Raw genomic sequence first — 144,179 nt, 5'->3', positions numbered from 1 at the left:
GGATGCCCCCACACGGAGAAAGTGCCTCGTGTGCAAGAATGCATCACTAATCACAGAACTGCAGGAACAGTTGAAGCCACAGCACAGGAATTGCTGCTGCTCAGTCCTCAGACTCTCTGGAGTAATGGAATTGGCCTGGCCACAGGAGGCCACGCCCTGTCCATTCAGGGTGTGTGTGTGTGTGTGTGTGTGTGTGTGTGTGTGTGTGTGTGTGTGGTCTGCCTATGAGTGGACAGAGGGGGTCCGGTGTCCTGCTCTGTCACTCTCCTCATTCCTCTGAGACAAGGTCTCTCATTGCATCAGGAGCTAAGCTGGCGTACAGTGATCCTCCTGTCTCTGCCCCCAACAGCTCCAGGGTGTCCACACACAGGCATACACACAAAATAAATAAATGGGATAGTTTTAAAGGAAGAGAATAGAAATACAAATGACCTGTGTTTTCCCACACACGTGATTCTGCCTCATGGTCCCTGAGTACCTGCTCAGGACACGGCATCCATGCTGACTTTAACTGATGCTGCTCCAGGAACCCCTGGGTGAAGACTTCAGACAGTATGCACACGGAACACAGAAAACCGTGAGTGGCTACTCCTGTCACACAGGTTTTTGGAGTCTGTGCACACTACAAGGATGGCAGCTCTGACACCTTCTAGAGCATCATCTCTGGGGCTACTCTATGGAGTTCATCTCCGGGGCACAGAGGAGGGACAGGGATACTGACTCCTACCTGCCAATCATGTTTTCTAATAGGGGACCAACCAACAACAGGTACAGGTCTGTTTCATCATTGAAGGACAGACAATATTTTCAGAGAAATCTCTTCATCAAAAAAGTTGTCAAATCTCTTCATCGTGTAAAAATTGTCAAAATCAAAAAGGTAACACTTACGTCCACCATAGAAACAAACAAAAGAAGTAAGGAAAAGCCAGGTGGTCCTGTACAGTGCAGGAGAGTGAGTGTCTACAGAGCCTGTGTGGGGGCTGTACTAGACAGCGGCCTTGGCCAACCTTGGGAGGATGCTCATTAGTTCTTGGGCTTAAAAGTCGTCTCAAATATCATGCGATATTCCTGAGTGTTTCCTGTTAAATGTGTCCTTTGTTTAAATACCTGTGACTATATCCAATCATTGTAATACATATGTTGTCAGTTCAGTGTCCTAATGTCCATCACACTGCCCATCATTTCTTCATACTGATCTATGATTCATCATAATGCCACACTGTCCATCACACTGCCCCACTGTCCACCACACTGCCCCACTGTCCATCACACTGCCCCACTGTCCATCACCCTGCCTCACTGTCTATCACACTGCCCCACTGTCCATCACACTGCCCCACTGTCCATCACACTGCCCCACTGTCCATCGCACTGACCCACGGTCCATCACACTGTCCCACTGTCCACCACACTGCCCCACTGTCCACCACACTGCCCCACTGTCCATCACACTGCCCCACTGTCCATCACACTGCCCCACTGTCCATCACACTGCCCCAGTGTCCATCACACTGCCCCACTGTCCATCACACTGCCCCACTGTCCATCACACTGCCCCACTGTCCATCACTCTGCCCCACTGTCCATCACACTGCCCTAGTGTCCATCACACTGCCCTATTGTCCCATCACACTGACCCACTGTCCATCACACTGCCTCACTGTCCATCACACTGCCCTAGTGTCCATCACACTGCCCTATTGTCCCATCACACTGCCCCACTGTCCATCACACTGCCCCACTGTCCATCACACTGCCCCAGTGTCCATCACACTGCCCCAGTGTCCATCACACTGCCCCAGTGTCCACCACACTGCCCTAGTGTCCATCACAATGCCCCACTGTCCATCACACTGCCCCACTGTCCATCACACTGCCCCACTGTCCATCACACTGCCCAACTGTCCATCACACTGCCCCACCGTCCATCACACTGCCTCACGGTCCATTACACTGCCCCACGGTCCCATTACATCACCCAGTGTCTGATCACAGTGTCTCACTGTTTCTTCAAACTCTCCCATAGCTGCAGTGGGTGATGAGAGCCCTGGGGATGTCATGGCAGTTTACAGGGGTCCACTTCCAGCTGGCAGGAGCTAAGCCATCTGAGGTTAGGAGATCCAGTGACCACCCAGATCTTAGTGGAGCTGTAAGTCTCAGGGCAGAGGCATACCTCTGGGATGACTTGGAGTGACATGTAGTATCTTTAAGAGCAGAATAGATCAGGACTGGACCTGGTATTCATCAAATTCTCTAGAAGGTTCCAAGCCCACATCCCACACAGTGGGTACTCAGAGGGTGGGTGAACACAGCAAAGATAAAATCTACCTAAAACAGAGTGGAGACACGGAGCTATTTGTGAGGGAGATGCTTGTAATTTCTAAACTACGGCTAAAGAAAATGTCAGTATTTGGTGCAGTTCCCATCTGGCACCTTCTCAGAGGTAAATGGATTCCAGCAGGTTTTCTCTAAAGCCTCATCAGGAAGCTTCTATAGTTTGGTGTAATTCATCAGGGCTTAGAATTAGCCCAGCTTTCTGTAAATTCTTATTTTTTTCACACAAGGGTGGATGATTGTTGGTTTGGAACATTGAAATGCAAATGATGGGGGAAGCCTGACATATTTGCATGTGTGTCTGCTGAGGTTCGCTTGCTGGCTCTGCTCTAGAAAGAACCATGTCACCTGGGGCAGCTGGGAGGAGACAAGGAGGCTATCCTCGCAGAGCTTTGGGGGCCGGCGGAAAGATTCTTCGGGAGCTCAAGGCCTTGCAACAGAAATCCCAACACAAGTCACAATGCAAAATAGGCAATGATTGTGACCTGGCATGAAGACAAGCAGGGCTCACTTGTCCCTGACATCCACCTGAGGTTCGCTGGCCCTGTCTTCCTCTTTGCCTTGGAAAGCTATGAGGAGAGGTCTCTGATTACAGCCCTCTCCTCTACTACTCACTCCTTGCCTGGTGCCACAGACATGTCTGCCCCCCAGGGCTTGTTGCTAGCTACTCTGGACTCCAGCTACCCAAGGAAGGACAAACAATGGCCTTGGGCCTCAGGCCTTGGAGGATGAGATGGAGGGATTAGTGTTTCATCTTGACCTTGAGCCAAGATGAACTGGAGAGAAGGCCTTGATGTGCCCAACAGAAGGACAGTTGAAACCCTGCCCTCTGCCCACCTAGGCCTCATGCAAAGCAGGCCAGGCTGTTCTTGTTGGAAAAGGATGGCAGGCCTGCTCTTGTCTGACAGCTGGTGGCTGATGACATGCTCAGTAGCCTTGTCAACCTGCATATCTTCTAGGTCTAATCTGTCCCTTTGGGTGGGCAGAGAAATGGTCATAAATATTGGGGCCCTGGATGGAGATACCTTGATTTGATCTTACTGGTTCTGTGCGGTCTGATGAGCAAACACCAGGCTTTGTGCTCCAGGGTCACCCCTATGGTCACGGGCACGGAGAACACAGATCTTCTGAGGCCTACACCTTCATGCATGCTGAGTGGAGAACAACCCTCCATTCCCAGAACACTGCTCAGTCAGGAAAGGTACTGGGCCTTGCCTTTGAGGACGTCTCAGAAGTGGCTTTCAGTTTACCTAGGACTGAGGAGTTGGCCCAAAGGACAGCCTAGGCTGGCAGCCCCTTCCTTGGCCTTCCTGCTCCATGTCTCTGCTGGATGCCCTGTCAGTCCTAGAAAACCACCAGACTTCTTTGGCATCCTCAGTGCCCACTGGGGAACAGATCATGGTTTGGACTTCCATTTTCCTTTCTGTTGCTCTCTGTAAGGAAAGTCCCAAGGGTGCTGTTTGTCCTGGTGGGTTTGGTGTGAAGTGGTGTGCAAACTCTCCGTCGCACTGTGTGTCTTCTCTCCCATCGTTACTAACACCCTCCCTCCGTGGGCAGCCCCTCCCGCGACTCCTGCTTGCTCTTTCTGTTCCCCCACAGTTGGCACAGCTATGACCGTAGCTACCCGGCACATGCTTCTCCCAGCACTCCTGTCCCCTCCGTGTTCCACAGCCCCCAGTTTCTGCTCCATAGCAGACAGTCCTCTTCTCCCCTTTTCAGGCTGTTTCCCATCAGCCTTCCAGAGCTTGCCTCTGCACATCAGCTCACACATTATGGGCTCTCAGTTGGGACAAAGCCCTGGCCCAGCTAGCCATGGCAGAAGGAGGGGTTGAGAGAGACATGGCTGCTTTGGCCAACTGTTCAGCAGATGCTGCGGGAGGCCCCTGCTCCCCAGCAGGCAGGGGTGGGAGGGGCATGATTGACATCTCCACCCACAGGCAAGGGACTGAACCAACTCTATAAAAGGGAGGTGCCTGCTCCAAAGACCAGAGGAAGAAGGCCTGGTCCCGAGGGCACTGTCTCTCATGTTTTATCAGAACACATGGCTTGTTCAGGTCCTCTGAATTGACAGGGACCAGTGCCAACCTCACAGAGTCCCTGGGTACACATACTGTGCCATTTGTACTTTCTATACTGGCAATGATATTTACCAAGATGTTCGTGTCTCTGGGAACAGTCAGATCTTTCTAGAACTAATCAAAAGTGCTACATTCTATTATAAACTCCTGAACAGGTGAGCATGTTGCCTGGAGTTCTTTTGGGGGTACAGGGATCCCAAGAAGGGAGTTCTTGGGTTACAAATACCTCTGCTCTACAAAGGCTGCTCTCTCTCTCTCTTTCTCTCTCTCTCTCTCTCTCTCTCTCTCTCTCTCTCTCTCTCTCTCTCTCTCTCTCTCTCTCTCTCTCTCTCTCTGTCTCTCGTATGACTGAAACATCCCTAGCACTGTCTAGCAGGGGCTTCCAATGTAGCCAGGGGAGGCACTATCCAGAGGCTCCTGTAGCTAAAAAAAAAAAAACAGCAAGCAGGGGGTGAGGAGCAGAGGTGGGTGGGAATGGGGAGAATTGGGGAGAGACAGGGAGAGAGGGGAGGGAGAAGAGAGGAATAAGTGAGTGAGAAAGAATATGCTGGCACTCAGCTCACTTTCTCTTTTTTTATTTAGTCTAGGACCCCAGCTAGTGGAATGGTGGGCCCCATATTCAGGGTGTGTCTTCCCTCCTGTTTAACCTCCCTGAAAACTTGGCAGACACACCCAGAGGTGGGTTTCCATGGAGATTCTAAATCCAATTAAGTTGACACTTAAGGTTAAGGATAAAACATGGTTATGACACATCACAGCCTGTGATGACTGCCTAAGTTGTGGATTTGAGAAGCTGATCCTGAGGGAAGCCTGGGTTCACAGTAGCCTGTGTGTATTCATTGTCCTTGGGCCAAGCCGGAAGGGTTCCCACTGCACAGAAGAGGAGCTGGTGGTGGCCTTGTGTCAAGTACAGAGAATGCTCAACATACATTCCCAGTCCTATGGTACCAGCACCCTGTCTGTTTTTTGGTAGGGGAGGAGTAAGAGAAATCAGCAAAACAGGCCCCATGAGCACAACTCTGTAGACAGCAGAAATTCACCAGAGGGCCTGTCTGCCCCGAGGAAGAGGTCCTGCTGCCCTCCAGCCTTCTGGGCTCCAGTTTGCTGGCCCCTCCCAGTGAGGTGCCTGGGAGAAGAAAATGAGAAGCCAGTGGGCACTGGAGGGACGGTGGGGTGTACCATCAGAAGGTGGGGTATACCATCAGAAGGTGGGGTGTACCATCAGAAGGTGGGGTATACCATCAGATCTCAGCCCTGCACATTATTCCAGCCTTGGGAGACAAGACTTTATCTTGCTGGTACTTGAGGGGTGGTGCTATGCATATTTCAGAGAAAGAATCCAGAAGCAGATAAATATAGACAGTTGAAAATAAGATTCGAGTTTGTAAAAGTTGTTCTTGGACACTGTGCGCTCACACGTGTGTGTGTGTGTGTGTGTGTGTGTGTGTGTGTGTGTGTATGTGTGTGTGTGTCTGCATATGGAGGCCAGAGGCTGACATTTCATGTCTTCCTCAGTCACCCTTCACATTATTATTATTATTATTATTATTATTATTATTATTATTATTACTATTACTATTATTTGAGACAGGGTTTCTCACTGAACCTAAACCTTGCCTCCATTTCCAACCCCCAGCACTGGTATCGCAGATACACACTGCTGTGCCTGGCTGCTGATGTGGACTCAGATCCTCACGCTTGTGTGGCAGGCACTTTGCACCCTAAGCCATGTCCCCAGCTCCAGGTGTAGTCTTGAAGAAGACAGTCATATTTGACACAGATCTTCCTCCATACCGTCAGCACTTTCTAGTCTGCCTTCCCAACTGAAGCCCCGTCTCAGGAAAACCCATGGAATAGATGGACAGAGTCTTGTTTATGGACATGTGTGTTTATGTACATGTGAAATGCGTGGCACTATAAAGTGGGTGCCCAACACGCCTCACTGGTACCATTACCCCATTACCCCTTCTAACTCCTGGATGCCTTTTTTGCAACAAGCCATCTGCGGGGTGGGTCTCCTGTCTCACAGCTGAATGCATCTGTGGTTTGAGTGAAGGTCACTTGAGTTTGTGAGAGAACAGGCAAATGCCATCATTTTTCTGAGAGGGTCTGAAGATGGGGGTGTTGTGGAACACTGTCCCCTGATCCTAACAACCATTACCATCAGAGCAGCTGTGACTTACTTACAAGAGGCCCTCAAGGTTGAACCTGCTGACTTTTTCTCACTGAAGGAAGGGTTGGGGAAGGTCATTGGACCCTAACGAGATTTCAGCCAGTCCCTCCTGTGTTCCTTCCCAGCTGTGTGTAATCCTGACCTGGCTGCTCAAGGTCTCGGGAGGTGCTGGAGATTAGAGAGAATGGAAGGCTAATTGAAGGGGGGCGGGGGAGGGATTCCATCTATGCAGCTATGAGGAGGTTGTCACCCACATAGGAGTGAGACTTCCATGCTGTTACTGTTAGGGGGTCACCCAAGCTCCTGTAAGGAACCTCAATAAACTCATGGCTGAGTTTGAACCAGCTTGGTTCACCAAGTTGGACCTGGAGGGGGGGACATCACTCCTTTGCTCTGTTGTTTGCATACTACCTTGGGGGAGACGTGTTTGTTTCTACCTCCCCAGGAAAGTTAAAGGAGCACGGGGTTTCAAGAGTGTGTTTGATCCCTGGAGACTGGATGTTCCACAGGGAAAGGACTCTGGGGACTCTTGGAGGATGCTTAGACCACTGCCCTTTCTGCACTTGGTTCGGGAAGACCGGCCATTCCTTGTCAAGCGTCTTGTGGGTCATTTACATTGTGAATGACCTCCTTGCTTCAGATGGGACTGTGAAGGATAGTCCTCTCTGGGGCTTCCTGCCAGGGATGGGGACTGTCAGCTGAGCCTGGGTTCTGGCACCAGCTCTTCACTCCATTCCTTCTGGATAAAGCTGAAGAATAAAAGCCTGGCTCTTTATGGACAGTATCCAATTGTCCAGACGCACTCAACCATATGACTATGGAAACATTTGAGGTTGTGTTCAAAACAAGGAGAGCTGTCATGTTGTGGATCTGGGCACATGGCTTAGAGGTAATGACCCAGTGACATGTCAGGTCTCAGTCCCAGGACACAAGCTCTCCAGGATGTTTGGTACTTGAGGGCAGACAGACATAGACATGTATGTCACTCTATACTATTTTTGACTGAGGGCTATAATTTCTACTGTTGTTATTTCTGTAAGCTTAAGATCTCTCAAAGCTGGAGTGTACAGCCCCAGATGGCTCAGGGGCTGCCCCTCACTGTGGCCAACATGTGGCAATCAGTGAGGATGGTGTGTGAGTGTTCTGGGAGGACCAGGGACCTGCTAGAGCATGGAAGAGACACACTGCACACAGGAATCCCTGTTTACTTTCATTTGAAAAATAAAGCATTTATTTATTTGTGTGTGTGGTGCGTGCGTGCACATAGGTACGTGTGTGTAGGCATACGCTACAGCATGTGTGTGGAGGTCAGAGGACAATTTGTAAGAGTCAGTTCTCTCTTTCTGCCGTCTCAGTCTCAGGATCGAACTCAGGTCATCAGACTTGGTGGCAGGCAGGTGTCTTTTCCTGCCAACTTGCTGGCCCCTATTCACTTTCTTTTAACAAAATTATCCCTGCTTGAATAGTTCTAATTAATCCTTGTTTTTTCCACACAGAGTTTAGTAAAAGGAAACATTCATGTAAAAATCCCGATTTTCCTCGGCCTGGGCTCAGCCATCCCAGTACTAATTGCTGGCCAGGAAGGGCCCAAAATAGCAAGACTGCCAGTCCCTGCCTGGGCCCGGAGCCAGATTCCCAGTGAGAAAGCAGGAGGGAAGGGAGAGAAGACCCAGGAACAGCCACGCTCTTTCTAAGGGCCTCCATGTCTGCAGAGTCAGGCACTACCACCTGTCCCCAGTGCTTCTCTTTAATTACTGTGAGGCTGCTCTGTGGTTGTCACCAAGGATGCTGCCACTGCTGTTGTCTGTATAGTAGGGCCGGATGGAGGCTCAAGGAAGGGAGCCGTTCCCGGGCAGCTGTAGCTCTGGCCCTCCTCTGGCAAACCCTTGCAGCATCCTTACCCCAGGATGCAGTACCAAGGACTTCTGGCTTGAAATAAACCTCAGGTCAGGGCATCTAGGCACAGGAGGAGCCTGCATTTTGGTGCCTTGGAGAAGATGCTGCCTGGGGAGGCAGCACTGGATGGATGATGCATCAGCTGGAGCCCGTCCCCCCGGTGAGGATGCTGATGCTAGTTAATAACCAGCAGGATCCCAGAGGATGACACCATCTGCAGCTGAGCTAACGAATTAAAGCCTAAGCAGTAATGGCAAGGGCTAGAGAGAACATTCTGGAAACAGGGCTGAAGGGGATGCAGACATGAAGGGAATAGGCCTTCCGTTTTTGTTGTTGTTTAACTACCCTGCTCTCCAAGGCATTCTGTTCCAGCCAACTCTGCATGGCTGTGGCAGGTTATGCTTTGAGGACACAGCAGCACCGTCTGCTGCCGATGAGTCTGGGATTGTGGAATTTCATTTCCACTTTAGCCTGAAATGGCAAAGCTGTACGAGTTTGGAAGAGGCTTCATAAAATTTCTGGACTTTGGGGGTGTGAGAGGGGTGCTTTTTTGTTTTGTTTTTATTTTTAATTTGTTTATAAAGTTAAGGCAGTGATATCTGTCCATCAAGATTTTTGGATTAACTTAAGATGATATGTGTGAAATCATCCTTCCCTTTTGTTTAAAACAGCAAGGTTTGCCGGGCGGTGGTGGCGCACGCCTTTAATCCCAGCACTCGGGAGGCAGAGACAGGCGGATCTCTGTGAGTTCGAGGCCAGCCTGGGCTACCAAGTGAGTCCCAGGAAAGGCGCAAAGCTACACAGAGAAACCCTGTCTCAAAAACAAACAAACAAACAAAAAAACAGCCAGGTTTGCACTCTTAGGCAAAATAGGGGAGCGGTGTCTTAGTTGGAGGAGGGAGGACCGTGTCCCTGGGAGTAAGAAGAAATGTAGCTGGCTTGTTCCAGGGCTCCTGGATGCAGCTTGCAGCTTGCAGTGTCCCGTCCCGTTCCCCCCCCCCCCCAAATCACTTGCCTCCCTGCTTGAGGCTTCCCTCTCTTTCTCTGGAGACGAACTTCCTCCACAGCTCTCAACACTCAAGTCAAAGGCCAGCCTCAACTCTCCCACTCACTCTAATGCCCTTGTGTGTGTGGGGGGGGGTCAGGGGGGAGTGGGGGGGGCAATGGCCGTGGAGTTCCTGGTCCAAGCTGCTTCAGCTCTACCTCCTCCTGATCAGGATCTTTGTACTCTCGTCTATCAAGAAGCCAAATGTCTTCCCACTGGAGCACAAACCTCTATTCTTCTCTGGTTGTTTTTCAGAGGAGTGTCTCTGCTCAAATTCTAATTGACCTTCAGAGTAGAGATTTGTTCCTGGTTCCTTCGTGGGGGTTGATCCATTAAACTAAGGCCAGAGTGCAGCTCAAAAGGGTGGCAGTTCTCAAAGGCACAAGTCCAAAAGTAAGGGACCAGACATCTTCCTCAGGACCATGCCGAAGGGGCTGGTCTAATCATCACCCAGGCTTCATGTCCAATGTTCCCTCTGTCAGTGACAAAGCCCTGAAGAGAACAGCCTCTGCAACCATCACCCAGCTTCTGGGACACCATGTCTCACTTCTGCCGGTTCTTCTTGCATAGGATGTATTTGGGTGAGGGCTGGTGACCTGACCAAGAATGAGCCAATCAGACATTTCCCCTAAGAACATGGGCAAGAGAGGAAGAATCTCGTCCTGTAGACAGTACCCTAATTCTTAATATCCACCCTGCAGAGGCCTTTGGAAGGGCATGGTAATACCACCACTCACAGTGCCCAGCTCCCCAGTATGCCCACTGAATTCCTTCCCTTTAGCCTTGATAGACAACAGGAAATGGGCCTGGTGCCCAGAAGGGGTGAGACCTGTCCAACAAAACATGGCCTGAAGTAGGAACTGATCATTTTGGGCACCTGTCCTCACCCCACCTCCCCACCTGGACCAAAAGCTGTCCACAGAAGACCATCTGGACACTGGGAATTTATGTGACCACTGACACAGGAGCGGAATGGACATGCGAGAGAAAGAAAGGCTTGGAGAGGAGCAGCCAGCGGCCTTGGAGAAGGTGGCAGTCAGACTCAGCTAACGTAAGGGACAGTAGGGCCACAGAGAGGGCACTCTCTGACAATGTGGAATGACCACCACACCAGGCTGCTGACACAGGATGGCTCTGTCACACCTCAGGGTCTGTAGAATGGCTGGTGGCTCTGATGCTGTCAGGTCCAACCCTGTGCCTGTATACATCTCTCCCCAATAGTCACTTTTGTACACTCTAACCCAGAGAGCTTCTGCCGCTGAATGTCATGACTGCTCTGGACCTTGAGCTGAGGCTCCCGAACTGTCCAAGTTTCTGGAACTCAGATAGCCTGGTAATTGTGACTTTTCTATATTTCCTTATAGTAGACACCCAAAGGAATATATGGTGACATAAAAAAGAATCTCTGAGGACTGAGGAAATACCCAGTTTGTAAAGTGCTTGCTCCATAAGCATGAAGACCCGTGTTTGATCCCAAGAGCCACAGAAATGCTTGGCATGGCAGCAGCGTGTGCTTGTAATCCCAGCACTGGGGAGGCAGAGAAGGGTAGACTCCTGGAGCTCGCTCACTGGCCGGCCTGCCTAGCCTAACCAATGAACTTTGAGTTAATGAGAGACTCTGCCTCCAAACGAAGTGGACACTGTACTGAAGAGGACACCCAAGGTTGTCCTCTGGCTACCACATGCATGCAAACACACCACCACAGTATCCCATACACATATGAACATGGAACATGGAACATGGAACACGCACGCACACACACACACACACACACACACACACACACACTCATGCATGCGTGTACACGAGGCAAAAACAAAATCTGAGTACATCACAGTAGCAGGGCTGTATACCATAAAATACAAATGGCAAAGTGAGATTTAAGCATGTTTTGTCTTCAAGATTCAAATGGGAATCAAGGAATGTGGAAGATACGACACTGAGGAACAGCACTTCCAAGTTCAGCCACACGGGGTGAAGAATGTCATAGAGAAAACAGGCCGAGGGAGAGCTGGACAGGCCGGAGGCACGAGCTATGCCAGCACTGCTTCCCAATGAGGAGGTCCAGTCTGCTGAGGACTCCAAGATCCCCTGCGGGCTGGAACCACGGGGGCTCAAGTGCTGCCCCAATTTAAACAAAGCCAACAGACTCACAACACAGCTGGTAAGCATTCTTTCAAAATGAACCGGGTACATGATATAACCCCAAGACCTAGAGTTCCAGGCCAACCTGTGAGCTACATGGCAAGACCCAGTCTCACAAAAATCAAAAGTGATCTGGAGGTGAAAGAAAGCACTTGTGTTGGCTGCACATCAAGCCTCAGGAACCCTCCTGTCTCTGTCTCCCCGGGGCTGGGATTGCAAGTGTGGAAGTCTGCACTACCACATCATGTATATGCATATATATGTTAACACGGGTGCTGGTGGTTGGAGCTCAGGTCCTCACGCTTACTAAAGAAACACATTATCAATTGAAACACCTCTCCAGCTTCTACAGGGTGCCGCTGAATTCAGACTCAACTGCAAATGTTCCGAAAGCTTGGGTTCACATTTAGACTCCACATCCACACTTGCCAGCTCCACTTCTCTGGCTCACTCGGTCCTTTCTGCACCAAGAGCGTCCTCCTGCATGCTATGTAAACTCTTGGCTCATGTGGCCGGACCCCCAGACCTGGAGGTGAGCACACAGGAAGAGCCTGCTGAGGGTGACATTTCTAGGCATTGGGTCTAGATAGGCCCCAAATCAGCAGTTTTCAACCTGTGGGTCATGACCCCTTTGGAGGTCAAACAACCCTCTCACAGAGGTCACCTAAGACCATTGGAAAACACAGATATTTATATTATGATTCATAGCAGTAGAAAAATTACAGTTATGAAGTAGCAACGAAAATAATTTTATGGTTGGGGGCTCACTACCACATGTATTAAAGGGTTGAAGTATTGGGAAGGCTGAGAACCACTGCCCGAAATGAAGACCCAAGATTATCTCCGCAGGGACTGCCAGCATCCTGGTGGTGGGCTGGTGGTAATGGGCATGGTCCTGGGGTCCAGACATCAGTTCTCCAGTAAGAAGGCTCTATGGGAGAAGGGCCTATGGCCTGAGAACATTTGCTTATAACATAGCAAAGAAAAAAGGGTGCTGGAACTGCACATGTGCCTGTGTGCACAGACACACACACACAGACACACAGACACACATACAGGTATACACATAGACACACACACAGATACACACACACACAGATACACACACACACAAACATAGACACAGACACACAGAGACACACACACAAACACAGACACACACATACACACAGAGATACACACACACAAACATACACACACACACAGAAACACACGGAGATACACAGACACACTCCACAAAGTAAACAAGTACCTTAAGAGTTTCCAAAGAAAAAGGTGTTACACATAGAGAGGGTAGGCATTCTCCAAGGCCACACTGTAGGCACTGAGGCAAGAGACCGGGACAAAGATGAACATGAGCTACCTTACTACAGCCTATCTAGAAACGCTTCCCTGCCTTCAGACTCCTCACCCTGGCTCTCTGCATCCCAGCAGCACCAAGACACCTGCAGCTGACAGTGAGGACGCCCTGGAACACACAGGGCTCCAGCTGCTCCCACAGTGTCCTACGATTCCGAAGCTGCTCTCTCCCATCCAAACTTTGAGCCAAGTGCTATTTTTTGCTGCCAGTAACACGGAACAGGAATGATGAATTGTTTGGGGCCAGGAACACAAAATAAAGAAGGACAATGGAGGTGAAAATAGCCCTGCTGTGATTTATGGTCCAACTTAGCGCCCTGTCTCCTTCCCACGCTCTTCCAACCTTTACACTCTCCCCGAACACTCCTTCCACTCCGTTCTCTTTACTTTCCAAACTTTGTTTCAGAATAACTATCTTTTCCCACCACGGAATAACCCCACCCCCACCCCCACCCCCACCCCGCACGCTCATATGTGTGCCTGTGCGTGCATGTGTGCAGGCTAGAGGCTGACATCAGGAGGGCTTCTTCAGTTACTCTCCATCATAGTTTGAAGCAAGATCTCTCACTGAGTTTGGAGCTCACGGATTGGCTATTCTCGCTGGACAACAAGCCTCTAGGATCCGCCTGTCTCCACCCTTCTCCCAGCGCAGAGTTACAGGCCGCTGCCACCATGCCCAGATTTGTATGTGGGTGCTAGGGATCCACACTCAGGTCCTCATGCCTTACTCACCGAGCCGTCTCCCACAGCCCCACAGTATGCTCTCAGAAAGCCCACAATGACCCGTACAGCCAAATTTCTGCACCGTTCTTGCTACTGCACTCATTCTTGTTCTTATTTTCAAAACTAATTGAACAGGGGAGATTTTCAATCATTCATTGTTCTTAAAGAATGTTTGCTGGAAATTATTTCTCCCAGCAGACACGCTCAGTATTCACTGTCTGGAGGGTCTGATAACCTAGTGATAGACACGAGGAAAAAAAACACGGCTTGCTAGTTCATGGGAGAGACACGGGCAGTGTGGTGACAAGAGGGGGTGTGTTCTCTGTGGGGAGGAAAGGCAGACAAGACGATGGAGTAGACCAGCAGCTGCTTCTGCAGACACCTGAATGAAGTGTGTCCATGGGCTGAGAGCAGAGGAAAGGGCCTCACTGTGGGCAGAGGCACAGCCCTGAGATGTGATGCGATGGAGGAGCATCCGAGTGTGTCAGGCAGGCTCATGTGCATGCAAGGGTGATCTGAGTTGGTCGGTTAAGCCAAGGACAGGTGAGAGGGGGGAGCATGCATGAAAACTCCAGCCCACACTGGATAGGCACCTGACAAAGTCAGGTTTCTACTGAAGGTCAACTTAGTGAACTGGGGCTTTACTGGAGCCACTTACGGGAGCTACATCACAGGAAAGCCCACTCCAGTGCGAGTGAGCACTTCCTGTGGCTTCTGCATGATCACTGAATGTGAAAGAATAGCACTGACTGAGGATAAAGGTGAGGAAAGGAGGTTAGAGGTCCAGGATGAAGCAAAGACCCCAGATGCTGTGGGATGGTCTGTATGTCAAATGTGCTGCTCTGATTGGTCAATAAATAAAACACTGATTGCCCAGTGGCCAGACAGGAAGTATAGGCAGGACTAACAGAGAGGAGAATTGAGAGAACAAGAAGGTGGAGGGAGACACTGCCAGCCGCCGCCATGACAAGCAGCATGTGAAGATGCCAGTAAGCCACGAGCCACATGGCAAAGTATAGATTTATAGAAATGGATTAATTTAAGATGTAAGAACTAGATAGCTAGAAGCCTGAGCTACTAGACCAAACAGTTTAAATAACATAAGCATCTGTGTGTTTATTTTATAAGTGGGCTGTTGGACTGCCGGGGCTTGGTGGGACCGGGAGAGAAAACTCTCCAGCTACACCCAGAGGCCAAGATGGCAAGTGGTTGGGACAACATCAGGACCCAGAGGGACCTACTTGTGTGTTGGGTCATGAACTTAACTAGATGCCTTTGTCCAGTTGCTCAGGTATACACAGGCTGTATCTGGCTTCAGCTAGTTTTCACAGGGATTCTGTACCAGGAAGACAGGATGACTGAGGGTTTGTGCTGTTTGGGGGGTGCAGGCATGGTGAAAGTGGTGGGCTGTAAGCCAGGGAGAGGACAGTGTGAAGATGAAGGCTGTGATGTTTAGTTTTGACTATCAGCTTGGTCAGCTCCAGAATCAACTAAGAGGTGCTCCCCTGGGCAGGCCTGTGAGGGCGTCTCCAGGAAGGGCTAATTCTACCCACCCTCTAGGTGCTGCTCCCTTTACAGATGTGGTGACGAGACACTTGTGGGTGGAAGAGGCAGCAAGGGCAGGGAGGAGCCATGTAAACCTCTGTTCAGGGACGACCAGAGTCCCTCCAGTCCTCCACAGGCTGAATCACAGACAGGAAGGCAAAGGCCAAGGGGGCCATGCTTGGCTAGGTCTGGGAGCAGCCAGAAGGCTCCAGGGTTCCTGCCAGGGGTGCTTCAGTCACCATGAACCTCAACAGGAAAGAGGCAAGGCATGCTGCTACAGGTCCAGGAACTGGGGTGCCCCACCTGACACCCACAGATGCTGCTCTCCACACTGCTCAGGTCTCACCGGCACTGCCGCTTGTCTGCCCAACGAACTGCAATGAATTATAAACAAAAGATGAATGCTGTCAGCTTAGTGTATTATGTACTCCACTTCCATGCATTGCCAGCAGGTAGTAAATCAGCCCCAAACCATATTTAATGGCACCTAGTAAAAGCCAATTTACTCACCTGCCAGCCGTGAAGAAGCCGATTGCCTTGTCAGAGGTGGGAGCCCCATTCAGTGCAGACTGCGGGGGCTGCTCCAGACGTAAGAATACATTTTCCTGATTTAGATCAGGATGATATATCAAAAATGAGCCGGAAGAAAAAAAAAAGAACCCGCCCAGGAGGAACACGCCTGTGGTTAATAACAGCAGGCATTATTATTTGTCCTCTACTCCAGATCCACCCACCTTGGGAGCTGGCATCCTTCCGGAATTTTTAACCAGAGCCCTCACAGGGCAGGGAGAGGAGGTGGATGAAGGCAGACTTTAGGAAAACTACAGTTTTCCTTCCTGGATGTTTCAAAGAGTCCTCCGGGATCCGCCTCAGGGAAGCTTTGAGCTTTCTGGGTGACATGTTTCTATGTGGTGACTGTAGTGCCTGGTTTCCGGAGGAACTTTCTACCGTGTGACTTCCGTATTGACCTGATGGAAATGGTGGGGTTTTTTCCATCCCACCCACTGATTTTGGCCCTCTACTGTGTTTCTAGCCTTTTTTTTTCCAACTTCACCCTCTACTGTCAACAAGCCACTCTTCCTAAGAAAAATCTCCCATTTCCGGCTGCCTCCCAGATGCAAGAGCGTTTTGAAACCGCAAGTCCGAACCTGATTGCAGCTGATTGCAGGGAGGCTGCAAAGCCTGCTGCTCGCCGGTGATGGAGCGCCTGCGCTGTAGCTTGCTCTAATTTCCCTTCTGGTGCTGTGACAAACGCCATGGGTCAAAGCCACTTAGGAAGGAAAGGGTTTATCTGCCTTCTGTTTGCAGGTCCATCATTGATGGAAGTCAGGGCAGGAATTCAGCAGGAACTTGGAGTTAAGAACACCGCTTAGCTGGTTTACTCAGAGGCTCCTGCTTTCTTACGCAGGCCTGGACCATCTCTCTCTAGGGAATGGTGCCGCCCGCAGTGGGCTGGACCCACCTACATCAATTAACCACCAAGAAAACCTTCTAACAGGCATGCCCACAAGGCAGTCTGAGTTGAGCCCGCATTGGAGACACCCCTTCACAGGTGGCTCTAAGCTACGTCAAGTTGATAGTTAAAGCTAACTAAAAAAAGCCTTTCCCATCTTGTCCTTTGATCTGTGAGCATCAATTGTTCCAAGGGAAGATGGAATGCTTTCTGCTTCTGATCTGAGCCGCACAGCTGGAATAACTTAAAGGGTCCTGTCCCTCAGGCCAGGAAGAAGGCTCAGACAGTAAGTGCTCCGCCCCTCCCCCCACCTGGGTTCCATCAGGACCTGCATCAAAGTTGGGTGTGGTACTGCACACTTATAGTGCTAGCTCTGGGGAGGTGAAGATACATGGATCTCTGAGACTAGCTGTCTTAAAAGAGCAAAAAAGCAAAATAAATATGAAAAAAGATTGATGTCCTCTTGCTTCTCCATGCATGTGCACATACATGCATGAGCATGAGCACCTACATATATCTATGCAACACACACATACACACACACACACACACACACACACACACACCACTCTGCATCTCCAAGACTATGGCCTTGAAAGTCTCCCCAGGAAAGACTCCAAAACCCAAGACATAGTGAGCAAGGAACATGGGCACAGCCTTTAATTTTAAGGCTAGGGTTCCGCTGGTCATCCACACTGTTACCTGCACCCTATGATTTATGTCAAAGCTGAGCCCAAGCTTACATCTGCAGATAGCAACAACTCATAATCAATTTGCTGATTAGCATTACACACATTTGTCTGTTGTACGCTAGGCTCGCTTCCTCAGCTGCCCTAAGACTCTTCAGAATTGGTTCACAGCCATAAACAAGAGGGTGCAGAGTGCTCAGGCCTCACTATGTAACAGTCATGGTGCACTCAGTATTTTAACAGACACAGTTCTCTACAGCAAAGAGTTGAGCATAGCATTTCTTAAATTAGTCTGGGATGATACATTCTCAGGGGTCTTTAAAATGTTTATTACATTAAGTAGTTAATTAATTAATCTGTGTGTGCACACACACATGCGTACACAAATGTACATGGATATGCACTAGAGTGTGTGTGTAGAAGTCAGTGGACAATGTGTGGAAGTCAGTTCTCTCTTTTCCACCATGTGGGTCTCAGCTGGAACTCAAATCATCAGGCTTGACAGCAAGCAACATCTCAGCCCCTTTTCTAGGGTCTTAAGGCACGAGAATCCATTTTTAAAAAAGGCTTTATTTGTATTTTATATGTGTGAATGCTTTGCCTGCATGTATGGCTATACACCACATGCATGCAGTGCCCACAGAGGCCAGAACAGGGCACCAGCTACTCTGGAACTGGAGTTGCAGTGGGTTGTCCTCTGTGTGTGTGCTGGGAACTGAACCTGGGTCTCTGCAAGAATAGTAAGTGCTCTTAACCACTGAGCCATCATCCAACACCCAAGATTTAGGAGCTCTTAACTGCTTCCCTCCTCTTCTGCCGAGGGGTGTATCTTCATTTCCAACATAAAACTGCTCAAACTGGGCTGCCCAGAAGTCAGGACATGTGGGTATATAGTCAAGAATTTCGGGAGGTTACTTTTCCTCTAAATACACCTGTACACCCCTTAAGTTCGCAAACGCAAAAATGCTGGAGTAAATCAGGCTAGTGTTCAAAGCCAGACAGGGCTCCTTTGGTCCGGTGACATGAGGGATATTTTTTTTTTTACCTCCCTCTGTTGCCGTATGTGCCCTTGGGGTGCAGGGATCCTCCTGTCTTCCCCTCTGCATGCTTGAGTTACAGGCATGCACCCCCACACCTGCCTTTTTATCTGGCTGCTGAGTATGGAGCTCAGGAACGTCCATGGCAAGCATTTAACTGACTGAGCCATCTCGCCAGCCCTTCACTCTGGTTTATTCTGTTCAGCAAAACCATTCTGCCGTGTGACGTTGGGATTCTTCCCAGTCTCTCTTAGTCCCTGTGTGCCTACACCTTAAAATATAGTAAGGAAACACTGCCATAGTTAAGGCTGTATGAAGAACCCAATGCTTCGCTACTCCCACTGGAGGCAAGCGCGGCAGATCAGGTTCACCGAAGATCCTGTGCTGGCTCATTAGGCCAGGCCCTACAACAACATGTTTGCCTCGAGCCGCATTTTAATTGAGAAACAAGAACTAAATTAGGCTTTCCAGAAGCTGGGTTGGTACCAGATCATCATATTTGGCCATGGAATGTTTAGTCCTCTCTTGCGGACACCTGCTTCATGTAATTTACCGTCTTGTGGGATGCTTTAATAGCCCCTTTCTAAGAGATGAGTAATGTCCCAGCGTATTGCTTCAGGAAAAAAAAAAAAAAGTCACAGCTGGGTGAGATGCTTAGCAACTTTTTCTGCGATGAAGAGATTTGCCAAACTCAGCAATCCGAGGCAGTAGAAATCCATCATTATGTTCACAAGGTGCCTGGGTACCAACTAGCCTGGAGAATCTCCTTCTACCAATAAAGAAACAACCTTCACTAAAGTTCTGGGAAGACATCGCCCGAGAGTTTGCCAAGTCCTCCACGCTGGGCACTCTCAGAACTCAGGGCAAGCTCCTTGTCCAGGGCACAGATGTGTGTGTGTGTGTGTGTGTGTGTGTGTGTGTGTGTGTGTGTGTGTGTGTGTTGGCTCAGCCCATAAAGTACCTGCTGCACAAGCATGGGGACCTGAATAACAAAAACCTGAGTGGGGTGTGCACCTGTAATCCCAGCATTTGATGGGCAGAGGCAGGCAGATCCCTGGGGTTCGCTGGCTAGTCTGCCTAGCCAAATCAGTAAGTTCTAGGTTCAGTTAGAGACTGTCTCAAAATATAAGGTGAGGGCTAGAGAGACAGCTCCTTGGTAAAGAGCACTGCCTGCTCTTCCAGACGACCTGAATTCAGTTCCCCAACATCCATGCTGTAGCTACAGCATCAGGCATCCAGTGCCCTTTTCTGGCCTCTGAATGTATTTGCACATATGTGGCATATAAACAAAAACACACATGGCACACACACACACACACACACACACACACACACATACACACACACGCTCGTGACACACAAACAAATAAAATAAATCTTTAAAAAATAAGGTAGAGAGCGCAATTGACAAAGATACCTGGCATTGACCTCTGACCACTGCGCACCCCCACCCCCACCCCCCGAGATCCTAATTTAGATGCAGTGACTTGCTCAGGATACTGGGTTCTCAGGAATGAATCACCATCAAATTAAAATTGTTCTCTGTATCTGCATTGTAATGTCTTGTATTCTTTCATAAGATCATTAACTGTGTTCAGCCAAGTGAACTCAGGTGAGTCATTTAAGGTGGTTCATAGCGAATTTTTAGACACACACTAGACATACAAAGAAGGTGCTATTCTCTAAAAGTAAGTTCTCTGTGCTAATAACTGTGCATGCATTTCTGGTGGTCCTTTATCTTCTTCTGTGTCCATTGTCTCTACCTCCTAGCACTTAACAGCCGTGTGTCACCACACCTGGCTTTCAGGTGGGCTCTGGGGAAGCCATCTCAGGTCCCCAGGCCAGCACAGTAAGCACTTTACTGCCTGAGCCACCTGCCTGGTCCCTTGGGTCTTGTTCTTATCAGTATGGGGAAAGGGAGTCAATGGGAAATAGAAATGAATGGAATGGTTTGCAGCAATGATTACAGTTAGATTCTGGAGTGTTCTCCAGAGTAAAGACAAAACGAATCCTGCTACTAAATAAGTTTCAATGACACATCAAAGCCGTCATAATGAAGCAGACAGGAGAGCCCCCAGGGAAAGCTTATTTCTACTTCAAGCCTGTCCCACCATGGGCCATGATGCATTTACCAGTGAACTCTCCTTATCGACTCATGCAGCATGTGAAAAGATGCTTGACATCATTAACATTCTCAGCTCCAAGCCTTACCTCCATGAGGATGGCTATGGATTAAAAAATAGTATCAAATGCTGGTGAGGGTGTGGAGTGGGAACCCCCAGGCAGCACTGGGAGGGGTTTAAAATGGAGTAGTTTGGCAGATCCTCTGAAGATAATAAGGAGTTGCCTTATAACTCGGCTGTTCTACTTGCACATAGATAGACATCTAACATCCCAACACTGGAAGAGACCAAAGGTCTGTCAGCTGAATGGGTGAACAGAATGATCTATATCTATACGTGGAATGCTATTTGAAAATGAGAAGAAATATAGTAAACAAAGTAAACAAACTAATGGATGCTAAGGCACGGGGGACCTTGGACGTGTTACTGAAGTGCAAGGTGCCAGGTTAAAACATCCCATTCTCTAGGATGCCATGGATGTAGAAGGTCCGGAACAGAGACCCCACAGACACAAAGGAAAAGAGTGACTGCCCAGGACTGGGGAGCTTGGGAGGAAGCCGAGAAGGCTAGCTATGGGCACAAGGGTTCTTTGTAGGGTGTGAAAATATTCTAAGACTGCACTGGTTGTCGTATGGGTCTGTGGATTCTCTAAACCCATTGAGTTGTACGTACTGGACTAGTGAATGGTACAGTGTGTGGATTATTTCTCAATAAAATTAGTACACAAGAAAAAGAAATAACTTGGAAGATCATAGATTCATAACCCACATTAGACAAACAGAGCAGCGACTCTGTGTCAAGACAGGCAAGGAACATTTGAATTCCAAGTCAGCAGAGAAGAGATAGAATCACCCTAGTAATTCAGTAATGAACATCTTGACGATCTCTCTGGGAAAGACTGTAGTCAGATACTGTGCTTTCAGTAGATAGAGAATATTCCTGGTGGATGGACCTACATGTAAATGGGCAAAACAAAAAAAGACCTAAATGTTCTAAAGGAAACAGCAGGCGATTCTTTTTCTCGTAGAATCAAAACAATTTACCACCAGGACAATATAAAATCTAAAAAGAAGCAAGAGGGTGAGGATGAAGATATTGCTATAGAAAATGTCTAGTGGACAGAATACAGAAATTCTGAGTTCCGAAGTAGAAACAAACTGGGAAAGGGGAGATGGTTCAGTCAGCCGAGTGCTTGCTGTACCAGTATGGGGGCCTGAGCTGACTCCCAGAAATCTATTGGTATATCCTCCCATCAGCAAAATTTGGTGGTGTCTATACAATTTGATATTTGTATTATCTTTGCAGTCCCAAATTAAAAATCAGCCTTACATCACATCTGCAAAAAGGACTCAAAAGCACAGGTAAATTACTGTTTATAACAGTGAAAAGCTGGAGGGAGTCTGTGCTGCCTCTGGCTGGGGCTGACGGGCGGAAGGAAGACACCTGCCAGCTTAGCCCTCTGTGCTGGTTAGCTTCAGCTGCCAAGTTGACACAATCTACAATCTTTGGGAAGACAGCCTTCATCAAGGAGCTCTCTAGACCAGGTCAGCCTGTGGGCATGTCTGTAGGGAACTGTCTTGATTATTAATTGATGTGGGAGGATCCAGACCACTGTGGGCGGCACCATTCCTAAGCAAGAGGCCCTGAACTGTGTCAGAGTGGAGAAGGCAGGCTGAGCACAAATAAACTAGCAAACGTGATCATGCCTGCACTAATCTCTCTGCTCTGGACTGCAGATGCGAGGTCAGTAGCTGCTTGAAGCTTCTGTCGTGGATGATGGACAATCACCTGGAATTGTGAGCCCACAACCCCCTTTCTTTCTTAAGCTGCTTTTGGTCAGGGTATTTTATCAGAGCAACAGAAATCACACCAGGACAGCTTTTTCCTACCATCCCGCTGTCCTGTCAAGCACACAGCTAGTCTTCAGGTAGGCGGGAGCCACACCAGGGAGCCAATGCCTCAACAGGCTCTGCTGAATATTAACCTGGCTCACATGCACTTGGCCTGCCTGACCTGGGAGACTCAGGCTGCAATGTCTAACCTGCTGTTCAGAAGACAGCTGGCCGCCTCAGGCTTCTGTGCTGGGCTCTAGGTCACAAGGATAAGGCCCAGCCCTTTCAGGTACTCCCTGGTTCCTCTGTTCCCCAGAAGGCAGCAAACTGGGCACTGCCCATAGCAACATTGTCTTAGGGTTTCTTTTGCTGTGAAGAGACACTATGACCATGCAATGCTTATAAAGGAAAGCATTTAATTGAGGATGGCTTACAGTTTCAGAGTTTCTGAAACCTCAAAGCCCACCCTCCAGTGACATACTTCCTCCAACAAGGCCACACCTAACTCCACCAAGGCCACACCTCCTAATAGTGCCACTCCCTATGGGCCTATGAGGGTCATTTTTATTCAAAACACCACAGTTGTGTAGACCCAGCCAGGGCCTGGCAGGGAGAGTGACAGCATTTCTCCATTACCATTCTCTCAGGCATTTCCCAGGACTCACAACCTTACCCAGGAGTCAGTGTCCAGTGCAAACAGCAACTGGTTCTGTTGGCCTGTGTGGGCAGCAGCTGATTTGGAAGCAGGAGCCAGGATCTCAGCTCACAGAACAAATGGGAAGAAGCCCCCAGCCTGCTGTCAAAGCTCTTCAGAGAACTGGAGACTCCCGTTGCTAAGCTGCTGGTCACAGGGGACTTTGCCCACTCCTCTGCAACCTCTTCTCCTTTCCAAGAGCATTCTCATGACCCTTTAGGACTCTGTGACCTTGACAACTAGCAGGTCAGCCCACCAGCCTGGGAATGTGGCAAGAGGTGGGGCTGGGGGCAGACCGTGAATGCAGTGCATGGAAGTGTGGGGGCAGATTGGCTGTCTGAACAGGGGACAGTTGTTCCAGTGAGTTCTCCCTTCAGCCATTGGCTCCGATTCCCAGGCTGACTGTGTATGTGGGAGGGCCCTGGGAACAGGGTACTCCTGGAACAGAGTTGCCCCTGGGTTAAACTGGGAGCAGGAAGCTTTGGTTGGTTGCTATGGCAGCCCTGCCTTGAAGAGCTTGTTCCTCTTCTTAGATTTGACCCTGCTTATCTGTTCAGGAACCAGCAGGTGCTCTTGCCTCCTGGAAGATGAGCAAGACCTTGAAGAGGGTCTGCAGCAGAGGGGAGAGTCACTTGGGTTTGGTCTTTAATGAGGTGGGGATTTTAAAAAGTAAGGACAGGGGAAGAGTTAACACAAGATCTCACTCTGTGGATCAGGTTGATTTAGAATTAACTATGGACTCCAACTTGCAGCAATCCTCTGCCTCAACCTTCTGAGTTCTGGGATTACAGATGATCACCATGCCCTGCTTGAGAAACTTTAAATGTGTGAAATATTTTCAATACACACATAGGCATACAAGTGTATACACACGGGTAAACACCATACAAATCACACATATATGTGTACACAAATGGACACACATGCATTTGCATGCATATGCATTCATGCACACACAGACACATATGTGCATGCATATGCATATACATACAGAGACATACATACACATATACACATACATACACAATCATGCCTACATAGGCACACAGACATGCACACACTTTTATACACACACATGCACACACATGACCACACAGGGGCCCACATACAAAGGCACAGGCACACCCATACAGGGACACATGCAAAGACACATGTGCACACACATGCAGACATGCCCACATAAGGACATGCATGCGGAGACACACATGTGCACACAGGAACAAACGTGTGTACACAACAGGCACACACTCAGGCATGCATGCACACATTGGTTGTGATCTCAAGGGCTGATCTCCTGGGCTCAGCTGGGTGGGGCCACTCTCCACTCTCCGTCCTTCTGACTCTGAGGACAAGGCCTGAGACTCAGCCAGAGCACCAGGTACTGGAACGCATGTTTGCTCAGTGCCGTGGAGATGAGAGGCCCAGCAAAGAGCGAGATGCTGTTGCATTATTGATGGCAATACTGACATCTCAGCTCTCCTCCAGCTGTGACACTTGTCGCCTTGAGCGGGCAGAGGAAAGACTTTCAGCAAAGAGAGCTAATGTGGCCTCGGGTGGCCTGGCTAGGATGCACGTCCCTGGGCCTGGGTGAGATGCTGGTCGCCTGACTTCTTTATTCCCCAAACACCAGGACCTGGCAATTGTCTGCTGCCTGGTGGTGTCCCAAAGAAATGGCAAAGACTGCATAGGTCATGAGAAGAAACCTACAGGCCTGCTGGGAGGGGCTGTTACATGAACATGGGACCAGCAAGGTGAGAAGGCCATGGGTGTTGGGCAGCTTTCTGCTGCTCTAACCACCTGAGATAATTAACTTACAGAGAGATGGTTTGCTTTATCTCCATTCGGATGGTTCCAATCTAAGGTTGGGAGACCCAATGTCGTTGCCTCTGAGGAGGCAGTATGGAGGGGCCCCAAAACAGCTTGACCATATAACTGCCATGACAGGCTTAGAGGCCCAGACACAGCTTCTGTGACAGGCTTACTGGCAGGCAACACCCAGACCCAGGAAAAGCCATAAGCTGACCCCACCCAGGGAGGGCCTGCATCTAAGGAGAAGTACCTGACATCCCAAACATTCCAACCGTTAGATAAGGTGGCCCGATGTCCCTGAGTCTAGCACACACCTATTTTTGTTTTACAGATACCCCTAGACAAATGTCAGCCAATCAGGGTCCTGAACCCTGGAAATCCCCTCACCCCAATCTCTGCTATGATAAAAACTCTACCCTACCTGGGCTCAGGGCTCTCTGCTCTCACCACTATATCGGACAGAGGGACCAAGCTCAGAGCTTCAAAATAAAGGCTCTTTGCTTTTACATACGGGATTCGGTCTCTGTGGTGGTCTTTTGGGGATCCCTGTGATCTGGGCATAACAGCAGCACATTAAGGCAGGAGCCTACGGCCCAGCACAGATGCTGGTCATCGAGGAAGCCAAAGAAAGAGGAAGGGGCTGGGTTCCTATTGCCCCTTTCAAGGACACACCCCCAATAACCTACAGACCTCCCCCACAGCTCTCCCTACCAAGAGCTCCACACCATCTGAGCAGCATCACACGGGGTGGGGTGGGGCGCAACCCTTTCACAAGTGGCCCCTCATGCGTATTCACATGTCACACCAGGTCTCTGAGTACTGTGTATGTTTGCTGTACTACTAGCGAGTGCTTGGTATCTCTGCTGACTGGGACACTGCAGGACAACAGTAAGCATGGGAATACCTGGTCTGTAAGTGTGTCTGGTGATCCTAGCATCTGGAAGGTGCTTTTCTGCATGCGCTCCAAGTGCACCCTCAGTTCTCCCAGCCACACCCAGCAGTAGTCACCATAATCAACCTTCCTTACACACAGGGGAACTGAGGCACTGGAAGGCTAAGTATCTTGCCCAGTATCACACAACCCTTGAAGATCGGCATCCAGATGTGGCCTCTAGTACAGAGCCTGACAAGGGGTCTCATCAAAAGAAACCCTGTGCATACTGTGGTGGTGACGTGGGGAGGGGCTGGACCACTTCCTAGAGGACCACTGTCCTCCTGGCCTTGCTGTTGAAATAGGGGTACCAGCACATTGGTCATGAGCCTGTCTCTTGTTCTGGCCCCTCCCTCCCTCCCTCCCTCCCTCCCTCCCTCCCTCCCTCCCTCCCTTCCTCCCTCTCTCCTTCTGTTCTCTTCCTGGAGATGAGGAAGAAGCTAGGCCATCCTGGGAAGTTTGTGAGCCATCTTGAAGCAGGTAGGGAGTTCTTCTCTCAAAGATAGAGCAGGTCACGGGAAGGAGTCAGGATCTGGGAATCTGACTGACTTCCCAGAGGAAACCAGTTCTGAGGCCTGCTGACACGTTCTGTGGGCAACAACGCCCCTGGGTCTTGTCTGTTTAAACATAGCATCTACTCACTATGAATGAGAGCAGATGCAATGACCGGGAAGAGAATTTCCATCTTTGAAGTGGGATGCTAACATACACAGGGGACCATCAAGGTGAAGGAGAGTTGGGGGAGGGGCACAGGTAGACAAGGAGACAGAGTGTCTCCCTATGGTTGCTTCTTGGTCCCAGAAGATACTGAGGAGAAAAGGCAGCAAGGTGCAGAGGCAGGTATCTAAAAGGGACTAATAGGGAGAGAGAGGGCCCAGGGGCCCTATAAAACAACCAAGCCAGTGTTCCATTTAGCCCTAGGCTCCCTCCTACCACAAAGGGATAAAGCTGTTACTTTCTCTTTCTCTGGGGCTTGTCTGCACTAAGGAACTAACTCAGTGACCCCATAGATGATCGCCAGCACCTGTTACAAAGGACACCTTACAAACGACCAGCCATGCCAGCCCCTGTCAGCAGTATAGGGTTGAGTAAGTGCTTCTAACCATGGGAGCAGGCTAGAGGTGAAGTGACCATTGCTCTGTCCAGGCTGAGCCAGGAGGCCAGCTGGGTCCCCATCCAGCCCTGGCTTTCTAAGAGCAGAGGGAGAAGGGGCCACTTAGCCTGCCATCCTGCCACCCAGCCCTGTGTTCAAGTAAGGGCAGAGGCCGTAGGTCCAACCTGCCCAAGAGTGCTGGGCCATGCACTCTGGTTTAGGAAATGTGCCCCAGGCTCACGTGCTGTGGATAATGCTCTTGTACACTGTAAAGATTTGTCATTCCCGTTGGTTTAATAAAACGCTATGGGCCAGTGGCCAGGCAGGAAGTGTAGGTGGGGTGACCAGGCTAGGAGAGGCTGGGAAGAAGAAAGGCAGAGATGGAGTTGCCAGCCAGACACAGAGGAAGTAAGATGAGAATGTTGGACTGAGAAAAGGTACCAAGCCACGAGGCTAAACGTAGACAAGAATTATGGGTTAATTTAAGCGTAAGAGCTAGTTAGTAATAAGCCTGAGCAGCAGGCCAGTTTGTTATTAATGTATGCCTCTGTGTGTTTATTTGGGACTGAATGGTTGCGGGACCGGGCCTGACAGAAACTTCTATCTACACTCATGTGTTTGAATACTTGGTCTCCAGACAGTATTCTTGTTTTGAAAGATTGTCGAACTTTGGGGGAAGTGAAGCCTTGGGGTTTGATGGTCCAGCCTTACTTCCTTCCACTATGTTTTGTGACCCCAGACACAATGTGACCAACTGCCTCCTGCTTCTTCACTGCCATCCCCTCCGTGACGGAGTGCATCCTTCCTGATTTGAAAATAAGCCTTTCTTCCCCTACGTTGCTTCCTGTAAAGAATTTGGTCATAGTGACAAGAAAGTAACTAATATGCCAGCGTAAGTGCCCAGTCTGCTTCCAAGGGTGCTGGTTTCTGCTGAGGCCGCTCACCACGCCTCAGCGAAATGACTCATGGCCATCTGCCCTGCCATATGCCCGAGCAGCACTGTGCAAACACAGGCCTTGCTGGTTTCATAAGGGAAACATCCATTCATAGTCCCTGTGTTCTAAGGCGCAAAATCCAAGTGTGTTTACACAGTTAATACCGAGTTCTGTTCCTGTGAACCTTGGCTCCCAGGCGGCCCTTCTTCCTGGCAGGGGTTCTGGTTCTTCTGCTCTTCAGCCATGGGGTGGGAAGCAGGAGCCAGGGAGACCAGAGGTGTGACAGACTGCAGCCAGTTCTGCACGGCTTTTCTCCTGACCCCGTATGCTCCACTGCTAAGGTATCTCTCCTATGCTGCTATCTCCCAAGAGACCCATTGCATCATGTCCCCAGCTCCTGGCACAGTGTCTACATCATAGGAAGGATTCATCCCTGGGTGAAATGGAGTCAGAAGTGGGCTGAGGGAGAGGGGAAGTGGAAATTAGGATGTGAGGTTCTGGGCCCATTTCGGAGAGATCAGGGGTATGGAACTCAATTTTCTGAATGTTATAGTCATGATTGAGAAGACACTCTTCCAAGAGATTTATCTCTACAAGACAGAGAAAGAGTCCACACAGCAGAGCTTTACCCAGATCTGCTGAGAAAACAAACTCGAGATTTCTCCTTGGGTTGACCTTGAATTAGAAGCTGCACACCTTGTCACCCAGCTGTGGCCACACTGCCCCTCACAGAGGCCTCCCACCTGGCAAAAGAGCTGGGGTGATGATTACATGATCTCTCTCAGTCTTCTTCCTCTGTGGAGGCTCTACCCCACATCTCAAGCAGGCAAAGGCCAGCAAAGGGAAGCCACCAAGTGCTCAGGCTCAAAGGTCAACAATGCGGTGAGCAGCCAGGGACCCAGGAGTAGTCTATGTGACCTTCTGGCCAAGGCAGCCCACCTAAATGAAGAACACGTTTGATCCCCCCATACTGGGTGCCAAACTCAAGGCTTCTGTGGATGTTTCCTCACAGGCAAGCATGGACTCACAGGAGTCCAGAGGCTCTGTAGGGACACACAAAGATGACTCGATGTTCTGACTCTGCATGAGGCACTGGCTACTTGGACCTGTATAGGTTCACGTGCAGTTATTTGGGAAATCCCAATAGACTCAAGGTATGCTGGCCTTGACCCAATGTCCCTGACAGCACAAATCCCACCTTGTTGGCTGTCAGCTGTGTTCAGGGCTGAGCCATGCTTCTCCTCTCTCAGGGTCAGACAGGGGGTGATGGCCCCAACACCTCTGAAATGGTGATACAGTCATGGGGAGTCTTGACTCTCTTGTCCTTCACCTGTGCTGTGATTCCTCAGCAATCCATTGATGGCATGGCAGTGGGAATCACCCCAGGAGTAAGGCTACAGGTAGGTTCCATAAGCATGGGGACCTGAATTTCATTCCCAGCACCCACATTAAAAATAGAAATGAAAAAGCCAGACATGGTGGCTGTAATAGCCCCAGATCTTAGTAGGCCCCCAGACCTCAGCACAACTGACTCCATGATGCAAGCACTATTCAGGCTGTTAAACTCAACACGTAGACAGCACCACTAATTCAAAGACCTATTCCATAAATGTCCATAGTTCTGGGAAAGTTTCTAAATGTACTAACTTTGCCTTTTGACTTCTGTAGTTCCGCTTCTGAATAACTGTTCTTGTTAACTGAAGTATGCCAACCCAGAACATGGTTTGTGTGCTTAAAAGCTCACCCCGAGAAAGGCTCAGTGCTACACTGGGGTCCTGAACGTCTAGTTGACTAAGACTTTCTATTGGCTTAAATCCATGTCCCAGAAGTCTTCTTTGGTGGATATCCCACAACAGCTGCACCATCTGTAATCTCAGCAGTGGGGAGGTGGAGAAAAGAGAATTCCTGTAGTTACTGGTAGCCGGTCTAGCAAAACTGGTGAGCTCCAGATTTAGTGAGATTCTATCTCAAAATAATAAGGATGATGTGGAGAACAAGTGGGGAAGGCAGCCACCACAGACTTCTAGTGTCAATGAACACACACACACACACACACACACACACACACACACACACGCACACACACACACACAATCACTTACAGTCCACATACAATGTCCGTAATACATGGATGAATATACACCTCATTGAATTTTGACTTATAGCACTGGTTCTCAAAATGTGGGTCACGACCCCTTTGGGGGTTGGACCACCCTTTCACAGGGGTCACCTAAGACCATTAGAAAACACAGATATTTACACTATGATCCATAAAAGTAGCAAAATTGCAGTTATGAAGTAGTGGGGAAAATAATTTTATGGGTGGGGCCACCACAGTATGGGGAACTGTATTAAAGTGTTGCAACATTAGGAAGGTTGAGAACCACTGACTTACAGGGTCTCACTTGTCCTAACTGATACAAGTTAATCAAATTCTAAGCACAGATATTTTACTCAGAATGCAATCCATCAGTTCACCAGCCCCACCTCTCCAGAGGCCATGCTGTGAACCTGGTCCTCCAAATGTCTCCTCTCTCCATCCCGTCTAAGTTTGGTTTTCACAGTAGCGAGCGACTTGCTCTTCCTGCCCACAGTTCTTCCCAGTACCAGAGCCTTCCCACAGTTGCCTGTGTCTCCTCATTTGCAGTGTTGTCTCCCTCCTTTCAGCTCCCGGAAACCCCGCATCTTTAATCTCCTCCCTGCTGCTCCCATGTCTGATCTCATTCCATAGCTCCTCATCCTACCAGACACTGCGATCGCAGAGTTAACCGTTAAAATTTAGGGCCCGGAGCAAACATTTCAGAATCATTCTTCCTCTTCCCTGCATTAATTACCAAATTAATCACTCTTCAGAGAGAACGTCTCTTCCCTCTTGCTCTTCCTGTGGGCCCAGGCTTCTCTGAATGGATGGCAGCGGATCAAAGCTGAACACCCAGGGGCTCTTCAGTGGTGTGTCTGGTCTCCTGCAAGCACTAACTCCTTCCCTTCCCTGAGCTCTGCAGTCCTGTTTTCTGTGAGTCTGACCACCCACACTCATATAAGTGGGTCGCATGATTGCTGGTCTGGGGTGACTGGCTTATCTCACTTTGCATAGTGTTCTCATTCATAGTCTAGCATATGTCAGCACCTTTTCCCTTTTAAGGCTGAACAATAATCTTATGACTGTTGTCTTACTTCCCTCACAGCTGTGACAAAACACCCAAGAAATACAATTTGAGGAAGGAAGGGACGTTTTCACTCTGGGGCTACCATCCTTCATGGTGAGAGGCACAGTGACAGGAGCAGGTGGTGGCTGGTCACATTGCATTGGCAGTCAGGAAGCATAGAGATGATGCTGATGCTCAGCACGCTGTCATCCACATTTAGGGTAGTGACCTCAGGTTAACCTCAGTTAACCCCATCTAGAGAATCCCTCATCGACATGCCCAGACATTTGTTTTCTAGGTGACTCTAGATTCTGTCAAGTTGGCAGTACTAGCCATCATAAACACATGTGTGCATTTTGTTTTTCCATCATCCATGATCGACATCTGAGGTGTCTCCATCTTCCAGCTGTTGTGAACACTGCTGCATAAGTATGGAGAAATAGCTCTGAGCCTCTCTTCAACCCTTTTGGTTTACATACAGATGTGGGGTTGTAGTCACAAGCTCCCCAAACACCGTTCCCTTCCTGTCTCTCTCATGTAAGTACAATTCACCTGAGCCATGACTCAGGAGGAAACAAAGCCATCTTGATGGGGTCTCAGAGAAGACCAAAGACTACAAGGGTCTATATGGATTGAGGATTATTACAGCAGGGCATGGCGGGTCCAATTTTCAAGCACAAAAACTAAAAATGCCAGGACCCACATGGTGGAAGGAGAGTAGATTCCTGAAAATTGTCCTCTGATCCCCACATACATGCTGTGACATGTACACACACACACACACACACACACACACACACATGCATGCATGCACGCACACACGCACGCACGCGCACACACACACTCAATACTAATATAATACAAATAAACCAAAGCCAAGGGCTGGAGAGATGACTCAGTGGTTAAGAGCACTGGCTGCCCTTCCAGAAGCTTCGAGTTTGATTCCAAGCACCTACATGGCAGCTCACAATTGTCTGTAACTCAAACTCTAGGGATCCAACACCCTTTTCTGGCCTCTGAGGGCACCAGGCACCCACACAGTACACAGACATTCATGTAGGCAAAACTCCCAAATATGTGAACTTTAAAAACAAAACTAAAAACTACTGAAAATGGCCATACTTGTACACATAAAATGTATGTATAAAGACACAGACTTGACGTTCCTGTCCAGTGAGTGTATTCACACAGCAGAACTACCTTCATGAATCTTCGTTTTTTAGGAGATGCTGTTGGAGTGTGAGGTCTCCCTCCACAGATGTGTTGGTAGCCAGAATTACTTCAGAGCATTTGCTGAAGTGCTTCCTCTCTGAATCATGCACAGCTCTCCTCATGGCTCCCATGCTCCAGGAAGGTTTCCCACACCCGTCCCTCAAGGCTGATGCATGAGCACTGATGGCCAGGGCACCTGAAGTCTCGACTTTTAATTAATTTTGGTCTCTAGTAACTCGAGGACAATTCAGGGATCAAAAGGACATTTGCACGTGTTTGGTGGGGAGAGCTCACTGTTTCTCATTGGCTCTTCTGCCACACGAGGCTGCTCCACTAGTCTCGGGCAGATCCCTGACATCAGGGACAGAAGAAGTCCAGGTGTTTTCAGTTGGCCACGTTAACAGGTGAACAAAGACTTGGACAATTTCAGAGGCCAGAACATATGGTGTGTTAGGATGCACTAGGTGGGGGAGGGGCTCACTGGTTCACATGTGCAAGTATGTGATGTCTGGGGCTGCGGGGAGAGAGCTCAGTCAGTAAAATGCCTACCATGTAGGTGTGAGGCTCTTACCTCAACCCCAGAAGCTGCAATAAAATAGGTCAGGGGTGATGATATGCACTTATAAACCTGGGGCTGGAGAGATGGAACCCTGGGGTGTGGTGGCCAGCCTAGCTGAATTGGCCAGTTCCAGACCAGGGAGAGGCCCTGCCTCAAAAAAACTACAAGGCGGATGGCTTTTGAAGCACAGCAGATGAGGCTGTCTTCTGGCTTCACACGCACACACATTTGCATGTCACCCCCCCCCAAATGTGACAGTTGAGGTGATGCCTGCTGAAGCTTTTTATGCACTTAACTTCCTGTCCAGGGTCTATGAGGGACAATCAGGAAGCTCAGCATTTGGATTAATTTGGAGGCTGCAGGTGAGGAAGCAGATACACTTCTCTGGTTTGGGTACATCTCTTACTGTTTCCTGAGGGTCACAATAAATAAGCACAGTTATTTCCTGCTTTCTCTCCTTCCTTAAAAGCAGTGTGCTTTTAAGCATCCCTAGAATGAGGTCCTGGTTTTAAGTTTCCAATAAAATTCACACACATTCAAAAGAAATGACCTAGATTCGTTCTAATGTGTAACCCACAGGCACGGCGGCTCGGTTCAGTCTCCACTGCCTCTGCCTGTCCTCATCTCCATCTGGGGATGCTGAGGAGCACGTGCCGGCTTGGTTTCCAAGCTACTTAATGGCCTCCCGAGACAGAAGCTGGTGGCGGCAGGCCTTCGCAAAATCTCTCACAAATCTATTCATGGTGAGGTGGCACAGCTGTTGCCGTGGTAAGGAGGGACACGAAGCCTTGGCCGGATGGCTTGTCTCCAAGGATATGGAGTCCTCCGTTTGCCTGGAAGCACGCAGTCAGTTCCACAAGAAGTCTCCACAGAGGCTCCAAACCAGAGAATCCACCGGGCCTCAGTCTGAGAGTCAGCTCTGAGTCAGCTTCACGGTTCTCAGGCTGGCGTGTCACAAGGGCAGGCGACTTATCCAAACACGCTGCCGCTACCAGGTGATTCCCCTGTCTCCTACCGCCTCCCCACAGGAGCGCTGGGGTTACAGATGCATGCCATGCATCCAGCTTTTTGTGTGGGTTCCACAGACAGAACTCAGGTCGCCAGGCTTCCACGGTAAGTGCTTTCACCGGCTGAGCCATCTCCCCTGCCAACATGTCCCCATTCTTCTGTGTGGCCATCTCTCTGGCCTTAGACTTTGTAGGTAAGAAGCCGTGGCTTCCTAAGTCTGGTGTCATCCCTGGTGAGTGACATGTAATCAAATTGCATTTTGATTGACTGGTGGGACCATGGGTTTCTTCTGTCTCATTGATAACTGAGCAGCTGAGCAAGGGAGGCTTCTATTGTTGCCCTTTGACGGCAGCTTGTATTTTTAATAAGTCCTCTCCCTAGTATATATAGAAAAAAACCCTCCAATATACTAATTACTTTCAACTGCCACATACTGGGAAGGCTTTGACACACAACAGTTCACCCCACAAGGTGAGAAAAAAAACACCTGCTTAATTATTCTAAAATAAAAGCAATTACTTTTAGAGGCTTGACTCCAATATTAGTTTGTACCAGTGCGTCCTCATAGCAAGTTAACATGCTTAGTTAAGAGGTGCCAGTTAACCAAGCATGCTTAGCACAGTGCAAAGGTGCTTAGAACCACATGCACCACGGAGGCAGGAAGCCATGTCCAGTTAGCCTGGCTAAGCAGAAACATCACTTCTGAAGAGGGACAGACCAGAATCTCCTTGTCCCGGGGTTAGGCATGGCCCCATAGAGATGGGCTTGAGAGACGACTCTACTTTGGTCCTAGAGACAAGAGGACTGAACATCAAAAGGATATGGCTGGATTGGGCCATGGTAACGCCTAAAGGTGGGCTGGCTCTCCACTTGGCTGCTTTTGGGTGGATTCCTTTGTTTTCTCTAAGGCGGGCTCACTCCACCTGCTCAGCTGCACGCTACAGACCACAGCTACTCTAGGTCAAGACTCGGAAGAGGCACGCCCCAGGCCCTGGCCAGACATGTGGTTTTGTCACTATTTTGTTGCACAACTGCCTCACAAACAACCCAATTTCTTGAACAAAACACCAATTTATAAAATGAGTCAGATGTGGTGGCACGTATCTGTAAATCCAGGTCTCAGGATGCTGAGGCAGGAGGATGAGTTTATGTGAACTTGGGCTATATATGGAGCCCTGGCTTTTTTTTTTTTTTTTTTTTTTTTTTTTGGTTTTTCGAGACAGGGTTTCTCTGTGTAGCTTTGCGCCTTTCCTGGAACTCACTTTGGAGACCAGGCTGGCCTCGAACTCACAGAGATCCGCCTGGAGCCCTGGCTTTTATAAAACCAGCCAACTAAATGACTTTGCACCCATCAAGGAAGCTTGAGTAAGTTACTCATCCCAAGTCAGTTTATGTGGTTATAAAATGGGAATTCCCAGACCTTCCCAAGGATGATACTCTTAGAATCAAGTGGACTAGAAGCTTAGAGACTAGTACATGTGGAGTGTAGTAAAGAATCCTTAGCACTCTTAACCAGTGAGAGCCTAAGAGGCAGCTAGACAGTTCTGAATATAGACTGGACCCTAAATGACCTGAAATAAACTCACAGAGACAACTGACATGTCAGTCTACACACACCAGATAACACTGCTTCTTCTGTTGACTTCTTTTGAACATTTATTAAAAAAGCAAAATGTATGTTCATCTCAAATATAACAGTTAAAAATGGAAAAGCAATACAAACAACGTGTTAGCCAGCAGCATCCAGTCCTCGGCTCGCCCACCTGCTCCAGTCTGTTCCGGGTGAGCTCAGTCACTGCCTGCCTCCTTACAGTGCAGGTGAAACCAAATCATATAAAATTAACAAGTTGGGGTTAAATAAGCTTAAATAAGAGTGTTAAATACAAGACACTTTATCCGAGTTTCTGTACAAAGATAAACAAATCTGGTGTTGTACACAGGATCCCACGGGCACTCAGCATCAGGGGACTCGCGTGGGGAAGGTAGAGTGATTCTGTCTGCAGCAGAGAAACTACAGGAAAGCAAACTACACATTGAGTGACTACCAACAGGTCCAGCCATTTACAAGGCATATGTATCTCTTTAAAAAAATCAGAACACTGTTAATATTCAGGCACCGTTTGTTCCTGCAAATAAATACGTCTCTACGGTAACAGCGTTTGAGCTAGTGTTAAACTTCAGAGCTTCTCTCTGACGGAGCTCTGCTGACTACTTACTGCACCCTCCTTATTGCTATGATAAATGTGGCTGTGGAAATAAAACTACTGTACATCCAAAAAAATAGAGCACCTTTAACATTAAAGTACATGTCTGATTATCTGCCTCCGTATTTATTTGTACAATCCTGCAGCCTGGCTTAGCATCTCTGTAGGTCACCTACTTCAGTTAGTGACATCCAGTTCTCTCCCCCAGGGAAGCTGAGGCCAGAGTGTTATCAGGGCGTTTCGGCTGCAGGCTACTTCTGCGTTCACCAGGAGTTACATTCATCTTCTGCTGCAGCTACCCAGGAGGAGTCCAGGTGCCCTGACCTGTCCTGCTAGGGTGAGTAGCGAGACACAGGACGAACAGTGAGACATCTACCTACAGGTGGTGGAAAGCGCATATAAAACTGCATTGTCAACTGGGGAGGGACCGCAGGCGGGTAGGCAGGCAGGCGGAAAGGCCAGCCCATGGTCCCCGGGTGACGAGCAGCTAGCCGGTCAGGCCTTCTTGTCAATGGTGCTGAAGAACCACTCGGTGAACTTGCGCAGCTGGGCTGTGGCAGTCTGCGACTCTTCCTGCAGCCGCATGTTGTCTTGCCTCAGGTGCTGGACCTCAGCCTGCAGCACTGCCTTGTCCTGCTTCTCCTGTGGGGACCAGAGAGCGTGTTATAGAGCCACTGGCCCGCTGCCCCTCATTCTGACTTAACCCCAGGGACTCGCTTTTGTCACTCACACAGGGACAGGAGCCACCCTAGCCTCTTGGCTCCCCCGGATGTTGTCAAGGAGGAATGAAGCTGCTATGCGGGAAGGCAGCCAGTCAGAAGTTATATGACCCCTTACCCACCTGGAAGAGACAGGTTGAAGCTAGGTTGGAGTGAACCCCTCCTGATCTGCAGGGCTTCCCCAACTGCCTTCCCCCTACCTAAAACTGGTGCCAGGGTGTAAGCTATGGATGCTAAGTCTAAAACAATACTCGGGCCTCATTCCATCCTAGGCCTTCTGGAGCTGCCATATTTCCACGCTGACCTTCAGAGCTCGCCACTCAAAAGCACATAATAATAAGGTTTTCAGAATAATTGTACTTGGTGCTTCTAACACACAGCCATGGGAAACACACGACAAGCTTCAGCTCAGAGGTACAACCGTCCCAACAGCCGCTGTCTCTAGTGGTTCACACAGTGGGTGAGCAGGGGCTGAACCACGGGGAGCTCTTCATTTCCTCAGGGTGTCTACTTTCACCCTTCAATGGCCTCCTGGTTCCCTACCTCTTCTGGGCTTGCCCCAAACCCACCAGGCTGCCCTGTAAAGCCCCAGGACTAGCCAGGACTAGCCAGGACTAGCCTTGTCATCAGGCCAGCCCAGCCCTGAAATCCTCCTCCCTCGATCCCTTTCTGCCTTGGCTCAGACCACCCCGCTGCCACTCAGCTGTGTTTCCCCAAGACCCCCCAGCATGTGTTTCCACACTTCTGATGCCCTAAACTCTTCTTGCTCTTGAATCATGGAGACAACATCAGCCAAGGCTCCTCCTAGCTGCTGCTCCCTTTGGAACTCCGCCCTCTCTAACAGTGAAGTTAGAGATGAGGCCCCCGCCCCAGGCCTGTCCATGTATCCTGTCTCCACGACCTTCCCGACTCTAATGGACAACTCTAGAGTCCAGTTCTCTCTTCTACCCACCTCATCACTGAAGCCACAGCCCCTTCTAGAGCAGTTTCAAGTTTTCACTTTCTGATCCATTGCCATCTCCTGTTTTTCAAAGGAATCTTCCTGGGACCCACTCCTCAACGTTTTCTAATCCTGTCTCTCCCAATGACCACTTCCCATCATCAGCTACTCCTGCCCCACATTGCCGGATCTTCCCGAGCAGTCCTGCCTGCCAGGAAGGATCCTGCTCCTCTGGCAAGCTGCCGTACACTTCCCCAGGCAGCTTATACTCTGGGTCCCCTGATCTACTCATATCCTACATACCCAGGGGTCTTTGTATCCCTCTTTATTTCTCTCTTGATTTCCTGTCTAAACCAAGTTAGTTAAACTCAACTGCCTTGGTGTCTATACCAGCAGAGGAGATAAAGCAGTGAGCTGCCTCTACTTGCCTGGGACTCTGTGGGTTAGAATGAAGTCCTAGAAACTTCTCTAGCCCAGGCAGAATGGGGTAGGAGGTCCCTGGAGCTGGCAAACACACACACACACACACACACACACACACACACACACACACACACACCCCTCATCTCTGGAACCAGAATCACCATAACACACCCACAGCTGGAAAAGCGAAGCCTTATGTGGCAGCCCTGTTGAATACACCCTGGCAGCTTCCCCCTGCACTTGACCTTAGGGTGATAGAAGACAGAGACCATCAGAAGTAAGTGTGTCAACATATGGGCGTGCATGTACACACAGACACGCATGTGTTTGACGTACTGCAAAAGCTGTCCCAGTGCCCACCCTAGGCCAACGCCCTCCCCACACACTAGAGCAGAACTTGACTTTTTTGTAATTCGTTCTCTTCACTACTTCCTTCCTGCTTGGCCCAATCCCATCAACAAACATATATACCAGCTAAAATCCTGCCACCTCAGGAGCCTCCTGGGACACTCTCTGTGACACACATGCCACTCTGCCTCTCCGGGCAGCAAGGGGCACCTAGTACATTGAGGACACTGTGGTGGGCATCAGCAGGAATTCCTGCAAGAAGAACCTCGTTCCTCTGAGGAGAAACTGGCACAGGCACATGGCAGTTGTTCGAGGTGGGAGAGCTGACTGAGCTCTTGGAGGGCTCATTTTTGGGGAGCTACTGACTCCCCTTTGGACTAGCTCATATGTATCTGTTGCAATCAACAACTCACAGAATCAAAGATGCCAGCTTGCTGCATCTTACTTCATAGAGACCTCACCATACAGAAGGCCCAGTCACTGTCAGCCATGTCCACAGGGCTCCCTGCTCCCTCAGGGAAAAAAACCACAGCAGCTGCATGTGCGAAGGAGAAGGCAGACCGAGGGAATCTCCCTCCTGTGTCCAGGTCTGTTTGGGTCTTTCTCGTCCCTGGATCTTCTCAGCTTCTTTGCAAGAGTTAAAGGGTCTGCATGTGGGCAAAGCCCTGTGGGTGGACTCCAGCAATCATACCTTGCGAAGGTCCGTCTGCAGTTGTCGGAGAATCAATTCTAGCTGGTTGACTTTCCCAGTCAGTGTGGAGGGCGAACGCTCCCTGGTAAATGGTACAGTTAAGAGGACTTTAGAGACTCAGGGCTAGGATATTGCTTGTGTTAGTAAACTTTTCACTGAAAATATTATGTGTAAGTTGACAATTTGGGACAATGTCCCCATAGCTACTGCTATGGACTCAGAATCCAATCCATAAGACCCAAAAGCTGATAAGAAAACAAAGGCCAGGATTATTTAAATGGAGAAGAGGGAGGCCAGAGCTAAGTCCTAGGAGTCAAATGTAGACCTGCTTCCCCTTGCTTTTGTCATGAAAACAGGACCAGGCTCAGTAGCAAGTTAACAGTGACTCAGTTCACAGGGAAGCCAGAACTGGGTTCATCATCACGAAGAGTGGGTGCATTCCTCATGTATGTCAACAGCAGGTGGATGGCTGGATCAAGGACCAGGGTCTGGGGTGAACTGTGCCCTAGGCAGGTCCCACAGCATGAGTGACTCACAAGGGGAGCACTGCCTGGTGCTTCTGTAGTAATTGGGTAGCTGACCTGAGGTTCCACTTGGTTCTCTCTGCCAGTGAGACTGGCTACTCTGGGCACAGGCCAGACATCAGGCACCACACTACTCCTGTCTATGTAGTACAATGGTTACACGATCTAGTGGCATCATTTCCAGCATGGCAGGAATCCAGGTCAGTCCCACTGTAAGACTCTCTCTGGCCTGGCCTGGGATACCCAAGTTCTGGGACAGTGGGAGGGAGCGTCCACATACCCAGGTGTATCCAGGAACTCCTTGCCGCTGGTGGGATCCACGCACAGGGACAGCTCTGGGGCCCCTTCCAGGTCTTGTCCATGCTGGAGGTCAGTCAGGGTACAGAAAGATGCCACCCTCTGGTCTGGAGAGGAGGAACACACAGAAGCAGTTTGGTGAGAGGCATTAGGCACCATGTTTGTGTACAGACCAATTTACTGAATGGAATCTGCTGGCCCCCCTTACCACAATGCCCTGTTCGAAACAAAAGAGAGAAACAGAAACTCAGGCAAGCTGCTGGCAATTAAAAAGCACGAGATCGACTGTCCTCCATGGGCTGCATGGTACATATATCACAGCCACAGAGACAGGTCTACTTTCTTCTTCCCACACCCCAAGGAATCTAAGCTACTGGCTGTGCATGGATTAGCAAGCTGGATGGACAGAACCATGGAGATGGACCCTTCTGCAAGCTCCCGCAAACTCGAGAACATTCCTAAGAGAGAACAGCCAGGGCACACGTCCCTGGTGCATCCCCCACCCCCACTCATGTGGACCACCATGCAGGCGTGCAGACACATGAAATAGAAATAAACAGAACAGGCTACAAAATAGCAAGAGCCAGTGTCAATCACCTAGGTAGGAGGCGTGGTGACAGAGAAGCCCGAGTTCTTCATCTGAGTCAAGACCTGAAATAAGATTTAGAATTCTCCCATGAACAGGAAGATCTCTCCGACCTGGAGAATCTCCAGGACCCTTACGATGCTTGAAAGACGGGCTTGTGTGAGTATAGCATGCATGGTGTGCTAGCATTTGTGTGTGAGGGGTCTATGCACACCTCTCTGTGTATGTGTAAGAAGACAGCAACCAGAAGGCTCGGTGCTAGTGTTACATGGTGTCACACAAGATGGTGAGATACCATGTTTCATGTTATAAGCGTTCTAGTTAGAAGCAGGGTGGAAGCGTCTGACATATCCATATTCAATCATAGATGCCATCGTTTCAGATTGTCCTGAATGCAAACTTAAGAACGGGGTGGTGAGAGCAACCAGCCGGGCCCTCTCACTAGAAACCGTGCGGGAAGCTCAGAGGGACCAGCAATGCTAGCAGTAACACCCATCCCCAGGCATCACGAACTTGGCATTCAATGTTTCCAGAGAGCAGGGCAGGAAAGGGAGGAAATCAGGAGCAGCCCAGCCTCTTGGGGCCAAACTCTGACCCAGACCTCAAGTCAGCGCTGCAGGTAGGGAGGAAGCGTCCTGTCTTTACGGAGCATGGGGACAGATTCAGGAAGCTGGCTTTCCCCTGAACTCGGAGTGAACGTGCATGCGCAGCTGGAACTGGAGGGGTGAAGTTCGCCAGTGAGTACCAAGGGGCTCTTCTCACAGGGATTGATTAATGGGGAGGAGCTCTGTCTCCCGCTGGCTGCTGCACAGGCCTCCTAATGAGGTGACCTGCCTGTTTGGTTGATGTAGGGTCACACACTACCAGTTAATTAAAAAGGATAGCGATGCTGAGGCTGCCAGCGGCATATGATGGAAAGTCACTGCAGCCATACAGTGTGGAAGGCACAGCCTACCTACTCACAATGCCCTGGGCCCTCTCAGAAGTCCTGCTGAGCCCACCCAGTGACCCAGGACATCAGGGTTCTCGTATTGCAGGGCCCCTGCCTAATACCTGCCATGGGCATACAGGTCCTTTAATTGCCTTTTCTGTAAAGCCCAAGTCTAACCTACAGAATGACAAAGATCTTCCAACTACTCAGCCTTAACAGAAGGCTGCGTTACCCACTTAGTAACATTACCATTGACACTCGGGGGTTGGCACTTGATGAAATAACCTGTAGCTTAATGAATAATGAATGCCCTTTGGCCACTGCCCACATCCACACATGGTCTCCCTGCAGAGAGGTGATGAGGATGGATTAAGGGGAACTTAGGAGGACTGGGTGGCTACAGAATTCTGCACACACCAATTACTGGCCTTTTGGCTAAGATCATGTGTAAAATTCTACACAGCCTTCTTCTGTGAGGGCCCCAAATAAGACACTGTATTACTTAAAAACAACAGCAACCAAAAACTAGAAAAACCTAAGCTGGGTAAAAAGCTTGGTGCACAAGGGTGAGGCCCCGAGTTTGGACCCCTGGCCCCCATGGAAAGCTGAGCGGGGTGAGCATGTATCTGTAACCCCAGAGTTGGAGGGTGGAGGCAGGCGGATCCTGGAGGCTCACTGGCCAACAAGTCTAGCTGAACAGTGAGTTTCAGGTTCAAGGTTCAGAGAGAGAGAGAGCCTATCTTAAAGGGGGATGGCGTGGGGGGGAGGAAAAACTATGACAGAAATCTTGATGTCAACCTCTGGCCTCCACAGGTGTCCACACAGGCAAACATACCTGCACATGCATGTCTGCACTCCAACATCAAAGTTTTTTTTTTTTTTTTTAAACTTTGTGAAGAATTCCATGGACTCATTTTACTGTGTGGAGCCTGGTGACACCCCAGCCAAGCTGCCTTTGCTTTTAAGTGTATTTGGCTCTGAGGGTCGGGTCTCACACCCGGGTAGAAATATTGTAGCCTGCTTCAGCTATTTCTGCCTTTATAAATCTCCACACAGGAGCCGAACAGGACATGTTCCCGGCAGCCTCAGGGAGTCACATGGTCCTCTGGCCAGGGGGCAGAAGCCAGTGCAGACCTTGCCACCCAGGGAGTGTGTACCAGAAGAGCAGGCTGGGGACTCTGGGCATGCGGATGCTACTCTTCTGAGCCAACACTGAATGACTTTCTAATAAGGCTCATCTTCCTGACACTTTCCAGGGAAGCTCTTTGCCTCTGCAGCTTACTTCTACGATGACAAATGCCCTGCAATCACGTGACCTGACCTGGAACCACGTAGTACAAATAAAAGCACAGAACAGGCAAGCATGGCAGGGTGGATGTTGTATGCAGGCTCAGCTCAGGCCCGGCAGCTGAACCCTAGGGGGCAGCCTGGTTGCTCTGCCCCCCCCCCCCCCGTTCCCAAAGGCTAAGCAGGTTTGGCTAATGGCGACATGAGACATGCTTGAGGGACAGACAATTCAACCCTTTAGGTACGTTTATACTTATTTCAACTTCATGTGGGGTGGGGGGCAATGTGCATGTGTGTTCAAATGTCGAGCTCAGAGGTCAACTTAGGGTATTGCTTCACAGGTGTGTCTACCTTCCTTTTTATTTTTAGAGACAAGTTCTCTCCCTTGGCCTGGAACTTGCAGATTCTACTAAGTTGCCTGGTCAGCAAATCCCCAGGGGTCCTCATGGCTTCACTTTCTCAGTGTTGAGATTGTAAGTGTGCATGGTGTGCCTAGCCTTTTCACTAGGTCTTCACACTTGCAAGGCCAGCATCAAATGACTGAGCCATCTCCCCAGCACCCAATGTCATTTTTAAAGATCTGAATGCATATAACACTATGCAAGAGGAAGAGTAATCCATACGCTATTCAATGACAGTTTTAGGGCTGAAACAGCAAGACAGTGAAGGTAAATCACCCGAGACCTCAAGCCACACCTGCAGGACTGGCAGTGGAGTGAGCAGTGACTACAGGGAGGAGCAGTCCTAGTAAATGTACCAGAGACTCCGTGGATGGCAAGTGGCTAGGTAAACTATACTCTTCCACAGAGAAGGCGGCTCTGATCCGTGTGTCAGAACCACAGAGGAAAAGACTTGCAGGACTCTGCAGCTGGGGAGAAGGAAGCACAGGCTCTGACTGGGCTGCAGGAAAGCGACTCAGCTGACAGGAAAGAAACAGAACACACTGCACTTCCCACAGAAGCACCCTGGTTGGGCCTTTGTCAGTCTCCGAGGAATGCAAAGAGGCAGAGCTGGTCTGAGTGACCAGAAGGAAAGAGCCCTGGATTAGCCTCTGCTCAAGACAGAGCTCTGCCTTGGCCTGAAATACTTTCTATCTGCTGCTTAGGGGATTTAAGCAGATTTACTATACAGTTTCCAACTCCAGAGTGGTCAGTGTTCTCTACTTTCCCCACCATTTACATGCTCATCAGGAGGCATCCAGCATGCTGAGTTCTGTTTGTGCTCGTACACAGGTGTCAGACATCAGTAACTTCAAGACTTTTATCAACTTTGTGCTTAATATTTAAAACCAAAAAACTTTTCATCCTCAAAGTTTATGATTAAGCTTTTTAAGAAACCAAAGACACATGGAGCATATATTAAAGGCACAGACTTAATACATTTAATATGTCCATTTGGTCATCTAATTCCCACAGCAGCCCAGCATTGGCATTAAACACATCTAAAGGCACAGTTTAATAGACTTAATATATATAATATGCTCATGTGGTCATCTAATTCCCATGGCAACCCAGCATAGGCATTAAATGCGTGTGAGCACACATGTCCCACACTCAGTCCTGGAGACATGGTGACAGTCATCACCCACGGTAAATACTGGGCACTCAGAGGACAGGCCTCCTCGGGCTGAAGACAAGCACACTTGTTCTCCACTTCAGCATGTGAGAGGAAACTATCAGAACCACACTGGCTGGCTCCTGATACTTTGATGATGAATGACAGCAGCTAACTCCAGGACCTGTGTGTATGTGCACGCTCATGTATGTGCAGGTGCATGTGTGTGTGTAGGGCAGAGGTCAACTCTGGCTATTATTCCTCAGGATGCTGTCAAGCTTGTTTCTTGAAACATGGCCTCTCGTTGGCTTTGAACACTCACTGATTTAGGTAAGCTGGCTGGCTAGTGAGTCCCAGGGATCTGAGAGCCTCTGCTTTCCCAGCAGAGTGTGAGTGACCAGGCCTGGCTTTTCACACAGGTTCTGCAGGTCAAACTCAAGTCCTCAGCTGCATGGCTACACTCTACTGACTGCGCTGTCTCTCAGCCCTTTAATGGGAGGACTTTTAAAAGAGGCTCCACTTCCCTTCCCAGACTCAGTCTGACCCACAGCCAGATTTTCTACTTAGCTCTGATCTCGTTCACAAGGTCACATCCTGTTAAGCCTGGATTTAAGTGAACACACTAATAACACATTATCAGAAATGCAAGTAACACACCGCCTCCAGGACATCACAGCCTGGCCGCACAGTACACTTAAAAGTGCCTACAGTTCCCATCATGCTTACGGGGCTGAAGGAACCACAAGCAGCACCTTGGGAGAGGGTCACAGTGCACTGCAGATTCCAAATGCAGTTTCTATGGAAGGTACATTGCTCTTGAACCACTGCAAAGTGGAAAGAATCACTAAGAAAATGAGTCAGGGACAGTCTAGAAAACATTATTTCAAGAAGCAAGAGACAAGCTGAGCACTGCATGGCAGACGGCTAAAGGATTTTGCTGTATTAGGCAAATCTGCAATTCTGTTCAGGAACTCTGACAGGCGAAGGGCATTATCACATCCCACACCAAACAGAACCGGACATATTAAAATAAAGCTTGGCATGTGACCCAGCCAGATCTTCAATGTGTCTGTCACAGCACAGGGGAGTTGCCGGGCCTGGGCTGACGCCATTAGTACCCAGATCACCCTTTCAATCCTAGACCAAGGAGACTTCTCCACTCTTTGACGTGTGCTTTTTGGGTTACACTCTGGTTATCTATCTACTTCTAACTGATCTTAATTATGCTATATTATTTTATATACTGAATAATTTGCTATCAGCTAGTTCTTAGGAATGAGATTTCAGATCTGGGGAGGGGATGCGGTACATTTTTCTGGCCTGGCTATGAATTGTCACTGTACTTGAACGAGAAGATGGATTGCTTTATAATCTGCAGAACGACACTGGCTTTGAGTGTTCTTTGTGGCTTCCTGGAGCAGCAGAATTGTTTTTCCCACGGAGTAGGTGAGTGCCATAGCTCATTATCATTGAAATTTACATGAACGTTGTTTGCACACTTAGTTACCGAGTCTTCTTCAGCGGGCTTCAGCCCACACCTCATTTGTTTACCTCGGAGGCAGCGTCTTCCGCTGTTCACTTACGCACTGCACACATCTTGGCTTTATCTACCACATTCATTATAAACCTTTCTCTACAGTTCACCACATCCCTCTTTCAGGCTCATAAAAGGTCATACATACATACATGTATGTATATCTGGCCATATTATATTTCACATGTTCTCTCATTACTGCATAATTAAATCTTCCAAATGGTAATATTGAATAATTTTTCACTTTTTATGAAGTTGACTTTTCTAGTATATAAATTGCTTTCTCATTTAGGTGTTAAATACATTCTGATGCCTATGTTCTTTATTTTTTTAAAAGGACTTATTCTATTTTTGAATCATTATTATGCTATTTAATTATTATTGATTTATAATAGGTTTTTTGTTGAATACTGTTCATCATTTTTCTAAATGGGTGCAATTAAGTTCTTAGCGTATCTTTAGATAGCTGAGTGGAAACTGCACTTATCTCAAATTAATTCAAAAAGGACTGTCATTTTTACCACTGAGGATTCTATCCATTCCTGTCCTTGTCTATATTAAGACTCTACAGTTACTTAAGAGCGTCTCTGTTCTCTCATTGTAATTCTAACGATGGCTTGATTTCCAAAGAACACATAGCTGGAGCTTGCTGGTTTGCTTAAGGTGTCCTTCAAGGCTGTTAACACTGACTGCATGTGGAACCTGAGCCAACCATACCTCCCTCTGCCATGTGAACACACCAGCCCATCATAAGGTTTGACCAGAGCCCACCCTAGTGTCTGACTGTCCTTGAGACTTGCTCTGTCACAGATGATGGCAGGTATCATTGCCTGGGACTTCTCAGATCAGACATGAAACAATCACAGAACTGCTTTTTAAAAAAATGAACTGCTTTTATTCCACTAGGGATTCCATCATGCATGAAAATGTGCAGTGACCCCAATGGGTACAGAGTTCAGTCAAGGTATGGCTATTCCAGACACAGTGGGGTCCTCCAGATGAGCCTGACACAGCCAAGCTGCAAGCATGTGCTCTGGTTGCCTGTAGAGCAGAAGAACCACCCAGCTGAGCCTTAGCCAACTAACTCATGGCACTGGAAGAAGCAGACCACTGATGGTGATAGCTATAAATTTTGGGATGGCTTATTATGTAGAAATAGTAGCTAGAAAAATCAGGAATACTTTAAAAAACTGTTTATCTAGTTAATTTTAGAATTTTTTTCCCCAAGACACAGTTTCTCTGTAGCCCTGACGGTCCTGGAACTTGCTCTGTAGACCAGGCTGGCCTTGAACTCATAGAGATCCATCTGCCTCTGTCTCCTGAGTGTTGAGATTAAAGGCGTGTGCCACCACTGCTCAGCAATTTTAGAATCTTTAATAATTTCCATTCGATCCTACCCATGGCTACAATTTTAAACTACTGACATTCCTTCTTTTTTCTCCCTCCCATACTGCACTGTATATGTCAAGGATTTCAACACAAACATGAAAGGATATGGTTCCAATGGGTTCCCATTGTGGTCAGCATGTGTTCCCTACAGGCTCTCATGTTTTAACACCTGGTCCCCAGCTGGTGGCACTGCTTGGGAAGGGTGTAGAACCCTGAGGAGGTGGAGCCTTGCTGAAGAAGGGGTCTCTGAGGGCCCTGGGGCTTTAGAGCCTGGCCCACTTCCAGCTCCTTCCCTTGTTTCCTGAGTGTGGATACAACGGGATCGGCCAGTGTCCAGTGCTGTAGATGGCCGTGACATGCCTTCTCTGCCACAGTGGACTGTGTCTCTCTGGAACTGTGAACTGAAATAAATGCTTTCTCCCTTAGGATGCTCTGCCAGGGCATTTTATTACAGCAACGAGACAGTAACTAAGGCAGTTCCCTTGTTTAATTTCTGAACTTGAAAGCCCTGCTCATCAACATATTCCCAATTGCATTACGTAGACTATCCGGGAATAAGGATATATCCTTCATGAGACTTTGGAAGGATCTCTCAAATCTTATCTTTTATTAGAAATAGGTCCCAATTCTATTAGATATACTTTCAGGAAATTAGAATAATCACTCTTAATTACTTTACCTACTAACTTATTATAATTAAAGCTTTTCTTTTATTAAACTAGTTAAACTCTTGCCTGTAACGATGAATAATCTCAGTCTACTACAGAATTTCATGTAAGTTTTCTCACTGTAATCCTACAGACCAAGGCTGTTTCAATGGGGCTCTCTTTTTCAGAGATGTAAAAAGGAAAGAATTCTATTACACAAGAAAGCTGCCTCTAGATTTCAGGAAAGCCTCACACAAGGGCACCATTATTCTTTGTAACTGAAAACAATTCACTGTACACTTGGTAGTTTTGAGTGATATTGGGTATTTTGGAATATTCTCGAATGGTTTTTCAATGACCTCTGCACTCTGGGCTTTTGTTCCTCATCTCCCATTTTTTTCTTACAATAAATACTCAATTATGTCACCATGAAGTTTATTCCTATGTAGTTGACATTCCTCAATAACTTCTTTTAATCTCTCTTTAGTGCCACCCAGAGAATATATAACGATAAAATGTGGAGGAATGATGGGTGGGGTGGGGAGAGGTGGCACCCAGTATTCAGTGCAAATGGAAGCAGCCCAGCAGAAGCCACAGAACAGTGTCAGATGCCTGGGTTCCCACCATCAAGATGAAGGAGGCGCCAAGAGTATGGTGTTGAGTAAGAGCCCCACCAGGGGTCAGCTAAGGTACTGTCAGTGCGCTGCCATCCCTAGGTTGTCTGGTGACAGTTCCCTTTAGCCTCTCAGCTAATTCCTGACACTGGGGAACTGTGTACTGAGCACCCCAGGGGACCAAGCTCTGTTTTTTGTCTATACTGCATGTCGAATCCCGGGCTCTGCACTTTCTGAGACAAGATCTCATTCTGCTGCCCAGGCAGGCACTGAACTTGTTCTCTTCCTGCTCAGTCTTTTAAGTAACTGGGATGTCAGGCCTGGCCAAGGTCTATCTTGGAAACCAGCTCATTAGGTTGGTGGCTTGGGCTGGCCAGGTCTGCATTCTGCAGGGGACAGCAAGACTCCAAAGCACCACAAGGTCTCATGACACAAGCCAGAGGGAGGTCTTACAGAGCCCGTGTCTTCTCCAGGGGACAATGGTCTGCTGCAGCTCCAGTAACCTTCTCTCTCACATTAATTCCGTCTTGCTCATGCACTTTTATGGTTTGGGATCATATCTGCTAATGTTAATCAATATTCAAAGAAAAACTGATTATTGATCAATTTATACAATGCACTGATATTTTATCTGCTGTTGAATTTTAAAACGAATTTCATCTCTTGTATTTTATTTGTCTGTGTATGTGCTGCATGCACATGAGTGTGCACACCCGTGCTCACAGAAGCCAGAGGAGGACATCAGTTGTTTTCCTCTCTCACACTCTTCCACATTATTGGCTCAAGACAGAGTCTCACTGAACTGGAAGCTTGTCATTTTGGCTAGACTGGCTGGCTAGCAAGCCCCTGGACATGCCCATCTCTGCCCCACCCCACAAGGCTAGATGACAGGCATGCACAGTCAACGTCCAGCTTTTGATGTAGCTGCTGGGGATTTGAACTCAGGTCCTTCTACTTATACAGAAAGTGCTCTCACCCACTGAGCAGTCTCCCTAGCTCCTCTGTGCAGCTTCCTGGAATCTTTTGAAGTACAGTTAGTTAATTTTCGTCTGTAGCCAGATGTCACAGGTAGTAAGGTGGAGCCACAATCAATTTTGCCATTAAAATGTTTCTAAAACATTGTCTATTTCTCTAAGAACTACTCTTTATGGCTACAGGCCAAATACTTAACACGTAGCACTCTCTTCATCATTATTCACTAATAAAAAAGAGAACTATCATATTCCTTAATTCTTCTTAGGCAGTTACTAGAGTAACAGTTCACACATCTCCAAAGTTCAGATCTTGAGTTTCACCTCTAGTTTTCTTGATGAATTGTTTCACTGCTTGTGGTCATCGAGGTCTGGGAATGTTTCTCTCTGGAAGACACGCTCATTGGCAAGCTTCCTGGTGACGCATCTGTGGTCACAGTAACATCCCCCATTCTTCATACTAATCATATTTAAACATATTCAAACAGTTGTAATGGGGGGGAGGTGATGAATTTGGTGCCTCAGCTCTACTCTTGAATAACACAACAAAATCTAAGCCCTTAAGCTTTAGCTCAATGAAGATGACATGACCTTTTGGTGGATGAATAAGCAAGTCAATAGAACACATGACTGCCAGGGAGGAATTCTTGTTTTGATTTTATAAGTAAGATTTGTGGTGTCTGTTGTATGAATTTTCCTGAGGAGATGGAAAGAAACATCTATTTATCCCAGATGCAGACAGCACCCACAAACCAAAGAAAGGAGTCCATTCAAGGCAGCACGGTGAGCCAATGAGTTTATGGGGGTGACTTCGCGGAGTGTGAGCACCCCGGAGGAAGCTGCATGACTAAAAAGCCCCACCCACATCCTTCCGCCTTCTATGCTCTATCCAAAAGGCCACATGCAGCTGGGTAGGAGGGCGTGGGGACGGAAATCTTAGATCAGGGTCCCCTGAGTACCCTCTTCTATGAGGGAATGCTGTTGGGTTCAATCTGGCGAGGCCGATTTAAGATCACTAACCCGGAGGAAACAGTTACACTGATGCTTCACTCCAACAGGCTGATAAATTCTATTTTTAAAACCCTGTTTTCAGATGTGTCGACTGTCCAGTATTCAGTGTGGGTGCTGGCTGAAGTCTGAATCCAGTAAGACACTTTACCCCTCCACAGTTAGCAGCTTCTGACAGGGAAACAAATGAGTACTCGGATACTAGGACACTACCCAGACTGTTTCCAGAGGGGTAATGCACTCGTCGGGGAGTCGTGAGGGCATGTTCACTGTGTGCAAGTGTCCCCTGTCAGCTGTCCTGTCTCAAAAGTAAACTCCTCCACTGGCAGATACGCACCCCTGGGGCATGGGCATAAAGGAGGCCTCTCTAGCAGGCCAGTCACAAGAGGAGAGGAAGGGTTACAGCAGCAGACCTTGGTCTTCTGTAGCCAGATGTCACAGGTAGTAAGGGGGAGCCACAAGCAACTGACAAGTGTCAGGGGCCAGTGGAGGCTCTGAGCCCTGGGGACAGCATATTCTGTTAAGGCTGGAAGGCCTTGACAGCCTCACAGTGGGCAGAAGGCAAGGCAGCCCATCAAACGACCCCACATCAATTCATCCACTGGGAAAGGCAGGGACAGAAAGAATGTCGCAGCGTCAGAGTCTGTATGTAGAGTCTTCTCATGCGCTAATGTGCTGAGTACTTGCTCCCCAGCTGGGACGATGCCCGGGGAAGGTGTGGAAACTTAAGAGGTGGGATCATGCTGGATGAAGTCTGCAGGCAGCCCCACTTCCTGGTCTGCTGTGATGTGAATGAGTACCCACTGCCCACTCCCACGGCCAGGGCTTGCCCACCAGCGTGCCTTCACTGGTGCCTCTCAGACTGTGAGCTAAAGCAGGTTTGTCTTCCCACAGCCATGGCTTGGCAGGTGCTTGGTCACAACAATGAGAAAAATAATACCAGTAGTAAACAGCAAAGCTCTAAGAGTTGTGGCCCCGCACCACACAAGGTCCAAACAATGGGAAGCAGCTTCTTCATGTACTTTGTGGACAGTTCCCCATGAGCTGGAAAAGTGTGCTGCCCCCCAGGCGGCAGTTCAACTGCACAGTCACAGCATCAGTGGTGATCAAAAGCAGCACGGCAGCCAGGAGGGCTCTCAGAGCTCAGCTGACCCACCACAGCCCCTGACCGACAGGCTTAAACTGACCCACCACAGCCCACCGACCCACAGGCTTAAACTGACCCACCACAGCCCACCGACTGACCGACAGGCTTAAACTGACCCACCACAGCCCACCGACCCACAGGCTTAAACTGACCCACCACAGCCCCTGACCGACAGGCTTAAACTGACCCACCACAGCCCCTGACCGACAGGCTTAAACTGACCCACCACAGCCCACCGACTGACCGACAGGCTTAAACTGACCCACCACAGCCCACCGACTGACCGACAGGCTTAAACTGACCCACCACAGCCCACCGACCGATAGGCTTAAACTGACCCACCGCAGCCCCTGACCGACAGGCTTAAACTGACCCACCGCAGCCCCTGACCGACAGGCTTAAACTGACCCACCACAGCCCACCAACCGATAGGCTTAAACTGACCCACCGCAGCCCCTGACCGACAGGCTTAAACTGACCCACCACAGCCCCTGACCGACAGGCTTAAACTGACCCACCACAGCCTCTGACCGATAGGCTTAAACTGACCCACCGCAGCCCCTGACCGATAGGCTTAAACTGACCCACCGCAGCCCACCGACCGATAGGCTTAAACTGACCCACCACAGCCCACCGACCAACCGACAGGCTTAAACTCACCCACCACAGCCCACCGACCGACAGGCTTAAACTGACCCACCGCAGCCCCTGACCGACAGGCTTAAACTGACCCACCGCAGCCCACCGACTGACCGACAGGCTTAAACTGACCCACCACAGCCCACCGACAGGCTTAAACTGACCCACCGCAGCCCCTGACCGATAGGCTTAAACTGACCCACCACAGCCCGACCGACAGGCTTAAACTGACCCACCGCAGCCCCTGACCGACAGGCTTAAACTGACCCACCGCAGCCCACCGACCGACAGGCTTAAACTGACCCACCACAGCCCACTGACCCACAGGCTTAACTGACACTCTGTAGCCCATGGATTCACAGGCTTTACTGACCTCTGCAGTCCACCGATCCACAGGCTTAACTGACCCACTGACCCACAGGCTTAACTGGCTCTCTGCAGCCCATTGATCCACAGGCTTAACTGACCCACCAACCTACAGGCTTCCCTGACCCTCTGCAGCCTGCCAATCCACAAGTTTAACTAACCTACTGACCCACAGGCTTAACTGACCCTCTCCAGTTTACTGACCTACTGACCCACAGGGTTAGAAGAAGCCGAGGCCCACACAGCTAGAGGGATTTGCCAGAGCACACAATCCTGTCAGAGTCTTCTGTATTGGCACTAAGTCAGCACCTGCTTGTCCTACCAAACTTGGCAGCTTTGGCCTCTTGAGAGTTCTCTCCCATGTCACCTTAGTGTGCTTCAAGGACAGAGAGAGTGGGAGCTAGGCAATCATGCATGCTTTTCACACAGAGAAATGGAGCCAAAGAGGAAAAGGGGCTTGTCTGATCGGGGGGCAGTTGGTATCTGGAGCAGAATTTAGGGTTTGAAATCCCTTGCCTAGCTTTGAAATCCCTTGCCTAGCACTGATTTCACCAAGTGACTTGACCACATCTAGATGCTTCCTTAGAACCAAGTCTTCTCCTATTTCATCTTCAAAGATGGGCAGAGCATTCAACATTTGCCAGATGATCCAATACATAGACATGTGTTCCTAAGCTGCAGTATAGGCCCTGCAGGAGCATGCTCCCTGGACACACAGAGGGGCCTGGGGTGTGGGTGAATCTTTACCTTCAAACGCTCGTGCAGCATCCACAAGATGGGACCAATCTAACCCTGTGGCTGTGTCTGGTAGCGGCATCAGGCCAGGATCTGCACACTTGGATTTATCCGATAAGGACCCGTCGGAAAACCAGAACTCATCTGAGTAGAAACAAAATCAGAGTGTAAGTCAGTCAGTCTGTCTCCACCCAGAATCACAGCATGGGTATCATTATCCTGAGAGTCTGGCAATCCATTAGTTAGTCAGTCAGTCAGAACATGGGTACCATTGCCCTCAAAGAGAGTCAGTCAGAAGGCCAGTCAGTCACAGCATGGGTACCCTCACAGGGAATCAGTCAGTCAGTCACAACATGGGGACTACCATCCAGACAGGGAATCAGCCAGCCAGTCAGTCAGAGCATGTGCACCATCACCCTCATAGGGCATCTGTTGGTTGGTTCGTCACGGCATAGGTACCATAGATCCCATAGAGTACATCAATATGAGCACCACAGTCCCCAGTATAGTCAGTCTGTCAATCCATTAGTTACTGTCTACATGGTCAGTCACAGCATGAATAGTGCTCCCCACACAGGACCAGTCAGTTAGGTCACAGCATGGTTATCACTGTTCTCACTTAGTCAGTCACAGTATAAGCACCACACTCCCTGTCTGGAGTCAGTCAACCTATCATTCCATTAGTCACTGTCCTCACAGACAGTCAGTCAGCCAGTCAGAGAATGGGCACTGCTGCCCACACAGTGTCAGAGAGTCAGCCAGCCAGTCAGAGCATGGGTACCACCATCCTCATAATCAGCCACTCACAGCATGAGTACCATTAGTCCCTACCTAGAGCCTGTTAGTCTGTTGATCTGTTGGTCCATCAGTCCCTGCATAGGTACCATTGTCCCCGCTGAGCCAGTTAGTCACAGCCAACAGCACTGCTGACCCTTCCAAGGTCAGAGAGTCAGTGAGTAGGTCTGTCAGTCACAGCACAGAGAGCATGTCTCCACTCAGTCATGGCGCAAATGTCACAGTCGCCACTAAGTTGGTTATCAGAGGTACTGCCATCATCTCTCATAAAGGGGCCTAGGAAACTGTAGAAAACATGTCCTGCTAAAATAGGACATATTAAACCACCCCAAAGAGATGGAGGTTTTTCATAAACAGCCAACACGAGACCAGCTGGATGGCAGGGAGCAAGCAGGGGCGGTCAGCGTGGAGCCTTGCAGAGCATCCTCACTTTACACCCTCGCAGAAGCTTTCTGAGGCCTGGGAGAAGCTCTTGTTTCCTCAGGGTACCAGCCCCCCCTTTAAAAGATGCCTCAACCCTCACCCTGCCTTGAAGCAGACTGGTAGCAATCTCTTTTCTGGTGATTGCCAAAGTGTGAGGAACAAGGTCAGCAAAGCTGAATGGCAGACATTACAGACCCAAATGTGGTGAGGCTGCCTCAGTGGACAGATTAGAAAAAGAAAGGATGTCTCTTCACGACCTATGTGCAGATGTGGCTGCTGGCCCACTCTTCCGACGTCACAGGACAGTCCTACTGCCACACCAGAAGCCTCGCGGCCTCCCTCGCTCCCTGGCACGCCTGACAGTTCCCGTCAGCAGAGCACGTGTGTTTTCTCACCATCCCTTTTCTCCTGAAGCTCTCGCAGCAGGCTCCTTAAGCGCTCAGGACAGTAATAACACTCACTGTTAAGAACTCGGTATGCACCTGAGAAGAAACTCTGAAAGGGCCTGACCGGACGATTTCAAAGCGCCTTTTCTGAACCTGCCCAGAGCAGTGCATGCAGCTGCTTGTGGCCGCGTCTGACTAATGAGACCAATCAAAGTAATGGCCACCTGGCTGGCAGAACCTGCAATTAAGTTCAGGGGCGTAATTAAGCAAATGCACCTGTGATTTCTGCACCTCCATCCTCCTGGGAAGCTGTGAGGGGCTGGCATCTGGAATGGGACAGACATCACTTTGCACATGTGGCCTTGAAGGACACCCACAGCCTGCTCCCACTCCACACATGCAGACTGCTCCAGTGACAGCAGTCAGACGGTGCTGTTTCCGGGAGACCATGCTGAGGAGTGGTGATGTCTGCCAACGTGTTCCCAGTCTCCACTGAGGGCACACCATGGCAGCCTCTCCCTGGACGTCTTTACAGTAACAGCACTTCATGCTTGCACTCTGCCAGTGTCAAGAGGAAAGCCAGCAGAAGGCTGGAGCAGGAGCTGGGAGCGAAAGATTTTTGGGTCCCTCCTCCGAGGCCTTCTCTAGGGTACATTGGAGGGTCCACTGGCCAGTGCCAGGAAGAAGACAGTGGCTGGTGTCGTTAGCAGAATGAAAGGGACAGTGGCTGGCTGGCATGATAAAGGAGGGATGGAGGTCTATGTGAGAGTGAGGAGGACAGTGGCTGGTTCTGATTTAGAAGGTGGGGTGAGAGTTAATTTAACACCCTCCTGTGGAAGATCACTCCCCCAGTTACTCAATGAAACAACCACTTGACACTCTTGGGCTAAAAATTCAACTGTTTCTGAGGCAAAGCACAGATTAAGAATCTTGGGGCTGAGGGGCAGATGGGAGTGACTGGGTGTGCAGACAGATGCAACTTAGTCAGCCCTAGAGTCTGCTCACACGAGAACCCAAGGGCAGTCACCACTAAGTGGCACTGGGGTCTCAGGAAGTGCCCTGCATAACCCGAGGCGAGGGCAGACACCCTCGTCTCCCCCAGCTCTCAGCCATGCAGGGAACCAAGGGTGGAAGACAGCATGCAAAGCTGCTCAGGGTCAACGCCCTTCCACGGTGAAGGGAACTTTTGCAGATGCAATACTGAGGAACAGGTGGAGGAGACTGCGTGAGAAGTCCCCCTCTGGCTGGGCCTCCAGTGCTGTTTTTAGAGTGACTGCTCCATCACATCACAGGAGCGGGACAGCCGAGATACAGCTGGGGCTCCGCTCTTGGGCTCTGTCACTAGGAGACAGACACGCACTGGGCTTCCTGAATCTTTTGAAAAAGACAGGCTAGGTGATGTGCTGTGAGAAGGAGTCCTGTCTAAGGAGGTGACACTTGCTTGAGGTCCGAGTGACAAGGGGGAGCTGGCAGACAGCTGACACACTACTGGCATAAAAGCTTGGGATGAGTGTGGGGAGATTTGAACCTTAGCCTGACTTGACCTGAGCAGGGAGAGCCTTAGGCTGTGGCTGTCTTTCAGACAACCCAGAAACTACATGTGCCTTTTCCAATAATCAAAATCTGGCACACTTAACATTATTTTTCTTCCATTGAGTGGAAATGAAGTAATTAAGAACAAGGTCAGCCTTTTAAAATTCTTTTTTGTCAAAGACTCAAACCAGCAGCAAATTATTGTTATGTCTTTAACTGACACACACCTCTGCCTGCATTACTGGATGCGACACTGGGAAGCCAGCAGGCACAGTCACCATGTCAGAGGACGGTGGAACCAGTGAGGACCCATAAGGAGCCAGGGACGGGAAAGAAACACTGTCCATGGTCTGGTGGGTTTGGATATGGTGGGAAGGAGGAGTCTCTACCATGCCTGTGATATTACACTCTATGTGTTCCATTCTCCAGGTTGGATGGCTTCTAGAAAAGACTGCGTTGCCATAGCTACCCAAAGCTATCCTTTCAAATCCAACTCTTCAAAGCCTTGGGGTGCCTCAGGAGATTCAGAAAGTGATCAGCTAGGTGACTACACTGACTAGCTCTCTGGCCACCAGCTCCTGGGCCCAGTCGCAGAGCCTACAGCATGTGACTCACTCCAGAACAGCATCTGGCTCCTCACAGAGCCAGGAAGGCCTGTGCTATGTAAGTCAGGTCAGATAAGATGATACACTTAGAGCAGAGAGAAATAGAAAATTAGAATAGGAGTACTTCCTGGGGTCCTCAAGGAGGTGAAGAACAGAAGGGGGGCCTAGTTGGCCTGAATGCATTTCTGGGTACAAGTGGACAATCATCAGCTTCACCTGGACAGAACCACGCAATTTCTCTGCTTGATTATCTCTGCCCACACTGCATGAGGACCTAGATTTTAGGGGTGGCTAGTGTCTAGGCCCTGTTGCCCATCCAGCATGTTCTTTAGTCCTGGACACCAATCTTGTGGATTCCTAATATCCCTCTACCGTCCTGACTATGTCTGACTTTATTGGTGTTATTATAAAAGCTAAGGGGCCACCCTGACAGCATCAACTAAATGGGTCTTGAATGTGAACTTTATAGATGACAATAGTGTATCCCAATGTCAAAAGGTTGGCTGCATCTAACACAAAGAACTACCCAAGCTAGAAGACATCACATGGACACTCCACATCTTCATGTGACACAATGTTTGTCTCTTGAGAATCTAAGAGGTATTCCCGGGCACGTGTTCTTTTGTGTTCACCACTGAAAGACTGTTTCTGGAGGTCAGAGTTCACACTGCAGCAATTCAGAATGCTGCCAATTCTCAGAGGGTTGTGTCCCTTTGGGGGTCGGGGTCTGTGCAACAACCAGGACGGCACTGGATGAATGGATTCTGAGGGGACAGATGGAAACCATCACACAAGTATCAGAGGTGGTCATGGACCAGGAACTAGCATCTTCCAACTGGATCCTGGATGCTTAAGATTCATGGGCAGCGGAAGGGAATCAGAGATTTTTGGAGAAGGTAAGTCACTACATGTTATTTCAAGGCTTCTTATTTACATCCAGTTACACATTACAGTTAGTACTTCTACTACTACTGCAGAGTTTTGAGCAGTTTAAGGCTCAAGGAGACACATTACCAAATAAGAGTGTTTTATGAGATTGCACTTAATAGCAAGGACATGTAAAGAAGAGACAAGAACATGGTACAAACATCATGCTTCTTTCCTCAGTATGCCTTGATACTATGGACATATATGAAGAATCCACAGAAAGCATGGGACTATCATTCAGAGATGAGAAAAGGCACAGAGGAACTTTAACTGCTGACGCGAAGAAAGAGGCCAGCATGAATGGCTGTATATTCCAGCTCCAAGACATTACAGGACATCAGGTTTGCTGTAGGTGAGGAGGGCAGGAGGGAAATTCAAGAAACGGGCTCTTTAAGGCCATGAAGCTGATCTGTACGATGCTGCGGAGGCAGACACATGCTACTGACCATCTGTGCAGAGCATGTGCAGAGTGGAACCTAAAGCGTGAACTACGGCCGGCTAACAATGATGCACCTGTGGGCTCGACTGTAACCAAAGTGCCACGCTGCCTGTGGTGGGGTGGGGAGGGCAGCCACGCACTGGTAAGGGAAGAGTCTTCCAGGAGCAGGGAGTGTGTGGAACTAAGTATGTTCTGCTCATCCTATGAAACACAAAACCTGTTTAAGAAGTGAAGTTGATTATTATTATAATTATTATTATTTATTTTAAGAAATTGAAGCTAAAAAAAACTATGCATTTTTTCACAGGCAAACAAAAGAATGACTGAATGGAAAACCCAGCAACACAGACCACTTGTACTGTGGGAAATAGAAAAAAAATAAAGGCATAAAGCAGAACTTCAGTAGCTTCAAAAAAGCTTTTAAGAAACACTTATAGGGCCATCCTGAGCTACATGAAGCCGTGTCTCAAAGAGGATGCATGGTTATGCCATTAAAGGAACACAGAGGAATGTAATAAATGTGTCTGAACTTTTGTCCTGCCATTGAGAAGTCAGAGATTTTATAACAGGCATGCTCCTGAAGAAATACATTATGCACTGCAAAGACGAGGTTCTCTCCAAGCTTGTTGAACATTATTAGGAGCCTTATGTCAGATAACTTGGGATGTTTATATATGCTGCAGAAGTTGAATTAGCTCAAAAGATGGTTCTTTTATGATGAAATTTAAAAACCAACTTGAACATAAATTTATGGTAAAACTGTTGTCTTTTCTGTAAAATAGGAATTGGGGCAAGGGCGCAGAAATTAACATTTAAAAAGTATCAAAACCTAACACGCCGAGACCGGGGAGCTGGCTCAGTGGGTACAATGCCTGCTGTGCGAATCTAAGGACTTGAGTTGGGACTCTAGTACCATCCATGTAAAGGACAAACATGCTGATGTACGCTTGTAACCACAGTGCCAGCAGAGGACACAAGCGGATCCCAGGGACACGCTGGCCAGCTAGGAGAGCTGAAATGGCAAACTCTGGGTTCAGTAAGATACCCTATACTGTGCCCCCGCATACACATACAACACACACACACACTCAGACACTAAAAATTAGAGTTTCAAAATTTGATCTGGCAATCATCAGCTTGACTTGTGACCGGGGTACTGGTGTGAGCTGGGGCACAAGGAAATAGAGATGACATGCAGAGGGTCATAAAGCCAGAGCTGGGTCTCCCAATAACCCCCTGCTACCACTTGTTACTAGGACCATGAAAAGGAAGGGCTGGAAGGCTTGACTAACCTGAAACTCACTCCATGCCACTGTGCTTTTTGCAAAAGTTAGGCTTTACACATCGCTTCTTCAGAGAGAAAGTAAAACAGTATTTGATAATAATATCTAATGTAAACCACCTTGCAGTTTTGTTATTTGAAAATGAGTTAAAAGACAGAGAAAATAGTGCCGAACAATTGACACCTGATTCCACATGTGCACTGGGATATTCAACTTGAAGAGCACATGAACCCACAGGTGTCCCATGTGCCCACCCAGGCAGCCAGGGTGGCCCGACCTCCCACTTACTCCGTAGGCTCCCCATGCTGGGAGCGGGGTGGGTCCTTGGAGGCAGCGTGCCTGTGGTAGGGTGGAGTGGTGCTGAACAGAATGTCATTGGGCAGGGCCTGGTCCAGGATGGAGCTTCGAGAACTGGCAAAGGAAGATCCTCTCCGGTTGCTGCATACACTCTCATCCGACAGTGTTCGGTACAATACCTCCTTGGAGACAGGTTCCCATAGAACGAAAACTAGGGGTTGAGCAAAGCAAAGGACGTTAACAATCTGAAGGTGTCAGGAGTAGTGGTGCACACCTATAATCCCCAGTACATGGGAAGCTGAGTTGGGGGGGACTGTGAGAATTCAAGGCCAGCCTGGGTTACACGGCAAGTTACAAGCAAGTCTAGGCTACCATACCAAGACCATCTCAAAACCTAATAAAACACCCACAATACATATGTAGTTAGAGTTGTCTGACTGTGCTATGGAGTGGCTTCCTTGAGTCTTGTATCGTGCCTAGACTTCAGAGTTCCCTCCTCTGACATTCTGTGAAATACTAGTACAAATTAGATACATACAGCTTTATTAATTCTGAAATGTTAAATGGAACTGTAGAGAGGCAAGTGCTCCTGGTAATAAACAAGGTTGCCATTTCAGACAACTAATATTCACAAAAGCACACACTGTGGCTTGATGGTAATTGGAAATGACTAAATTTTAATATTAGGCAATTGACAGTAGGGAGGTTCAACTGAGTCTAACTCAACTAATTCTGAACTCTGACATTTCCTGAGCCATATAAATGGGCTCAGGAAAAGTAGTTTAAAACCAGTAAATTCTACTGTCCATTTAAACATTATCACTTGCAAAAGTCTATTATAATTGTTGGAATCTGAATTACAATCCATGGACAAAACTACTGCGAGGGTCAGTTTTGTCAGCTGACACAGTCTAGAATCACTGGGAAGAGTGTCTCAAATGTCTACCCTGGGTTAGCCTGTGGAATGTCTGTGGGAGGTTGTCTTACACTAAGTGATAAGGGATGACCAGCCCACTGTGGGTGGCACCATTCCCTAGGCACGGGCTCATGAACTGTATGCAGTAGAGTGGAGACACTGAGCTGTGCACAAGCAAGCACACATGCACCCACTTCTATTTGTTCTTGTCTGTGGATGTGATGTGACCAGCTAGCTGTCTGAAGTTCCTGCCTTGACTTCTACACATTTATGGGCTGTAATCTGAAACTGCAAGATGAAATAAATCCTTTTCTCTTCTCGGTTGCTTTCTTTAAAAAATAATAACCACAAGAGAAATGAAAGTAGGACAACCAACTCTAAGGAAACCACTAACATCACTGTGTGTTAGCTCTCAGACACAGTAAAACAAATCCCAACTAAAGCAAGGACTCACAAAAAGTCAGCCCGATCTCAATTCTCCATGGCTTCCTTGGCATACTGAACCACTTTCCTCTCATGTAAATACCATTTCTAGAACACTCATTTCTAATACAGAAAGAAGTGGACATTAACATTTCTGGACGTGGCAAGGAGGTTAGAAATCTCTCTATTGCCCATGTTCTATTCACTCTGTCTGGTCTTTCCAGTGAAGAATGCAACTGGTATGTGTGAACTGTAACGCTCACTTGTACTGGGAAAAGGAAGTGATTATCTTTGAAGAAAACACACACATCCAGGCACGAGTCCACCCATTCTGAGACGCTGCATGCTGTGGAGTCATCTGCCCTTGAACCCAAGCACATACAGTTCCCTAACTGGGATCTGACACAAGCTTGAAGAACAAGGCTCATCGTGAGGCACTCTGGTGGGATTCCCCTTTCATACCCCGGCAAGTTCTTTACAGCTGAGTGCAGACGCTAACATGAAAGCGGATGGGAACGGGGAGGGGGAGGGGAGGGCCTAATGGTGCTGCTCTGGGAACACAAGACCGCTAACTGTGTGCTGTTCACAATGAGAAGGCAGCACACAGCGCCTGCTCACGGCCATCCCAGGAAATGCCTCACTTTCCCACTTAACCCAAAGAAGCTTGGATTACAAGTGAGAGAGGTTCTCTTCTAGTTCCAAAAATCAGTGTTTGCTTCACATTCCCCCAGCCGAGCCTCAGTTACTGCAAAAAGAAGTGACTGGAGAAACTTAGTTAGGCTCTTTTAATACTTTGCATTAATTTAAGAACTGTTTTGTTGCATTCATTTATTTATTGTGTGTAGGGCTCATATCTGCCATGGTACATAGGTGGAGGTCAAAGAGGATAACTTGGGGGAGCCCACCTTCTCCTTCCACCACGTGGGTCCTAGGGACAGAACTGAGGTCATCAGGCTCAGCAAGCAAGTACCTTTAATTGCTAAGTCATCTTGGTAGCTCCAATTTTGCATTATTTTAAAAAGTGGCTTCTCTCTCTCTCTCTCTCTCTCTCTCTCTCTGTGTATGTGTGTGTGTGTGTGTGTGTGTGTGTGTGTGGAGAGAGAGAGAGAGAGAGAGAGAGAGAGAGAGAGAGAGAGAGAGAGAGAGAGAGAGAGAGAATGAACGAACTTGGGGAGAGCAAATCAAAGACCAGTGCATTCTTTCTTAAGAATGTGCTGCTGAGCATGAGGATGAGAAAGTACTGTCTCTCCGAGGTTTGCAGCTCTGGTAGAATACAAGGTTTGATAGATGGGGTTGCAATTTAACCCCATCCACTGCTGGAACAGACGGCCTCCCAGGAAGACCTGGGCAGAGTACAGACTGGAGGTCCTGGGTGAGTTATGCAGTGTGGCTGAGGTTTGACTTCCAGCTGTCTAGACACTGTGTTAGGCTCCTATGTATCATTTCCTAGCATAGTTATTGTCCTAACTTTTTTTAACATCAGCACACAAAGGCCACTTGCATATGTTCATGTAGCAGGTCATAGCTGGAGCTAAGACCTTAGGGGAGCCTGCCTGGCTTTCAGAGCACCTTCAAGAACACCATGCTCCCCACCCTAGCCTCCTCGGCTTGCTTGCCCTGAAGGAATTGCAGAGCTGGGCTGCAGCTCTTGCCTAGAGTGTGCAAGGCCCTGGAGTTCCATCCTCAGTACTAAAATGAAAACAAAGCAAAAGCAAAACAAAAACCAAGCCTGGGTGGTGGTGCACACCCTTAATCCCAGCACTCAAGAGGCAGAGGCAGGCGGATCTCTGAGTTGTAGGCCAGCCTAGTCTATAGAGCAAGTTCCAGGACAGCCAGGGCTACACAGAGAAACCCTGTCTTGTAAAAAAAAAAAAAAAAAATCCCAAACCTGACAACTGTGGCAGTGGCAATGGCCACTCTGTCCTGGACTGTTGGTGGGACCACAGAAAAGCTTGTGGAGAGAGGTACCACGAGCACCCTGCAGCTGCTTCAGACTGACTAAGTGTTCCTGGTGACTCCACAGCCCCCACGGTCACTCACCTTCCGTCTTCCCTCCTCCACTAAGGGGCTGTCAGGAAGCATCAACTTCAGAAAGTCATCTTTGGATAAGACATGCTGAGTTTCCGAAACAGCGTCTCCCACCACTGCCGGATGCTGAGTGGCTGTGGACATCATGTCCATCTCGCCATATATCCTGATGGAATAAACCAGAATATAGGCTCAGAGGAGCTGCGGCCTACCTAGGAGACGCCCGTTGGTGGTCAGATGAAGGTCCAGGAAACGTTTGAAGACTGAGGAGACAGTCCAGTATGAGGACCTGAGTTCAATCTCCCAGAACCCAGATAAAAAAAAGTCAGGTATGGTGGTATTCTTGGCACTGGGAAGGCAGAGCAAGCAGACCCACAGGGGCTCACTGGTCAGCCATCTTGGTAGCTCCTAATCAGCAAGCTCCAGGCCAGTGACAGATACTGTCTCAAAAACCACAGTGGGGCTGGGTGGTGGCGGCGCACGCCTTTAATCCCAGCACTCCAGAGGCAAAGTCAGGCAGATCTCTGTGAGTTCGAGGCCAGCCTGGTCTACAGCGTGAGTTCTAGGACAGCCAGAGCTGTTACACAGAGAAACCATCTTGACAGACAAACAAACAAACAATCACAGTGGTGGGTAGAGCCTGAGGCCTATCAGCCAAGGTTATTCTCTGGTACACACACACACACACACACACACACACACACACACACACACTCACACTCACACACACAAACACAGGGGGGTTCTCAGCTCTGACAATTCACTGTAGTTGTGTGTATGTGCCATCCCCACATCATCTCACATCTGAAATGAGCTTAAATATAGTTAGATTTCTGAATAATTCAGAGACAACTCAGATCTACTAAGCCCAAGATGAAAACACTACCAACTTTAAAACAATGCACACTTCACTCCTAAACTGTGTCAGAAAGCAGCTTCCATACTCCTGAGACACCGTTAGGAACTGTAGCAACATGCACCCTCCCTGAGGCCGGACAGCAGGACCCCAAGGCTGCCAAAGAGAGAAGGTTGCCCCAGGTGGCCTGGGTTTAAGAGAAAATGGCTGAGGCATGAGCTAAGCAGGTTTTATTATTGGTGACTTAACAAAGCTGTTTGGATAAATAAAGCCACTGTCTTCCTTAATTACAAGGATGTGAAGATGTATGTATAAGCTACAAAAGCCTGCCATGTTGAATTACTGTGTTCAGGTCCTTCCCATGACCGACTGGGGAGTTACTTTGGAAAGGTCTGTGGTCAAAAACATGATCTGAGCAGCCAGACACTCTCAGGGACTCGGGATAATCAGGCTGGATGATCTGTGCTATACAACTGTAAACATAAGGCTCAGGAACTGGCTGCCCACAGCAGGGAACTACAGAGGGTGACCCTCAGGTCAGTGTAGCATTGACATGCCTGTTTCAGTGAAATACTACCTCATCACAGTGAGACGGCTCATTGGGGAGTGAGAGGAAGGAACATACCAGGGCCTGTTCATAGTGACTAGGCCTTGTGGGAAACTCTCTGTGGCTTTCTGCTTGTCCTTCCCCACCTTGAAGTTCAGGTGATGCTGACAATGTGAACAGACGGGCTGGGACAGTAGCTTTCCAGACCTTTCAGATGTGACTGGAAGGGACCAGGCTTGTGTGATGACAGGGTATGAGAAGGGGGCCACCAGAACCCCAAAACCTTGGGGACTTTTGCAGATGGGCCTTCTAGGGAAAGAGCCATACATGGCTTTTAGGAACAGCATGTCCAAGAAGTACTTGACTCTGGGTCCCAATACTAGGGCTGGAAAGTGCTCAAGATCATCATGCCCTATTTGATTTGGGGGAGACACAGAAAAACCCCCAGGTTTCACCAACAGCTGCAGTGTGGAGAAACCAAACCAAACCAAACCATGATCGTACAGCTTACAGAGAATGCTTCTAGCTTCTATGGGATAAGAACCACCAGCATTCTCTGCTAAACTAATTCTGGAAAAATGTGTTCAACTATGTGCCATAAACATGCTCCAAAGGTTTATTCTGTGCTGGTCACTGTGACTACACAGGGACCCTGGATGACCCCTAGTCGGAATGTATAGACATATATGCATGTAGGAAGTATACAGAAGGTGCAAAGAAGAGCCCACCTGGGCGGAGCTGGCCGGGCAGGGGCTCAGAAGGCTGTTGGCGGGAAGCAGGGCCACACTCAGGTACCAGGCATGATTGCTCCTCTGCTTATATTATTTTTAAAAACAGGATACTTTGGGCAAAAGCCATGACAGAAGGCTCTATAGCACAATTTTAAAGTAACTAGTGATCTCCCTCGCTTCCTCCCTTCCTTTCTGGTGGTGTATGCACGTCTATGCAGCATTTGTGTGTGTGAAGGTTTAGGTCAGACGCTGATATTGAGATGTCTTTTTCTGTAGCTCCCCCATCTTAGTTTTTGAGACAGGATCTCCTGCTGAACCCGAAACTCACTGTTTTGCCTGGGGATCCCTGAGAACACCTGTCTTCACCTGTCAGAGCTGGGATTACAGGTGAATGCTACCACTCCTACCTCTTACACAGGCGTGGGAGTCCAGCGAGAACCACATTTGCTGAGCCATCCCCCAGGCCCACTGGTAATTTCGGAGCTATGAACTTCTCCCAAAGAAAGCAAACTGAGGTTTGATGTTATGCACAAGGGGGTACTGCCAGTGCTTGATTCACAGCGGTGCTAGCCCCATGGCTGTCTGGCAGCTTCCTGAATGGCTCTTACAGTACAGGTAGGTGGTACTCTGACAGGACTCAAAATCCAGCCTTGCAGTCCTGTACGGATGTCTTTCCTTAGAACCTGGGGGATGTGCCTTCAGCAATTATTCCTGACATGTGAACACACACGCGGGGCTGGAGTCCTACACTGACACAATGACCTGACATATCCACTCTGGGCTCAAGTCCTAGGAAGTGGGGGCAGGATGAACGGCCTCCACCGGCCCTCCCTCTAACACATGCCTGAGTATACACGTGGGAGAATGCCACTTGCCCCATACCATCGGGCCAGGGAGACTTCTTAGGCGAGGGGCTGCAGCAGGGACATGCTGGGCCCCACCTAGTATATGTGGAGTTGTTCCCCAGGGATGCCAACCCCTACCCTCAACACTCCTGTATGGCCCCTTTCCCTTGAAGTCAGTATGGGCCTACTCATAAACACACACACAGCCTGTGCCACACCCACCGGGGTTCCAACAATGCTTTCTGGAATTTATAAAAGGCTTGGGTTGAATTTCATAAAGTACCCAGAAGATGTATGACAGAACACCCATGCATGACAGAATACTCATACGTTTTCCTAACATTAGCAGTTATGTGAAAGGTACAGTAGAAATGCCCTTCTCAAACATTTTGCAACAAATTGACAGGATTCTCTCTATTCCAGGATTCCAGGGACAATTTAAGCACTAACACAAGGGTCAACTTAGAAACTATAAGCATGACAGTTGGTTTAATATGGGATCATTTAATCAGATGTCAGTGCTGGTTCACAAACCAAACCTTGACTCTGAAGTGTCTCCTTTAAGAGTCTCTGCACCCTCCCATAAGCTGTGCATTCACAGGCACACCCAGCCCATGCCTACACCATGGCAAGCTCACAGAGCAGAGCACACGATTCAGATCCTATGACACACAGTTTCTAAGGCTTCTTGGATGTTGTCAAACCTTCAGTTTTTCCTCCTTTTACACACACAAAGCATTCTCCCCCACCTGCCCATCAAAGCTCAAGAGTCCTACAAAACAATCAGGTAAAGTGTTTTTGCTTTTATGTTTTCTGACTGTGGAACTCATGCTGCCCTTGGCCTTGAGCTACCACAGAGTCTATGGCCGCACCATGGCCAGCTGTTACCATGACTCCACTGCAGGCAGGTTTTTGGATATAGAATCAAAGACAACAGAGTTTACATTTTTTTTAACATATAAAAGTCAAGGGCTGGAGAGATGGAGAGATGGCTCATCAAAGGGCTTGCCATCTCAAAGTGCAAGCTGGACAGTCTGAGTCAATCCCAGGAACCATTACGGTGGACGGAGAGAACCAACTCCACAGAGCTGTTCTCTGACCTCTAGCCACACGCCATGGCACCCCTCTCCACATCATCGTCACCGTCACCATCATCACCATCATCAAATGAAGACATCAAAGAGAGGAGCACAGATGTCAACATTTAAAGAGTTCAGAACAGAGGCTGGGAAATGGAGATGGTTCAGTGGGTAAAATGTTTGCCTTGTAAGCGCATGAACTTGAACTTCACCCCCAGCACCCAGGTAAGAAGCTGAACAAGGGGATCTGCACTTGTAATCCCTGTGTTGGGGAAGTGGACAGGAGGATCACTGGGGCTCAAGGGCTGGCCAGTCTCACCTACATGGTGAGTTCCAGGTCAATGACAGGCCCTGTCTCGAAGAAGGTAGATGGTGCCTGAAGAATATCATCAGAAGTCGTTCTCTGGATTCCACACGACTGTGTACAAATGTGCACGTGCACACACACACACTGTGCTGGCTAGTTTTATGTCAACTTGACACAAGCTATAGTCATCTGAGAAGGGGGAACTTCGACCGACAAAATGCCTCTATAAGATCAGGACATAGGCAAGCCTGTAGAGCATTTTTTTAATTAGTGATTGATGGGGAGGGTAGACCCACTGTGGTTGGGGTCAACCCTGGGCTGATGATCCTGAGTTCTATGAGAAAGTAGGCTGAGTAAGTCACGAGGAGCAAGCCAATAAGCAGCACCCCTCCATGGCCTCTGCCTCAGCTCCTGCCTCCAGGTGCCTGCCCTGTGTGAGTTCCTGTCCTGACCTCCTATAAGCCAAATAAACCCTCCCCTCCCCAACTTGCTTTGGTCATGGTGCTTTATCAGCAACAGTAACCTTTACTAGGACAGACAGACAGACAGACAGACACACACACACACACACACACACACACACACACAAACATTTCTTGACTGCCCTTTTCTAGAAACTGCTTCCTATAGTAGGAAGGGAGTAAGCGAATGCAATTGTCAATGTAACAGGAAGCCACTTACCTAGGGCATTCAGTGACTTCAGGATCCTCAGGTGGTGGGCTGCCTTCCGACTTTTTCCAGCCAATGACATACTTGTTTGCTGCCCCTTGTCTGTGGTAAGGCTTTGCCACAGCCCCGGGTACCTGCTGACCGCTATTGTGAGAAACGATGTAGACTTTGGAGCTGTCCAGAGACCCAGTGCTTTTGGAGCAGTGAGCAGAGGGGCTTCCTGAATGGTGAGAGCCACTGCGGAAAGAGACAAAGGTGACGCCGTCAGACACAGCAGTGACTTGTGGTCAGAGCTGGCCCTGGGCTGGGAAGGCAGGACAACCTCTCTACCACACATCTTGCTGGGTGCGAAGCCTCCCGTACAGAGGCTCCCCACATTCACATGTGGGCTCTCTTCTGGCAGGAACAACATGATAAACACAACTGTGTTGGGTGGTGGTGGCACAGCCTTTAATCTCAGAACTCAGAAGGCAGAGCCAGGCAGATCTCTGTGAGTTCGAGGCCAGCCTGGTCTACAGAGCGAGATCCAGGACAGGCACCAAAACTACACAGAGAAACCCTGTCTCGAAAAAATCAAAAACCAAAACCCCAAACAACAATAAAAGAAATAGAACTGGAGGGAAATACTACAGCGAAAGACAGGCAGGCAGGTAGCAGGGCTGCTCAGGGCCTAAAATTCCACCTCAGATGTCTGTGCCTTCAGTCTCATTATAGGTAGAAAAACTTAAGGCCAATGAGGAGCTTCAACCAGCTCCTCATGGACTTTCTAACCTCCTAACCTATCATAGTAACAGATGAGGTATTTGAGAAAATCCCTTCGACCACCTCTTCCTCTACCTATGAAAGGCATGTGCTCTGAAGGCAGTGTCCAAGGAGATCTCACTTGGCAGGAACACAGAATTCGCTGCCATACAGAGTCCCCGAGGGTCTCCTGACTCCTGACACCCGGTTTCTTACAAGTGTTCTGAACTTTGAAAAGATGCTACAGGGCTGCAAGACCCCCAGGTAGCTTTTATAGAATGGCCAACTTTTATCGGCTCCTGAGAAGAGGGTGGGTATCATCTAGGGAGTAGAATTCACGTGATCCCTGAATACAATGTCATCTAGCACTGAACTTACTTTCTTAAACAGAACCGGTAAAAAGCAGTCAGAATGTCTACTTGGCACACAACCCCCACACCCTCTGTTCCCTTGGCCCTGGAAACCAGGAGCCGGTTCTGGGCTCCATTCCCGTCCCTTGGCGTGGTGACTGTCACCACTGCTCAGCAGCCCAACCCAGCAGAGGCTCCAGCTGTCCTAAGCAGGGCCACCCTCAGCCATGGTATTTCAAAGCCAAGGACAGGTGAGAAGACATGTGGGTGGGGCGATGTGATTTTAACTCGTTAACTTGACTAGATCTGGACTCTCTGAGGCGACAGGTGTGCCTGAGGGTTGTTGAAGACCCACCCTCAATGTGGCCAGTACCATCCCACAGAGTGGGTTCTGGACTGATTAAAAAGGAGAAAGTGAGCTGAGCACCAGCGTTTGTCTGCTTCCGGACTGCAGAGGCACTGTGACAGGGGCTTTGTTCTTATGTCACCATCCCCCCACCATGATGGACCGTACCCCTCAAACCACGAGACAAAATCAACGCCTCTCCTTAAGCGGCCTCTGTTACGGACTTTATCACAGCAAGGAGAAAAGAAATAGCAGCACAGGGACTTCTCAGGGAGACTTGTGCCTTCTGAATACACCAGACAGAGCCCTTCTCACCCGGGAACAGCAACGACCGGGCCTGCAGGTGCCAATCAGTTTTAGCCATGAGGCTCACAGGCTGAAAGGCTGTCACATGGAGGCTAAATATAAGGAATCCAGTGTCAGGCAATGTCACTTGGCCAAGCAGAGCCTCAACAGTTCAAGATGTTGGGGTTACATGAGGCAAAGTGACACAGAAAGTCCCCCTTGGTTAAATGAACCGATGAGGGTGTCCTTTACCCCACTATACACAGCATTCATGGGAGCCACTGTCCTTCAGTAATGTCCAAGGGAGGGCGGGGAGCTCTGGGGAAGACTCTGTGAGCACTGCTCAGGAGCACAGGCCTGTTGAGAGCTTGCAGGCACCAGCTCCTGGACATGCCTATCAGTCCTAGTCCTAAGACTATCCCATTATGGTCTGTCCAGTCCTGCTCTGTGGCTGGAAGCTCTGAGAAGCCTGGGGGTGACCCAGAGCCCGGTGCAAATGTCGGTGGAAGTCACACTGCCTGATTAAATCCCAGCCACAGACATAAGGACACACACGTTCTTCTCTGAGTTTTTGAAGAGAATGCAGACATCTAAGATTATCAGTTTTAAAACCAATATATAGATGTCTATCAAGCAGGAATACAAAACTACACACAGACATGTATTCTCCATCTATATTTAGAATACAATTCCCTTATATTTAGCTCCCCCTCACCCCCAGCACTGAGCTATTCACCAGAGCCTCGAGCTATTTCAAATTTTCAACCAGAATCTCACTAAAATGTCCAAGCTGACCTTTAACTGACTATATGTCCCAGACTAGCCTTGATTAGCCTGAGTATTATAGGCCTGCACCATCAAGCCCAGTCAGCTAACTCTTCATTTAAAAACCCCAACGGGGTGCTGGAAAGACGGCTCGGCATTTAAGCATGTTTACTGCTCTTCCAGAAGATCTGAGTTTGGTTCCCAGCACCTATACCAGATGGCTTACAAGTACCTATAACTCCAGCTCAAGAGGATCCAACTCCCTTTTCTGGCCTCTGTGGGCACTACACTATGTGCACATACTCATACGTAGACCCTAAACCAAAATTCCAGCTGAATATTAATAGTCACACAAGAAACCTCAAGTCTGGCCTGTCATCAGGCTTTAGGGGCAGGGATGGTTTGCTGGTGCTCACAAGGGGGTGGGGTGGGTTCCGGATGAGGAACCTACTGCTCTGTCTTCCCTTTCCCAGGGTCCCCAACTGTTTTCTGACAGACATGGTGAGATGATGTTGTATCTATAAATGAGTTATGCTGTATTCACAGTTAACCTGAGATACAGGTGGCCTGCAGGGTGGACATGGCTGATAAACACTGAAGATTATCCAGCTTGCAGCTCTTATCAGAAGATATCAGGGTCACAGGCTGAGCTGGGAGAGAGAAGTGACATGACCCTCAAATTTAAAGGGAGAATAAGATCACTAGGACATGACTAAACATGTATGCCTCCATAACAGAGTTTTGGAGGCAAAAGCTCCCTGGGAGGTCAGACAATCGGGTAGTCAGCAGAAGCCAGCTTCAGGCCCCATCCTTACTGCTCCAGGCAGGAGTAGGTGCAGCATGGCCCATGTTGGCTCACCTGGAGTGAGATGAGATCTCACTGAGGTCACCCATGCTGCCCTCCGCAGCACTGGTGGAGATGGCAGAGGCATAGCCATGCAGGGTATACATCTTGGAAGGTTCATCATCAGCTCCTGAGACATCAGTAGCGTCCACCCACTGTTCGGCTCGGCTGTGGATCAGGGACCTGCTGCCCGTCAGATGCACGGGGCCAAGGATGGTGGCTGGCATGCACGGCGTGGTGTCGATGCCACTGTCCGTGGAGGCACCTTTGATGTAGGTCAGTCCCAGCAGCTCAGGGTCCATCAGGTCCCCTGACCCAAAATGCTTGTCATCGCTGTTGCTGGATGTGTTACTGGAGAGAGTGTTGCTGCTGGAGTGACTGGAGCAGCTCTTATCCCCGATCTGGAGAAGAGGACAGACAGACAATGGCTTTTGGGTAAACCCCTAGGCACTGCTCTCCCCAAACACTAGGCTATAGCCAGGGCCTGGGTTGAATTCTGTGTGCTCCTGGTGCTGTCAACAGAAACATGGCTTTTCTCCACAATACCCTAGTCGTGTGTGTGTGTGTGTGTGTGTGTGTGTGTGTGTGTGTGTGTGTGTGTGTGTAATAGTGGTCAGCCTCCCTTTTGTTTCCCAGGATGCCAGTCTATTTTCTTTTAGAGACAGCATCTCTGACTTTCACTTGGAACTTGCTGATTCAGTAGGCTGGCTGGGAAGCCCCAGGGACCTGCCTGTTTCTGCCTCCCCAGGGCTGGGATTACCAGTGTACATCACCACACCTGTTTTTAAATGGGTGCTAGGGACTGAACTCAGCTTCACATGTTCATACAGCAGCTACTTTACCCACTGAGTCATCTCTCTAGTCCACCAGCCTGGCCTCACGCAGGGGTCTTGCCTCCTGCCTCCTGTCGTCACTGTCATGAGCTCAGCATGCTCTCTCTGGTCAACCACAGGGGTGTAACACACAAAAGTAGGGTCACACATCACTGAGAAGGATTATATAGACTAGGAAGGATGTAAAAATTAGGTAGAGGAGATCAGGCATTCACATTTACAGCCAATTTACAGCCATGTACAGCCAATACAGCATTTCTCTTAAAAGTTCCAGTGCCAGCTCAAGTTTGGGGAAGGAGACCCAGGTTTGAGTTATAATGGTAGAACAGCTGGTTAGACCCTGGAAGCTTTCTGAGCTTACGGTGCCATATGGTTCTTGTGCAGAGAAGCGCTCTGAAGCTATGACGTACCCTGCAAACAAGCATGTAGGCTCTTGGGAGGCTAAAGCCGAATGATGTCCCAAGAGAGGAGATTCCAGAATACACCTGTTTGAAAAGCACTCCATGCTTTGGGTCTCCGGAAGACCAATGGCAAACACCACAGAAGACAGGTCTCCTTCTGTCCACTGTGCTCAGGCCGACTCAGCTCTTGTCACAGCCCGAGAGCCAGCAGGACCAGGCTTTGGAGCCAGGACAATGTACCCTACCCAGGCATTTCCAAGGGGTGTGGCCATCTCTCTTTTCCTTCCAGCCTACTGACCCTTATGCAAATCCTGGCCCTTAGGTTTGACCCTGGTCCTTCCACACTCTGTCTCCTTCTGACAAGAGCCATAGAGGTAGAAGTGAGTGGACTTGGGAAGTGACTCAACGCCAGGTCAGAGCTGTGGCTGTAGAAGAAATGCTGCATGCGGTTAAGGGAACTGTAATCCTCGCTGCTGACATGCCAAGGAGAGGGAGGAGCATTACCCAGAAGTCTGTAGGTTCCTTTCACCTGCACATTCTCAAAATGTACACAGGCAGCTCCTTTGTACTGGGTCTCACTGAAAGCTGTTTTCAAGACAGTCTCCTCCGAACTTGCCTCGTAGAGGCTACACAAGTCAGTGTGTGGGAACAGCAAGGAATGTGCGGGCAGCGGACTGCTAGCACCACGCACTCACTGTCAGCAGGCAGCTATGGTTACGGGACATCTCAGTGACGTCAGCGGAGGGATCTCACTGCAGTTCCCCTGGCCATAGACCTGTCTCCGTTTCCACTACTGCACTATCCCATTAAGTGAGTAATGACGAACTAATTAAACCTAGGGACAGGATTCAACACTATCACCTGGGACACTGAGACTCAGAGGGATGATGCACATGTTGCTTTGCCAGTAATCTGCTGTACGGCCTTTCTGTGAGTTCCTTCACAAACTGGGGAAATACAAATACAACTTTCTCATTTCCTTTCACTTTCTATCCTTGTCTATGAAGTGTCCTGTGTGGTGAACAACACACGCTTGATCACTGCCACAGGTGTGCCACCTACTGTGTGCTGGAAGGTGTTCATGTTCTCAATCACTGCCACAGGGGGGCTTGCCTGCCCTACTGTGTACTGGGATACACCCCACTGTACTGAGCATCACATGTGGGCACATGCGGGCCAACTGTGTGCTGGGGCACGTCCCACGCTCCCATGTGCTGCTGGCAAGCATGTCACTCTGCTGTGTGAGGTATGTAACCTATGTTCTTGGGTAACACAAACACACACACACACACACACACACACACACACACGGTGCCATACTGTGTGCTGAGCTGCACCTCACACTTTCAAGCATGGAACCACCATATGCAGTCCCACTGTGTACTGCGCGGCATCCTATGTTCTTGAGCACTGTGGACAAGTATGATTTACCACCCACTATGTGCTGACATACATCAGTCCTGGCTAGAAGAGTGACTGGCCATATGCAAACGACTTACATGAGATAGCTTGTTGGGGGAGTCTTTGCAGCTTCCATCCTTCTGCAGGGCTCTTTCCTTATAGGCACTCAGGACTTTGGAAGGTGGGCCATGCCATTTGGTTTCTGTGACATAAAGAGAGTTGAACCCCCAATTTCCAATGTTCGTAAGAGGAAGAAAAACAGGAATCTAACAGATAGTTTGGAACAATCAAGCAGGATAAGGAGGTTACAACTTCCCAGGTTACCAATGGATATACATGAGCCAGCAAAACCACAACCACAGAGGATCTATTTCTACAGGCATTATAACCACAATCATCTGAAGCCATACTACAACCACAGGCACCCTAGAACCACTCAGTCACCCCAGAACCAACCGGCCACCCACAGGCACTGACTCCCATGCTGGGAGAATCAGCCAAGCCTTCTGGCCTAGCTCACAGAGGAGCTTATTGAATATGGCTGACAAGTGAATTGTGGGTACAGTGGGAAGAAGTGCAAGTCAAGAGGAGCCTTGGAGGTCGGTTCCCCTGGGGTTCTGTGTTACCTGGAAGCCTGCCTCCTTCTATGATGTCCTCATGCTCCCTGGCTCCATCACACTCCCCAGGGCCTGGGCCCTGGTGCTCGAGCAGGAGAGGGGATGGGCACCTGCAAAGAAAGAGTCCAGCTGTTCTAAATGACACCACAAGCCAGCAGAGAATGGGGCTGTTGGCTTCGGCAGGGGCCAGGCACAAAATAGCTGTTGGTCCTATAGAGGCCATGGCTACCTATTGGCACTCTAGGCCTGAAGCCCTCCTCAGAAACAGTTCCCTAGCCAATGGAACTGCAGCATTCTGGCTGATCTCTCCAGAGAGATTGCTGTTTCACTCGGAGTTGACACAGTGCCTTCCAGACAGGCTTTAACATCTAAAGATATTGTCAGCTGCAAGAGGACGCAGGCTGTCCAGCTATGTGGAGCACAGAGATCTGTCTTTCTTTTGACTAATGCATGTGGTACTGATAGATTTGAAAAAAAATATATATATATTTTTTTGTATTTCAAGACAGGGTTTCTCTGTGTAGTTTTGGTGCCTGTCCTGGATCTCGCTCTGTGGACCAGGCTGGCCTCGAATTCAGAGATCCGCCTGGCTCTGCCTCTTGAGTGCTGGGATTAAAGGCGTGTGCCACCACTGCCCAGCGAAAAAAAATGCTTTTAAAGAAAAGAAATATAGATACCACCCAGATGGTCTTTGCCTTACAGAAACCTGCAAAAGGAAGATGAATCTTAGAAGAAAAGGAATTGAAGAAAATGTGTTTGTATTACAGTCTGATTCGTATGGATAGAATCCATGCTGTGGATCTTAAACTATACAAGGGTTTTCCATTCACATGAAAACAAACCACAACACCCTCCATGTGTAGCTTCATTTAGAAAAGGTGTTTGACATTTAGCTGTGGAGAGCTCTGTCTACCATCTAAGGTGATGAACCTGTCACCTGGGAAACAAGTGTCCACTTCTAAGCCCAAACTGGACAGAAGAATGCCTGGACTGAAGTTCTTCTCTGCACCTGAAGACAGTACCATGACTGCCTGCAGTCGGGGTCTTCCATGGACAGACATTTTCTGTCTACTCCAGTTTGAGGCCTCCATGGATGGGGATCTGTTCTGTTCACAAACCACCACAGATGGACTGGAGTCACCACAGAGCACAGCTAGGACATGACTGCTGCAGTATGGTCACTTCAAGAGTCCCACATAAGGTCAGTGTGTGTGTGTGTGTGTGTGTGTGTGTGTGTGTGTGTGTGTGTGTGTGTGTCTGTCTGTCTGTCTGTCTGTCTGTCTGTCCACAGGGTCTCCAGTTCTAACTACATTGCTGACTCCTGGGATATGACACAAATCACAAGGGCTACTGCCCAGGTGGCTTCTCCAACAGGAAGTGAAGATGCTTCAATGATAACCTCACGTCTCTGGCTCTGAGGCGCTGTCTCTTGCTATCAACTTAAGTAAGGGGGACTTTCTGAGAGTTCCTGCCCACAAAGTCCTCAGCTCTTCACTCTTGTGTTCAGAAGTCATTCCCACGTCGCAAAGAAAGCAGGGTTTTAGAAAGACTAGAGAATATCATGTCCACAGAAATGGAGTTTCCTAGCTGGATGTGGTGGCACACGCCCGCTGTCCCAGCACCTGAGAGACTGACAGAGGTGGACTGTCACACACTAGAAACCAGCTTGGGCTATAATGCAAGGCTGATTCAAGCAAAAGAAACGGTACTTCCTAGCCTGGGCCTGGCACTTACTGCCAAGTGCCTGTTACTTTTACATTCCTCAGGTGGTCTTCCATGCAACCCCCACACAGGGAATGCTTTTGAACAAATCTCAGGCATAGGTACAGGCTCCCCCGGGGAAACAGAAAAGCAGGAAGGAGTCATACCCATCATAGCCCACTTGTGGTCTCCAGGGTCCACTCCCAGCCGGTCCTGGGTCGCTGGATGATGACTGGTTGCTGGGAGAACTTCTGCAAGGGGAGAAAGAACAGCATCAGTGTTGTGGACATCAGACATCGCCAGGCCAGCCCACCTGTCTGACTCGAGCCGGTTACAAACAAATTCGCTGGGTCCGTGACAAAGAGCCAATCAATCACATTGCAATGTGAAATGCAACCAATCATGGACAGAATATCTAAGAACCAGCAACCCATCCCAGGAAGGAGATGTGGTGAGGTGGGCATCTGCTGTCTGAAGATGACAATGACAGCTCCAGAGGACAGAAGCAGGGACACAGCTGGAGCATACAGCAGAGCAGCACTCACAGCTGTTACAAGGAGCTTAATGCCAGCCACGTCTGGGTCAGCAGAGAACAAAGCAGGAATTCAGCAAATCCACTGACTTTCACACAGCCACCACATGTAATTCTACAGATCTTCTCCCAAATATTTGTGAAAACTCACTTGATAGGGATAATGCTAGCCAGGATTCCCTCTGGAACTGGGTCACTCTGGTTTCCTATGTGATTCTTGAAACTCTGTTTAATTAAGGGAGGTTCTGCTGACTCCTGCTCAGGTGTTGCTGGCTGTGGGCCTTGCCCTGCAGCCTGGGCGCCTTCAGAGCATGGACAGTGGGTTACAAGCCCCATGATCTTCAAGTAACGAGGCTTTGCAGCCCAGATGAGTTAATTAACGTTAAGTTAAAAGACTCCTACACTTCCTGGGAGAATTAGAGGAGGCAGAAAGGGCTACACATTTTGATAATTCTGGTAAATATATCTGTAAGTTTACAGTGTGCTGTGCCTGGTTCTAAGCTTCTCGCTGATGCTGATATGGTCAGTCCTTAGAAGGGCTGGCCAGCATCTGCAACCTTCTCGTTATCTTCCAGACAAGGGAAGTAGATCAGAGAGGCCCAGGGGACAGTGTATCAGTTAAGTAAGACCCTAGCTCCCAGTGTGTGCTGACAAGTCTACCAGACCAGATCCTGGCAGGGAGCAGCTGTCCAAAGTAAAGACATACATCTCTATGTCACATGGAAGTTTCCAGATAGGCATTACAAACGGAATTCACTGTTCTCAAACACAATCTATGCAAGTGAGGTGCTCTGAACTCTCATCACCTTCTCATGTTATTGGATTTAATTTTTTTTTTTTTTTTTTTTTTTTTTTTTTTTTTTGGTTTTTCGAGACAGGGTTTCTCTGTGCAGCTTTGCGCCTTTCCTGGAACTCACTTGGTAGCCCAGGTTGGCCTCGAACTCACAGAGATCCACCTGGCTCTGCCTCCCAAGTGCTGGGATTAAAGGCGTGCGCCACCACCGCCCGGCAGATTTAATTTTGAAAGGTGGATTCTTCCATTGAAAAAGCTATTATTGAGCCAGGCCTGATAGTAGGCTTGAGCCAGAGTAGGCTCCAGGGTGAGTTAAAGCTAGTCCAGGAACTCAGTGAGACCTTATCATTAGATTCATTTGGGTTCAGCTCACTTGGCTCGAGGTGAGGGAGAGGGGCACCACTTGAAGGCTTACATCCCTGCAGTGGAGAAGTCCCTGTTCACGTTTACGTTTGCTTTACTCATGCTCAAGTGCTCCTAGAAGTGCACTGAGAAGAGCTCTGGGTGTTTGGAGGGCCAGCCACCACAGAGGGCACAGACCTGGAGAAGACGGCAGGCAGTGGCCCCCGGGGGCAGAGGGCATCTGATATTATTATATCAGGAAAAGGCTGGACTCTAAGGGCCACTGTGCCCGAGGATACCTGATTGTCCTGCTTGTCCAAAGCTCACAACAAGCCATCAGAGAACCAGTCAGGCTGCACTTTTAATCTCTGGCCTGAGTTAGTGTCTAAGGAAGGCTGTGGGTATTACCTGGTGCCATCAGGCAGCTTCCTATCAAACGACGTGCTCCGGGGGATGGCGGCCTGGGCCTGTTGGAGCAATGGCTGGCACTGTAGACGGTCAGGTGTGCCTGGCACAGGTGAGGCTCTGGAAACTGGCTGTAGGGCAGGGGTGGGTACACGGTGCCACGTGGTGTTCCTCCTGAAGGGTGTCTTGTACTCGCAGGGTGTGCCCTCACTGTCCAGCTTGTACTCCACCATGGGGATCCGGCAGAGCTCTGAACAACCCCTGTTGAGTCAAGAAGAGGTGGTGGGAAGGTAGCTTCTTGTAGGACGCCAGGAAAGGCCTGCTCACGGCTGAGCAGGTTCTCCTGGCAAGCATACCTGTGCTTGCTGGGGCTTAACTGGATGCCACCTAACATCTACCCCAAGAAGCATCCCTACCCATGGCGACTTTCCCTAGATGCTCCAAGCTGTTCAGCTGCTGTTTGGCTAACAGTCATAGATGGAGGCTCTAAAAGGCCCAATTGTGGCTTTCTTCTCTTTGCCAACATACTACAGGCTGGCTGGGATGGGAAGTGCTGCACGGTGGGAAGGACTAGAGCCCTTTGGATGCTGTGGGCTATTGTTAGTTGCTAGGCGTTTTCAAAGACCTTCTGTACTCCTCCAAGTGCTGCCTACTGTCACTGGACATCAAAGCCCAGAGAGGCTGCACACCTCACAGGATCACACAGCAGGGTCATGACCAGACCCAGGTGCTATGAATGTCCACAGAGCCAGACACACACAAGCCACTGTGCACCAGGACCCAGGCATCAGGGTGAATCGCCCAATTGGCCATGCTGGTCTAGCAGTCAGTAGCTGGAGGCGCTGCCCCTCTCTAGATAGTCAGCATAAAATTCCTATCCAGCCTTTGGAAGAGCTGCTCCAGGAACTCACGTCCACCAGCTGATGCTGGAGTAAAGCATGCTGGTTCCTTTCAAAAGCATTGCTGAGGAAGAGCAGGAGCTTAGCACCACCCAGGACATGCCCTGCACAGCCCAGAGGCTCAGCCAAGAGATGCCAGTATGGCCAACTGACAGAGTGAATGTGGAGGGTTAAGACACAGGGCTGCATAGAAAACAGGGCCCATGAAAAGTTCAAGCCTAGGCCCTGAGGTCCAAGGGGCAGGGGGCAACCAGAGGGACCTGGAGAATAAGCACAGGGCTCTTCAGTGTTCTGCAGAAAAGGGACTTGGGTGGTGGCACTGGGAAGAATGGGTGGAAAATGGGCAAAGGAGACTCGGCCTTACCACCTCTTACCAAATCCAGCTGCCCCCCAAGGCAGAGTGAGGACCACTTCCACCAGAAAGACAACAGATGCCAGTCCCCGGCCCGATGGAGAAGCTCCCTGACCAAGCCAAGGCTCAGAGAATGAGTAGGAGCCTCTGACCCCGACAAACATGATAACTAGGTCTTAAAGTTAAAAAAAAATATGGCCAGACAGTGGAATGGTAAACTGAGGCACTCTCCCAAAGAACTTAGTGGGGACAGATATGAGAAAATTCAAGGTAATCCCAAAATGCCCATCTTTCATCAAAAAGGAGGGAGGAAGGGCAAGGTAGGAAATCAGTAAGAAATACTATCAGAAAAGCCAAAATACCAGAACTAAAAGACACATCAAACTAGATTGGAAGGCCCACAGGGGACCAAGAGTCAACTCTACATACATCCTTGTAGAATTCAGATCCTGGGTCAAAGGCATGACCTGAGTGAACATGCTAAGAGACCTGGGTGGAGGGCTGGCCAGAGCTCTGCTCTCTACAGCCACGCTGGGAGGTACAAAGGGTAGTAATTCATGGAAGGCTTCCGTTTAACATCCTGGCTGGAAAGCATTCCTAGTTGCTCACTAGACCTTGATACTGGGCCCAGAGAGAACCACCAAAAAGAATGGCCTGGTTTGTGTCTCAGGAACCTGAGTAGGTGATGGTGCACCCTTGGAGGAGCAGCATGGGTGGGAAAACCCCTCCAAAGACGTACCCCTGTTGTCTTCAGGAGGAGAGGCTCTGAGCACCAGGACCCTCACCTCATTTCTCCCCTGCTGATTCCATCTCCATCCCCCAAAGCAGTTTGCTTCTTAACCTAGTTCATATCTCTGGATTTTCCAAGTTTGACAGTCAAATATTTAAGTTCAGATTTACACTGGATTGAATTGTTTCATTCTGCGTGAAATCTGAGGAAACATTACAAATTTTACCAAAGACTTTAGTTCGTGAGTGCTTTGCTATGTATCTAGATTCAACACCCCTCCTCGCCCCTCGAGACTGCCCATTCTTCCACATGGTCAACGACCCAACTGGAAATCACCAAATGGGACATGACAGTCGGAAGGCCCAGGAGCACTCAGAAGGCCCACAGTGTGTCTACTCTCACTGGCTGTGAGGAGCCACCTGGTGTGCAGGGGACCACAGGCTGTGTGTCTCTGTGGCTGTGCCTGCACGTCTGTTCTTCAGTTAGAAGAGGAGAGGAAATGGCAAGGCAGGTGGAGGAGAACAGGGTGGTCTACTTAATTCATGCCTGTGGACTCTAGCTGTCAACAGCACACTATAATTTCACTGGAATCCTGGGAGAAAAAACTTACATAAATGCATACTCACACCTAGAATTTGAGAGAAGTGTCGTGCATAAGATAGAGTAAGAAAAAGAGCACAATTATGTTTCTCCAAACAACTCAAAGAAAGTCATATGTAAAAGGTTTTTTTTAAAATGCCAAAAATCTGCAGGTTTTTTTTTTTTTCTCAGGCTGGAGAGGAAGCTCAGTCGATGAAGCACTCACTGTGCAAGCATCAGGAGCCAAATTCAATCCCTCAAACCTACACACAGTCCTGGAGGGTGGCATGCACCCGTAATCTCCATGCTAGGGAGGCAGAGACAGGCAGACCCCTAGGGCTCACCGGCCAGCTAGTCTAGCCAAGTCATTGCAGGTTCACTGAGAGACTCTGTCTCAAAAAAAAAAAAAAATGGTGAAGAGCAACTGAGACCTGACATGGATCTCTGGTTTCCACACACATGTGCATCCACATATACATGTATACCTGCACACATATAAATGTATACATGTGCACACATGTAATGCTATAAAGTGAAACTTTGAGAGTGCTAACTTTAAAGAACAAAGATCTAAAGATTTGCTTGACTTTCCGTGGCTAATATGTTAAACATCACAGACTGTCAACCTTAGCTCTGCTCCACAGGTCTGAGGAAAATCCTCACAGAATGCATATAGAAGAATTGCATGTTAGCCCTCAGAGATCCCCTTGCTTGCTGCAGAGGTGGATCTGTTAGAGCCTTGAACTCACCATCCCTGGTTGGCCTGGATGTGAAATGTCCCCACAGGTTTATGTGTTTGAATGCTTGATTCTCCAGGTGGTGGCGCTGTTCAGGGAGGTGGGGCCTAATAGAAGGACATGGATCTCTGGCACAGAGGCCTTGAGGTTAACAGCCCAGGCTCCACTTCCTGCCTACCTCTGCTTCCTATTCTGATGTGAGGAGTCCTAGAGCATCCTGCCATAGTACCTCAGGTGAGCCAAGATGACCCCTTCCTCCCTCAGGATGCACCGATCAGGTAGGGATTCTGTCAGAGTGATAAGAAAGTAACGAATATGTAATGGTCTCCAGAGACATCCTGGGTCCTCTGGATAACCTCTCTTAGACTACTGGAGATGGCATCCCACAAATCTATTTTACCAGGAGTGAAAGGCCAGCTGAGACCCAAATATGGCAAAAAGGCCTAACACAAAATGACATTTCTTAAGGGAGAAAAACAAAAGCTCTACTACTCTTGAGTGTAAGTGAAACACCTTTCAAGCACAGCCTGCACTCCTGTTTTCCTGGCACGGTACACATGTTCAGACACCAGTGCACGGCTTCCTTTCCACACACAGAACCCAGTCAACGGAGGGGTGCACACTGCCAGCATCAAGCACACTGCAAGCTTTCTTGCCAACGAGAGACCCGAAACTATGCTGGCCAAGGCTATGGGTGCGATCACTAGCATATCAACACACTGATTTCCTCTACAACACCCACAGACATCATCAACTTCAGGATCTAATTACCAGGCTAGGGAAGATCAACAGAAACCTCGCTTCTAGGTTAAAAATAAGATGATTTTAACATTTCCCCTCTCTCCAACAACTTTTCTGACTCGAATCTCATCACCATATACCCTGAAGGCACATACAACTGTAGGCCATGGTAACTGATGACGTGCTGGACAGAGTGTGGTGCTGCAGGTCTGCAGAGAACACACAGTTTCCTGGACTGGAACCTCAGAGAATCTTATATTTCGGTGCTGTATTCTGACGGACAATACTGATCTCACCACAGCAGACTTCTGGGGTAGTTTCACCCTGCACAAGAGGTGCTTGTTGACTAACTTCCTGACTTAACCACCTCAGAGGCGCTCCTGCTCTCTAACACTGGGCCTGGCTCTGTCATTTGCTTTTCTCACTGTTGGGACAGATACCTGAACAAAGCAACTTAAAGAAGCCTCCTCAAGGTGTGTCTTCCAGGCAACTCCACAGTCCTTCGAGTTGACAATCTTAACACTACCCTAGAGAAGATGCCTTGGGTCTACAGTGGCCCCACTTCCTGGCTTTGGACCGTATCTAGCCAAGAGGCGATGTCTGCTCCTGCTCACAGGTAATAGATACCCACGCTGACTGCCAATGTACACCATGGCTGCAGGTCCTAGTGTATCTTTTTCCAGGAGCTACTAAGAGACTCTCTGGAAACAAAGCAGACCCCTTTAAATAAATTACCTGCTTCTGTTATATTATTCATTTTGTACAAGAACCCTTTCAGAGCCCTGGGGATTAAGGTAATCGCTGATATGTTAATCATTTTAATGTCTGTTATGCTAAGAGGTGTCTAATAGCTAAAAGAACCATTCCAAGTCATGCAACAAGGGGGCAAGGCTACTAATGTTCCTTCCTCTCTTGAGTTGTGAAGTCTTTCTGGTGTACAAGGCATAAAACTTCCAGCCAGGAGACAGCCACAGAAGGGACCTCCAGGCTGCAGAAGCTGCAAAGGCTAGGGTAGTGTCAGACCCAGGCAAAAGAGCTTAGGAACCAGCAATTGTCCTTTCAAGACACAGAAAGACACCCACAAGATAGGTGTACACACACACACACACACACACACACACACACACACACACACACACAGAGAGAGAGAGAGAGAGAGAGAGAGAGAGAGAGAGAGAGAGCGAGCCTACTTGACTGATGGGGCACTCTAGGGAGATGTCTGGCATTGAATGGGTGGCACCACACTGAACAGGTGTGTGCCACACAGACGAGAGGCCTTCCGGCCCTGAGCAACTAACTACTCAGTTGCCTCCATTTCTTCATCAGTGGGCAGACTCTGAATCCCCAGGACCTGGCACAGAACTGGAAAGGCTCAGAAATCCTCATTGAAACTGGCTACTTCCCTTTTCTTTTCTTAGAAAACTCAAGAGTGGAAAAAATGTTTACTGCATAGTAACACTTCTAAGTTAAATGGAGAAGATTCCTGGTGGCTCATTCTGGATGAAGGGTTGTCTGAGAGGGAGCTCCCAGAGCTATCCACCATCTAGGCCATGGGTAACCTGGCCAGCAGGTGATGGCCAGTGTCACCCTCTGCATTCCTAGTAAAAGTGTTACATGTGAAATGTAAAATGAGGTCGGCTAACTGGAGGGTGATGGTGTCTTACACACTGCTGCACACTTTTTGTTATCAAGTAAAAAGTTGTTGCTCTGGTTAGCAAAACTCTGTTTTAAATAGCCAAAACGTGCACAAAAAGAACTGTGTTACGAATGCGGGACAGACTAGGGGCCCACCAGGGTGAAGAAGAGGCTGTTCTGTTAATAATGCAAGTGATCAGCAATTTTTGGCACAAATCTGTTGAGAGTTATGAACGAATGAACCAACAAACAAATAACTGCATGAATGAACAACTGAACAAATGAATGAGTGAATGAATGAAATATGTAATTCATCAAAGGTTCTAAATTCCATGCTCTTACTTTAGGGAAAGGACTCTGAGCATGTGCCAGGTGGCCAGGTGGCCACTACAACCTCAAGTCCTGAACTGTTTCTACATTTCATATCAAAATTCATTGGAGGGTTGGTAAGACAAGCGTAAACACGATACCTATTTTATTATCTATATAAATTAGAACTGTAATCTAAAACCTTACTTGAGCCCAGATTCAACTATCATACACACATGTGTACACAGAATACCAGGCCATTAGAACGGAATTTTCTTCCTGTTCCTCATTTCCTCTCTTTCCCTCTTCCTGTACTTCAGAGTTGGGCAATCAGGCAACAGGAGACCAAAGCACGAGGCAGAAGCTTTAACAGTATAGAACACTGTGAGAGCAATCACTTTGACCGGAGAGGAGAAGCCTCTGCTGTCCTGCAGCACATGGAAATGTGGACCCGTGTCAACAAAACACAAGAATCACAGGAGCCAGATGTACGGTTTTGGAGGGTCATTTCCATTTTTATTGGACATATTTACTAAATTCACTAGCAATGTGTGACAAGTCATGCATGATTCTGGTGAGTCATTACTTCTCTTAGAAAGCAGCCTTTGAAGGATGCCTTTTCCCTAAAATGTCATTGACAGAATGTCACCTTTGAGGGTTAGGTCTGCCCCCCTCCCCCCCTGGAAAATAGAAAAAAATCTTAAAAAAAAAATCTTTGTGTGTGTAAATGTGGGTGCATGTGTGTCACAGCGCCCATAGAGAGGTCACAGGACATCCTTGGGTGTCTGTTCTCACCTTTCACCTGAGACTGGGTCTCTTGCTCACTGCTGCATACAACAGGCTAGCTGAACCATGAGCTCTGGGGATTTTCCTGCCTCTACCTCCTACCTTTCCATAGGAATGCTGGGTTTACAAGCTAACCAGGGCTTGCTTCCTGTCTGTAGGGATCCAAACTCCCATCCTCAAGCTTCCGGGCAAGCCCTTTACCACTGAGCAATTCCTCCAGCCAGAAGGACCTTAATTAGGCAGCTAGGGCAAGGGCAGATCTTGCCTGGTAGCCTGGGCAGCCTAGTCCTCCGCTCATTTCCATTTGAAGAGCGGTATTCCCATGTTGCCCCAGGCCACTCATTCCCAATGTGCATGAATTTACTCAAGGGCTCCAGCCCCAGCAGGAGATTCTTTAACAAGCCCCACCCCCACCGCCATCAAGAAATCAAAAAGTGGCTCTGCTTTCCTTTCAACTGGGAGCAGGGACAGCTGGACTGTCCTTAAGGCTGGGTCAGAAAAGGACTTCAAAACACTCATGCTTTTGATGCAACACAAATACCTTCCCTACAGACGGCTTCAGTTAACTCAGCAGTGAAGAGCCATAACCAGGCACCTTCTGACCCAAGGGTAACCAGAAGTGCCCATTAACCTATAGGCCTCTCAGGCTGTGGGCGGAAGCAGATGGGCTCTGGGTCAAATGATTTTGTCACTGATACCCTGTAAGACTATTATTGAGCTGAGAGTCCAAAAGGAATGGAAGCATTTTCCACAGTGTTGATGAGGGCTGAAATTCCTTATAATTCATTAGTCTGACCATTTATTGTCATCCTCCTGGAACTTGCACTGAGGACAACTTCGGGGGGGGGGGCACCCACACAGATGTGTGCGCATGCACCTAACTGTTCATTTAAATTGTTTCTTTTCTCCCCAACAGACTCTTAAGAGCCAATTTTTGAAAGAAGATGGAAGTAATTGTCTAACCCACAAATCAAATGTGCTGTCAGAGCCTCTGGCAAGTCCTTGTGTCCTTAACTATAGGCTGTGGAACCAAAGCAAGCTGCCATTAACAAGAGTTTTCAGTTTTATTTACAAGACTTATTATTTGTTGACATGCATGTGTAGGTATGTGTAAGTACACACGTACATTCAGACACCGGGGGAGCCAGAAGAGGGCACTGGATCCTCAGGATTTAGAGGCAGTGTGGTTGTTTCCACCAAATGTGGGTGCTGGAAACTAAACTCAAGTCTTTCGAGGGGAAGCAGGTGCTTGTCTCTTCATGCCCAGGTGTTTCAGATCTTTAAAGTTTGGCAAAGCATGGCTCTGATTTCAGCACTTAAGAGGCTAAGGTGAAGATGGAGAGTTTAAGGCCAGCCTGGCCTACTATGTAGTGGGGGACTCTGCCCCGCCCCCAAGAAAGCCAAACCAAATTCAACTCAATACAACAATGAGAACGGAGTCAACGGCTACCTATTCTCCTTTTAGCCTCTCTTCTCTGGTGTCTTAAAATGTCTACCGATGCAGGCTGGGAGTGACAAGACCTGTGGGATAGAGGGGTGGGATTACTGCCAGTTCAAGGCCAGCTGGTCTCAGAACTTGACACTTGTCTACCATTCTTGAGACCCGGATTTGATCTCTAGCAGCACACGCACACAGGTACACGTGTGCAACACATGCGCTCTCTTTCCAATGGTGCCGACAGTCCAGGGCCTGACTGTGCCGGAACATGGCTGTGACACAAAGAACAGCACTTCTTGCACATGCCACAGCTCAGAGCTAGTGTGACAGGGGACTGCAGGTCACAGAAGATATCTGAATACAGCAAATACTGTTATCATGGCCCATAGATATTAGAAGTGAAAATGAATCAGGAAGAAATGAAAAGACTAACTTTAAAAAGGCTCCAGTTCAGATTCACAAAGAACAGGGAAACAATGGAGAATCCCATTTGATGTGTGCTGGGCTTAAAACTCCAGAACCTTCTCCCGAAGGTGAAAACAGAAGAAGGTGACTGTGTACTATAAAGAAGAAAGGGACCATGTGCTTGGGGAAGGGCATTAACAAAGGCAAAGGCTCTGAATAAATATCCTGGCTATTTTCAATTGCATTTAAAACAAAGAATTAATTATAGGCAGATCCAGGCAGATAAGAAAGTCTCTTTAGAGGAAAAACATGCTCTTGAGGAAAAGATAGCAGCAAAACATTCACACCATAGTTCTGTTTATTTGTTTTGGCTGAAAAACAATCCAATATTCCTTAGGAAATTCTATTCTTTGAAACTGTATGACTGAAATACCAGGCGTAATGAAAATGTTACTAATTTTATTATCCAACATTCTTGAAAGCTTTGAGAGTTTCTCACAGAGCAACAGCAGAGCGAACCTAGATAAGGCCTGGAAACTTTTTTACTCGGTTCTGCAGTAGTCAGTCTGAAGAGAGCCTGAAGACCTGACCCTCCCTACCAGGAGTCACACGTACGTATTCCCATCACAGATGGGCTAAAATTTACCGTGGAAGATGTTCACTTACAGGATACATGAGCCTTCTAGGAAGGCCGGAAGGAAGATGTGCTCCTAGTCCACCTGAGTCTTGTTCTTGTAAAATAGCTCTTTATCTTTCTTTATATATACATTAAAGTATAGTTCTTGGGGTCCCTTAGTGGGGCTGGGGGGGGGACTGATGAATGGACAGACAGACAGTCACACAGATGGGTCTAATGGTCAACATTGGGCAAGGCAAGGCTATAAGAAACCTCTGGGGGGCTTTGCAGGGTTAGCCCTTTAACACTAAGAGGGATTTCAGCTCTTTAAGCCTTCATCTTATAAACATATTGGGCAAATATAGGGAACACGGCCACTGAAAGGCTAGGGCTGCAGCTCAGGGGTGAGTCCACGCCTAGTGTGCACAGGCCCCTGGTTCCATCCCCAGCCTCACAAAAACAAACACATCAGGCTGCAAGCAAAGGCTAAACCTAATCCAATGGACTTTACAACCTTTGGCATGTTAACTGCAGAGACCAAGATGACACACAAGCCATTTGTTTTCTAAAAGATCCCCAGTTAGGGCCAAGCTCCCCAAAAGAGCAGCCATTAGAGCCACCTGTGGTTAATTAAACTGAATTAATTAAAGTGAAAAACTCAGCCACACTTTAAGCGTGTGACAGCTGCATGTGGCCCGGGCATGGTACACATGCAACAGGCATGTGCCCTGGGAGGAGGGAGGAAGGATACCCCGTGTCATGAGTCCAGAAGGTACCGACGGCCAACCTACTGTCTGCAGGAGAAAGTCCCTCTTTGAAGATGACAGAAACCTGAGTGGATTTAAAGCTGTCTCCCCACCCCCAACACTAACTATGCTAGAAAGTTCTAAATGCTTTAAGAGGTCTTATTATTCGAGCTTTACAAAAAAACCATCCAAGCTAGGTGCCATAGGGTCCCTATGTTGCAGATGTGGAAAGAACTTTGGAATGTCTGTGTCCCCCATGAGCACGCAGCAGAAGCCATAGACCTTGGCTCCTCCATCCTCCCAAGAGGTAAACTTCAGTATCTGCCTCATGACTCTACCTGAATGGAGACACAAGCTGCGTGGGAGATATGGCCACCAGAGACCCACCACACCAACATGGGCTATGGTCTGCAGGGAGCATGGTCTTAACTAGTGTCCTCTGCCCTATGGTCTGATTGGCAAGTCAAACTTCTGACACTGAAACATGACCTTGTCATCCACACATGTACACTAAAAGAAACACACACACACACACACACACACACACACACACACACACACACACACGCTAATGTTTTAAATATATTTACAATTCGCAGCAGTCTTTGCTTGAGGTGCACGTGGTTCCCAGGCCACAGGTTAGACTCACGTGGTGTGTTTCCTTGAGGCTAAGTGCCGTGACTATCTGTCAGTGGCAGACAGGCCACTCCCACTCCCACTACTGCCCCTTCTCACCACCTGTATACCTCTGGCCTTCCAGTGGAGCAACCTCACTTCCTGGTTTTCAGGACAGGTTACAAGGATACCCTAGACCCACTTGACACCTCTGCAGCATCAGCTTGAGAGCAGCATGGCCTCCAGAATCTACCTGCTGTCCCACATTCCTTCAGACGGGCAGCCTGTTGCTATCCATCTTGTTGATTAATTCGAGGTGTGCAGGTTGCATGTGAAGGCTGTGCTGTGCACACTCAAGTCTCCATAGGCCAGGTGAGTCCAATGGACTCACCACTCCCCTGGTCTGTAGTGACTCAGTTTCACAGAGCCAATACACTGTGACACTCTTTAGAGTCATAACCTGTCAGTGACTACACATCACCTGCCCATCTAAAGTTCTTTAACCATTGCACTCACAGAGACATCTGACTGGCTCTCTGAGGATCCTGCAGGCAGGGAGGAATGCGTCTGTGATGGTGCACACTGCCCAGCTGCCTGGTCTTACCTGCGGGGAGAGCCATCCTCATGGGGGTGGATGATGACCACCTTCACAGTCACGGACGTCCGCAGCAGGTCAATCATCTGCTCATGGGTCAGGGTGGCCACAGCCACCTTGCAGATCTCCACGAGGCGGCTCCCTTGGCGAAGGCCCGCTTTCCAGGCAAAGCCAAAAGGTTCTACATCGGCAACAATTCCTTCAAAGTTCACGTGGAAGCCGAGCTGGCCCAGTCCGTTCCTCCTCAGGGTCATTTCCACAGTTTCGCAGCCTCTTGTCACTATCTAAGAGGGGAAGGAAGCTGTTAGACACAGGTTTGGCCTTTCTCCCTGGCTACATGGGACCCTACTGGGGACCCACACACATCATCTAAGTGAGCGCCCCCCTCCCCCGGCTCTATCCCCAATCACCCCTTGTTCCCCCCCCCCCCCCCCCCCCCCCCCCCCCCCCCCCGTCCCGTCCTGTCCCGTCCAAGTGATCCGAGAAGACATCTGAATCCAGAGTTTACCATGGCTGCCCTTGACAAAGAACAACGAAAGCAAAGCCCCAGTTTCAGTCTTCAGACCACGGAGAGCACACAGCAGGCAGCCTGGCTCTTGAGAAGCCGCAACCAGCAGTCTGTGAGCTTTGCATGTGTGTGCCATCCCTCCACTCCCTGACAGCTATCAGGACTCGGAGGCACTGAATTCTACTCTCCTATATAGATTACAGCAAGAGACAGAACGAGACGACCTTGTTCTTTCTGTCTCAACCATCAAACTCTAAGGCCTACTGGATGGATACTTTGATGTAACTTGAAAGAAAACAACAACAAAACATGGCCCAAAGTTCTCACACTCGGTCACTACCTCTGTGTGCAGGAAGGGCCCAGGGGAGACTGGACTGTGAGAAAACCCTTAGCTGTCCTTCACTCACTGGTCTGAAGACTTCTAGTCTGTCCCGTCAGGCCTCCTGGGAGTGACCACCCATGTCCATCTGGTACCAAGGGCCCTTGTGATCATCATGGGGCTTGTAGGTGGCAGAGGGGCCTCTGTTCCTGCCACTGCCTTTCCTTCTCTCACCTATGCCCTGGAGGCTAAGGGTCACCCCAGGCAGTTCCAGTGACACTCCTCTGGAAGACTAGGAGTCTACACAGCACCCCAAGAAGAACATGAGAGAGCCAGTTCAGTGGCTTGGTGCTGCAAGTGAGGTAATTAGTCACGGTAACCCTCTGAGGCACTGATGCAATGTGGCTTGCAACGCCATGAAAGGAAAAGCCAGCTCATTAAACATCATTTGAAGGTGATGACATCATTTTTTTTTTTTTGTGGGAAATTTCAAGTTGGGAGGTATCATCCCCCCATCTCCAAAGCCCTGGGGGCAGTGTATGGAGTTTCAGTTCAGTAAACTCCGTTTCCAGGAACCTGGCTCTCAACACATGCATTCCTATTAACGAGCCCCGTGGCTGTGAGTACAGCTGGGGAGCTGTGGCTTGCTCCCTGCATCAGCATCTGGCCTAGGTTTCCATGGTTACAAAAGTGCACACACTGCCAGTTGGCTTCTCCGAGACCAGCGTGATGCCGGGGACTCAGCAGAAAGGGGACACTCGTGTCAGTGAGGAGTGAAATTCCAAAAGGTTCACGTTTTCAATGATCTGAATTAATTTCAAACTGCTAACAGAGCAATTCCGTAGTGTCCAACCTCGACAGACATTTTCTTCACCTCTTTTTCAACTTTGTTCTAAGCAGCCCTGACACAGGCGGCATCTAAGTCGCCTGCGCGCTGGCAGATATGAACGCAACTGCTACCTGAAACTCACTATGAGGCACTAGACGGAAGAGCATCAAGAGCATTGGCCAGGCTTTGTTTCTGACTTCCTCCCCTTCATTATCATATTATTATTGTCTCCTGCTTTCAGACATTCCTGAAGTCAGACCAAGGACTCCTTGTTTCTGGAGTGCCCCACATACTTACGCAGACTCAGTAACCTGGGGAAAAGAGCGGTCTCCCATCCACGTACCTGGGAACAGCTACATAATTTGTGGGGCCCACTGGACAACACAAATGTAGGGTCTTTACTCAAAATCTATTAGGAGCTGAACGTGTGACAGGGGACCTCTATCCAACAATGGCCCTTCTCAGGATGCCTTTCCAGGACTCAGATGGCATACCCAAGGTCCCTCTGGGAGTGAGCTCTCCCCCGCTCCTGTATGCACAATGTACACTTCTGGCTGTACTCTGTACCAAAGGCAACAGACAGTAAGTGCACCACGTACAAAAAAGCGGTGTCCCTACCAGCTCTGACACGATGGTCTTCTGTAGACATTGTCTGCAGTGACTGTAACCACTCCAACACTGACCAGTGCTAACTGATTTTACTCTTTCTCACACTGGCCTTCTGACAGTGAAAGAGAGACTCACCCTCTGTGGGAAGAAAGGACAGGAAGGACTCCATATCCTTGTTTAATGAGTCTCAGTTGACTATGTGATACATCCTCCTTGGGAAAGGAGTTAATAATGGGATGTTTTATGGCCCAAACATGCTTTGTTCTTATATTACACCAAGAAATCCAAACAGCAAATTTATTGCTATTGCTCTACTGTACACACCCAAAGAGAATGTGAATTTGCTTTGTTAAAGTTGGGAACAAAAATGTGACTGTTTCACATCTTTGGCACAATGTAGGGGTTTGGGGGTTAAAAATCACATTAAGCCATTGTGACACACACTTATAATCCCAGCACTTGGGATGCTGAGGCAAGAGGATCTTAAGTTTGAAGCTGGCCTGGGATATACTGTAAGCTCCAGACAGTCTGAGTTACATGGCAAGACCCCATCTTTATTTTTTTTTGAGACAGGGTTTCTCTGAGTAACAACTCTGGCTGCTCTGGAACTTGCTTTGTAAACCAGACTGGCCTCAAACTCACAGAGATCTGCCTTCGGATTAAAGGCATGCGCCATCATTGCCTGGCTAGACTCCATCTTTTATCTTGATATGTGTGTGCATGTGGGTACATGTATATGTGTATGGAGACCAGAGGTCAATCTTGGGTGTCAGTCCTCAGGAGATGTCCACCTTGGTTTTTGAGATGAGGTCTCTTTATTATATTATTACTATAACCTGATTTAGGTGAGGCTGGCTGGCCAGCAGGCCCCAGGGATTCCCCTATCTCTGCCTCCTCAGTATTGGGATTACAGGTGCAGGGCACCATGTCTATTTCCACGTGTGCTCAGGATGTAATATGGGTCCTCGTGCTTGTGCGGGGAGCTCTTTACCAGCTGACTTATCTGCCCCACCCAGCCCCAAGGAATCCTATCTCTTTTAGAAGTCTCTTTGAAGACGGATGACTTTTCTCATTTTTTTAGGTTTTTCTAATTTAATGCCCACGTTTGTGAAATACAAGAGATTAACACATTTAAATCAAAACATTTGTTATACAAACATGCACAAAGGGAGCAGGAGAGAGGACCCAGTCGCTAGCAGACAGCAATTCTGTGGTTTTTAAGGTGTGTTGTGTCCATCACACAAACGTATAAAAAATTCTCCTGGTTTTTCTTCAATGATTATGGAAACGGTTCTTTTGAAGTTGGTTCAGCTTTTCTCCTCATGTGGTTGTGGGTAGCTTCTTCACCATGGTGGTTAATGACTCACATTAAAAAACAACCAGCAGGGCTGGGGGCGTGGCTCAGTGGATGGAGTGCTCAACTACCATGCATGAGCCCCTGGGTGCGATCTCCAGCACCACATAAAACCGGATATGGTAGATCACAGCTGTAATCACAGCACTCACGAAGTGAAAGAGACGGGTGGATTAGAAGTCCAAGGTCACCCTTGGCTACGTGGTGAGTTCAAAACTGGCCTGAATCTTCGAGACCTTATCTCAAAAGAAAAACAAAACAAACAAACAAACGAAAGAACGCAGCCCTCACTGGAACAGCTTCTGACTGCCCAAGCCCTGAAATCACGGGTGGAGTTCCCCCCCGCACAGCTTGCTGGGACTGTGACGTACAGACAGTGGAAGACACAAGCCATACTCACCACGAGCCGCTGCACTATCTCTCGGATGTCTTCGGAACAGTTATCCACTGAGGACAGCAGGATGCACTCTCCCCTTTCATAGAAGACTTTGATGCTCACTAACCCAGAGGTCCAGCCAATCACATCCCTGCAGGAACAGTTAAACACAACATTCTTGGAGTCCTTCTCTATCAACATGATGAACTCGTTAGAGATCCCAAGCAGACACTCAATGTCCGCTGATTGGCCGAAGTCCCGTGCCACCACGTGCCACATGATGGCCCCGATGCTGAACAGGTGTGCATCCTTCCTCGGTTTGACGCGCTCCTTCTTCTTTGCACCCAGGGTGATGAAGCTGAATTTCGCAGAAGTGTCCACTGTGGCGGTCGTGACAAAGTTCTCAGCCAAGTCCTTCAAGTATTCTTGCCTCGTTCGAGTAGCCATGGCCCGGAATTTTTCTGACTTATGGGCTGCGTTTTCTGCATTGATTACTTTGGCTAAAAGGAAGTCCCGGAACACGGCTGACTTTGGAAAAGTTACACCTTTGGGGATTGGGGGACCGAAGGGAGGGACATCCTTTGACCTGGAAACGCCAACGCTGAGGAAGAAAGAAAAATGAAATGAGCGAAGTCATGGCTCTCTCTTTCCTTCTTTAAGGTGACAGGTCCCCACACAGGCTGGTTAGCCCATCTATTTTGTAGACTCTTATTATTCTAATTTTAAAAGGACCAATGGACCTATTGGGGTACCACCAAATATTTGAGACACTCTACTGGCTTTCATTTGAACTAAATCAGTAAATATTAAATGAGAGGCTACATTCTGATTTTTTAAAAGCCAGTGACTCTCAGAAGAACCAAAATATTCCATTATCTACACAGAAGAACAATGAGAAGTGCTATGCTCTATAAAAGATGTACGCTGGTTTAGAAAATAGTCCTCCCATAGTAATTTAACTAGCACCAAAAAAAAAAAGAAAGAAAGAAAGAAAAGAAAAATATATGTGCCTCCAAAGTATTTTGTGCTAACAAATCATCTCACAGTATAGAACAGAAGACAGGACATGATGCAAGAATAAAGGCAGGAAGTACTTTCAAATACCTGCTGTGGTCTAAATGGGAAATGTCCTCACAGGCTCATGTGTTTAAATACTCGGTCCCCAGCTAGTGGGACCTTGTGGACATGGAGCATAGCTGGTAGATGCCCACCACCAGGGGCAGGCCTTAAAGGTGACATCTTCGCCCTCAGCCAGAGCACTCTGCACGTGGGACATCAAGGTGGGACATCAAGGTGTGAGGAGTCCCTGCCATACCTCCCTGACTAGGACAGGTGGAAACTGTGAGCCAAAACAGGTCTTTAACCCTTAGAGTGCCTGTCAGCCATGTTGTCATAACAACAAGAAAAGTAACCAAAATGCTTGCTTTGACTAAAAATAGCATCCAATAAAACAGTACCAAAACGATAAAGCTGTAGACCTGGCCTATTGCTGAGGAAGGCTCCAGAAACTCCTGAGATGCGACTTACCATGCTTGCACCAATACCACTCGGTTTAAGCAGTGTTTATATAGAACACACATTACATATTCTCTGACTATCCCTTTCTTAAGGTAGGCCAGTGGCCTAGGCCAGAGGTGCATCAACAGTTATCACTTAAGGAAAGCTTGACCTTGTGTTTGAGTCCAGGCCTCGTGAAGGAGATCCTTCACAGTGGGCCAGAGATTCCTCATGATTTGCAAGTTGATCAGTAGGTAAGCTAGGAACGAGCGGTTTCCAGGGTGTTTTCAAACGGGCTGCACATGGGGCAGGGCCAGAGTGCTCAGACTGGTGTCGTGCCTGTGGGGCGGGGCCTGGGCCTCTAGCTTCCCAGGGCTTTGCTGTCCATGAGGACCGGTGGCATCCCTTTGCTCAATTTAAGTTAATTCTGCAGCATACTCCTTTTCCTCAGTGGGTGTGGGAGTCCTCCACATTAAGACAAGGAATTGAAGGATAAGAAGAGCAGAGAAACTCAGTGGTTAGAGCACGTGCTGCACAAACCTGAGGACCAGAGTTCGGATCCCCAGAAACTGGACCAGTGAGCTCTGGACTTAACTGAGAGACTCTGCCTTGGTGAATAAGGGAGAAGAGCCACCAAGGAAGACTCCTGACATTAACCTTGGTCCTCTATTTGCATGCACACACACATACATGTGGACACTCTCAGAAGTGTGCCCATACATGCAAAACAGGCACACACATGCACACGTATGATGAAAATGGAAAAGTTAAGAAAAAAAGGAAAATAAAGAAGCCCCATACCCTAACACAAGCAGTAAGGCAGGGGCACTCCCATCAACACACAGAGCAGTCATTCATCCTAGTCACCGCCTAGGACAGAGCCTCAGATAGGAGCCAGGACTCAAAGCAGGCCTAGTGAAGATGGTCTTGGGGCCTTAAAGTCACAAGGCAAGTGGGTGCTGGGTCTCAGTGGCTCTGCCTGAGCGTCTCTAGGATTTCACCTGTCATTCATTTCCCTAACAAGCCACCCCACCTAGCTGAGAGGCTGGTGCCAGCCATGGGCCCTGGTGCAGTCTCTCAGAAAAGCAGAAAATGGAACCCCACTACTCTGAGTAGCCAGGTACTTCCTTCTTCAATGGAAGGAGGCAACTACTGCTCACAAAAATGTAATCAGAATGAGGAAGGCTAGGAAATGTAGCTCTGTAGGAGATTACATGCCCAGCACACACAAAGTAGTCCTGGCTTCAATTGCCAGCACTATCCAAAGTAAATAAAAATTGTTATCAGGTAGGTTACAACCCCAGCACTTGGGAGGTTGAGTTCCTGGCCAGCCTAGGCTACACAGTGGGAGAGGAGGGAGGAGGGACGAATGGAGGGAGGGAAATTCGGTAGTTATGGGTGCAGGAGAAGAACTGCAAGCCAAGTGGGAGGCAGGGCCCAGGCTCACCTGTAGCACACGTTCTCCGTGCAGGGGTTGTGCACCCTCACGATGACAAAGACATGCTGGAAGTGCGAGCGGATGTTCTTGGGGGTGAACGGGAGGGCACCGGGCTCCTGGAAGACGATGGTGACGATGTCGTTCCCAATGTGCCTCTTCCTCAGAAGCTGTGCAGGGAAGGAAACACCCAGAGTGACACAAAATACACTGATAGAGACAACCTGCTCGTCCTCAGCTGAGGAAGGAACAGGGAGAAGCGAAGCCCTTCCTGGGTTCCAATGGCCTTGAGCATCTTGACAGCTGGGTGTCACAAGCAGAAGACCCTCAGGAACAGAAATCTAAACACCCAAGGTCATCAGAGACAGCATGACATGGGCCCCTGGGAGGGAAGTGGGCTATCCTCCACTACAACTCCAGCTATCCATTTTACTTAGAAATCTACTTCTATTTTCTTTCCTTTTATCTTATCCAGCTATATCTTTCATTATAAAAGAGCATACTAGTGCTCAATATACTTGTAAGACAACTTATAGTTTAAGCACTTCAACTCAGAGGAGGAGACGGGGTTCAGGGAGGGGTGACCTACTATACACATATCCTGGCTCCCATGCTGGCTTGCATTTCTGCAAGAAAACCAGAAGGCTGCCTCCATGGGTAGCATAGGTCTTCAAACTAATTAACTGAAACTAGGCTTTTTGATACGATCCATATTAATTAATGAATCCAGAATTCTACTACACTAGCAGCTAGAAAACCCTATCTCTTACAATCTTATAAAACTGAAAGTCCAGGGGAGAGGAAGAAGCCAGAGTTGCTTCTGACATCACTTCTGCCAAGAATGCTCTTCATTCCAAGCTCTTCCTGGACAGTTCCTGTGTCGATGTGCAATGAGGTCTTGGCATACCTCACCCGGACAATCCTCTCTGCTCCTGAGGCTTGGATCTGAAATGTCTCCCCAAACCTCAAGCAGGAGAGCTTTGTCCCCATTCAGCAGAGCTCACTGGGGCACTCTGGCAAAGTGAGGGAGTCTCCAGGACTCTGACCTCCAGTGGATAAATCTATGAAAGGACTCATAATGGAAAGCACTACTGGGAAGGGGTGAAAATGAGGAGGTGGGGCCTGGTTGGAGGAAGCAGGACACTGTGGGAGGGCCCTGGAGGGCATATCTTGTATCCTACCTCTAGTCTTCCAGATGCCATGAGGTACATAGCTTTCCTCTGACATGCCCTCCTACCTCACCACAGAGACCAGAAACCCAGAAAGAAGCAAGTGACCATGGACTGAAACGCTGGAAGCTGTGTGTTATGATAAACCTTTTCCTTGTCCACATTGACTTTCTCAGACGTTTTGATAGTGAGAAGTCTGTCAAGGCTGCATCTCCACTCTACCCCCATACCTAGGTCACCCAGGCGCCACTCTCTTTCACTGGCTGGTTTATGTTCCTATATAGGTTGTGGTCTTCCCAAGGACAGGAGATAACCTGACTGGCTTCCTAACTTCCAAAGGCATGCCCAGCACCAAGTAGGCACCCAATGCACATTTGCTAAATGAATAAATGAGGCACACAAACCTTACACTGTGCATTCAAACCATGCTCACCTTCCAGTGACTACATGCCAACCAACCCCCCACCCCCCACCCCGCCAACACAAACACAGGAGGCCCCCCTGGAAATACAGGCAAGCAGCATGGAAGTGAGCCCCCTCCACTTCAGATGCAGCCAGTCACCCCCCAAAGAGCGGGTGCCATCACTGCAGGACTGTGCCCATCTCCAGCAGTAAATCTCCCTTCACTGGCAACAACAAAGATCACGGCCTTGCCCTATGGAACATGTTTCATGGTCCAGGGCATCAAGTTCAACTTTTAAAACCTTTTAAACTCACAAATAAAAAGGAGCCATAGTGAGCTCCTGGCTTTTACCTTAACCCACAAAGAGCCCAGGAAGTGAAAATGCAAAGCTCCTCCTCAGAGTCCTCCAGGGGCCAGTGAGACCCATGGTCACAGCCGGGAAGAGTCCCACTTATACCCTGTGGTTAACTTTCTCAGCACAGGGAACTCAATGCACTGCCAGAGAAGTCTTGAAACATGTATTAATACACGGTAGCAGGTCTACTGAGCCTCCCTGTTCAAATTCACAATTTTAACAGACTTCGATATACCTCTAAGTAAAATGTACCATTTCAAATTCACACGAAGAAAACTACAGTAAAAACTACATTAGGCAAAACAGTTCTCTCCTCTTCCCTGATACCTGAAAAGCTTATTTTCACATGTGATCAGACACAGAAGATCAGGAATGAAGCAACTGTTAAAGGAGAAATAGGCCTGGTGCTGTGGTTGGACACAGCTGTAGAACACAGAACACAAAAGCCTGTCCTGCACATCATTCATTTAGTTTCCAAAGCACAGGCCATCTTAGACTGATGGCAGAGCTAAGACAGCCAAAGGCTTGGCAGGGGCTCTGCACCACATGTGTCCAGAGCACTCACTGTACACCGTGTCCCTTGGCACTCAATGACTGAGCTACGAGCATGCGGCACACAGTAGGACCCTGTCTCAAAGCACCAACACACCAACAGAGGCAGATAGCCTCGTACAGTTAAACAAGGCCTGTCTTCCCAAAGACAGCCTTTCTTGCTCCTCACAGAAGCACAAAAGGTAGCTGGTAGCTCTTGGTTCCCATCAGCAAGTCCACCTCCAATTTAACTGATGTTTCAAACACTCATCACTGATTTACCATCTCATATGACCATTCTTTACTGACAGCAAGAGGAAATGTACAAACCAGCCAAGCAATGATACTGTACAGATAAAGATGAAGACACAGAACAGAGCGTGGATTTTCAGTGCTTTCCTGACAAGGCCAAGGTGGAAAAGGCCTCTCCCAGCCCTCAGCTTCCACAGCAGCCCTCAAGCTGGTCATTCCTCTGCAGGGGTGGGGAAGAGGCAAACCACAGAGCCACGTCTGTGCTGTATCCTGGCAGACAGTGTCAATCAGGGGGACACAGGCATCACCGTGATCTGCTCAGAGAGCACTCAACAAGCCAGGCTGCTCTAGGATCCAAGTGCTCATCAGCTGTAGCAACCAGGACCCAGAAGGTGCAAAACCCTTCACAGCAGGGCCTGGAGCCAGTCTAACACAGCCCAACCCAACCCAAGCATTGCAGCCTGTAAGTCCACTATGAGCATAAACAAAAACCCCAAGGGCCTGGTCACTCCTGAGTAATTCACAGGGTTTGATGCCCCTTTCCAGTCAGGGCCACCTGAACATATGCACTAAGAGAGAAAAGGTTACAGTGTGCCAGGCACTGAGCTGTCTCCTCTTTCATGAGCCTACTCTGAGGAAAGGGTGTCTCTGCCAAGGTGAGGTTTGAAGTTGCCTTGTGAAGTTCTTGGTAATGACGTCACATGCTGGCTGAGCCGTGGTTTGGTCAGAGAAGGGGCGCACAGGAAACACAGCCTTAGGAGAGACCAGTGTGAGCTTAGCCTGTGTAGAGATTTAGGGTCCAGGGGCCAGGAAAGCTTCTCCTGTGGGAAGAGCTCAGGCCTGCTGAATGTTCCCAGGACTTTACTACCTCAACAAGCAGCTCCCAGATTGATTTATTACAGGCACAAACACACGAAATCAGATCCTCTGAGGACAAGCCTGGACCAGTTAGCAAGTTACAAACACTCTGTTGCTACTAAGACCAGGGGTACAGGCAGAGTTGGGGTTCCAGCTGGGCGGAGTCCAATGGCAGTTACCGTGAGACTGGCCCTTCAGACTTTTCTGCTTTTGCTATTAAGTTTGTGGGCATTATTTGTGGGATGAGAGAAATGGCAAGAATCAGGAGAACCTGTGGCAAAATTGTAATAGCCATGCCCATGATCAGAGAGTGCCACTGTTTAGCTAAACCCAGAACATTCCGCCAGCAGCTTGCAATCAGCAACGTCTACCAAATGCCTGGGTGAAGAAAGTTGCCAAAACTATTGAGGCATCCAGATCTTTAGCAATGGGGGCAAAGCCAACATGCTAATTTAGTCACCTAAAATACCCATGAGCCACACCTATGGGATTATAAAGCAGTAACAATAAAATTTGGGCATACTGCACATGATGTTGTTCAGGGACTGAGAGCTGGGACTGGCAGTGAAGGCTGGTAATCCCAGGAATCTAGGGATAGATCTTCCAAAGATGAAGGGGGAAGAACAGTAAATACTAGAAAATGCTGCGGGTCATTCAGGAAGGTCAAGGACCGAGCTAAGAGTCTAAGGAAAACATTCAGCTGGGGAGTGCCGAGAAGGGGGGGGGGGGAGCGAAGTATAAAGCACTGTTCCTCAGGGCAAAGCCCAGTGGTTTTCCTAGCTGAAGGACCTTTGGGGCTTAAAACTAGTGGTAGGGGGAAGAGGCAGCTGGTTTCTTCTTTGGGGAAAAACATATATAAGTTTTGGTTCAATTCATGGATTTCACAAATGTTTAAGAAATGAGAAAATTCAGGGCTGAAGAGATGGCTCAGCAGTTAAGAGCACTGGCTGCTCTTCTAGGTGATCCAGGTTTGGTTTTCAGCACCCATATGGTGGCTCACAACCATCTGCAACACCAGTTCCCAGCACACACTCATACACATAAAATAAATAAAATTAAACTAAAAAGGAAATGAAGTAATGCTCTGTCATTAATTATGTTTCATTCTTCAGACAGTCCCTCTAGGGCCACCCTGCGGTCTCTGTGCACAGGAATGCAGGTGTTGTGTCCAAAATGTAAATGCTCAGAAAGGACTCTACCTCAGTCCTGTCTTAACTCTAATACAAATGCCACAAATCACATCCTAGCAGCTATGATCTTCCCTAGGAGCCACCTCCAGACACTCAGGCAGCCTTCTTCCTTTAGAGGGGCTGGGGGTGGGGCTGCTACTCCACAGGACCACCTTACATGCCCCGAACTCCCAAGTTCACAGAGCAGCTGCAGCACTGCCAGTATTTGCTATCAATTCTAGTAATTTCGGTAAAAAAAAAAAAAAAAGCAAACGAACAAAACGAAACTCATTTTATAGCTCTACAAAACATCCTGTTAATTACTTTGTGGTGTTTTAGGCATCGTTAAGCTTTCAACACTTCTTAAGTCTATGGGAGTGACTGCCAGTGTAGAAGAATCCTTTCCCCATTTTACAAAGGGTCAATACATTGTGTCATTAAATAATGAAGTAAAACCCCAATGAGGAGCAGCAGCCAAGAACAGGTTTAGCTCCCACTGCAGTTAATATTTTCTATAAATAAGTTATTTACCCACATGTAGAAACCTGTCGGTCAACACAGCTGTTCTCACAACTAACATGGTAGACATGGGGTTCTCTTAAAAAGTCTGCATAGTCAGCTTCTCAGTTTCCTGATCAATTAAAAATACAACAATATTCCCATAAAGGCTCAGATATGCTACAGTAACAGAGAGTGTCAGCTTAACAGGAGCAGCCTATGGCTTAAATGTAAAATTTCAGTCTCACTCTTCCCCAGCTGCACGGTGGGTATGGGAGGCTGGATGGATGTGCTGGTGGACATGGGAATGGGGACATACATGACTCACACAGGAGGCCTTACCTGCTGCCTGTTGTTTGGCATATATGGAAGCAACGTTGACACGTGGAACATGAGTTCAAAGTCTTTGTATGTGGTATAGAGGGAGTGAGTCCCTGTGGAATCCGCTGAAAACAAAGTAATTATAAAGCTAGTTAGGCAAGCACAGAATCAGGGCTCTACCACTTGGATGGTGATTTCTGCAAAAGGTATTTGGGTTGAAAAGTACAAGCTACACTGTGTGGAAACCTCTCTGGCACTCGGCCCAGTTGTTAGCAGCTCTCACCTGGAGCTCCCCCACTCCCCCAGCCTCTGCTTTCCTGTCAACTTTCTACTGAGCATGCTCTCATTGACTCAGGGACCCAGGAGGGGAGACTATGGTCTCTTTCTGTACCTCCTTCCTGCACAAACACACATGGTAAGAAATGGTAAAGTGAGGCTGGGGAATCGGTTCAGTCGGTAGGGTGCTTGCCAAGTGAGTGTGGGAACTGAGCTAGGATCTGCAGCTCCCATGTGAAAGTTGAGGTGAGGAGTGTATGTCTGCACTTGGCCAGCAGGCGCAGCCTCATCAGTGAGCTCCAGGTTCAGTGAAAACCCAGGTTTAAGGAGTCAAGTGGATGGACCAGTGAGCTAGCTCAGCAGGCGATAGCTACTGCCACACAAGCTAGAAGATCCAAGACTGATTCCTGGAACCCACACAAACCAGAAGGACATAGGGCTGATACACCCATAATCCCAGCCTTTCTATGGCAAGATAGGGGGTGGAAACAGAATTGCCCCAACTCACAGGGCTCAGATAGCCTGGAATACTTCATGTAGCATCAGAAACGAGACACCCTGCCTCAACAACATGAGAAGAGGAAACCGATTGCTCCAAGTTGTTCTATGATCTACCTCCACATGCCCATTGTGGTGTTGTGCATTCAGGTCACGTATGAGAAATAAAAATTAAAAGGCATAAGGTGGAAAACAATATAAGAGGATACTGACATTGACCTCTGGTCTCCACATGAACCTGCATGCACCCTGCACAATGTACCATACATACATATTATAAACAAGAAATGGTGGTGTCTGAATTGTTGATTGTAAAGCTAGTCATCTGTTGTTTTTAAATGTATATAAACACACATAAACATGCATATAAATACACAGGCTACTCACATACACATGCACGTAAACATACACTCACAAAAACACAGGAACTCACACATATACAAACACAAGCTACACAGGCTATTTGCATATGCACTTGCATACCCATGCACTTGCACACATGCTTACTCTTATTGTCCAGCTGTGCACGATACTTGCTGAAGCCTTTCAGCCGCACTCTCTGGCCGAGGAGGTCCAGGAACTCCTCGAAGGCTGGCCCTGCTGTCTCGTTGTTGTACATTTCCTCTTCCGTGCTCTGCCCAGCTTTGCAGTACAGGATCCCAATTTTGTGCTGAAAGCTCAGCTGAAATGAGAGGAAACATGATGAACTTGGCAGACTCCAGACCTGCTCGCTCCTAGCCAAGTTAAAGCTGCGGAAGCCTGGGATCTGGTTCCCAGGAAAGCATGCTGGAAGAAGTCCCAAAAGCAACTCTCATTGTGCAAGATGTTACAAATAGGAACCAAGTCCAGAAACCCCAGGATACAGCTAGAGAAGAGTGAAAGGCCCCAAGAAATAGCGCCTATGGCCAGAGCCATGTGGGATTTGAGAAAGAGTGGGCAGCCCTGTTCAGACACGAAGCTAAAACGGCAACAGTGCAAATGCCTCATCTAACACACTTCATAGCATAATTAGGATTATCTTCCAAGTTCGGAAGAGGGAAAGGCCATGGACTTTGAAAAATTTCCTCTCTCCAGCTCTTTTGTCTTTTTCTTCTGTAATTTATTTGAACATTCATGGGAAAATGTTGGCTGAAAGGAGGGAAATCAAATCAAATTAAGGTCTGGGAAGAGAAGAACTCCAGTGAGAACTGCCATTCGTGTGCACGCATAGAAAATGTTTTGTTTCCACCAAAGTACGTTTGGTTGTACAATTATAGTCATTTCTCACATTTTTGACTGTTTTGAAAAGAAAACATTGGCTATAGACACGATACTCCAGAAAGAGCCGTAGCAGCAACTGAACAGTTCCTGCCGCAATCCTACCTCACAGTCAATACCGTGTCAAAGTGGAAGCCACAGATTTCCTCCAGAATCACAAAGAAACTAGATCCAGCTTCAGCAATTGCTCCCTCCCCACAAAAGATCTGCTTCTCAGTCCTGCTAGCAGAGGCCTTGATCTGCCTAGCAGCAGCTGAGCCTGAGAGACTGACCAACTTCAGATGTCACCAACTCCCTACAGATACGGATCCATAACATGCCGGCCTTCAGTACTGAGATGGGAAACAGCCTCTAACAGAACTCCACAGCTGACTCCAGCAGCAAAGCAAGGCAGGATGATAGGCAGTTCTTGGAGCAAGAACACAGACTAACAGTCTCAGCCACCTCATTATCCATGGTGCTGGTGCTTCCTGGGTGACCCCAGCAGGCAGCGGAAGTTTCCCTATCTCTTTGATGGGTGCCCACAGCATGAAAGAACCAGCTTTCTCTGCTGACAGATGCCGGGGTGGGTGGGGAATGTGGGGCCACAAGCTCCTCATCACAAAGATGACAATGGCTTTGGCCTTGACTGTGGGTGTTCAGAGGTTATGCAGCAACCACCGAGTACCTGGTGTTAAGGGCTTACTCTTTACTGGGGTCAAAAAGAAAGTTTTTCCCCAAAATAAAAAAAAAAAAAAATCACCAAATACAATAAAAAAAATGCTTTGTTGTTTCTTTCTGAATAGTAGTTAGCCCCGAGTTTCTTGGGAGATGGTTTAGGATCTTCAGAGCTTTAGGGACAGAGGTGTTGACTTCAGGGAGTCCAGATTGACATCAGGAAGCTCCAAACACATCCTCTGTACTTTCCCCTCCATTACCAGAGACTCACAGTTGCAACGTCCACCATCCAACTACGGAACATCAGGGCCATCACCTGCCATGTCCGTGTCCTCCAAGGTATGTATGGCTTCAAGATGGCTGAGTAGAGCCCTTCATGGCTGGCAATGCAATCCCTGTCTCCCCACACCTGGTGGACTTCTGGTATTCCTTGGGGCTTTATTCAGGCAAAGGGTGGATAACTGGGGATTGAAATCCTGGAAGACTATCTGCTTAGTACTATGCTATGGCTTTCACTGTCTTCCATGCATCCAAAAAACCCAATTGTGTCTAGACCCAAACTGAATGGAAACGGTGTTTCCAACCACCAGACCTGCATTACAGGTACCAAGTGTTGGGATTCTGCTGTGCTCCAGTTGCATGACCGCACATGCGCAGTTCAGGAGCTTGACAAGGGGTCTTACATCTTACGTTCTCAGTGTGCACTGGTGATTTTGTATGCGTGGTGTGGTCACACAATCTGCGCATGCATGTCGTAGCTGTGTAAGCCTACCTGCACCTTAAAGAGCTGTGATTCAGACCCCACCCTCTCTCTCTATTCTGTTCTCTCTTCCCCCCACTATCTTTCTCTCTCTGCATGTGCTCTTGTCCCCTCCCCCCCCCTTCCTCCTAAAGCTCTGATACTGACACTGGGTGTACTTGTGGCCGTGACCTTTCCATGTGGTAACCTGCGCTGCATCTCATTCTGACACCAAGACCTTTGGGAAATGTAATGACAGAATCAGAATCGAGATCCTGTAGATACGGGGACACACACAACATGGCCAGGATCAGGGCTGCACTCATGGGCTGTCACCACCATACCTCCCTCATCTGTTCTCCAGTGAGAGAGAAATGATTCCAGGGACCAAGAACCATTTACTACATGTTGGCCACAATCTAATGTTATTCAGGAAGTAACCTACTATCACCTGGCTTCTTTTAGAAAACTGAAAAAAAAATGGTCAAATGGCACTTCCCTTTTCCTCCTCCTAGTCCACCGGAAGCCAGTAGCAGGCTCTGCTGCTCACTGCCACATCCAAGTAAACATTCTGACTCCTTTGTACAGAACTCTCATCTTCCCAGACCACTCTTCAATCCCTCACCTGTTGACCTCAGGCTGATCTCAACACTTCCCCACTGCTCCAACCCAACCTAACCGATCTGAGATAAACTGTAGGCAGGCTGCAGTCCAATGCCAGTGCTGGGACATGAGAACTATGGCACACGCTTGTCAAAGTCTCCTGTGGCTCAGGGCTGTGAGCAGAATATACGCACAGATAGCAGGGGACTCAGACACATCTCTTCCTACTGGGGCAGGGTCAAGACTGGCCACTGTTCCCAACACCAGAAGCTTTAGGTGGTAGTTTGAACAGAAATGGCCCCATAGGTTCATATATTTGAATGCTTAGTGATCAGGGAGTGACACTACTTGAGAAGGATTAGAAAGATTAGGAGGTGTGGCCTTGTTGGAGGAAGTGTGTCACTGGGGGTGGGCTTTGAGGTTTCAAAAGCCCACACTAGGCCAGCATCTCTCTTTCTCTGCTCATGGATCAGGATGTTAGGACTCTCAGCTACTTCTCCAGCACCATGTCTGCTTGCATACCACCATGCTTCCCGCCATGATGATAATGGAATAACTGTAAGCAAGCCCACAATTAAGTGCTTTCTTTTATACAAGTTACCTTGGTCACGGTGTCTCTTCACAGCAACAAAACAGTAACTAAGACACTTTGTCATTATCAACAAGAAGTTTTAAACACAAATGACGGTAGCAAAAAAGAAAGCCTATGAATTTCCTTGACAATCATGCTACGTGTGCAGCAACTCAGCTCCCAGGCTCCATCACACAGCTCAGTTGGTGGTATGGATCTGATGCCTATGTGGAGCAAATCTGATGTCCACCTGGTGTGTCTGGGCATGTGCCCTATAGGGGAGGAGCAGCTGGCCTTTAGAACAGACTTTGTCAAATACGCTATAATGTGTTGTGTCCCTGGGAGCTATCACCCAGCTAGGTAACTCTTGTTAAAGGTCAACCTATGAATTTCCTAATGTATAAACCAGAACATCTCTTTAGGAAGGAAAAAAGGTAATGTACGGAGCAGAGATAGCTCAGTAGTTAAGCACACTTGCTACTCTTACAGAGGATCCAGTACCCACATGATGGCTCAGAATCACCTCTAACTCCAGTTTTAGGGAATCTGATACCCTCTTCTGGTGTGCATATATCCACACAGGGAAATAGTCACACATAAAAATAAATAAATTTTTAAAAAACAAAAAGGAAAAGGGGGCTGGAAAGATGGCTCGTTGGTTATGAGCACCTGCTGTTCTTCCAGAGAATCTGAACTCCCAGCATCCCCGTGAGGTGGCTCACAACTGCTTATAATTTCAGCTCCAGGATATCTGATACTCTTCTCTGGCTTTCACATGTACTGGCGTGTGTGCGCGCGCGCGCGCACACACACACACACACACACACACACACACACACACACACACACTTCTAAAAAAAGGAAAAAATGGCATTCTAGAAGTTGGGAGGTGAATTTATACAGACAATGTGTCAGAACCCCCGAGGCCTCGCATCATAACTTTTCAGATTATCACAGTGTTCTGTCTCCTTGCTTGGAACATCTTACCAAAATCCAACAACAAAATGAACAAGCTGGACTCTCCTCACCTGACTATGTCCTGAAGGGAAGTGAGATGGCCAGGAGCCAATCACAGGGAACAGAAGAGCTACAGAATCCAAGAAAGAGGAGCCACAGCAAGGTTAATTACTATTTAAATATCGGACTCCTTTTGTGGGCTGGGGCCCTCCCTGGCAGATGTGCTTTCAGAAAAATCAACAGAACAGCGGGGTCTGGAGGAGGAGGGCAGCACGGGCAGGGGATGGCAAACTGCATCTCTTTCAGGGGTAAAGTAAGTAGCCTCTTTTCTCAACAGTCCTCCATATCCAGAACACAGGAGGAGTTGGAGCTGAAAGGTCAGCTGGCACTCAGCTCCAAACATCATCACAAAGACGGCCATGTCAACATCGCAAAGCCAGAAGACAGAGCAAGCGAGACAACCTGAGTTCTGCCTTCACAGTCAGTTCACTGATGTTCTGTTCTAAGACAGTGTTCACTCAGAGTCTGAAAAAGCCGGGCATAGCTTCTGGACCTGCCTGCCTTACGACCTCACAGTCACCTGCCTCACTCTGTAAGGACACAGCATGCCACTGTTGTCATGTGGTCTCACCACTCTGCTCCCACAAAGCAGAACCATGGGTTGAGAAAAATGGACCCTCTGTTGAATTTTCTAGAGTGGTCTTAGAGGCCATACACTTTACTTGGAGACATTTATAATAATTGGTCTTAAAAGAGAGAACATGAGAACCTGGTATAGAGGTCCTGTCTATAATTCTGGCTACCTGGAAGAGTGAGGCAGGAGGATTGAGTTCAAGACCACAATAAGACCTTACCTTGAGAGAGGGGCAAGCGTGCAGAGTGTGTGAATGTGTGTGTGTGTCCCATTTTCAAGTGCACACTCCAGGTTTGTATGAGCTTTCTGGCCACACATTCTACGCACCCCTTGTTCATCCAGCTTGAGCAGCTGCTCCGGGACCTTGGGGGAATTGGCTGCCTGGCGCAGGCACTGGATGCTCAGCTCCGGGATAACAAACTCCAGGACTTCCTTGAGGGGCAGGCCCCGGGCGGTGCCATGGCGGGCTGTGGAGGGAACAGCATCTTCTAGGATCGCTCCCCTCAGAGTTGTGAGCTGGGGCAAGAGACTCCAGTTAGTACCTGCTGCTGTTTATTCACAGGGGATCTAACAGTTTAGCAAACGAAAGCAAGAGACTCCATCTGAGACATAAAACCAGCATTCCTCTATCAACAACTTTACACAGGGATGGGGAGAAGACACCAGGAGGGGAAAAAAGATGAGACAAACAGATGAGACCTGGAGAATGAAGGAAACAACAAGTAATTAACCCTGAAGCTCTGAAACCCCAGACAGGCTACTGAGGAGGGACCACAGGACATGTCCACAGTATATCCTCCTTCTCCTGTCTCTGCATTTCTCTCTTCATTCCCTTCTACTCCTGGGGCTGCATGTGGGTGGCTAAGATGGGATTGCTGGACCAGTTTCATGCTTTGCTCTATACCTTGGAAGTCTAGTGTGGTGTTCTCAATGAGAATGGTCCCCATAGGCACATGTATTTGAATGCCTGGTCCCTGGCTGGTGGAACTGTTTGGGAAGGATTAGGAGGTGTGACTGTGTTGGAACAGGAACATCACTGGGGGCAGGCTTTGAGGTTTCAAAAGTCCATGCCATTCTGTTAGCTCTCTGCCTCCTGCTTGTGGATCAAGAATGTACGTTAGCTACTGTTATAGCGCCACGCCTGCTTGTTTGCTGCCATGGTCCCTAGTAACCATGATTCTAGGGATTCTAACCCCCAGTAACCATGAGCCCCAGTAAATGTTTTCCTTTATGTTGCTTTGGTTATGGTGACTTCATAGCAATAGAAGAGTAAGTAAGACACCTGGGTCACCATTCCAAGCTGTCATGATGGGGAAAAGCCACTACACTGTGGCCTCATCTTCTGCATTTGGTTTAAAACTCATTTCCAAATTCTGATGCAGACTGTGCAGCTCACATCTGTTCTCATGTCTCAACCTCAGAACCTTCCGTCTTTACCATGCAGTGGGGCTGGTGTCTGACAGGCACGCAAAACCAATATGGCCACATGTCCATCCAGCCCACACCATGGCAGAGCATCTTGTTGTGCCCAGCTGGCCTCATAGTGAGTAAATATCGAGATCACTGCACACATTGTGCAGCTAAGCAGCACATCAACCATCCTGAGGAATCGGATTCCCCTGCACTGCAGGTCGGGGTCCTTTGGCCCACATAATCAGAGTGGGGCCCATTTGGTGGGCCTTCCAGAAGGTGCTGGCTGACCACTTTAGGTCAGACAGAAAAAAGAGGCTTCTCTGGGTTCCTTTGCTTCTGTAAGCATGGCGACCCTGTATGTCTCAATTGGTATATGCAAGTGTCCCGGTGACCTGGGCTCAATGCTGACTATGTTCACATGGGCTAAGCCCTTTCCTTGAGTGACAGCTTTGAAGACAGACCTGTGCAGACTAAAGTTAAGACAGTAATTAAATGTAAATAATTGATGAAACCAGCTGTTGTGATGTCTGTCACACTAGTCACCTTCCCTGAGGTCTGTGGCAGAATGGCTAGTGCAGGTCACGGACTTTATGAGTGCACAGAGAACACTGCGTATGTGCCAGGTGTCCCTGTGACCACACTCAGTTCCCACGGTGGTAAGACTATGGCCACTTAAGATCTAGGAGAGGCTCCCAAGTATTCACTTAGGATAAAAATCACATAACAGCCTTTCAGAGTCCTTAAGCATTAGACAACTGACATTAAGATTAGGTTTTGCAAAACTTAGCTAAAGTGGCAATGAGGATGAACTTCCCACAGCAGCCTCTTACCTCACTTGTCCTGAAGGCCACCCTGTAGTTGAACTGGGACCCTTCTTTCTCCTTGGGATCTTCCACCTTCTCCCTCCGGATGCTGACTGCCACAGGGCCAAGGTTTTCATCTATTCCAAAGTAGTTCTGGTGCTCTAGGATTCAAAAGAGCAGAGTCAGGGGAGAGAACAAGTGACGCAGCAGTGACTGGTTTATGTCACAGGTCCCCAGGGAAGTGCCACAAGGCTACACCATGATTCCTACGCACAGGTGGAATCTTCTGGTCTCTTATGCTGCCCTATCTTGCTTCACCTCACGCGCTGCCTCTCTGTTTCTTAATTCTGCTTTTCACTGCCAGTGTCATGAGGGTCTCTACCCAAAGCTGCCATTCTGTAGACAGCACCATCAGCAGGATGGGTGACCATCTTCGGCACTGTGGAGGGGCATGATTCCTCAAGAGTCATCACTGAAGGCTGCACTGCTCCCTTCCATATGGAAGGCGACCTTCTCCGACTGAATGAGACTCCTGAGGTTACCCAATGAGCCGCTCTGACTGGTCAGAGTAATCTTAACCATCAGTGGAGTGCCAAAGGTCACCCTGTCATTAAACTGTCTCTAGTGTCGAAGGAGAAATTTAGTGACAGGAAACTCATGATGATTACTGGGCTGTGAAGGTCACTGGTCCTACAAATCCAGTAACTCCCTCCACCAAGCTGTCAGTTCACCTTTTCTTTCCCATAAGTCCCTGGTCCTTGAAAGAGACCCAAGTCACACAACACCATGGCAAGAATGGGCATTGGGGTATGCCATCTACCAGGCACAGGGTACCACAGGGCACACAGTCACCAGCCTTCACTCATCTGCATAACAGCCACATGCCAGGCGATATTTAGCAGTGGGGACACAGGGAAACATTCAAGGAAGCAGTTCCCACTCACAATGTGAATCTCCTGGTTAGAACCCTTCCAGTGATGGGACACTCCTTGCCCCGTGGACTACTCGATCTGGACCACAGAACAACGAGGGGTCACCATGCCCTACTGCAGTTTCTACACTGACTCATGTGTCTGCAGAAACAGCTCATCTTACCGCAGCACAGTAGAGGCAGTTGGGCTGTGCAGAACAATTGCCAACATGCCCATTAATGCAGCTTAAGAGCATGTCTATCGCTGACAGCTATATCACAGTATTCGTGCAGAGCAGGTAGTAGATGTGAACCTTCAGGAACTGTTCATTCATTCCTCAATGTGAACCCCAAGGAACTGTTCATTCATTTCTTTAAGAACCACAGCCTGGCTAGTTCTCAAAGGGTTGTATTCTTAAACACTGATATTCTTTCACCTTTATGCAAAACACCACATTTGTCCCCTGTGAATGTTACCTTCTAGGTTTCAGTTAATCTTACCCAACTCCTGGATTTTGAGTTGGGGAAGCCTGTAGACTCTGAAAGGCTCTGCAAGCCATGGTTTTATGCTCTGAGAACTTCTGGAGAGATCTGATGTCGCCAAAGGGGCAACTGTCTGCTCCACTCCAATCAACACTGTTCAAAATGGTTCTGAAATAGAAACCATTCATTTTATACTGATTGGGGAACCAGACTAATGTAACACTGGCATTTTGTCCTTCTGGAACCAGGCAGAGCCAGAAGCAGCAAGGAGGCTACTTTGGGGGCTGAAGGTGAATCAGTTTCAGAATGGAGAAAGCCTGTATGGTGGGTACAGTATGTGCTGACACCAGCCAAGACAATAGTCACAGACCTAACTCCAGCGCCACCAACTCATGTCAGGTTTGAAGGTGAGCAGCTTTTGTGACTTGAATCGGTAGTTTAAAAGCAATAATAGGAAGTTAACTGTTTATATCAGTGTATCTTGTTGTTCTTGATGATGCATTAGTGAAAAGGGGCCCAAGGCACTGCACCAACCTGTCTTTAGAGCAGACACTGCATCAGTACCAAACTTTCCAAGCTGCAGCTAACTACCCTCACCTATTTGAGGCTTTACTGTTCTTGGCAACACTTTGTAGCTCTCTGTGGTGGTCACTGGTTTTTCTTCAGATCTGACCTCTGGTTCAAGGTGTTTTAGAATACATGCCACACCCCATATGTATGTGCATATGTATATATGTGTGTATGTATGTATATAGACATATATATGCCATATTTATATTTCAAATATACATATTTCAAAATCTCAAATTTCTAACTGTTTTCTAACTGGCTGCTGAAGATTTTTGATCTGAGTTTTCCATTGGTATGTTCCCAGGTGATGGCCTGGGAAGATCAGTTGTGCCTACAGTCCTTTTAAAAAGACAATGGCATATAATCCTCCACTGAAACAGAAGCCATATTTTGAAAAGCTGAAGAACTATTAGCTTCTTCACTAAAGATGACAAGGACACAAACTAGGGAGCAAGAGAATAAAGGAAGGGTGTCCCTCCTTATAGCTCTTTCTGACCTACGTTGCAGCCACATCTTGCTTTCATTTCTGGCTCTGGCTCTGGCTCACTCACATTTCTGCATGCACATGCAGAGGTGAGGTTCCCATGGTCCACAGGCACCATGCCTGCACCCGCAGACTGCACAGGGTTATGCCCCAGCAGTCTTTGCTAGGAACCTCCCAGTGCCTTTGGTTTCAGCAAGAAGCCTGCAGGATGCCTGCATGTGTTTCTAAAGAAATTAACATTTTCCCCTAGATTTGAGAACATGCTGTCCAGCTCTTATATAGAGTATGCCCACAGACCATGAAGATGTGAACAGAGTCTATGCCCCCTCCCCCACTTCCCCAGAGGAAACAAAGACAAGGCTTTCAAAGGACATCCTGCATCCCTTTCAGGAAAGACCTGAGAATTTCGTCCTGAGAAGTCTGCCACTCTGAACAGAGGCTTGTGAGCAAGCCCTTCTTAGCTGTGTGCATTCAGACCCTTGCCCCCCCACAGCCTGGCCTTATTTTCAACCAATGAGCTGATCATTTCCATAAAATTGTTTCAAGAGTGAATCAAATGAAATCCTTCCCTGCAGGATGGATGCTGTGAGGAGGCTGTTGATAAGTTGAATGAAAATCCACACATCACTTGAATATAACAGAACATGATAAAAAAAAAAAAATTGGTTAATAAGATTGCAGTGTGAGAAACGAGAATCACAGCATCTTGGTGTATCCTGGATACTCCATCAAGAAGGGGGAAAATTCCTAACTTCTATGAAGAAAAAGGACTGGAATGTCCTAGGACCTCAGCTCAAGGCTGTTTCTAGACTGCAGTATCCTGGAAGGCAGATTAATTGGTAAATCACCAAACAGTCGAGCAAGGAAAAACAGGTACTCTGCGTGCTTAGGCCCAGGCTCAAGAGATAGATGAGAGCAGCTTTGCCAGGTTGTGGTGCCCAGGAAAAGCACAATGCAAGGTCACAGATGCCACAGGCTCAGAACCCCTGTCCCCAGGCCTCTGCCTCAGTCCCATGCAGAGGGGCTGTGATCACCGTCCCCTACAGTGCAGCTCACTGGTCCTCTGCCGTACAACAACTAGCTGGTTTTTGCATACTGCTCATTGGGGTGACATGCTATCGCCGGCGGCTCTCTCAACTCCTAAGACGGACTGTACACCACCTTCCCCTCTTCAAAACTGTGTGCCTGCATTTCAAACCAGTCTACACTGTGCTCTAGGAGCTATGGACAAAATACAATAAATGTAGGGCAAATGGGTGAGTGAAGATCCCGCCTCAGCAGATCACTGTGAAGTCATGCCCAGCCTCGAGAAACCTAGCTCCTGCCAAGGCTTGCTGCTCTGTGAACCTGTTTCCATGCAGGAAAACTGAGGTACTGGTGCTGCCACACGCCTCTGACCCAAACTTAACCAAAGCATTACTGAGCATGGAAAACCTGCAGCACTGGAAATAGTGAAATGTGCCAAACGCTACACTTGACTTCAAACAAAACCCATGAGGCCCACGTTCCAGGTGGGGCCGAAGAGGAGGGGTTAGGTGACTTGCTGTAGGAAATGATCCGCTGCACATGTTAGAATGTAAACAGACAGCGGCAACAACAGCACTTCCAGGAACAGCTTCGGGGGATGACTTTATCTAAGAGGTAAAAACTAAGCCATGGGCTGGGGAGATGGCTCAGTGGATAAAATGCTTATCATATACAAACTGCATGAAGACTGGATTCCTAAACCCCACTAAAATGTCATGTAATTCCTGATAGGTAGGAAGAGGTGGAGATTGGGGGTCGGGGGGGTGTGTGTGTGTGTGTGTCTCTCTACAGCAAGCTGGCTGGCCAGGCCAATGACATCATAAGCGCTGGTTTCAACTGGGAGACCCTGTCTCTAAAAGAAGGGTGAAGAGTTCAGAAGGACTCCTGTTGTCAATCTCAGGCCTCCAAATGCATGTGCACAAACACAGATGTGCAACCATGTACATGCAAACACACATATACATACATGTGCTAAAAAACAAATCGGTGACATGGGGAAGCCAGCAAAGCATAGAGACGGACAATAGTTCCACCAACAGATGACACACAACAGCATGTCATAAGGTACAGTTCCAAAGAAATCAGTGCACAACCCGAAAGACTAGGAACTGAGGGAGCCATCCCAGGCTGCCTTGGTTCACTGTAGTTTTTAGCAACATGTTCTCCAGAAGAGGAAGACATCTCTGAGTATAAGAAACAGGCTACCAGGAAGGCACAGCTGTCTAGCTTCTGTGCATTCTCAGATGGGAGGGGGCATTAAGCTTGGACTTAAAGCCAAAGGAGGCTTTGCTAGTCCCCGAGCTCTCCACTTTGGCCATCAAGCAAGCCTCACAGAAACAGCAGCAGCATCCTTCCTGTTTCTCCACAGCTGACCCAAGACCTGCTGAGGTCCAGTGTGAACAGGCCTTTGCAAGTTCTTAAACTGACTCCTTGCATCCTCACTGCCCCGCAGCAGGAGAGCAAGTGTGTGGCAATGTCCTTTGGTGCCAGAGTCCCAAGTACAACTGGGTAGTTCCTCCTGTTAGGAGCTCCTGGACTCAATAGGACCTCTGTTTGTGGCGGTGACGAGGGCCAGGGAGAGAGGCTTCGCGGAGTCCATCAACGGTGCCTGCTCAGGGAGGGACGTGTGTCTTAGAAAGTACTGTTGCTAGGTGTCACTCTGTTCACCCATGCGAATCTAAGTGTCCAACTCCCTATTATTTTAGTCACCGGCTGTATAAAATGGGAAGAAAAGGCAGGGGGCATGAAGTTCAAAGGAAACACAGTCATGAATCACTCAGTAGTTGAGTTCGGGGGATTCATAAGACACACCCCTCCCCCAACCCATGCCCCTGCATTGGTGACACTGGAGTGTGTCTGGAACCAGGTGGCAGGCTTCACCAGACACTCCTCGCCCCATCCCAGTCCCTTCTGCTTCTCTCCTCATCTCTTAACCATCAGGACAAAGCACTGCCCTTCAGTGCTGGGCCTGCCTAGGGGACAATGGCCTCTTTCAAGAGAGAAAGTTCCCACACACTTATGTAAGACATGCGAGAGGGCCCATGCTGTGTGACAGGCACTGCTCTAAGTCCTTTGCAGGACTCCCTGAATCATGAGCTCAGTTTAAAGACAGAGCTGGGTAGGGGATGAACCCATGAGTGTTGCCCACTGGCCCATCCTTGGTTATCAAGCATGGACCCCCAGCCATTGACAACGGGCAGGCACTTCAGCCTTATGTCAAAGGGGCAGTTCCCGAGCCCCCATCCACAGAATAATAAAATGGTGCTGTGACAGAGAGGGCTAGTGGAGGGGTTTGGTTTCTGTTGTTGCTTTGGTCAGTACTGGCTAGTGAACTTAGGGTCCTGTGCATGGCAGGCAGACAAGTGTGGTTGGTACAAACAGCCCAGCTCCAGCCCACAATAAACTCTCTTCTCTGACTCACTTGGGCACAGCATCCTCCACTCTAGTGCTGCAGAGGAAGGCTAGCATTGGGAAAGGGAGCCTCTACAAAGAGCTGGGTGGAGCAGCAGGTGGAAGTCATGAAGATGTGAACCGGAAGGATGTGAGGACACCCCGGTGCAGCTTCACTTGGGAAGTGCCATTGCCACCAACCCTTCTGTCCTGCTCCTTCTAAGTCACCTCCACCTGACAACTGATATGACAAGAAGAAATCAAACGTGTCCTGTCAGGTGACATTTTATAAAGGAGGGAGGGAGGGAGGAAGGAAGAAAAAGGGAGACTGAAAGAACAGAAGGAAAAAGTGAGGCAGGAAAGAAGAGATCAAGGGAAGGAGAGCGTCAAGGTTAGTGCTGTTAACTTCACAAAATCTAGAATCACTTGGAAGATGGGCCTTTGGGCATGCTTGTGGGGATCATCTTCACTACATTAACTGACATAGGAAGATCCATCTTAACTGGAGTGAGACCACTCCCCAGACAGGGAATCCTAGATTGGATAAAATAGAGAAGACAAGCTGGATACTGGCTTGCATTCATCCCTCTGTTTCCTGACTGTAGATGTGATGTGGCCAGCTGCTTCAAGCTCCTGCTGCCTAGACTTTCCGTCCATGATGGATTCTATCCCGACCGTGAGCTAAACTCGACCCTTTCTCCCTTAAGTTGCACTGTCCAAGTATTTCATCACGGCAACAGGAAAAGAAGCTAAGGGAGACAGGAAGAGCATGAACTCATGGCTGGCAGCTGCACAGGAGTCCCCAAAGAGTCAAGAGCTGAATCTGGGATGTTTGCAGGACTCTTCCAAGTGGCCTGTGCTACCAAGGAAACGCCCCAGAGACGGGACAGTGGTAATGCAGAGCAAAGGCCTTATCTTTTCCTCCTGGCCATCACCAGAGAGTGAGGGATGTTATTGCTGCTGGCCATGCTTACTGTCATGGCCATTTCCTTTCAAACTCTCAGGAGGATGCAGAAGGACTTGCTTGGACAGGTCATGCTGCCAGCTCTGCTTATGGGGCCAGCCACTCCCTGGTTGACGGGTTCACAAAGTCACTGAAACATCCTTTAGTGACTGTCATGGGACACACCCTGGCATCAAGAGCCACCTCTGCACATCCATGGCCCAGGACTTACAAAGCCTGCATAAACATCAGACAACCCACAGAACCAGGGGTTTCACAAGGAACAGAGAAGAAAATAAAAGGTGCTTTAGAGGTTTATCAGTAGGTCCCTGAGAGCTGCAGGGAAGAGCTCTGAAGGGGAGAAGGGGGAAAGACAGGCAGCTACTTGCAGAGCCCCGCCTCAGAGCCCGTCCTGGCGGGTCTGCTTCTAACCAGTGACATCCACTTGCTGGCGAGCTCGCAGGAGCACCCTGCTCTGCTTTGTCCAGGGACTGAGGCTACGGGGTTAGGCTAGTCTGTACAACTGAACCCCCAGACTCCGGCCGCCCAAGTCTGGTCACTAATGACTCCATGCAGACACCTCTGCTGCCAATTTTAACTCAAGTCACACTGGGGTCACAGGCAAAGAGCTAAGCCTTGAGGAAGCAGGAGTCCCCCTTTGCACTGACGCCCTAAATCTTTCCCTTGAGGCCACTTCCCCCTCAGCCTGGAGCTTATTAGGCTTCTTCCCAGAGGACAGCCGTGGAAGCAGGGGACCTCAGGGCCTGCGGCACATTCCCTCATTCTGCTGGCTTTACAGAACAGTCTAGAACTCTGCTTTCCAGCTACTTCCTAGGTCCTCAGCTAAGCCCCTAATCAGGGATGAATCAAAGACCCTGGCACTGCCAAGCAGCACAGCTGTATCCCTCACCGTTCACTCCGGGGTGTGTACACACAAATTATTTCTGGGAGCTTATTAACTTATTTTGTGTACTGACCTAAATAGTCTGACAGTGTTGCTTCCAACGATCCCCACTGCCTCCATCAGCAATCAGAAAGGGCAGAGGAAGTAAGTCACTGCAGAGAGGTCTTCAAAACAAGTGGCAGATGAGCAGAGACCAGAGTAGAAACCACCTCCCGGGACAGACTCTAATAAGTCCAGTGGTGGCAATGGCCCGGGGTAGTAATCGTGGCTCCTCTCACACATACTCTGGATGTGAGACACAGTTTGAGTGGGAAGCTGTAAGCATTTGCACAATAGGGCCATAGAATCCTAATGCCTGATGCCCTAAACTATCCAGCACTCAGGTGACCAGATGCTGGGCTGCTTATGGACTTTAGAGTGTGACAAATCTAGATTTAACTTCATGTGCCTGCTTTCAGCTGTGCCAATAGTCTTGGTGAGGAAGGCTGCTCCTCTCTGGTCCCTTTTTGAAAGCCAAAAGCCACTGACTTCTTCCTGGAGACCAGTCCTCCACATGTCTAATGCCTGGTAGCCCAGGGACAGGCACAGCAGTGAGGATGGCAGTTAAGTCAGACTGGAACATAACCCAGAGGTTCCCGGGCTTTACTGTGACAAGCAGGAAGAGAGGAGAATGGGAGAAAGGAGCGCACTGCTAACCAAAACCTGTGGTGAAGACAGTGCAACCAACGGAAGGGAAAACAACTTATTTTATTGTATATTGAAGACTTCTGTGGTAACACCAGAAGGAATGTTTTATCTCTGCCCATGCAATCGTATTCTCAGGACCGTGCACATCTGGTTAATTCATAAATTCTGTCAAAAGGCTTTGATATATCCAATGTATGAATCAACAGGTAAGAGCAAAGGATGGCGGGAAAACCCCTCAGAATTACCCAGTCTACACAGTGTTAGGAGCTATGTAGAGGAACAACATAGGACAGATATAATCACAGAACGTTTAGTAAGATGGGTAAAATCTAAAAGAAGCCTGATGTCAGAGGAGGAGGAAGCATGCTCTTGGTGGGGATTGTGAATCAGCAGGAGAACCAGATGCTGGGGCTCCTAACAGGCTACAGTGGACAATTACTGACCAAGGACAACCCAAGTCCAGTGGGCCACGGCCCTGGGACCCTGAGGAAGTTGCTCTCATGCAGTGAAGCTCATGGCAGGCCCTGAAGACATAGTCCTGGTATGATTTCAACATGTCTCCCACAAGATTATGTGTTAAGCAAGCGTCTGTAGCTGGTGGTGCTACTTTGGAAGGCCCTAGAAACTTTAGGAGGTCGAACTTACCTGGAAGAGCAGGTCACTGGGGTTGTGTCACTGAAAGTGACACCTGATCCTCAGTCTCTTTCTCCCTCCCTCCCTGTCCACTGTGCAATTAATAAATTCTCTGCACAACATACTCCCATGTCCACCCTGAGAACACAAGGACACTTGACTATGGACTGGACTCTCTGAAATTCTGTCAAAAGAAATCCTTCCTCCTCTGACGCTATTCCCTCAGGTGGTGGGTAGTTTGGTCATAGTACGTTTTGTAGGACTATCCTCTGAGCCAAACCGCTGCCATCTTCATCAGATCAGTGGTGTCTGCTTGCAAAAGATCACCACAGCTAGGCTTTTTGATTGCTGATGTCTTGTAAAAGGAATAGCAGGGAGGGTGATGGGGCCCTTACCCGAATACCCAGGCATTCCTCCCAATCAGTTGCATGTTAATTCTGTCCTACCTGCACGTGGTCTCAGAGAAGGACTAGAGCACATGGGCAGTGAAAGAACTAGGGAAGAGGGATCCCATCTATGTAGCCATCACGGAATCATCCACGCTGGATCAGACTTTTATATACCTACCTGCTCACAATCCCTCACATATACTCTGTAAGTAAGCCTAATAGACCTACCTATTGGTTCCCGAGAGTAAACACTGGTAGAACTATACCTTTGAACCTGGTTTGTCCTTGGGACATGGGGGGCAGGGTTGTGAGTGAATGTTGTTTTGTTGTTTATGTGCCCCCCCCCAGGTCAGAGCCCTTGAAGGTAGCCAGGTGCCTACCTTTGCCATAGAAGAACTTGCGGTAGTAGTAGGCCCCCAGGTCAACGTGTTCTATGATGTAGCGTTTGACCTTCTCCCTGTGGATGGGTTGGTTCTCTCGAGGCACCTCCAAGACAGAGACGCCCGCATTGGTACAGTGTGAGCTGAGGGATGACTCAAAGGAACAGCTCTCCCCAGAGCTGAAAGAGGCTGAGTTGGCCCGAGACAGCGCGATGCGCCGGTCGCCCTCCCCACCAGTCTCGTTTCGGAAGTAAGGGCAGCTGAGGACCAAGTCATTGCTCTTTCCATCGCCCTCGTCAGCGTCCGGGTTCTCTTTGGAGTTGAGGTCTTCCTTGCTGCCCAGTGGGGACTCGCAGCCTCCAGCTGGGCCTACGGGAACTGGGGTCTGTGATGCAGCCGAGGCCCCTGTGGTGATGTTCTTTCTCTTCCCCACGCTAGCCCTCGTGGCCATGGCTTCGTTGATGTTGAAGAGGATACTCTGCACATCATAATGGGCAAAGCACCTCTGGCAACTCCAAGGGCGGATGCCCCGGTCCAGGCGGCCCTCCTCTAGGTCAGAAGTGAACTTGAAGGTCTCATGCTCACTCTTTACTGTCCGAAGTTTTCGGAAGAGTGATGTTTCCACTTCTGATTTTAACCTGCGCTTGAAGGGCTTGTCTCTGTCCCTCCCCATTAAGAGCCCGCCATCCATGTAGTCCAGTCCCGAGATGCGGACGAACTCTCCTCTAGAAATCTGGGCTGCAGCATGGAGGCTGGGGGAGATGGCGGTGTTACAGGGGAAGAAATCCGGAAACCCAAAGGAGCTGGTCACCTTAGGATCGTAATTCTCCACTCGGTACCCTCGGAGCATGGCAAAAACGTTCTCTCCAGACAGACCCTGCCTGTCAATAGATGAAGTGCTCCCATATTCCCTGTGCAGGGCAGCTCCGGTGTTGGGGTTGACTGCATGTTGGTCCAGGACATCCTCAGTATCGATGTCACTAATGGTAACGTCGCTGTTGCTCCTTTGTCGTATGGGGTGGAGTCCCCTCTGGGGAGAATGGACGAAGATGTCTCCAATGGTGTACTTTGCCTCCACAAAGTCCAGGTCCAGCTGCTCTTCTTGCTGCCTGTCACCCTGGTCATTTTGGCCATTCTGGATGATGGAGGTGACACTCTCATAGCTGGACTGAGAACGGCTCTCCCACAGTGTCTTGCAGGCCAGGTCTTTGGAGCAGTCCTTTTTCGGAGGCCACTCAGACACTCTGGCCCTCACTCCCATCTTGGGCACTGCTGGGGTACTGTTGGCTGGCCCACCACCACCGCCCTCACTTGGACTGGAGGTGTTCAAAGGAGCGGGTCCCATGCTGCCATTGATGGCTTTAAATTTCCGAGCAAAATAATCATCAGACTGCATGGTTCTGGAAGGGTCCTTGAATTTGGAGGTAGCTCTGCCGAGCTTGTGCTTCTCTACCTGTGATGGCCTTGGGTCACTCATGTCCACAGAGGCAAGAAGCAGTCATCAGCAACAATGGTGTGACCCTACCTCTGTGGTCATCACACAATACTATCACAGACAGACAGAAAGGGTGGTTGCCTGGAGTTCCTTTTTCACCAGAAGCAAACAACATCCTCAAAGCACAGTTTCTCCAAAGCCATGGCGAATGTGCTTTCTGTTAGGTGTAATGACACTGTTCCACTTCTGTTCTGATTTTCAGCAGCACTTTTGAAGACTTCTGTCCATAAACCTTTCCTTCACCTGAATTTAAAGACAGAAAACGGTCAATTATGACAGACACGGTTGAGGCCAATGCAGGTCTACAGGCTTGTCTCTCGCCCCTGCCTCTGCCTATATCAACATTCTCACAGTCCTGAGTGCATGCTGCATTGTTCACGTGGCTTAGGTGTGCCTGTCTGTCCTGTTGTACAAGGCCGACTGGAATTCTCACAGAAAACCAAGACCATCGCTCTTTGAGAAACTCTCCCAGGATGCAAGATTTACTCCAGACGCCAAACACTGTAACAGACAAACACCCAGGGCTGAAATGTGGCTGGATCTACTCTTTTCTGTCTTTCTCCTTTATTTCATCTTTAACCATACAAAAATATTGCTAGCACTGCATACTTTCCCAGCTCAGGACAGGCTGGGGACTTATTTTATTCATGGACCCCAGAAAGAAACAGCTCTTTTCCTTCTCATAAGCATAATATCTAACTACAGTTCAGTTGGACAAGATTAAAATCCCAATTAGCTAAACAGTGTGAGAACTTTCTGGAAAGCTCCTGGTGGCCAAGATGAATAGATGGGCATCCTTGAGAAGTGCAGATATTTGGCTAGGGTAGCAGCTGCTTTGCTTTGTCCCCAATACTAAAAAAGCTATCAGTCTGGGTATGCTTATTTCCCCCAGAGTCATTATGTAACTGAAGAAACAGGGATGTTAGGATATGACAAACGAGGGGAGAAAACACAAGCAGATGTCCTGACCTGCGTTCTCAGAAAGACAGAGGAATGACTGCCTCTTCTCAATCTACCTAGAATCACTACTGTTAAAAGGATTGTAGACTGCTGTGGATTGCTGTTATTTCCTATACAATTTAGACTTTTATGAGACCAGTCCCTGAAAACCAAGAGAGCGACAACAGAGGTAAAAAACGCCGACAGTCTCTCCCCGCTTCTGCTGACAAGCATTTGCTTCAGCGACCTGGCTTCTGCAGAACCCATCCGTTCTTCAGATGACTGCTTTTTACAGACACAATAAAAATGTGAACTTAGGAAGTATAATGGTTGGGGGCTAAGGAGACGCTTCAGTGGGTAAGTGTTTGCTATGGAAGCATGAGGACCCAGGTTGGTATTCTTAGAGCCCATGTAAAAGCAGGCATGGTTGTGTGTCTGTAGTGCTGGCATTGGCAAATGGAAACAGGCGGATCTCAGGAGCTTACTGGCCCACCAGCCCAGCCCAAATGGCAAGTTCCAGGTTCAATGAGAGGTCTCAAAAAATAAGGGGGAGGGCATTAGAGGAAATAAGCTGTTATACTTCTCTAGCCTCTGCAAGAACACTCCTGGGGCACACAGGCACATACACATGCACGTATTATCCCCCGCCTCTCCCGTTAATGTTTGGCACAGAGCTACATGAATATGAATCCCCAACAGGTAATACCAGGAAACTCGTCTTTAGGTTCCTAGTATTAATTTATAGATCTCCTATGTAGAGACTCCCACCCTGGTACCCAGTTCCAACTCACCGAATGAACTTATGGAATCATAAACAAGAACTGAGCGTTCATCACTCTGGCCATTTTCAAAAACAATAAAATGTACCAGAAGAGCCCAGAATTGATGGAATACAAGTGGACAGGATAAGCAAGTCAAAGCTACTTAAAAACACAAACATGCTTCTTCTCAAGCCCACAGAAGAACAAAAGAGAGCGAACACCACACAGGTTTTTAAAATGAGAAGGAAAACACGAAGGACACATATTCAAAGCATTATTATGTTAATATAAACATAAAAGAATACCTGAAGTGACATGACAAAAAAATTGAAACCCATAGGAAACTAATAATGTCCTAGTAAAACACACATTCTCCAAACTTGACCCAGGAATGGAAAATCTGAAAAGATTGACTGCCATTGAAAAGAACAGAAACACTTATGCCTAACAAAAATGTTACAAATGAAATGCCAAGGCCACTCTAACAACTTCTCTGAAACTCTCATCTTCCTATTTACATGACTAATACTATCCAAAGTTATGGCGTGACTTTCCCATCTTCCTTCCTTTTTCATGTCCTGGCACACACTGAAGGACCAGTGTGTACCTAACACACGGACACAAAGTGGGAAAACAGCTAAGAACCCATGCACAGCCAACAGTCTGACCACAAAGGGCCCCACCCACCATGGCCTATGAGACGCATGGGGCGTGCAGAGGCTCAGCTAACTCCAAGAGACCTGAGATAGCTGTGGATTAGCATTCCCTCCAGGACCAGTGAGAACAAGACATGGGCCAGAAAGACAAGCCATGAAGCTACAGAAATTAGAGGCTCTGATTCTATTTAAAAATCTTCTCGGCTGGGCAAATAGCTGAGTGGTAGAGCACTGGATGAGTAGTGAGACTCCATGTATTGTTAGAGTGCTCGCTCGCGCTCGCTCTCTCTCTCTCTCTCTCTCTCTCTCTCTCTCTCTCTCTCTCTCCCCCCCCCCCCCCATGGTGACTCTCCCTGTGTGGCTCTCTTCCATCTCTGTCTTCTGTTCAGCCTCATTTTCTATGCCGTGTCTCAATCACATCATACCAAGTACCTTTCCAGTCTTTAGCACCCCCACACTTTAGGCTGTTGTCCAAGCTGCTCCCTCTAATTGGAGTGGCAGCTGCTGGGCAGAGGTGACCACACCACCAGGCCGCTCTCCTCTCAGGTCGTGTGTCCCTGGACCATGTTCCCATAGTGTCCTCTACATTCTCCCTCTTCTGTACTTTACAGCATCTTTCCCAGTCTGTGTGAATCTTCCCTTGAAGCAGCCCTGTGGGCCCAGGGCTACATAATTTTACTCACCATTTCTTTTGTAGAGATCAGTACAGTTTCTAGTTTGTGGTAAATGTAAAAAAACAAAACAAAACCACTACTAAATAAATCAACAAATAACTGAAAGGATGCATTAGGCAGCAACATTTTAATATAAGACTCAAGTGGTATGTCCAGGTACCTATTAAATAAGGTCACCTTCAGCTACACAGTGAGTTTAAAAAAGACAAAGAGTTCACTAGAACTTTGCACATACATGTTCACATGCAAAGATGGATGAGTGTAAACACCTGGGAACCCGGGGGAGGACAGTACATGCCAAAAGGCTTTTCCTCAAACCCTTACAATGATTATGAACTTAACAGCCAACAGCTATTCCATCCTGTGAGGAGGGCGTTCCATCCCACTGAAGTACCAGCCAAATGAGCTGCAGATGCCCCAACCGGCTAGATGGCAAAAGACTGCCACCCTTCATCCTCTCCACCTCCCAGGAACGCCCCCTGGCAAGGCAGAGTCCCGCAGAAGCATGCAATCAACAGTCCCACGGCCCATCTGCCATGGGTCTCTGAGCCCTTGGGCTGTGCAGAGCCCTCTTCTGTTAGGTGGCTTCCTGGGAGAAACTCCTGATGCATGCTGTGAACAGTGCCACTGCCAATGAAGATGTCATGGAAAATGGAATATTCCGGGCACTCGGGCTTCATGACAGAGTTAGTAGCATAAGCCCTGTGGCACAAGCTTCTACATCCTTCTTCTTAACCATCTGCCACGTGCTAGCTCCTCTTGTGTTGTCACAAACAAATACTTGTTTCAATAGTATAGGTTAGCGAATGCAGAGGTCTCAGATGATGAGCTCACAGCACATTTCCTCACGAAACATAAACTTATTGACATATCAAGAGGTGTGTTGTGAGGTGTACGCAGCATTGAATGTGCACCTTCACTAAATGTTGCACTGACCTACCCTGCTTCATCCTGCTAGGAGTAGTAGCATATGGACCACTTGCTGTTTCCCTGTGTCAACGGCCAAATAAACTCATGCTTGCAAGTTCCCAAGTCTGTCGCGTCCACCTCGACCAGCAAGGAAGACGCGACACCAGGCTCTTCTCCAAGCAGTTTATTCAGGAACCTTGAACAATCTTCTGACCCCGGGGAAAGTCATTTTCTTCTTCTCTTTCGCTCATACTCTCTCTCCCAGTCTCTCTCCCAGTCTCTCTCACAGTCTCCACTGGGAAAGTCAGCCCACGCCCTTTATAGCCACTGGGCAATCAACCCCGTGGTGCCACGTGGACAATGCTGCTAGGGTCAGACATACGCAAGCAAGCCAGATTAGGTCCAGGTGTGCAGAAGCAAGCCAGATCCTAGCCTTAGCCAAATAAGGAGCATCTGCCATCGGGAAGGCAGAAACCAGACGCCGCGCCATCTTTGAGGCACGGCCGTGCACGGCTCTCTACAGCTCCCCCTTTATTGTTTTAAGCAGCAGGCAAGAGCAGAGGTCTAATCTCTGCCAAAATACAACTTGGACATTGTGCTGGTGTTAGTCCAGGTGTCATCCACCCAGGGAACACTTGACCCGTCCGATACCCTTTTTTGCAGAGGTGGGAATTAGGGCATCAACCCACATGCAATTAGACTTGCTCTTCTTGGATTTTGCAATACAGCTAGACCCAAGTGCAGTGCACTAGCCTCGCATCCTGCGCGATCAAGCTTTTAATGCGGCCAGCCAGGCCTGGGGAGACTGTCCAGCCTCTATGGCTATAAAGGCTTGGATAATCATGGCTGCATTGCGTTGCTGAGAAACCCTTAGACGAACAATGCACCACAGGCACATCAGGGAGACAAGTACCAGTAGGCCTGCCAGGGCACCTAATCCCGCCCACTTCTTTAAAAAGGTGATAGAATTGATGTTATGGGCAAAGGGTATGGCCAGGCTTTTATAAGAGCCCAGAGTAGTCAGCTGCTCCCGCTGGCACGCTTGTCAGAATCAGGGCTATCAGGATCAGGCACATCAGCTTCCGGGGTGTCATCACGTCTCTCCGTCTGAGGGGCCTGTCGCACCAATTGTTCAGGTACCCAGATAGGGTCTCCGATCCGGGAAAACACAAACAGAACCTCCCGCCCATGTCAGCACGGGATCGGGGCCATGCCGGCTACCCGTGAGAATATCTTTCCACTTCACCATGCCCTTCATAGGGCTGTATGGATTAAGACCTCTTATGGTGGTGGAGGATCTTCCTATCAATAAACCCACCGTGCCTGGCTTCAATCGCTGTTAGCTCAGGTTTTTCTGTGTTGCATTGATTTTCCACAGATCTCAGCTGCGGATGCCTTGTTGTACTGGTTCTGGCATCCACCATTCTTAGTTTCTTAGCGGCTTTTGGAGCTTTTGAAAACCACTCAGACTGCCTGCTTTGCAGTCTACTAGGACACTAACTCTGTATCTCAGGTTCTTTCACCACATACATTAAGCTTAGATTCACAATCAACATTTACACCTTTTGAAACTATAGAACTACTTTAGCAAATATATTTCTTATTACTTCTTATATACTTCTTATCTTATTTCTTATTTAAACTTTCACTTACAACTAACATCTTTACTTCTTACAAGCTTATTACTACATGTCTTAAGACTACCTTAGATACTTCTTGCAAGCTTATATTCTTAAAGGAACTCTATCACATATAACATTAACATCTACTTATCTATGCTTCTTAAGGAAACTGTAGAACTACATTAGCATATATTTCTTATTCACTTATATTCATCTTATATTCATTCTATCTTCTTACTTAAACTTGCATTTACAACTAGCATCTTTACTTCTTACAAGCTTGTTCTTTTATATATCTATTACATTTATATTACTTATACTTATTTACTTACAGCTCTATTTTCACACTTATATTCATAATAACTATTAAGCAAACTCTACAGGGCTACCATTAGCATGTATCTAACTTTGCAAACACTTAAAGATTTCTTAACACAGGTTTAACAAGACAGAATTTTTCATCTTTTTCTACTTCTTACTCTTAATTATTATCACTATCTCTATTAGATTCTCTTAACTAGACAGGAAGTACGTACATCATTTCTAAAGTTTGGAGTTTTATAGTCAGCTTTGTTATAAAGCACTGGGATTTAGTGAGTGTTGTTATAGAATTGTGATAGTTGTTGCTAGGGGACTGTAACATTCTTGGGATGACACCACACTCCAAAGTTGCCAGTTCTCTCAGCCATTCCGAACTGGCAGAGATGCACTGTCAGCGGTAGACGGTTTTTAACTAGAGGCTGTCCCTTCACCCAAATTCATAGTAGTTCCCCTAAGTGCTTCAATTCAGACAAACGTTTCTATCACTGAAAAACTTCACTTCACCCTAAGGGTGAAATTATCATATTTAGCTGCTGTAAAGCTCTTTGCCAAATACTGCACAGCTATAAGGTGATATAAAGTATTTTTCTAAAGGAGCTAGTAAAGCCACAAGTGGCACAGCTCCGAACTGTATTTAGTATTTTCACTTCATTAGCTTTAACTCCTGATGTTATTAGTGGCTGTAATATTGAGCATTGATTTCTTATAAGGAACTTTCAGGTGAAGCTTTTTAAGACAAATTTTTCTGAAGTTTGTTTCCCATCTATAAAGCAGTCATTTCTTTTTGAATGCCTGTTTCTTATCCCCTTAATTAGATTTGCAAAGGAATCACTCATTGCAGGCTGTTTGTTCAAGAGGTAAATAATTTTTAATTTCACGTAAGTTTCTTCATATCTAAGACAACGTTCAGTGTATAAACTGCTCTCTCTTGCTTTAAGGATTTTAAAGTGGCTTGTTTGCTCTTAAAGGTAGCTTTTGTCATCCAACTACCGTAAAAACTTTGCACAGCTATTAGGGTAAATAAGGCATTTTACCAATGGAGCCCCAAACCGTGAAGCGCCTAGTTCCATATCCTTTCAATTTTTCCAATGGAACTGACACTTAAATGATTTTCCTTCTTATTCTTTTAAAAGCTGTATTTTAAGTTTACCATGAACGTATTTTCGAGCTGACAAAAGTATTTCAGGGCAATGTCGCCATCTTTAGTGGAAAAACTACCTTTCCCAGAATGCATTTCCCTTATATCAGTCTATAATAATATCAGTCCCTTATATCAGTCCTTTATATCATTTCCCTTATATCAGTCATTTCCCATAGTTCTTTTCGGGTCTGAGAGTCAACTGGTTCTCTTTTACCAGACTTGCTTACAAATTCTTGCCCGGGAGGTTTGAACAAAGTTTTTTGCTTGTGCAATGGGAGATTTGAACAAGCAATTTACATTTTCAATTATGGGACATTGGGAGATTCCTATTCTCTCCTCAACTGGCTTTAGCAGGTGTCTCTCCTTTATTTGACACTGGCCCCCAAATCAGAACCGCACCTGCCTCGTTAGCCCGCATTGAGGTGGGCAATTTCTGATAGCAACTTTCCTCGGGGCTTGTGTTTGCCTTAGCCAGTCAGTGAAAAACAAGATCGTGTACAACAGCTTTTCCATAGCTCTTTCAGAGAGATCCCCTCCCACTGATCTATCTCATTTTGCTTGTTCCTTCCTTCCCCAGATGCAGAGCTTCAGGTATCTGTCTGCGGCTCTGTACCTCTGCTAGCTGCCTTTGGAAGTAGGGGCTTTTTTTTTTTTTTTTTTTTTTCTCTCCCCCCGAATCTGCCTCAAATTCTAACAGCTTTTTCAGGTCATATTTTTCTGGGGAGGATTATATCCCTTTTCTGTTTCTTCAGAGTCTTTCTCCCAGACAGTTCCCAGTTTGGTCTCAGTTTATCCCCTCTACCCCAGAAAGTTACCGATACTACAGTGGCGGCTTTCCCTGCTACTGAAGGTAGAGCTTTTTGTCTGTTTTCCGGGTCTGTGTGGTTTGCATACAGACTGAAAATCTAACAAGGGAGGTTTTTGCCATTTCTAAACTCCCATTAGGACAGGTGTTTTGCCTTATCAGACCTTCACCTGGCCCAGTCCCCCAGTGGGTTGTATTTGCTTGTCTGGGTGCTCAAGGACAGAGCTTATGCCAGAGGCAATCACCCCTCAGGGCTACACTCCCTCATCTCAGGGAGTCAGTTGAAACAAAGCTTTTCTCTAAGAGGTGCTTTCTGACAGAAAAGAAAGCTTTACTCCTGGATAGTTCTGTTCTGCCCTGGCTGGGCTCTTTCCCCAGACAGCGTTCTGACTCAGCAGCACAACTGCTTCAGACACAGTTCGGCTTTACTGTTTTCCCAGAAAGGTCCTTACTCTGATAGGAAAGCTTTTCTCGGATTTCTTTTTGCAGCTGTGGACCTATCAACCCGGGACTTGTAGGAAAGTGGACAACTGTGCCGTTCCCACTGGCTTTAGCTTTGTTTGTTCATTAGCAGTTTTCCCCTGGGTCCTGCACCTTCCTGCCTCAGCTCTGTGCTCCAGGAAGTTTACTACTGCAGGAACCCTAGTATCCCCGAAATGCACTCCAACTCAGAGACGCTCTGGGTTTTTGGTCAGAAGCAAGGATACAATGCTAACAGTTTGCATTGCTTCAGGGGATCTTTGCATTAGGACCATTAGGAGCACTTTTTCATTCTGAAACCCTCACTCAGAAACAAAACCCTTGATACCTCAGCTCGGCTGTAACTGAAAAGCTTGGCTTTTTTGCTTTTCTCAGGTAAAGTTTTCCGCCCTTTTGGGCTCTCTGTAGCTCTTTACCCACACTCTCCCAAGCGTTTCCCTCAGGGTACTCTGACCCACTGTCTTTTACTAGCTTGAAGAGACAGAGCTTAGAAGAGGTTTTTAGGAACTTGTCCCTGCCTCCTGCATTGCAGGGAGGATTTTTAAAGCTTGAAAGAGAACTTAGAGAGGTTTTGCCATCTTAAGAGGTTTGTTGTTTTCCCTTAGAGCTAATCACAGGTGGTCCCCATACTAATCTTCAGGTGATTCTAATTTTTGTCCTTCTGAGAATGAGTTCTGAAAGGCTTTAGTTTTTAAGAGCGCTTTTGAGAAAGATGAAGGCTTTTTAGAGAGATTTTTTTCCCCAAAAATTTTCCAAGAAAAGCTTTATAGTTTAAGATTTTTTTTTTCCCCAAGAGAGAAAGACCAACTTTTCCCAAAACTTCCCAACTTTAAACTTTGACTTCTTAAACCCCCATTTTTGCCTCAGGGAGAAGTTACTTTCTCCTGCCGCTTGGACTTAGCATTTCAGCTGTCCCCAGGACAAAAGCTTCCATAGGAAACTTTTTCTTCCCCATAAGCTCAAAGAGCTTTTTTACTACCCGTAAAGCCCAAAGAAAGATCTTTTTCTTTTTTTTTTCCCAGTTTGCATTCAGAGCCCCCAAAGTTAGAAAATTGAAGAGATTTTCTGTCTAGTTGCCTTACTTATTTTTTCCTACACAATCTTACACTTCTAAGTTTTTCCTACACTATATTACTACCCTATGCCTTATTCTTAATTTTCCCGTCTGCTTTTGTCGCAGCTCCACTTAATTTTCCTGTCCGCTTTGGTCGCGACTCTACGTTTCCTTTTTCTCCTGTCCGCTTTTGTCGCGGATCCCCGCCTTACCTGGGGACTTACCAGTGCACTGCCCTGACTGAGTTCTGAGCCTTAAAGGGTCCCCGTACGGGCCACCACCTGTCACGTCCACCTCGACCAGCAAGGAAGACGCGACGCCAGGCTCTTCTCCAAGCAGTTTATTCAGGAACCTTGAACAATCTTCTGACCCCGGGGAAAGTCATTTTCTTCTTCTCTCTCGCTCATACTCACTCTCCCATTCACTCTCCCATTCTCTCTCTCATTCTCTCTCTCATTCTCTCTCTCATTCTCACTCACAGTCACTCTCACAGTCTCTCCACTGGGAAAGTCAGCCCACGCCCTTTATAGCCACTGGGCAAATCAACCCCATGGTGCCACGTGGACAATGCCGCTAGGGTCAGACATACGCAAGCAAGCCAGATTAGGTCCAGGTGTGCAGAAGCAAGCCAGATCCTAGCCTTAGCCAAATAAGGAGCATCTGCCATCGGGAAGGCAGAAACCAGACGCCGCGCCATCTTTGAGGCACGGCCGTGCACGGCTCTCTACACAAGTCCAGAGAAGGAAGAAGGCACAGGACTCCCCAGATTATTAGTTCTCCTTCTCAAGTTCATTTTTAATATCACCACCTCTAATCCTTTGCAATTACTCTCTCTCTGTGTTTGTTCGTTCGTTCCTTTGTTTTCTGGTTTCATGCAGATGACTTTGAACTCCTGGTTCTCCTGCCTCTACCTCTCCATGCTGGAAGTACAGGTTTGTTCCATATATGCAGTTTATTCTGGAGATTGAATCCAGGGCTTTGTGCATGTTCAGTGAGCACTTCACCTACCAATCAGCTACACCACTACCTACAATTGCTCTTGCACTGTGCCAAGTTCTGTGGCTTTCGCTGACTATCAAAAATAAACAATTTGTTACCAGTCCTCTATGGGAATTAGGAAAAAGGCATCAAGGAAGTTGTGTGGCCTCCCAGGGCATGAAGAGGAGACCTGCACAGTGAGGAGCTAGGGAAGGCAACGGGGGACAGCCAAAGGGCAAACTCAAGGACTGGGAACCTGAGAGCAGGATCTGCGCTCAAGCTAGTGCCCAGTACATTCAACAGAAAAGGACAAGACGGAACCACAGAACCACACTGCTTAAGCACAATTGTCTGTAAATAAGATGCATTTCCAAGTCTCCCATGAGACATCAGTGAGTCTTAAAGACTAATATTGTGCTTATAATTGAGCCTCTTATCAGGACTGCAGCTGTAGCAAATGGTTGAAACCCACAAAAATGCACAAATTATGAGTCCCATTCATAGAAAAAAGTGGTTAAAATTATACAGTGCATTGATAATACAAGCATAACTGTGGGGAAAATGCTTATTCTCTACAGCAGAATCCAACCAGAACGTATCTGGGAAAGCACAGAGAAAGAGAGTTACCCCCACTTTGACTTTCCCTGTGGTCAAGAGGACAAAAGCTGGGCTGAGGCCTTCTCTGAAGGTCCATCACTCAAACCACCAAGTATGTTCAGTCTGGTGTCACAGGAAGCCACGACAGGATGGCTATCAGACAGCCCTTTAGTGCACATACAGAGGCACCGACCTAAGAAATGGGCTGTTATACCGGCTCATCTTCTCTGTCAACCTGACTGGATTTGGAATCACCTAGGAGATGCACCTCTGGGTTTGTCTGTGAGGGAATTTCTGGAGAGGTTTAGCTGAGGAGGAAAGATCCACCCTGAATGTGGGCAGCAGCATCCCATGAGCTGGGTCCCAGACTGAAAAAACAAGAAAGAGCTCAGCGCTAGCATTTATTTCTCTCTGCTTCCTGACTAATGACATAATGTGACCAGCCACCTCACACTCCATTGCCTGCCTGCCTTCCCCACCATGATGGATTGTACCTTCAAACTGAGTTAAAACAATTCCTTAAACTGATTTTGTCAGGTATTTTGTCCAAGAAATGAGAAAAGTAGCCAAGATAGCTATTATTAAGTAGCAACCATTATCTATTGATAGGCAAATTCAGTCATAGCCTGACTGCTTTTTTGTTAAGTCTGGGCAGGAAAATTAGTGTTTCACTCAGGCATGCTTTTTGGAAAAAAACCAAACAACAACAACAACAACAACAACAACAACAAAACCCACCGAGCTGTACCAAAGTTACGTTGACACTTACAGCCATGAGAACGCAGAAAGCAGGATTCTGTACTCTGGAGTTTTATGATTCAGGGGTAAGCCACTCATGGCATCTACCTCCGTAGAAAGCTCCCATTGGTGTTAGCTCCACAGTTCCTTAGGCAATTCATGTGCTACCTGGGGGAATTTTTCCAGTGTGGCCTTCAGGAAAGTGGATCCCCAAGGTACAGTTAAGGTGTTTTCCATCAGAGTACAGGACTTCATGACAAACCCTGGAAGATTTAGTCCCCAGATAACCCCTTATGATTATCCCCATGATGTACGGGCTTGGAGGACAAAGGAAAACAAGGGAATTGAGCCACAGGTGTATCAGGTGAAACGTCAGCTAGTTCCATGTGGGCAGGGCCCCAGCCTAGTACCCAAACGGTTTTCCCGTCCTTACTACTGTGCATGGCCCTGGGCTGGCGCTCATGATCAGCTTATGTCTGTTATCCAATCCACATGGCTGCAGACCCAGGAGCCAGGATGGAGCAGGGACCACCATCACAGCACATGGGGTCACAGCATATGGGTCAGACACCGACTCCCTGTTTGCTTCTTTAGATCTCCAGCTGGCTCCTCCTCCGGGGGCTTCCTGCAGATGCTGGTGTTCTGGCTATCCCAGGCTGCCTTCTCTAAATTCTGAACGCATCCTGGGGGTTCTACACACTCTCTCTATACTGATGACTCAGTCTTTACCCACAACTCAAAGCTGCATCATTCAGTGCTTCCAGTCTGCACCGTGACTGCTCATGCTTCTGCTCCCTCCTTTCAGCCCCTACCCAGCGCTGCCACGTATCAAGTTCTCGTCCAGCTCTTCTCAAAGTCCACATCCAACCACAGCCTGACAAGTTCACCATCCGAGGCTTCTCTAAGACATCCTTCCCTCTCGGCTTCAGCTGCCACCAACCTAGTTGGGCCATTGTCATACTCCCTCAGAACAAAGTCTGCTTATGAAGTCAGCACGGGGCACTGTACCTAGCCTAGTCCTTGCCAGCGCCTGACCTGGGCCTCCTGACTATGTTCACATATACTAACTTCATGTTTTTATCCAGGGTATTTTGAATATTCCCTGCCCAAAGACTCAGGAAGGCCTTCTTCCCCAGCCTGCCCAACGTATTTGACTTTATTGAAACCCTATAGCAAATCTTTCCAAAGTTGCTTTAAACCTTAAGATTGGTTCCACATGATCTTAGGCTGGGCCCGTCGAAAAGAGGGGAACATAGAAACATTTCCATGAAACTCCATGCACTGAGCCTTAGCTGCAGGAAGACTCACACCCTTCCCTCCACAGGACCACAATCAATCCAAGATTCAAACTGAACCTAGGGTGCTAAGCAGCTGGTTCAGCATCCTTGGTGAGCCAGGAAACCATTCAATCCAAAGCAGCTTTTTTTCCACTCAGCAGAGAGGTTGAGAGAAGGCTAGCTAGCCCGCCCACTTCTGCACACAACTTAAGTGCTTTTTTTTTTTTTTTTTAAAGCCATTTGAGTAGCAAACATACAGTGAATCCATTCTCTGCTGGCTCAGGGTAGGACATCCCTTTCCTGGAGCATGGTTTCAGGTGCACTGTCAAGTCTTTTTCAACACGGATGCGAAGAATTCAGTGGGAGGAATGTTTCCAATAAAGGACACCAGATGTGCATATGTAAAGAGGGAAACTGACCCCTACCTAACTCCATATATAAAAATCACTCAAGACAGATTAAACATAAAAGCACAAAAATCTATAAAACTCACAAGGGGTGTCTGGGGAGACGGTTGGTAAAGCGCTTGCCATGCAAGTCTGAGGCTCTGAGCTTGGGTCTCCAGCACTCACACAAAGCCATGCTTGGTGGCACATGCCTGCAAACCTGTTGTGACAGGGGTGGGCTGGGGGTGGGGTGTGTGGGGGTGAACACAGGAGAGTCCCTGGGGCCCAGTGGCCAGCCAGCTAAGGTGAATGGAAAAACTCTAGGTTAGTAAGAAACCCTGTCTTAAACATTATGGTGGAGAGTGATTGAGAAAGATGTGTGATGTTGCCCTCTGGCCTCTACACATGTATGCATCTGCATACACACACACACACACACACACACACACACACACACACACACACATAAACATTAACCCTAACCTGCATACCCCAACACACACAAGAAATATTGCTTACAGAAGCTATAAGTATGACCACAGATTTGGTAGTGGCTTCCTGGACAAGACATGGATAGGACACCAACAGCACTGTCAACCAAAGAAAATGATTGATAATTAGATTTGGTCAAAATCAGAAATGTTTGTGTATCTAGGAGACTACAGGCAGAGTGAAGTAGGCCGGCAGCCCTGGAATGGGAGGGCACATCTGGGAACAGCCTTGACCTCACTCAGGTCAGGGCAGAGCCCCAATGTGGTTAGGTCAACCACAGCAGGAAGCCCCTCCCCCTGGACAATGTTCCTTGCTAACTCTCCTCTTGGAGCTCCCTGCCCTCACATCTAAATGGTCAGTGGTAACCAGGAGCCCCATACTCACCATCTAAAATGGCCTTTTAAACTCACAAAGGCAACACGCCGTGACAGGCCTGAATTACTTCCACCCACCACATCAGGTTTTGATCCTGTGGTAATGTGCAAGAATCGCCAGACTCCAAACCATACGTTCTAGGGTCCAGTGATCCAAAGACAGATAAAAGGGCATTTAATAAAGGCCTCTAACATCAAGGAGCTGCTTCCCGCCCGCCCCAGAAAGCACCCGAATGCCTGGGAAGCATGCACAGCATATGTTTTTTTAGGCTGTCACAATCTTAAGTCTCTCTAAGCATCTACTGTTTAATCTAATTTTCCCTCATGAAATGTCTGGCTTTGGCTCAAATTGAATCAGCATTTCCATTATAAATCTCTATTTCCACGTTTCCCGGGTCTGACTGTAAAATGTCTTTTGTATGAAATCTGACACGGGCAGAAGCCTGAATTTTAATGCTCTTCATTGGCAAAATGTGGGTCCCCCCCCCCTTATAAAACCAGAATCACAGTTTTCTACAAGTCAAATACCTGGAAACATGTCTAAAAGATAAAAAGAAACTCCCTAGGAAATCCTTTTGTGTTTGATTTCATATCTCAGATTCTAAAACACTTCTACAGGTTTTTATTAATGCTAAACATCCACAGACATGCCACATAAGAAAAACCTGACCTTCTATCAGAGTTATGAATGCTGAGGCTGCATGGCTCTCCCCTGAGGAGGAGGACACGCTCTGCAGCTGGAGTCGGGGCCCCAGCTTTGGGTGGGTGGGTGTGGGGTTCTGGCTTCTAGGTCAGATAACCAGATGGGCCTCAATGCCCCGGGGAGCCCAAGGGGAGGGAGAAAGAGACCACCCATCACTACCCAAACAAGTCACTCTCTCAGGATAGCCAGTGAAATTTCCCACCTCTGTATCCCAAACAAGTCTCTGATGGCCACATAGTTCTGTACTGGTAGCTAAAACACAAAAGTTCCCCCAGTGTTTTAGGCGTATAATGCTGCACACATATGGAATACCTGGACAGAGAACCGGAGGAAATCAGACTGAGGCCCAGAAGTTTGCAGACACTTAAGGCCAGTGTGGCTTTGAGGATGAAATCACAGCTCTACTGACCCCTTTGGTCACTGGACTGAGGGACAACATCCCCTCACCAGCTTCACGTGGCACCTGTCATTAACCAAAGCTCTCAAGATAAGAGAAAGCAAGCTATAAAATTAAAACTTGTGGGCTAGGGGTAGCTCAGTGGTTAAGAGCACAGGCTGCTCTTACAGAGAGGATCATGTATGATTCCTAGCTCCCACTTTGGGTGGCTAACAACTGTTTGTAACTCCAGTTCCAGGAGATCCAACACCCTCTTCTGGCCTCAACAGACAACATACACATGTGGTACACATAGACACAATTTAGTAAACACTCATATGCATAAAAATAAACAATAGGCTTTTAGCAGTACTAAGAAACAGCCCACACCACCACTATAAACTGTATATAGTTTTCAAGAATCAATGCCAAAGGCCCCCACTATGTGTTCGCTTTTATGTGTGAACTATAATCATGTTACTTTAAAAGTAATGAATAACCAACCTTTCTGCTGAAGAGATTCACAAGTGACAGGAGAAAGAGTTGACAGAAAGTAAGTGTCAAAACTCCATCTCCTCTTGTGGCCAAACAGCTGAGCACCTTAATGTTTCAAAATGCTTTCACTCAACGAAAGCTATTTGATCTGAGACCATGACCTTGTACTACCGGGTACCACCATGGGCCAGGCCTGCCTGTGCACACAAGACAGACACAAGTTGTGCCATTTGTGACCCCCTCAGACCACGAAACCATGGACAGGAACCTCCAAAATCAGATCCAAAACGAACATCTTTATAAGATGACTGTCTCAGATAGATGCTATAGTAACAGAAGCTGGCCAGCACACAGAGGCTCACACGGGCAGAGAAACATCTAAGCTGTGCTTAAGAATGTGTGTGTGTGCCTTCACCTACAAGGACTTTGAATGTCTAATCCTCCCTGAATACAAAGTGGGTTCAAGGCAGCTTAGCCTAAGATACATGAGACCCTGCGCCCACCCCCGCCCCCATTCATGCACCAAAGAGCAAAAAAAAACAAAGAAAAGAAGAAAAAAAATGCAAGAAACCTGCAGATCCCCTCCTCCCTGTGTGGCTGCATGCAGTGAGTGAAACACCTTGTTTGTACACATTGGAAGCCGCACATGACAAAAACCAGGCTTCTCCACCTACTGTTTTCCCCAGACGCGGAGAAACAGCCGAGCTGTCCAAGAATCAGCAAGACGCTATTTTAGGGAAGCTTTACTTGCGTGCTCAGGCTGTACTGGAAGAGGCTGCATTGCAAGGTGCCTCTGTCTAGCTCCAAGGTCCCAAATGCCCAAAGGACAGTCTGTAGCCACACAGTACCATGAACTGAGGAGACCCACGGAAACCAATACTCTCCCATGCCTGCACCCAGATGGACCCCATTGCGCGGTACACAATGCAGTCTGGGTGACCCGGTAAAAGATTTTCTGTCAGGAAAAAGCAACATCAATATTCAAAAATAATGAAATTTTAAATTACTATAATCATACCAAGTGCCTTAAACACAGGTACACACATTTAATCTAAGTACACCCAAATGAAAACTCACACATCAGTGTAACTTCCAACAGAACCTTTCTTTTCTAACATAAAAATTAAGTTTTTTCCTTGTGTGCATGTGTGTATGTGTGTATAGGGGGGTGCATTTGTAGAGGCCAGAGGTCAAACTCAGGTGTCTTCTTCAGGTGCTATCCAACTTGGTTTTTTGAGTCAAAATCCCTCACTTGTCCTGGAGATTACTGATAAGGCTAGGCTGGCCAGCAAGCCCATCTTCCCAAGGCTGGGATTATACATGTGTTTCACCATACCTGGCCTTTTTATGTGACTGCTGGGAATCGAACTCAGGTCTCCATACTTTCATAGCAAGCACTTTACCACATGAACCATCTCCTAAGCTCCAAATTTTTGTCCTCTTATACACAGAAAAATAACTGAAGTACTTCCACATTGTGTGACATTGTGGAATACAGGGGTGGTTACAAGGACTTTCTAATGTTAAGAGTTGGATGACAACCATGCATGATCTTCTTTCCAAGAGTGTGATTCCCAGACACACTCTTTATTTATTCAAAATAAACAAACCACTGGGCAGAATTCTAGGACCAAATGGAAAATTAGCCCCCACCCACCCACCTGCTCACCTGGAATTACAAGTTCCCAAGACCCACAAGAGCTAAGACTTGATACATAAAATGGAAAACAAAGGCCTAGAATGTCTAAAACTGACCTCATCAGTTCCTGTCCTCACCAAAAAGGCTCCAGCATCAGATGGGCCTTCTGTAACGGCTGCTGGACCTGCCACTTCTTACCACTCACATTTCACACCTGCTTGTAACACTCTTGATTGTTTTTTGTATTTTTTAGTTCTTTTTGAGACAGAGTCTTGCTATACAGTTCTGGCTGGCCTGACACTTACTATGTAGCCCAAGCTGGCCTCAAACTCACGGCAATCCTCCTGCTGTGGCCTCCCAAGTGCTCGGGTTTCAGAGGGTATGCTATCATGTGGCATTAACGTCTGACTTTTGGATAGAAGCACTTGACCGGAATGGGCTGGGTCACCATGTGGGTGTGCCCAAGTGTTCCAAAGTGCTTGGCTTTGTTCGTAGAACCGTGATCAACTTGCCTTTTAAATCCCGAGGGTGACAGGAGAACCTATAACTGCACAGGGTAACCACCACAGAAGCCGAGGTGCAGCCATCCCTCCTGTCCCTCGTCCTGAACTGTGTTCCTTGCTAAACAACCGAAACATGTGGCTTTTTATTCCGACAAAACACAACTGTCTAAAGAAAAAAATCCAAACAGAAACAGGGTGTGGTGGTTCACACCTGCAATCACAGCCTGTGAGAGGCTCAGGCAACACCCAACAAAGCTTCTTCTATTTTAATTTATAATTTGTGTGTGCCAGCACGCATGTGTATGGAGGTCAGATCCACGTTAAGTGTTTAGCTCAACCACTCTCTATTTAAATTTTTATTACAAGTTGGGTGGTGGTGGCATCCGCCTTTAATCCCAACACTTGGGAGGCAGAGGCAGGTGGATCTCTGTGAGTTCAAGGCCAGCCTGGTCTACAGAGCTAGTTCCAGGACATCTAGGACTATTACACAGAGAAACCTTGTCTTGAAAAACCAAAAAATTATTACATTTATTTGCTTATTTATTTTGTGTGTGTACAGGAGTGCCACGGTACCCATATGAAGACATGTCAGAAGGCAGCTTGCAGGAGGTGCTTCTCACATTCCATCACAGGGCCTCTGGTTGAATCTGGAACTTGCTGATTAGGTTGGACAGGGTGACCAGACTCCTAGCAATGCTGTCTGTCTCACTCCTTTAAATAAGTCATAAGTTATAGTCTCATTCAGGAACTGGAGCCAGAGTTGACATTCCAGAATGGAAATCATACACCAGTTGGAATCTCTGTCCCCTGGTTCCTCCCAGTCTCACAGACATATGCTGGAGTCCCTGTGAGGATCTGAGTTCAGATCCCTAGAGCCCACACGAAAGGCTGGACATGTTTGGATGTCCTTGTAACCCAGCACCAGGGAGGTGGATCCCAGGGGCTTGCTAGGCAGCCCCCTCCCCTCCCAACCTCATCTGTGAGCTTCAGGCTGAAGGACAGACCCTGTCTCCAACACCCAGCAAGACAGTGCCTGAGAAACAAAACGAAGCAGGGTGTTGTCTGCCTTACTCCACACATGTTCACATGGGATGCCCACCACAACACAGGAACACACATACAGAAGCCAGGACTTCAGATGTGGAACACACAGATGAACAGAAGCAGCAGGTGGAAACCAGCATCCACAGAAGCCCCCAGGAAGCAAGGGGCTGGCTTCCCCAGGTCATGTCTCAGGGAGTCCATGGACTAATCTGCTTTCTGTTACTAAAATGAGGTTCCTGCAGTTGGCCAGGTACTTAATGGGGGAAAGTTTAGTTCAAGTTCTGGAAATTTCTGAGCATGGGTCAGTATGAGGAGGGAGCCAGGAATTCAGGGTTGGGTTCCCTCTTTTAACAGTTTGCTCTTAAAAGAGCTAGTTCAAGGTCCCAGAGGAAAGATCTTAATCCCCTCTGAAGAAGCATCCAGTGGCCTCTCCTGGGCCCCATCTAACCTGGAGAATGAGGATTAAGCCACTACTCTCGGGTTGTCATCTGTTCACCTGTCTGAGGATCCTTGTTTTTTAAGATATGTTCTATGTAAAGATGTTCTCATTTAGGAACCCATAGACAGCCTTGGAGGTTTGCTAGATCTCTTTGTCCCTCTTCCCAATGTGGCCACATTTCTGTTTTTCACTTTTAATTTGACTCTTCTAATTGGCTGGACCTGACTGGGGCCACATGTGGTAACCCTCAAGTTCAACGATACCACAGCGCCCACTGAACACTGTGCTGTGCAGAGGCCGTCTCCTGACACACAACAGGCCAGGAGAGACCTGCATGTGTCCCACAGCGGAATCTCGCCTGTTCAGACACTAATCCCAAGTGCAAGTGGAAAGCCAATTTTCTAGAGAGGTAATTACATAATCCACTTTTTACAGTCAAGCTTTGCTACAGCGTAATTACTTGAGCAAAAGGAAAATAAATACTCAAATGAATATTAGAGCAGTAATCATGGAGATGCTGAAGGCAAAGCCTCCCCAGCTCTAATGACTTCTATGAGGCACCAGCACAGACTGCACACAACAGGCTCCCCACATTCTTCCTGTCTCCAGGCAGCCTTTGCTCAATTCACAACGAACTTGGAACCCAAATGGCCCCATTGTGCTGCAGGTAGCTTCCCACAGTGTGAGGACTCACAGAAGGAAGACACAAGAAGAATAAGCTCAATAAACACCCTCCACGCATTTACTCTCGCAATGAACATGACCCGAGCCCCTGTCTGGGCAGGTAGCAAGCCAGCAGTAGTTTCTCAGGAGAGAGACAGCGGGCCACCTCGTGAAGACCACATTCCAAGTGGAACACAGTGTCTGTGCACAGACAGGGTCCAAACTGTAAGGAGGGGGCACATCATACAGGGGTGGCATCCACCCAGAGAGGAAGTGCAAGGACGGTTAGTCTGAGACTGGGGAAAAGGTGGGGGCAGGGAAAGGGTAGCAGAGGGGTGCACCTTCACAGAGACCAAGGGGCCTTGGGGAACCAGAGGCGTGGAGAACACTGACAAAGAACAGAGACACTTGCAGTCACTGTATGCTGGGTGTGCACTGTGCCCACAGAGGTGCAGAAGCAATCTCAAAGGCTCTGGCCACTGCCACCACTTTGGCTTCCGGCCCACCCAGGACCTCACATACCCTTGGTTGGCTCCAGCGCTCTTTTTGCTGAGGCTCACCTCCTGATTCTTCTTATCCTGGTCCACCTGCTTGTTCTCCTGGAGGGATTCTCTAATTATTCCCTGGAAGCCACCTCCTTTGGGCTGTTATTCATTTCCTGAATGAAAGCTGCCCACTTAAAGGAAGGCCTCCATGGTGACTAGGGGCTGACTGTCTACTACAGAAGGGAGCAAGCTGCTGAGGTCTCACAATCTGCTCAAAAGCATCCGTGCTGAGTGCAGGATCCTATCTATGGAAAGCTTACGTGGACAGGATGCTGCTTTCTGGAATAGGTGAGGTCACTGTCGGCATGATTAGGGAACAGATAAGAGGAACCAACCCCCTGCTGGTCCAACTCGAACTTGGAGTTTGAACATACAAAAACATGATCAGTTTTACTCTGCTTCTTCATCGTGTTAACCTTGACTGTGTGTGTTTTATGTGTGGGGTGTGTGCACATGTGGGAGGGTACAGGCACCCTTGTGCACGAGACCAGGAGGATGTCAGGTGTCCCCATCTGTCTGTCTCTCTCCATCTTAATCCCCTGAAACAAAGGCCTCTCACTAAACTGGGAACAATAGTCAGCAAACCCCAGCAATCCTCCTGTACTCCACCCTCCACAGCACTGGGGCACTGGTCATGACCCACAGCCATGTCCAGCTTTTTACACGAACACTGGGGATCTGAACTTAGGTTCTTAGGCTTGGGCAGTTACCCACTGTCTATACCTTTAATCTTTGTCTCTAACTCCCCATATCCCGGCTATTGTAGATGATAAGCAAGAAAGAAGGCATTCTGGATCATTCTGAATCCCGCTGCCGAGAGACAGAGGCTCCTGATAGAAAAGAGTTTGATGGTGTAAACCAAAAGGGAATTTCTTCATGGCTCAGGGGCAGGCATGGAAACCAGTTACGTGAATCCTTGAAAAGGGTCACGTTGGGTTACTGAGACTCAGAAACCTCTCACACTGCAGATTAACACCACTACTGTCTACGTTTTGTTGCTGTTGCGTAAATACTTATTAATATGCCCATCATTCACCAAATGGCACCTCACTGCATTCACAAGAGAGTGCTCACTACTCCCAGGAACAGCTCTCTGGAAGCCTGGCAGACGGCTAAATAACCAAGATACAGCGCAGGAGGAAGGCTGCGCTACAGGGAGTCAAGTATTTACTGTTCTCAGGGTTCTAAATGTGAACATTCTTATTCAGTCACCCGTGAGCCAGACTTTATCACAGTGCTTTGGGTTTGGAGGGTTTTTTTTTCCTTCTGTATTTTCCAAACTAACAGAGAAATTTCAGCGCCAGGGTAGCTTAGCTTAGGCAAACAGGACTGCCAGCCTCAGGAGCCTCATAGCCACCTTCATTTGCACAAAAAGTAACC

At 48.2% G+C, this 144,179-nt stretch overlaps 1 protein-coding gene across 1 annotated transcript; it reads right to left on the bottom strand.

Moving 5' to 3' along the window:
• Window positions 1-35,621: 35,621 nt before the first annotated feature.
• On the bottom strand, window positions 35,622-128,448 carry Sipa1l2 (signal induced proliferation associated 1 like 2). Its single transcript, XM_059263803.1, is given in 23 exon segments — window positions 35,622-36,666; window positions 39,146-39,227; window positions 39,950-40,073; window positions 53,387-53,518; window positions 60,054-60,105; window positions 60,107-60,240; window positions 60,243-60,273; window positions 63,442-63,595; window positions 68,476-68,700; window positions 71,810-72,195; window positions 74,528-74,631; window positions 75,056-75,156; window positions 76,915-76,998; window positions 78,823-79,080; window positions 90,012-90,286; window positions 94,022-94,598; window positions 96,942-97,099; window positions 102,507-102,610; window positions 103,767-103,941; window positions 109,005-109,193; window positions 110,921-111,054; window positions 120,694-122,431; window positions 128,286-128,448. Coding segments are annotated over 22 exon segments (5,103 nt in total). The 5' UTR covers window positions 122,171-122,431; window positions 128,286-128,448; the 3' UTR covers window positions 35,622-36,519.
• Between the last annotated feature and the right edge of the window lie 15,731 nt (window positions 128,449-144,179).

Source organism: Peromyscus eremicus, chromosome 5 (genome assembly GCF_949786415.1).
Source record: "Peromyscus eremicus chromosome 5, PerEre_H2_v1, whole genome shotgun sequence".
NCBI lineage: Eukaryota > Metazoa > Chordata > Mammalia > Rodentia > Cricetidae > Peromyscus > Peromyscus eremicus.
Note: the sequence above shows the minus strand (reverse complement) of the source record. Positions and strands in the feature narration are given on the sequence as shown.